The sequence below is a fragment of the Protopterus annectens genome, chromosome 2.part1 (assembly GCF_019279795.1).
Source record: "Protopterus annectens isolate FY-2018-M chromosome 2.part1, PAN1.0, whole genome shotgun sequence".
NCBI lineage: Eukaryota > Metazoa > Chordata > Ceratodontiformes > Protopteridae > Protopterus > Protopterus annectens.
The window spans coordinates 375585104-375729282 of NC_056729.1; positions in this window are offsets into that span (position 1 = coordinate 375585104).

Here is a 144179-nt window from a genome sequence, read left to right on the forward strand (position 1 = left end):
CCATGTATCACATAGTTCACAAAGTCAGTGTGCCACACAGTCACAGCCCTTAAGGCTAAACAACACACCTAATACACTTGTAATAGGTGACTCTATTGTCAGACACACTGACGTCCCACTCACCAGACTGAACAAGGAGAAGGTCACTGTAAGCTGCCTGTCGGGTGCCAGGATCCGCCACATAACACAAGCACTCAGGTCACTCCAAAGCAAGCACAAATATGACTCCGTCATTGTCCATGCTGGTGTGAATGACCTGAGATGTACCTCCCTGGACTGCATAAAAAGAGACATAGAGGAGCTCTCTGATCATGTAGCCCAGGTCGGTATGACCCTGAACTTGAGTAGCATCTTGTCCTCACCAAGAATGATGCCACAGTATAAAGACAAAATGATCAATTTTAACAATTGGCTAAAGTATTGGTGTCATTCAAAGGGGATCCAGTGTCTGTCAGCCTGGGATGACATGCTCGACAAGCGACACTGCTTCGCTAGGGACGGCTTGCACCTGTCACCCCTGGGCTTTCAAATACTGGCTAAGGCTCTTGCCACCCCCATAGTGCCTTTTTTAGGCAAGGCTCAAAAGACAAACCCACCTCCATTGACAACACAAGAAAAAAAAAACTAAGGGTAATGCTGCTTAATGCCAGAATTCTAAACCTCAAGATGCACGCACTCGAGGCTCTCCTCAGTATGGAGAATATCGATATCTGTGCAGTAACAGAAACCTGGTTCAAGGCTCACAAGAGCACCCCAGCACTACCAGGTTATACCTCATACCATGCTTTTTGGCCCCAAAACTCGGACTGAACCACAAAAGGAGGGGGAGTATCCATATTCATCAAAGATACCCACACCTCCAGGTTAGTGGCACTGCACGAAGCATCGGAGACCATCCATGTGCAACTAACAGTGGGCAAAACTGCCTTTCAGTTTGTAGCCTGCTACAGACCACCCTCCCAAACTCAGGAACCCCACTCGACTTTCCTGAGAACACTGGAGAATATGAAGGTCTCTCCAAACACCATTATATTGGGTGACTTCAACTACCCAAACATTGACTGGGAAAACTACTCAAGCCCCAACACCCTCGCCCAACGGTTCCTTGAATTTATAAACTCAAATGGTATGGAACAACTGGTCACCACTCCCACAAGAGGGGAAAACATATTGGACCTGGTCATCACCAATATGGGGACTCTATGTTCCACACCAGAGGTATACCCCTCATTGGTAAGGTCAGACCATAAATTAATCTCACTGGACATCCATATCCTGTCCCCACCCCCAGCCAAGGAAACCACGGTGAAGAATTTCTCAAAAGCAAACTTCACACTTCTCAAAACTGAGGTGGAATCCTTCAAGGCCCCTGGGCCAGTGAAAAATACAGCCCAAACCACAGAACCCTTTACAAACGCATTCTATGGACACCTACAGAAATGCATGGATCATGCTATCCCAAATAAAACCAAGACTCACTCCTCCAAAGGCAGGAGACCTGTCTGGTGGACCCCAGACATAAATAAGCTATACAACAGAAGGAGGAAGCTACTACATGATAGAGCAAAATCCCAAAAAGGGAAGGCATCTTTGATCAGTGCTAGCAAGAAACTACGATTCCTCATAAAATCATCTAAGGCCAGCTTCGAAAGAAAAATTGCACAAGACACTAAAGATAATCACAAGGCCTTCTTTAGTTATGTCAGGAACCTGGGTGGCAACTCCCAGATATGCTCTGAGTTAGTGTAAAATGACAAAAAATACACTGAATCCACAGACATTGCCAGCATCCTGGCAGACAGGTTCAGTGCAAACTTCTCCCCCCCCTTCCCCCCAAAAGAGCAAATGTCTATCCTAACAGAGTGTAGCCTCCCTGACATCACAGATGCACAGGTGAGAGCTGCCCTCTCCAAAGCAAAAACACAGCATCAGTGGGTCCGGACGGTGTCCCAGGCTGCGTCTTACATGAGTTCCAAGACGAACTGAACCCTCACATAAAGTCACTGTTCATTCTCAGCCTTACTACAGGATATGTACCCAAGGGATGGCGTACAGCAACAGTGGTCCTGCTCCACAAAGGTGGTACCACAACGGACCCCAGAAACTATTGCCCTATAAGCCTGATTAGCCTGGTTTGCAAAGCTATGGAGTGTATCATCATGGAACTCATAAACAAAGACATTGGGAACCTCCAGACACTGGATCCTACCCAATTCGGTTTTGTTAAGGGCAGATCTTGCCTCTTGAAACTGGTCAACTTCTTTGAAACAGTTAACAAGGCCATAGATGAAGGGAAGGAAGTCCACACAGCCTACCTGGACCTCACAAAAGCCTTCGACACAATACCCCACTCGGGCATCATAGATAAGCTCACCAGCTTAAATAACAACCCCTATGTCACAAGATGGGTTGCAAACTGGCTCAGGGATAGAACCCACATGGTCAGAATTGCAGGTGCCATGTCAGAGTCTAAACCAGTTACAAGTGGTGTCCCACAAGGCTCAGTCCTGGGACCTCTCTTGTTCGGTATATATTTCTCTGAGGTACAGGCTAACACGGGAGGACTATGGCTGACCAAGTTTGCAGATGACTGCAAACTGGGTGCCATAATCGACTCTCTGGCTGACACAAGCATCCTCCAAAAGGGTCTCACAGAGATGGATAACTGGTGCCAGAGCCATGGCCTAAGGCTAAATGCCAAAAAGTGCATAGTCATCCCCTTTGGGAAAAACAAAGTGCCCGCAAATTACCACATAGGTGGTAATCCATTAAGTACGGAAGAAGTAATTAGGGACTTCGGGAACCAAGTAGATAGTAATCTCTCCTTTGACAATCACATTGTCAAAGTAGTTAGAAAGACCTTCTATATAGCCCACCTAATCACGAAAGGGTTCACATCTAGATCAAGAGAGGTCATTGTGCCCCTCTACTCATCACTCATCAGGCCCATAATTGAATACAATGCCCGATTTCGGATGTACCTTATCTGACACCTGCAGCAACTGGAAAGACCCCAAAAGTACGTCACCAAGAGAATCATGGGACTCAAACAGATGCCCTATGCAGTTCAGCTAAAGAAACTCCAGCTCTACTCAGTTGCTTACCGCCTACTCAGAGGCGATCTGTGCCTGACGTATAAAGCCATGTCCAACCCAGAATTAATGGACATGCTCCACCTCAGGAAATCCAAATCCCTTAGAGCTACACACTCCAGGGACTTAAACCTCAGCACAGAAATAAATAGGACATGCTGGAGGGACAGATTCATATCCCAGAGGCTCCCCTCACTATGGAACAAAATCCCAATCCATGTTAGGCAGAGCCCCTCACTGACCCTCTTCAAGAGAAATCTTGACAAGTGGATGGGAGATCGTAAGTTTACCCCTGGGATCTCTTCTGTGTCTATGCTAGACAGAGGCACATTAAACTAACCTTAAAAGGGCTATCTTCTGTGACCTACTATACAGAGACACAGTCTACTAATCTAAAAGAGTGGCGAAAGCCAAACACACTCTGGCTAGGCTTATAAATGCCCTAGAGCAGATAGCCTACTATCAGCCTATGAACCTATGAACCTATGAACCAACTCCAAGATCGCACCACAGTGGAGGAAATAGCAAAGTCCCAAAAACAGCCTAGTGATTTTTTTTCCCTAGGAAAAAAATTGCTGTTCCGTGTCTTCAGGATTTGACCTTTTCAACAATAAGTTGTTGATAAAGTGGCATTCGAAATTTCGAACATTCATTTATTTAATAGGGAATCAAATAAACATACTGTGTGTGTCACGACAAACATACTTCAAGGGCTTACAGCACTATCCTATTGTAATGGGTATGGATCCCTACCTTTGAGGGTGATGTGTTAAAATTGTTGCTCTCTGACTGTGCAATAACTACTTCCTTTGCTAAGCCACTCCTGTCTCATCACACAGGTATGTGACAGACAGACGTTATGTGATTCAATCCCCTGCCTATGGTATTAAACGCACTACAAAGCTGTTTATTAACTGTGTCTGCCATACATCATAGCAATGGATCTTGTCCAAATAAATGAAATTACTGGGTGCAGTAGGAAAGGACATTTGAGAATAACTTGCACAATATGATTTTTGTCAGAATGATGACAAGGAGGTAACTATGTTAATGTTCAAATAACTGTGATCAGTACAATGTCAATGTATCTTAGCCAAATAAGGTGTTCCTATTGTTTTATACAACATTGTCCTAGAATTGAAAGGGTCTACTTTAGTTATGCGAAAGTATAAAACTGCAAATACATATGGGTCGAACCATATGCATCGAAAGTGCAAACCGTCGAAAACTGTAAACAGAAATCTCCGTAAGTGGAGATTTCCCTTTACTTCAATGTAGTGCGATCTCGGAGTTGGTATATTTAAGTAACGGGGGGTGTTGGGGGTGCAGGGGTGTTTGCTCCCTCACCTACATCTTTTTTTTTTCTGTGAATTTTTTTAATTTATTAACTTTTGACCTTATAAGAGTTCGATGCATATGTGTCAATCATTATGCATTCGACCTTTTCAACGTTCGAGTTAATAAAGTAGACCCAATTGATTGAAACACACTGAAGCCTTGTAGATATGCTAAAGAAGGCATTACTGAATGCATGTGATGCAGGAGCACCACACCACAACAATCACAGAAGTTTTTCACTGGCAGGATATTATAAAAATTATAAATATACTTTATATTTCTTTCTCTAAAGTACTAATTGAGACTAATAATGTCATGCAGTGTTGTTTGTTTAATCTAAGTACATTCATAGATTGTTGCCCTTTTAACTTGAACAGCAAGCTATATAAGTCCACTGACTACCACATATGTATGAGTAACATGTGCCACAGTGGAAGCCTTAACAAAGCTGTGAGATTCCACCTATGTGAAGACATTGCAGCATATGATTGTGTTATAATTTGAATAAGATAAAAGGGCTGTGGGAGGTTTCTCCCACTGTAATTGCAAACATTATAATACTTGTGGATGTCATTCATACATAACAGCATTATGACACACAATGTATTCAGTCAGTCAATGTGGGTTTTGAACTCATGACTATGTGATGACAGAAACGACAGAAGCTAATTAATACTAGAAAGAATGAACATGCCGCAGTGCAAGTGGCACTACACTTGTGAGATATTAGGGTCTTTGAAGCTGTGACATCATATTATTGCTGCAAGTGGTATGTGTGCCTGTAATTTCTTTAAAAGACTGTTGCTATATGTCTTTCTCACATAGCATTGCCTTCTGCTAGGTATACCCAAACACACCTGATATGTAATGCAGTTGTCACTGTGAAGTGAGAATGACAATCATGCAAAATGTGTGGATAGTTATGAATTCGAATACATACGTTACTAAGGCAACAGCATACAGAACATAGTCTCATGTCTTCATGCCACAGAAAAAGCCTTAGTAGTTATCATGGGAAAGCCAAATGTCATCCAATGACATTGTCATTATCCAATAAAGCATTTCTGTGTGGAAAATAAACATAAATTATTGTAATAGGAATCCCCATCCATACATGTACATAACAGATAGCAGGCTGACAACATTGTTACTTATCTGCAGATTCAGAGACATACTGACACAAGTGAGTCTAAGGAGTCATGGCTGGTTTGAACAGATTACCTAAGATCACAAAGTACAGAATATTGCCCAAATAACACGTATCACACAAGATGTTGTTTAACAGTTGTGGCAGTGCACATTTGAATGGATGACATCACCATTCATTAGTAGCTAGATTTTATTTTAAAAATATATGAAGGTGGTTGAAGTGTACAGTAACACTACACAGCCACACACACTACATGCATCGCAAGCCTTCTCTACACAGCACGACAGCCAAACACACATGCACAGTAGTCAATAATTGCTGGATTCAAACTTCCCTATGTGCTTATACAGTCTAAAGATCACAGTACCAACAGCCAATGCCACAAGATAACTCATGCAAACACTGTTATGTAGTTCATTTTTGATACCATGATGCAAACATTGTGTTACCAAAACTGGTTATTGCATGGCGATAATACAAATTTATATGGTAGACCTCTGCCAGTGAAAATACCTCTAAATGGAAGTATATATAATGGGTGCTGTCATGGACACAAATGTACATGACAGTACACACAGTTAAATTAGTCACCCAATGATGTATTCAAATCCTCTACATAATTAATTGCACACTGTATAGAACATAGAATTAGAAGCAAGCACCACCGGTGAAGTCTAAGTTGTAAAGTCAGAGAGTGCACTTTTGACATGTTGACCTCATTTGTGTATTACAGAGAAGAAGTTTGTGGAAAAAGTGGGAAAGGAACATCCTTTACTATGTGAACATCTTCTCCTGATTGGAAGTTGATGTAGTATGTCTGTTGAGGAAGCTATACACACACACACACACACACACACACACACACACACACACACACACACACACACATACACACACACACACACACACACACACAAACACATGTCCCCCACTGTGAAAATTGAACCTCCTACTTATCTAGTTATACAGTTTAGGAAGCATAGTATTAGGTGCAAGTGCCACAGGAGAAATTTAATTCTTAATTAGAGAGAGACTGCAATTTTGACTTGTTGACCTCATCCGTGTGTTGTGGAGTAGAAGTTTGTGGTAAAAGTAGGAGGTGAAGCATCCTTTCCCATGTGAACATCTTGGAATTTGAGATAGCACAACTGTTGAGGAAGCTGTACACACCTACTGTGAGAACTGAACTTCCTACCTATCTAGTTATACAATCTAACAAATACAGTGTTAGGTGCAAGTGCCACAGGAGAAAACTGATTCATAATGGCAGAGACTGCAATTTTTACACAATGACCTTATCAGTGTGTTACTGAGTGGAAGTTTGTGTTAAAAGTGGGATAAACTGCAGAGTGAGCTCTGTCCATAGTTAAAAACTTCTGAGAGAAGTAGACAGAGCACATCTGCTGTTGAAGCTTGCTTTCCCTGACACTAGAACCACACAAACCCAGAAGTCCACCACTTTCAGTTTTAAATAATCTAGCTAACTAGTTAAATAATCTAGAGAAAAAACTGCATTAACTGCAAGTACCACAGGGGATGTCTGAATCATAATTAGAAAGAGTGCAATTTTGATAAGATGACCTCATCAGTGTGCTGCAGAGAAGAAGTTTGTGATAGAAGTGGAATAAGGGGATGGCAAAATACTTGCCCAGGAAAATGTTCCCCTAACTGGTACCTAATATGACACATCTGTTCAGAAAGCTATCTGCACCTGATGTTGCAGTCACACACATAAGTTCCCCACAGTGAAAAGTGAACCTTCTACTTATCTAGTTACACAATCTACAGAACATAGTATTAGTCACAAACAGCACAGGAGAAGTCTGTCTCTTAAGGAAAGAGAGTGCACTTTTGACATGATAACCTCATCCATGTGTTACAGAGAGGATGTTTCTTTTAATGGTGGGATAAAAGGCAAAAGAAGCTGTATCTAAACTTAAATGTATTCTCTTGAGTGGAAGTGGACACAGCACATTTGACATTACTTACTGTCACTAGAACCCTGTTCCTCACATCAATGCACACAAGTTCTTTATAGTGAAAATTGAACCTCCTATCCATCCATCTAGTTTCACAATCTAGGGAACACAATATGAATCACAAGTGTCACAGGAGAAGTGTAACTTTAACAATGTGAACATGCACATTTATAAAACTTCACTGTTTGGAATATTTGGTACTGTGCATCACAGATTTTAAGACCAATGGATATATCTGTGTGTGTGTGTGTGTGTGTGTGTGTGTGTGTGTGTGTGTGTGTGTGTGTGTGTGTGTGTGTGTGTGTGTGTGTGTGTGTGTGTGTGTGTGTGTGTGTGTGTGTGTGTGTGTGTGTGTGTGTGTGTGTGTGTGTGTCTCTGTGCGTGTGTCTGTGCATGCATGTGAGCGCGCGTGTGTGTGTGTGTGTGTGTGTGTGTGTGTGTGTGTGTGTGTGTGTGTTTTCATGTGTGTGGGTGTGTGTGTGTGTGTGTGGGTGTGTGTGGGTGCGTTTGTGTGTGTGTGTGGGTGTGTGCGTGTGTGTGTGTGTGTGTGTGTGTGTGTGTGTGTGTGTGTGTGTGTGCGTGTGTGTGTGCCTGCATTCGCAGGTGTGTGTGTTGTGTGTGTGTGTGTGTGTGTGTGTGTGTGTGTGTGTGTGTGTGTGTGTGTGTGTGTGTGTTTGGACAGGCCAATGTAACAGCACTGTGCTTGTCCCATATAATGACATACCTCTCTGTTAAGATTTATATACTGTTATTCATACAGATTGCATTACTGTGAGGGGCATGTACCTGTTCCACAGTATGGGAAGCCAGTGACAGTCACAACTGCAAACCAGTGGATTTTCAGTCAAGCATTCCTGCCAGTTCATTCTGGGATGATTGCATGGAAATAGTAAACATTTATGGTGTCACTGTCACTTGTCATGTCTCTGTATGAACAATGTGCATTGACAATACAAACAGGCACTTTCTAAATATGACAGTGCATTTCTGAATAACAGTGATGGAATATGTGAGAGTAGGTTGCCCAACATTGTAACACATTTGCAAGTGTGACCTTTGGAGTGCAGGCATACATTAACACACTGGGTCATATTCATGAATGGCTAATTTCCATGCTGCTATTATGTGTGCATTGTGTCAAGACCTATACACGATACCAAATGATTTTGTATTCATTAAATTAAAAAAAAACAATGATAGGGGTAGCTGCTGCTGCTGTCTTGCATGTGTGTGTGCAACAGACACATATCTATGTTGCTGCTGTTGATAGACCCCGTCCAGGGAAGGGTGCTCAGAACCCATTTAACATATCATGGACTGCATGATATTGAAATAGTAGAGTAATACAGGGATGATAGGGAAACACTACAGGAACTCTGCAACTTTTATTGCCACCTCCACCTCAGACCCAGGGAAAATGAAGAAGAACCTATACCAGTGGAAACAAATGTATGTGTAGCATTAAGAATGTTATCTACTAGTACAGTACAGAGACCTACAGGGGATACACTAGGGATGTCACAGGCCTTGGTTTCCAGAATATTGTACCAATGTCTTAATGGTATGCTGCAACATGCAAAGAAGTACATCCATTTTCTACACACACCAGAGGCGAGAGCATGAACAATGCAGGAATTCTATGCTGTAGCACACTTCACTGAAGTCTTGGGGGCCATAGACTGCACTCACATAGAAACAAAAGCCCCACCTGGTGAAAAGGGAAGGACATACATCAGAAATAAGGGGGTTACATTCAGTCAACTGCCAGATTGTCTGTAATGCCTGAGGGATCATCATCACTGTCTGTGCAGGCAACCCAAGCATTTACCATGACTCACACTTATGGCACACCTTGCAGCTTTACACAAGGTTTGTTAGGGGTGAAGTTCCACAATGACCTTTATTAGATGATGCAGGCTATGCACTGGAATTATAGCTCATGATACCCATCAGAAATGCACATACACCCACAGAGTAAGAATACAACAATGCCAATGCTCAAAATATAAACATCATAGAGCATGTGTTTGGCATGCTGAACTCACAGTTCTGCTGTGTAGAATCATCAGCGGGTGCCCTGCAGTATGACCCAGGCACTTGCGCAGAAATTCTCATAGTCTATGCCATGTAGCACAATATCATCTTCAGGAAACAGCTGCAGCGGAGACAACAAGGACCAGGATCATACATTCCTGTACCACAGGCAGGGCCAGCACCTCAAGTACCTACAGACGAGTTTTCTGAGGAGGAAACTCCAGCTGAAGAGGTAGCTGGCAAATATAAGCATGCAGAATATGCCCTTGCCTTGGCTAAGAGGTAAAGGATAGTGCACACACTCACCCCCTAAGACTAAAAAGTTAGTGCACACACTCAGCAACTAAGAGGTAAATGATAGTACACACACTCCCAGCGAAGGAATACACATAACAACCTAAGCACACACAAACACTAAAAGTGATACTGGCTGATGTCCACAAACTTTACTTTTCCATGTAATGTCTGTCTATGGATAGCATCATATACAGACAGCCCCAAAGCACATGACTCATAACTTCAGTAATCAGCATGTCCATTCATTTATTAAATAACTCAGGGCCAATCTACATTAAGGTTTTCTTACCTTGCATGTGTGTAGTTCAGTATGGGAAGTTTCTGTGATACATGTGTGTGTGTGTGTGTGTGTGTGTGTGTGTGTGTGTGTGTGTGTGTGTGTGTGTGTGTGTGTGTGTGTGTGTGTGTGCATAAACACAATAATGCTTTGTGCTAACACAACATCCTGCTATGTTGGACAGGTGTGAGCATGCATGGTAGAGTTACCATTTCAATGTGGTTGCTCCCAACCACACAAACTGTTTCTGCTAAGAGTTGCACTGCCACTGGGTGTGGACACATCAATCACTGATGGAGCAGTGGAAGTAGTGCTAATATGAGAGTGGAATCTGGCATGGCCACATTGGCCAACATGAGAGAATTTTGTGGCTCTACAGATACATGGATGCCAGCCTTCATCAGCAGACATTCCATCGCAGACACTACCCATCTTTTGTGTCACTCATGCTATCCAAAAAGTCACCTGCATGGATAAGTCAGTCATGCACTGGCAAATAATACAATACTGGGATGTAACCATACTTACTTGGAAAGCAAAGCAAGAAATGAGATATGTGTGGAGTGCCAGCAGTGAATTTTTAAAATTATATATATATATATATATATATATATATATATATATCAAAATTCCTTTTTCCATTCCATATTGAAATACATTCAAAATATGGACATGTAAGTAGTTTCTGAAAAGTACAAACATAACTTATGAAATAGTACAGTAATTTGTGGAACAATCTCCTTCAAGTAACTTAGCAGCAATGGTCTGTCTGTATCCAATCTGTCTCCCCTCCGTCCACTTCCATAGCTACACCATTACCTTTATATAGTGTACATTCAACCCTCTGAGCACTGTCAAGATGCAAATGATGTGTGAAATCATTAGCATTCCTGAATACCAAAACAAATCACTTGGCGTAGGGGATGTGAACATCATGTAATTGTATGCACATGCTGTAGGACTGCAGGGAGGAGCAATGACAATTGTTAACAGCTAATGGCTTATAAGTGTTTCTGATTCCTCTGACTACAACAACAAGTAACACTGAAGTTGCTCTTCTCCCTGGAGTGTTTGTATCATGCAGAGTAAACTTAAAATAAAAAGTGTAAGTACCTTGAGAGCAATGGAAATAACCTTAACAATACTGATATCTTTGTACTAAGCACACACTGTTCATCCTTTGTTTAAAATCTGTATGAAATGCCAATCAGATGTATTACACAGTGCAACTAAGATGCAAATAATGGCCATGACATTGCATTTCTGTAGTTAAGCAGAGAGGAGGAGAAGATGCTCAGAAAATAAAGAGAAGGAGTAGCTGGCAGTGTTAGCAACCTGACATTAATATTGTGTGTGCTACTATTGGCATAAAGTATTTATCAATATCACATTGATCTGGACATGTTCAAGCAAAAAAGAAATGAGTCTCTTTTGGTCATGTGTTGGTGGCAAAGAGGGATAAGAAACATAACAGAGTGTGTGTTGTTAATGCACTGACTTGAGGGTTCAGTTCCAGATAGTGTGCTGCCTTATAGAGTTAACGCATACTTTCTAAGCCTATGATCAGGTTGTAACACACAGACAGATCTAGGAAACTTCACAATCATGTGTTTTCATTACTATTCCCTGATATCTATTAATACTGACAATGTTTGTTTGTGTCCCTCATTTGTGCTGGTTTTGGCAAAGCACACTATTGAGTGGTAGCATTTCAAAGCAATGAAAGACAGTTCACTTCCCAAGGTCCAAACTAAGAATTTTATTTGAGAAGCCTTCTATAGTGCAAATAAGCTTAGTGGCAATGCTGGGATATCAGCACTCTGGACAGTACTGAGTGGAAAACATCCAGCTGTTCTGTAACTGTCTCTGTGGCACAAGGTGTAAATGAACTCACTTTAGAAAAAAAAAATAGGGAATCCAGGGGTCAAATCCTGATAGTATATATTTTTACAAAGGGTGCCAGAATGCAGTTTCTAACAACACTGATTAGGAGGGTAACATTACATACAAATGACTATCATAATTATGTTACTTCTGAGAAATGTCTCATTAATGCTTTGATAAATACATTTTTCAAAGTAGCATGTCTCATAAATTATTTATTTATAAAAAGCAGTTGAATGTATGTGTAATTGTTTAAGCATGATAAATATGAGAAATAATTAAAAATGAACGTGCATATCTATGATGGGAAGAATACTTAAGTTAAAATCATTTGCTCTCCACACATAGCCCAACTCTGTGCTTAGGATGGTATGTGTAATGAAGTATAGATGCATCATACCTCAAGCTGTCATAATCAGCTCATTAAAGTTTATCCATCTGACATACAAACAATAATACTGCCTCTTTCATGGGAATGCGTTTCACAGGACCTCCAATATGTCACACAGTCCTATGTGAAGTATATCCCCATTCATAGTGAATGCAATTGATCTGTAATGGGCATAGCTAAAAGACAGCTTTCCTGTAATACTGACAAATAATCACCTCCCTTGAAATGTATGCATTATTTCTTCTTTAGGTTTGATTCCCACATTGGTCAACTAACTTTTTAAAGTGTGTAATTCCAACAAGTTATGTGCCAAGTCATCCTTTTTAACCTCTGAAACACTAAAGATAAAAATCAAAGCCATTGAGCCTGTCAATGTTGACCATCTGAAAAAGTGTGACTAGGTTGAGCTTCACACATGGCAAATCTCATTGTCATGTTTCACACCTTCATTGCTGTTTGATAAAATACCTTACTCTTTGTTTGCAAATGTCTCTCTATGTGCCTTCCATCATGCAAATGCAGTTGGCATATTTGTGCATGTTTGCTCACTAGCTGTTAAACATGAGCTTGGAATATTGTGCCCATTGTGAATTAGAGCTGCTTCTTGCCTTCTGCAGGTTTGACTGGTGCAGGAGGTGATAATGCAGAATTTAAAGCACAGCAGTGGTGTTTTGCAGAATCCAAGACTTTTGTGGCACTCCTCTTGAAGCATTAAGTTGTAGGCTGCTGCAGGGTGACTACACTGGGTCTCAGTATAAGACTGAGGCTTGGAAAAGTTTAGCCAAGGCTGTCTTCAGTGCAACCAGCATCTCATGCACTGGAGAGAATTGTCATCAATAATATAATGACCTGAAATGGCGCAAGAAGGACCTACTGAAGCAATGGGTGAATGAGTTTGGAATTGCTGCCATTCCGCAGTTCTGTAATTATACAGATGGTATTAAATGATATAGAATACAAGACACAGTGAAGACTGTTATCAATATGACTTCAGGTCTCTTCAGGTCTCTTCTCGTTGTCTCTTCTTCTGTGTTGTACAGCTGCCGAAGACATTGCAGTGAACTAGGAGGTGCACCAAGGCAGGTTAACTCACCTCAGGGTATATATGCATCAGGTCTGAAATACATAGTTGTATTTATGACATCATTGCAATGCAGTTGCTTAATTCTTCAACAGAGTAAGACCTTCCCATCATACCTGGATGTGGCAAAGGTATATAGACTTGATAGTCATAACTGTTTCTTTTATGAATTTATATAGTCATGTGATATCCCATGGGACTAATTCTCTCTCTTTTTTGTCTTAACCCACCCTTTCCCTCTCTTAATTTTGGGGGGTATTTATATAGCTTTAAAATATTCTGTTGTCACACATTTCTGCTAACAAAAACTGACATGCAACGCAGAGAGGTACACTGACCTTTACAGATCAGTCAGCCATCCCTCCACACATTGCAGCACTGACATCCAGCACTTCTGGGTACCAAGTTGTCAGTGCTGCCTCCTTAACACTTGCCCTACCTGCCCCATACACATCAAGTAGCTCTGTAGAAAAGGTGCCTTGTCATATTGCCAATATGATGCCATGTTGATGACTGACACAGGAAAAGGAGACAGGAAACAGTGATGACAGTTTTGAGAGTGAGGACTAGATTCTCACTGCTCTCAGGCTTGATGTGGGTGTGCCTCCAATGTCCCCTACCTATCCCCAGTTATGATGTCCTCCAACCTTTTGTATCCATCACCATCCTTGTCTGTCTTGTTTGTCCTGTTTCCTGTGCCTGCTCCCTCATCTAATTTTCGTACATGACCCTCACATTCATAAGTGCCTTCGCCAACATTCCTGTCTCTTTTAAAGAAAAAAAGCTAAACAGTAGGCACCTGTCCCACAAAAAATAAAGACCCCCCCCTCCCATATATAGCTCTCCATTTTACCTACAGTATGTGTCTTCTTGACACATTTGATTTGGTACAATTGGCTGTACAACATTGTTCTGTTGTTGCCGTGTACCCCTGGTTTGGTGATAGTCCAAATTCAGCAAATTGTGGCTACACTTTCACATTTATGTTGTGAAGAAGTCAATAGCTATGGTTTTGTCCCACTGCCTTCCTGCAAATTTCTCTATTTCCCTTGTGTTTTCCTCTCTGATTGCCCCCCCCCCATTTCACCACTTTCCTATCAGCCCCTTTTTCAATCATTTAGTCTGGCCAAAAATTGAATCACACACATCAAACATGCCAGAATTAGCCCATAAGAAAGAATTCACATTTTTCTCTCTGCATTTGTACAGACATTGACATTACAGACCAATGCCACGTGACTGTGAATAGCTGCTCATGTCCTATGGAAAAACCTGGTCAATTGATGCCATAACCAGCAGTACTCCAGTTCTCTTCACACAAAGGTGCTTAAACATGTTGTGCTATTGGAATACAGAGTAAAGGCAGACTAAATGAAATCATTGGCAACAGTTAATCTAACAGATCTTTTACTATTGGATGTATTCAAATGCAACACCGACATAAATTAGTTGTCTGCAGATTCATTGTTGACCATAGCATCAAGGGTTTGATTGCAGATGAATGTCACATTATTTCTTACAGTGACATTGTACTTATATATCTTTCAAGTCACATATCTTAAGTTTTATCCAGTTAAGCAATCACCAACATCTCTATGACCATAAGGAAGATTTGATAAACAAACCTTATTCTACCCAAGTCTTCATCAGATTTTGTTGCCCCTACAGCTTCCTGATCCCCAGAGCCAATACTTGCTGACAATCTTTAAATATTGCTCCTATACAATTAGAAAGTTGATAGGGTAACAGCTTTTGCATTAGAATACATTTTCTGAAGAGTTTGAAGTCTAACACTCAAACTTCTATCATTATTTAGTGACTTTAATCCACAATGAATTTCTGGAAAACCTCAAATTTTATGAAGAATGAAACAAAAATATGAGGCAAAACTCGAGACATTCTTCAAAAATCTGGACAGTTGAGAGGTACAGTGGGGTGTATAAATAATGACTAGGTCTTTCAATTTAATTTGTCGCCAGGACAATCGTTCAAATCCAACATTAGGTGAAACTCTTACAGCCTGTTTTTATAAGTGTCTTTATGGTGAATAAGTTGACTATGTATCTGTCTAAACCCCTTCTGTTTGATCAGTTGTAGTTCCCAGCATTTGCAAAAGGTTTGGCAATGAGCAACTGTAGTATGTGATGCTAAATTACACTTCAGGTGTTATTGCAAAATGAGATGAGTGTTTGCCTTATACCACATTGTACATGCAGTTAACTTGTGATTTCACTTGAAGCATGTCTCATATGTAGTAGGTATAACAGATTATTTCAGTAGTTATTACATACACATTTGGCCTGGCAATATATTCATCATTGTCATCATTAGGTATTCTTAAAGTCATGATAAAAAGTTACTATAACAATAACATTATGACACTGTTTGTAAAATGATGCACCTGCTGAAGTTGAATCGTGCTTTTTCATTTAGCTCAGAGAGTTTATACCTTGTGCCACAAGGAATGGTAGGATGACGTGGATTTTCTCCACTAAATACTGTCTAGTGTGCTTAAGTTTGTTTGTGTCATCGAAGGCAAACCAAATTAAAGTGTTTGACTTTTCCTTCAGCAGAGAACTATGTGGGCTTATAGAATAATGTTGTGCAAATGTTGAAAGCAAGCACAACACCTCTTGTTTGAAATAAGCTTTGGCGCTAACATGTAAAGGTATAATACTACATGCAGAGCATATGTTAGCAACATGTTAAGAGGAAACAGATCTGTTGAAAATGTAATCAGAATCACATTTTCTCTCTGATTCTTATTTGTGCAAAGGTTGGCAGGGAGAACCACTGAACACCACTAAACACTGGTACTCCACAGTCCAAGTTCAACACATCAAAGTAGAATCACGCATGTGCGAACACTTTGCCAACATCTGTGCAAATACCTTTTTCAGCATTGTACTTTGGGAAGAGATTTCGAACAAAAATAAGTATTGCAACTGGATTATATCACTCTGTTACATGGAAATTGTTTAATGTCCTCATGTGAAATGCAGTGAACTGTGTAGTTAACTAACTACTTCATTCTGGACAGTTAGGTTTGCACTGTAGCACTGACACTAGCAAATGATATACAACCACATACAGCCTTGATGCACATAAATAATCATTTTTTTTATTCTTCCTGCATTGGAACATTAAGTACTACTTGGTGTTGACATTTCACATTGCCCATGTATGACCACATATCATTGTTAATATCAGTAGCATTCATTAAGGTTTACATATCATCATCAAAACCTAATGATCCATGAATGATTCATTGTCCATCCTGTGTTTCACAAGTGTGTTTGTGTCTCATATACACAAGGCAGGTAGGTAGTTGTCACTCTCAGTTCTGCAGTACACATTAATGACAGCATGGCTGACATATGTCAGCAGTGTGTATGTATTATTGATCATAGCTTTGCACTAACTCCATCATATCAGCAAATATGGCTTGGCAAAAAATCTTCAACATCACAATATCTTCTCTGATCACAGAATGAGAAGCTCATCCTATCTGCATTGCACTGTCAGAGTGCAAACATCAGACTTCTGCAATGGCACTTGTGTTAAGTGCTGTGTCTTGTAGATTACATACACAGGTTGGGGTTCTAATCTCATTGTAGCTGGTCTCGATAAATGTATAGCCTAGAGTTACTTTGACACTGCCGGGTGAGTCTACATCCATGCCAGACCCTTCTCCCATATACTTCTATTCTCCCACCAACTTCACAGCAACACAATTATGTTTTCATCCTCTATAGATTGCCCTCTCACACTATTAAAGAAAAATTTCTCTAGTAGCACTTATGTTAATTACTGTGTCTTCTGGACGGTATAACTAGATAGACAGGGGGTTGTAACCTCTCAAAAATCAAGCTGTGTATGTGATGTTGAATCCATTGCATCATTGGAGGATTAATTTAACAGGTATGCTCATTTGATTCCCACTCATGAGAATCATTTACATGGTCAGATCAGTCCCTCATCCCCCATTTCAGTCTGTGCACAAACACATACTGTCGGTACAGAACCAATGAGATTGTGATTTCAATATTGCACTCTCACATCACTAAAGTCAATCCTCTCCTGTGGCACATGTATATAATACACTTGTGTGTAGATTGTGTCAGTCAATAGGTAGGGAGTTTGAATATAGCAGTGAGACTCTCCTGATTGTGTGTCTGCAAATGTAAACAGATGAAGGAGTATTTTCCACCTCTTAGTATTAACACCATTTAGAATTCCAAATAGCTTTAGAAATTATTTTTGCATATACATCTTCTTTGCATGTCACAGCTGATGTCATCCTTTCAAATATGCAGTGTGGCTCAAATGCAGTCAGACTTCTCCAGTGACATTTGCATATAATACATTTGTTTGTAGATTGTGTCAGCTAATAGCAGTTCAAACACAGCAGTGATACTCTCTGCCTATGTATGTGAGTGTGAATGTAAATGGATGCTTGAGTATGCATGTGTTATGTAGTCAGATTTCTCCTGTGGCATGTATTCCAATTTTGGTAAGATAATTGATGTTATATTCCTGTATACACATTGGGTGTAGATTGTTTCAGCAAAGAGCTTGAATACAGGAATGACTATCATCCGTAACTGTGATTTTTTTTCCTGTTACTATGCAGAACAGGCTACAAATACATATATGAGCTATATGTATAGCATATGTTAGTGCTGTGCAACCACTCTTTATGGAAACAGGAATGTCATAGACAATGGGGGTGTCATCCATTGAAATGTATAGTGTCATAGTCATCAAATAATTCTGCAGTTGTGCTTGTGTTTTAGCAAACCTTCATTAGTCTGTGATGTTAGCCAAATAGCTGAAATCCCAACATCACTGCTTATAGTCAGTGTACATGTTGTTAACTGTACTGTTACACTGTTACCCACATGTACTATGTTCATGTGTAGATGTTGCTCCCTGTTACAAGGTTTTATTATACATTTCATCTTCAGTCTGACATGCTGATATGACATTCGTTATACAGGATCCTTTTTTAATTCATACACTAATTTAATTTGTTTGAGGCAATACCCATTGCTACCTCCTGTTACAAATGCTGGCAATACACAACTCAAGGAAACACAATGCATTATAGTTTGGTGTTTGCTCATTGGTTCATAGGTTCATAGGTAGGTGCTAGGCTATCGGCCCAAGGGCCTAAGTAAGCCTAGCCAACAAGGTTCCCTGGCTTATGCCACCCAAGAAAGTTAATTTATTGTGCCCCTGTTGAGCAGAGCCACAGCCCTGGGGTGTATTTCCTATTTCACATCCACTCATCAAGATTTTTCTTGAAGAGTGCTAATGAGGAACTTTGCTTGACATAGATGGGTAGCTTGTTGCAGAGTATAGGAAGTCTCTGGGACAGGCATCTATCCCTCCAGCATGTTTTGTTTATCGTGGTGACAAGGTTTAGGTCCCTAGAGCATGTAGCTCGGAGATACTGGAATTTCTTTAGGTGTAGCATGTCCAACAGCTCTGGGTTTAACATAGCTTTATATGTTAGGCAGAGATCTCCTCAGAGTAGGCAATATGCTACAGAGTAAAGCTGGAGTTTTTTGAGACGGTCAATATAGGGCATCTGTTTGAGGTCAGTAATTCTCTTTGTGAGGTACTTCTGTGGCCTTTCTAGCTGCCGCAGATGTCTTGTGAGGTACATTCCAAAAAGGGCATTGTACTCTATAATGAGTCTAATGAGTGCCGAGTAGAGGGGAACAATGACCTCTTTTTTTCCTGGATGAGGACCCTTTTGTGATGAGGTGTGCCACATAGAAGGATTTCCTGACTACTGTGGTGATGTGATTATCAAAGGAGAGACTACTGCCCACCTGGGTCCCAAGGTCTGTGATCACACATTCTGCATGAAGTAGACTGTTGTTTATGTGGTAGTTCATGGGTACAGAGTTTTTACCAAAGTGGATGACAATGTACTTTTTGGCATTGAGCTTGAGGCCATGCCTCTGACACCAGGCATCTGTCTCAGTGAGGCCCTTCCATAGGATGTCCACATCATTTGGGGACTTGACTATGGCTCCTAGTTTGCAGTCATCTGTGAACTTCATTAGCCAGAGGCCTTCTGTGTTAGCCTGTACTTCAGAGAAGTCGATACCAAACAGGAGAGGTCCCAGAACTGAACCTTGTGGTACTCCACTTGTCACTGGCTTGAAGTCAGATTTGGAGTCTGCAACTTTTACAGTGTGGGTTCTGTCAGTGAGCCAGTTGGCAACCCATCTTGTGACATAGGGATTTATACCCAGTTTAGTGGGTTTAGCTATAATTCCAGAATGGGGAATTTTGTCAAAAGCTTTGGCAAGGTCAGAATAGGCTGTGTGAACTGCCGTGCCCTCGTCTACAGCTTTGGCAACTGCCTCAGAGAAGTCGATCAGGTTCAGGGGGCATGATCTGCCTTTCACAAACCTGAACTGGGTGGGGTCAAGAGTTTGGAGGTTACCAATGTCTTTGTTTATGAATTCCATGATGATACGTTCCATGGCCATGTTGTGTCTGTTTTAATCTGTCTGCATACTCTTCTCCAACATTTGTAACCCCACACACACTTAAATGTGGGATGCAAAACCTTTAGAATGTTGTAGTGAATGATTCCCTTCAAGGTTGATCATCTTTGAACATGTATTTGGCCTATTTCTGTGGTGTACACAGTTAATACACAGATCAGAGTTAATATTGATGGAATGGGTTTGAATCTTGCAAAAGGAGATTGTGGCTTCAGAACCATACCTATTTCTGACATGTTATATTGACTAAGTGCATGCTGTGCAAATATCCCATAATATATGTACAGTCCTTGTGAACTATCATCTCAACTCAGCATGTTAATGACATTCATATTTTGTGTAATTTCCCTTTATTACAGTATTAAGTAATATAACTGTCACATCCTATAATATCATGCCTGCTTTTTTACCTAGATTTGCTCAGAAAGTATGACCAACATTAATTATGACATAAGTATCGCAAATGTTTATTATTACAAAATTGTCTTTGTGACATAAGCAGCTTCCCATCAATTATCTTACTAGAATTTTAACATTTATCTTCCCCTCTTACATATTTCTTTATACATCTCTGATTTCTTTGCACATTGTCTTCAATAGACTTTTCCTGTTTGGTAGCTCATGTATTGTAGTTTCCCTTGCCATCCCTCCCCCACTTATTACTGTATTCATAGGTTTCATTTAAGTGCACAGTATACTCAGTACACTTACCCTGCTTGGTACAGCTTGCATTATTTGCCTTAGGTAGTTGTTCATGCTGCTCATGTAACCACTCTGAACAGGTTTGCCCTTAGCCAAGCTTGTTTGCGTACTGTGTGTGCTTATGCTGCTCAACACATTTTCCTGGCCACTGACACTGTTACTGGCCACAAACACTTGCTTATATTCCTGTATGTATGATGAGGAGCTTGCATGTGCAATTAGTGCTGCTGCTCATTGGAGTAACATGTACACATCTTTTAGGCTTCCATGAAGCCTACACAGTTGTTCATGAATCCCACAGACTGATTTGAGTCAACATCACCCTGAAATCCAAATGCCTTGTTTTCAAACCTCAGTAAAGACATATATAAGTTGTACAACATAAACAAATAATTATATGTTGCAAATATTTTTTTTACTTTCTGTCTGAAGTGCTATAGCGGCAAACTCACTTGCACTAGTGATGTCAAAGTATTAGTGCATGAGCAATCTTATCTTCAGGTGTTGAACTTAGAATGGAAATTACCAGTAATGTATGATGATCTGCGCTGACTTTCGAAGAAATAAGCAGTATACACATACAACTATGTCTGAATCTGATGGAATACAGAAAATATACATGTTATTGTTATGTTTCAGGTGTCATGATTTACACATTTGTCATGACAGTTCCAGTTTTTCAATCCTTATATTCATGCTAGAGGTATATTATGAAACAAATGTTATTGCTGGTGGAAGCATGGCTTATGGACATGGTTTTCAGTCAAGGAGGTTTATTTGATGATACAGAAGGAGTGGGAAGATGTGGACAGTTGTTGACAGGAATATACATACAGACATACTATGAGATTCATTTATGGTTCATTTCTGCACATATTTGTGCCGTGTTACTGTTTGCTTTATCATTATAATTATTCAAGCATGATCTGTACAAGACAGTCTTTACAAAAGGGAGAAAGTACATCAATATAGCAGCACAATTATGCTGAATTAAGAACATGTATACCCACCAGTTACACTGACAAAAGTCACACCAAACATTTAAAAACACTTCAGCATACATCTGTCTTCGAACCTTGACAGTATACTAAAAAAAATGTACAGAACTCAGAGTTATCTAGCCACTCCACATAGTAAGTTGTAGTTCACAAGCTTCAAATATAACTGATTGAAGAAAATTTGAATCTATGTATTACTCTTCATTGCAGTCATGACAACTTTATGATGTACAGTCAACTCTTCAACTTGCTCAGCTGAAGACTGGTCTAGCTAAACAGCACAGTATCTTGAAGGATACAACAGTAATGTGTCTGGAGGCACAAACTCACAAGATTTTACCATAAGCCGTGTATTTCCAATTAACCTAAGTTTTAGGCATACCTTTCAGTTGTCAAGATTTTTGCAGAATGTCTAGATTTTTGCCTAGGCAAATCACTGAGGATTGAAGTCACTAAATAATGATATACATTTGAGTTTCAGACCCATTATCCTTCAGAAAATGTATGCTAACACAAACCCTGTTATTCTAGTAACTTCCTAATTTTCTAAGAGCAATATTTAAAATGTGCCCTTATTTTGGGGCTTTGTCAGTAACACTTAGGTAATATCTGGATTACAACCATTAAAAATCCACCAAAATCTGTCAGAAGGTTGGAACATTCTCTCATCCTACTCCAAAGGAACTCCAACTTGGCACCCTTTATCTCACTCAGTTGAAAGACAATGACAAATTACTGACGTAGAAGGGGTGGATCAAGAGAGACAGAGAGAGAGTGAGAGAGAAACAGCAACAGTATTTTTTCTGTGACATGTTGGATGCTCTACATGGCATATTACTTTTACATGTTACCTCATTATTATGCTGTCATGCTCTGTACAATAAAGAGTTTTCTATAAAAATAAAAAAAAAATAAAAAATTTGCCTGAATCTCTTTGTGGTCTCACTGTGCTTCTCAAACATTTTGGAAATATAGAGTATATTTTAGTGCATTTATTAAAACTGTATTTGCCTTAATATTGCTACAACTCAAGTGCTCTAGGTTGCACTGCATCTGAATTGTTTGTGCGTTTTAGCTGCTTTTCTGTATATATAGAACTCTGTATATGTAGACTAGCTACTTATTCTACTGTATTACTGCCTCTTAAATCGTTTTTCAGTTGTGCACTTGCCTTGCTTGATTTAAAAAGTTTTAAATTGCTAAGTTTGTAGAGTTTTAATTGCATTTACTGTTTAGGACTACAAACTCAAGTGTGTTAGCCTTGTCAATGTTTATTTACTGTATTGTTGCATTGTTTTGCCTGTTTTAACCAAAAAGAAAATGCTATCTTGTTTGCTCGTTTCTCACCTTTCCTAGCCAGTATAGTCCAGATCCCAGGCTTTGCTTGTCTCAGGACTTTTTATTTTCTGTGTTCAAAGCTATCCAGACCTTGCTGTGGTAGAGGGAAGTCCTACTGCTTACCAGTGGGAGTGGTGAGCATTGTACTGCCTATCTAATGCTAGAGGAGTGGTTTCCAGCTCTGAAATTGTAATTTTATTAGCCTTTTTGGGCTGATTTCTATCCCTTTCAACTTTCTGTCTTAAAAATGCATGTGCTCATGCATTTTTTCCATCGTTCAGCACCATGAGGCTACAGTTAAACTATTCCAGGTGCCAGAAAGTCTGCTCTTCAAATTTTCCCTTAGAACTAGCTGGTTTCTCAGTAGTAGTACTAAAATCTGAACTCCTGTGACTAGCACTTGCTCTAGAACCTGTTGGAAAGCACTAGGAAGCCTGAAACTGATACAAGCACTGAACTCGCCTTGTCAATAAGGATAAATTAATTGTAGGCACCAGACAGCCTATACTTGCAAAGTACCTTGCAAAGGTAAGGGAAAATAGCTCCTGTACTTTACAAAAAAAGCACCTAAACAGGCATGTCCAAGGGTCAGCTTCCTGTGATTTCTCCTATCCACCTGGTGAATCTGGGCGTACTGGGTCAATGCAACAACTGCCTCATGTACACAGACAACCCTCTCCTCCTACCACCCAACACTACAACCTGCGAGAGATGCACTTACATAGCCAAACTGGAAGCAAAGCTCTGTCCGGCCAAGATTGTGCTAGACAGTCAAGAGGAGAAGGTTAACACCTGCACTACACCTCAAGCAACTCATAGCCCTTCAAAACCCACACCATCAACACCCACACATAGCAACACTAAACCCACATATGTGGAGGCCCATAACATTAACCTGCCCAAACAACAAGGACCTCCAAAGCTATAACACAAACAAACAGCAGTCACAACCAAAGTGATACATAGCTCACAACACCAGTGTGCCACTCAACAACAGCTCCTAAGGCAAGACAATGTACCCAACACTTTAGTCATAGGTGACTCTATAGTCAGGTACACTGATGTCCAACTCACCAGGCTGAACAAGGAGAAAATTACAGTCAGCTGCCTGTCGGGTGCCAAGATCTGCCACATAATGCATGCACTCAAGTCACTCCACAACAAGTACAAATACAAGTGTGTCATTGTCCATGTTCGAGTGAATGACTTGAGCCGTACCTCCCTGGACTACATGAAAAGAGACATGGAAGAGCTCCTGGATCATGTGGCCCAGGCAGGTATGACCCTAGCCCTGAGTAGCATCCTGCCTTCGCCCAGAATTATACCACAGTATAAGGACAAAATTATTGACTTCAACAACTGGCTAAGCTTCTGGTGTAAAAAATACAAAGCCAACGAGTCCTGAGTAAAGTGCCTCTTCAGATCAATACTACGAAGTCAAAAAACAATAGAAGAGGCTCATCACGACTTAATGCAACATAGTTTAATACAAAAAAATAATAAAACAGAATCCAGTAGTAAGCACTTTCACATTTTAAAAATGTTTCATCAGACTTCAATATAACTGTTCCCGTTACTCTAGCTTTTATAGGACCTGCTGAATTCATTCATCCAATCTCTTGTTACACATCATTATGACCTCATAAAAAAAAATTAAATAATTAATCGCCATAGAGCCAATATACATATACTAACCTACATTTAAAACAATTAATTTAATACTATGCATATTTAAAAATTCAACTATTAATGAAATCTAATCCAATTAAATAACAATATTATATATAGAAACATTAAATACATATATAGTGATAAAAACATATATCAGCTTCTGGTGTCATTCAAAGGGGATCCAGTATCTGTCTGCCTGGAAAGACATGATTGAAAAACCACGATGCTTTGTCAGAGATGGTCTGCACCTGTCACCTGTGGGATTCAGGTTACTGGCTAAAGCTCTTGCCACCCCTATAGTGCCTTTTTTAGGCAAGGTTCAAAGGACAAAACCACCACCGTAACAGATACAAGCATGCAAAATCTGAAGGCAATGATACACAATGCTAGAAGTCTAAACCTCAAAATGCACTCTCTCGGGGCAGTCCTAAAAATGGAGAACATCAATATCTGTGCAGAAACTGAGACCTGGTTCTTACCAAACTTTTCGTACACAAAACCAAGACCTAAACACTAAAGGTGGAGGAGTGTCCATATTTACCAAGGATATTCACACCTTCAGGCTAGTTGCCCAACACAATGCATCTGAAATTCTCCAGGTGCAACCAACACTAGGTAAGACTGCAATTCAAATTGTAGCTTGCTACAGATCCCCCACCATGCCCCAAGATTCTCACTACACCTTTCTAAACATACTGGAAATATTAAGATACAACCAAACACCCTAATACCAGGTGATTTCAACTACCCTGCCATTAACTGGGAATCGGGTACCAACACCTTTTCCCAACGGTTCTTGGAATTCATAAATTCCAACTCCCTGGATCAACTAATCCATTGTCCCACCAGGGGCTCCAATATTCTAGACATTGTCATTACCAACATGGGAGATAGATGCTCCACACCAGAGGCCAACCCCTCATTGGTCAGGTCTGACCATAAGCAAATCACCCTTGACATCCACATTCCACCCCCACCCCCCAGTAAGGAAACCTCCTTAAAAAACTTCTCCAAAGCCAACTTCATGCTACTCAAGTCAGAAGTGACAAACTTCATGACACCCATGCAGATGGGATATGAAAGTTTGACTGCTGAATCCTACACTAAGGCACTGTATGAGCACATCCACTCGTGCATGAATCGTGCCATTCCAAATAGAACCAAGATGAACTCCACCAAAAAAAGGAAGCCAATCTGGTGGTCCCCTGCTATAAACAAACTATGCAACAGAAGGAAGAAACTGTTGTAGAAAAGAGGAAAATCTCAGGATGCAAAAAACTGCCTTACCAGCCTCAGTAAGAAGCTGAGTTCCCTCATAAAATCCTCAAAAGCTAGTTACAAAAATAGAATTGCCAAAGATTCAAAAGACAACGACAAGGCATTCTATAGTTATGTCAAGAATCTAAATGGCAATGCTCAGATCTGCTCTGAGCTTCAACAGAATGGCATTAAATATATTGATGCCAATATCCTGGCAGATCGATTTAGTGCCAACTTCACCCCCCCTCACCCCTTAAAGACCCCATACCAATACCAAAAGATTGCCAAATTCTGTTAATCACGTCCACACAGGTAGAAACTGCACTCTCCAAAGCTAAGAATACAGCATCCATGGGACCAGATGACATCCCGGGCTGTGTACTACATGAACTACAAAATTAACTGGCACCTCACCTAAGTGTCATGTTTAATCATAGCCTCATCTCAGGCTTCCTGCCCAATGAGTGGCGCACAGCTACAGTTATCCCACTCCACAAGGGGGGATCCACCTTGGATCCCAGGAACTACTATCCCATCAGTCTGATGAGCCTGATCTGCAAGGGCATGGAGTGCATTATCATGGAACTTATAAACTAAGACATTGGCAAACTTGAAACACTGGACCCCACCCAGTTTTGGTTCATGAAGGGCCGATCTTATCTCCTGAACCTGATAGACTTCTTCAAGTCAGTCTCCATAACTGTGAACGAGAGTTAGGTGGTCCACACAGCCTATCTGGACCTCACCAAGGCCTTCAACACCATCCCCCACTCTGGAGTCATAGCTAAACTTACTAAGCTGGGCATAAATCCCTATGTTACTCAATAGGTTGCCATCTGGCTTACTGACAGATCCCAGACTGTAAAAGTAGCCGAATCCAAATCCAGCTCCAGACAAGTGACAAGTGGAGTACCTCAGGGTTCAGTCCAGGGAATGCTCTTGTTTGGCATCTACTTCTCTGAAGTACAGACCAACACTAAGGGACTCTGGCTAACAAAGTTTACAGTTGACTGCAAACTGGGAGCCATTATTGAATCCTCAAATGATGTGGATATTCTAAAAAAGGGCCTTACAGAAACAGATTATTGGTGGCAGAGCCATGGGCTCAAGCTTAATGCCAAGAAATGTATAGTTATCCCCTATGGAAAAAAAAACATGTACCCATGAATTACCACATAGGTGGCAGTACACTAAACATCGAAAGTGTGATGAGAGACTTAGGAACACAGGTGGACAGTGGTCTCACCTTCGATAACCACATCACCACAACAGTCAGGAAATCCTTCTATGTGGCACACCTCATCACTAAGGGATTTTCACCAGAAAAAGGAGGTGATTGTCCCACTGTACTCATCCCTCATTAAACCCATTATAGAGTATAACGGCCCATTTGGTATGTACCTCACAAGACATCTGCAACAGCTGGAAAGGCCACAGAAATACCTCACTAAAAGAATCACAGGCCTAAAGCAGATGCCGTATGCTGACCGTCTAAAAAAAAACTCCAGCTATACTCTGTGGCATACTGTCTACTCAGAGGTGATCTCTGCTTAACATACAAGGCCATGTCAAACCCTGAGCTGTTGGACATGCGCCACTTAAAGAAATCCCAATCCCTCAGAGCCACACTCTCCAGGGATCTAAACCTTGTCATCACAATGAACAAAACATGCTGGAGGGATGGGTTCCTGACCCAGAGACTCCCCATACTCTGGAATAGACTGCCTATATGTGCCAAGCAGAGTGCCTCCTTGGCCCTCTTCAAAAGGAACCTTGAAGATTGGATAGGAGATAGGAAATTCACCCCTGGGATCATGTCAGTCACCCTGCTAGACAGGGGTCCAGGGAAGTAAATATTGTGGGAAGAAATATCCAGGGAATTGTTATGGCTAGGCTTGTATAGGCCCTAGGGCCAATAGCCTAGTATCAACCTTTGAACCTATGAACCTATAAGCAGCAAGTAGTGGTAGAAAAGTACAACCAACATTCAGACATAAGCAGGATTAGAGTGGCTTAAAAAGTCACCCCTTTGTGGGTGGAATTTTTTTGCAAATGCGCTCTTGCTGCAATATTCAAATATGTTAATAAAATGTTAAAAACTGAGATAAATAAATATGTTTGCAGTTAACTATATAAAAGGAATATAAAATGTCATGAAATAGAAATTTTACCTACATATGTAATCAAACCCATGACAATGTGCATAAACATCAGTCTACAAAGTGGGGAATTATTGCAACACACCACATAGGAAGTTCTAAGTTCATTACAGAGAAGCCTAAGAACTGTTACAGTAACTGCTTCACACTGGTGCCTTTAGTTTGGCTTTACTCAGAAGTGAAATAATATAGGAATTTGCAAGAGGGTGGTTGGAGACCATCACAGCTATTCAATTTTTTGGAAAATAAATGTAGTATTGTACACAGTCATGACTTTGGAGAGTCATCTCACCAGGCATGGGTGACAACAACAGAATCATGTTGCATATTCAAGTATAACAAATCAAGTGTGTCAAAATGGCACATAGATGAAGTGGAGAGCTATATATGGGACATTTTTTTTGGTGGGACAGGTGCCAAGTTTTAGTTTTTTTTCTGAGAGAGAGGAATATTGGTGAAGGTGCTTAGGAATGAGAGGGTCAAGTAGGTAAGGTAGATTGCTTAGCAGCTGTAGACATACAGGACATACAAGGCAGACAGGGATGGTGATGGATGCAAAAGGTTGGGAGGGCACCATGATTGGATATAGGTACGCAATCTTGAGGTGCATCCATGTTCAGCTTGAGGACAGTGAGAATCTAGTCCTCTCCTTCAGAACTGTTGTCACTGTCTCCCATGTCAGTTGCCTGGGTCAGTGCCAGATGTGACATAATTTTAGCAATATTATATAGGACCTTTTCAACCCTGCCAATTTGGGCAACAAGGACTCTCTCCACAATGCCCTCCCCCAGCTCTGTCATTTCCTGATAAGTAATGAAATTACCACCTCCAGTACTACTGCTCCTGGAGGGTACCACTGCACCAGCATCAGGAGCAGAGCAATTTGATGCAGGTGGAGCAGGTAAGGCAGGAGTTGTGGTGGCAATGCTGATAGGTTGTGACCTAGATGTAACCACAAAAGCCACCTGTGTTGATATATTGGACTGAGCCTCAATCATCAGTCTACCTTCCTGTGCTGATAGTCATTTTGTTTTCAGCAGCAATGTATTTGTTTTCAGCAGCAATGTATTTTATATATAGAGTGACATTCAGTTGCAGATAAATATGGCTGTTTGCAAATTCCCTGTGGGCAAAGAGAAGAATGTGTTGCCATGCCTGCAACTTCAATAACAAAATGCACAGGGGGAAAACAATGTCCATGGTCCCCAACAGAACATAAGTCAGTGGGCAATATGGCAGGCATCATCAGCAGGCTGGCCAGAGGGCATATAAGTGGTAGTAAAAATGCAGTGCACAATGGGCAGTGCCTTTGTAATTGGTGTGTATGAACCACTACCTCCTTCACAATGTCTAGGGAACATTACCTAAAACACATACTGGAACATACATGTGACTACAGTACACTGCAGGATTTCCTCTATGCTGTAGCACACTTCTACATGTTGTAGTTACATAAGTATATACTGTACACTGAGAAGAGCGCTCATTACTTCTTCTGCCTCCATGCATTTGGTTATTAAACTGTGAGCATGGCAGTGTCTGCTTGTCTTTGCCCACAGGGAATTTGCAAACAGCCATATTTCTCTGCAGCTGAATGTCACTTCAGCTATGTGTCCCCAGTCAAATGTACCACAGGGAAATGTCTCGCTGCCTTGGTGCCTGAACCCATATATATATATATATATATATATATATATATATATATATATATATATATATATTAGCGAGAGGGTGGAGAGGCAAAAAAGGCAGAATTAGATCAATAGTATGTCACATTACTTTATTATTTCAAGAATAAAAGAATATGACAAATACATAAGTGCACCTTGGCCACATCCAGGTATGACAGGAAGGCATTAATGTGCCATAAAGTCAATCAAATACAATGGTATGACATGACTAAAAGAATAATGTATTTTACTGTGCCTGTCAGATATCTGATTTCAAATTTAATACTTGCATTTGGCAAAAATTGATTATTAATGTCATGCAGTATTGCAGTTATTATCTTCTAAATAATATCCTGAAAAGAACTGAATGGGTGTTTCTGGCTATTGAACCTACACACAATGAAGCTGATGTAGTTATTGCCTAATGCAATCAGCAGAGGTTATTGGTGCAGGCATATAGGCTTGATATAGATGTTAAAGTATGCCTGCTGAAGATGATATACAGTGAAGGACTGGAAGTACTTCTCTGCCTTGTATTCAGACCTGATACATACCCTCTGCCTCTCTGAAGTAAGTTAGTCCTGATGTGCCTCATGGTTTTCCACTATCTCTGCTACAGCTGTCCAGTAGACAAAAGAATAAAATGGGTATTTAACAGCTGACTTGGCTTGCTAATTCATGCCATATTACAGAGAGGTGATGGGTCATTATACTTCATTCAGGGGCATTTGCATTCATAAATTCATCCATGCATCAGCTCAGGACATCCACTTGTGCCTCTTCATGTCACTGTAGTAGTAGCAATATTGTTCCCTAGTGCATGGAATACCAATTGCATTGGAGACAGCCTTGGCCAAGCTATTCCAAGCCTCAGACTTATGCTGACACCTGGTATATTCTCCCTGGAGAACCTTCCTGCTCTGCTTCATGAGCAGTGCAATAAAATTCCTGAACTCCTCAACACTCCACCTTTGTGATATAAATGGAATGCCATCCCACCATTACATGCCGTGTCTGCATCAGTCAAGCTAGAAATATGGGTCTGAACTGGCTCCCCATTCAGATCTTGTGTGTAATGACTTGTGCACAAAGATGCACAGCCTTCTCAGCTGTATTTGCACAATTGGAATCACAACAATGGCTTGCCAGACATTGGCACTGAGTATATCAAGAAGTACAGAAAGTGTTAAAAGTGGCAATGAGATTTGGCTGTGTGTGAAGCTCACGCTATTGACACATGTTCCAATGTGAAACACTGAAATGCTTTATGGTGTTTGTTATAATCATGATTGTGTGGAGGAAAATGACTTGACTTGTGACCTATTGGGTTGTTGGGACTTACACACTAGTAAGATTAACTAGTACCTCCTGGAAATTAAACCCATGAGAAAAATAGGACAGAATATTAAACTGTGGTTATGAACTGCAAGTGCAAAAGGAGACCTTACTTTTTAACATTCTTACAGGTATACTAACTTAAGAATGAATGCAGATCTACATCAGAGATGCCTGTCTGTAACTTTACTTAGTCATGGGAGTACAAGTTGATATATAGGACAATATTTCTTGTTTGTGAATACATTTCAGATGCATACAGCTACATAACCCGAGTAATACAATGGTGGGTTAGGTTGCATATATACGTCACAAGGCATAATGTCATAAATACATACTTATGCCATGTGATGATGCATAATAATTATAACAACAATACTGTGCACATCATAGCTGGCCATGTTCATTCTACATTAACTATCATCATTGTCATTTTTAATATAAGTTACACACATTTTACTGGGTTTTATAGCAAGCTGTAATTATACATTATTGCAATAATCTTAATTATGATACTCATTTACATTTATTGTTACATTTCTAATAAAAAAGGGGAATTCAACAAAGCCTACATGGACCTTTTTTCCATGTAGGCATAGTGGCATGGAGGTTTCACGGAAGTAAGCAGCCATGTGATCCAGTAAATAGAGCAGAGGGGCGTGCATGAGCGTGCAAACACGGAAGTGCCTGTGGCATGCAAATCACCTCATAGTCATGTGAATTGCATGGAAATTAGGGTGTTTCAGCTATCCAAGCAAGCAGATTGGCAGCCTTACAGACCCTGTGTCAGTCCAAAGTGTACATGGAATACTTCCATGTATATGACATAAAAAAGAGAAAAGGGGCTGTAAAAGCCCATGTGGAAGCATACAAATAGCATAGAACACACAAGTATGTGCAAAACTATGCCCTATGGATCCAAAACCTAATGTAATATAATTTAAAATAAAACATTTTTAATACCTATATTACATTTGCCCACTGTGTAGCAGTGCACAAACATGCCATTATGGAAAAAAAATTAAAAAGTGTAAAAGGGAAGAAAAATAAATATGTGATAATAATGCATTATAAGACATTGCATGGAGTATGTACAATGATAGACTGTTGAGGTTGCTAAGGAGACAGGGCAGTTTTACAGGTATTAAGTATAGATCTTTATGTAAATGAGCTGGGTTTACTGAATAGCAAAAGTGGGTATTTGTGTCCGTATATCCCATCTGTGTAGTGTCTGAACTGTGTTGATGTCCACAGAAGAGATAGCTGACAGCAAAAGGGGTTTGTCCGCATCTGTTTAAGCTCATTGGAGCTCAGTGGTACCCGTTTGCATGCTGCTGAGCTGAGCTGGGAGGGTGTGTCTAGTGCTGCTAAGCACTGTTTAGCCTCGGGACATGTGTTGGAGCAGGTTTGAGCATGTTTGTAAGGCAAAATGCTGTGCTGAGTCTGCCCTTCCATGAGGGTGTTTCCTGAAGTGCTCAGTGTTGTTTATATCTGCTGCATGGGTTTGAGCGCTGTGCCACAGTGCTTAGCAGGGGGAATAATTGTCTGGGAAAGCCAATCATATATATAAATTACTGATGACTCCTGTACCACTGAAACTGGGTCATTAAAGCAATTAATGATGTACTTGGCAGGGGGAAAGCATCATAGGTAGCCAATCACCCACAGGTTGCACCTACAGCAGAGCACTATAAAGGTTACATACACCCTACTATCTGATTTCACCCCATCCTCTGCACCAGTGGAGTACAACATGGGATTTTTAACTAAAGCAATGCTTGGGGCTGCTGCAGCTCTGCTACAGCTGTATGTGCTAGATGCTGAGGTTAGTGCTGATGCTGCTGCTGACAATAGGCCTAGGCTGAGAAGGAGAAGAGTGCTAAGATCCAGGCTAACTTTCCAGGAGCTACATGAGCTGGAGATCATAGAGCACTCCAAGGTGGACAGGGACATACTACAAGGACTCACTGAGCTCAGCCACCTTCAACTCAGATGCAGAGCTACAGAGGGGAACCCATCACAGTGGGAACAAAAGGTATGTGTAGCCCTTAGGATACTAGCTACAGGTACATTCCAAAGGCCAACTGGGCATGATGGGGGATCTCACAGGCATCAGAATTCAGGGTACTCCATCATTTCCTGGATACCATGCTAGCACATGCCAGTGAGCACATTTATTTATCTTGCACCCATGAGGAGAGGACTAGCAGTGTGAGAATTTTCTAACATATAGCACACTACCCTGAGGTACTGGGTACCATAGACTGCACTCATGTCCACATCAAAGCTCTGCCCATTGAGTAGGGTAGAGTCTATATCAACCACAAGTGGTATTAGTCCATCAACAGCCAGGTCATGTGCAACGCCCATTGCATTATCATGAATGTGTGTGCTGGCAGCCCTGGAAGTTATCATGACTCCCATATCTGGCATGCATTACAGCTCTACCAGATGTTTGCTAGGGGGGATATCCCATACAGCCATCTGCTGGGAATGCTGGATACACACAGGAACTGTGGATGATGAAACCCATTGGAAATGCACACACACACACACACACACACACACACACACACACACACACACACACACACACACACACACACACACACACACACACACACCAAAGAATGCCATAATAAGGCGCAAGCACAAACTAGGAACATCATAGAGTGTGTGTTTGGGCTGCTCAAGTCATGACACCTGCGTCTAGATATATTTGGTGGAGCCCTGCAGTACTCTCCAGCCACATGTGAACAGATGTTCACAGTGTGTGTCATCTGTGGAAACAGCTGTGACAGGATCAGCAAATGGAAGGGATGCACAGACCCTCACCACTGCTTAGCTCATTTCCACACCCACACCACAGGGGAACTCAGAGGAGGAACCCCATGAAGTGCTCTTTGTAGGCAGATGTAGGTATGTTCAGTATTCCCTGGCCTTGGCCAAGAGACAACACATAGCACACACACTGACAACCTAGGGCCCTAGGGACAGACACCTCACTCCAACTCACATACATATATTAAAATTAATGCCAGACAACCCACACAACCTGTACCCAGCCATGTATTGGCTGTTTACTGTGTGCATCAGACAAAGTCAGCCCTGAAACACAGGTCTCTCAACCACTGCATTTGCAAGGTATGTCACTCTCCTATGCATTACATGTACGGGTTACTAGACTATGGTGCATATGTATGGACCTGATGGATTTTATCAAGGGAATAGACTGGGTTACTGGACAACTTGCAGAGATCTCACAGCCACTTGGGACAACAGGCACTCTGTCCAATACTGAGCACCCCATAATATTCATTAAACCACATGCTGGAAACTGCACTGCACTCTGCAAGGGAAATACCAAACAGTGTGGTCTTAGAAAAGACGCATGACTGTTAATGCCAGAGTCCCCTACCCCAACACATCTGTGTTCCCATAAAACTGCATTAACAGAGTATGTCTACAAGGATATATCAGCAGGCCACACATTCCTAGGGCTGTGACATACAACCTGGTCACAAATTTTACCCACAAAATGCAGGGGTCAGTGTATGCATCTATGCAGTCCATAGTGTGAGGAATTAAACCCTCTCCTTGGCAGCAGTTGTGGCTCACTGGGCTAAGGACATTAGCATAGGTGATGGTGTTGATGGTTCAAAGCCAGCAGCATCTACAACATGTGCATGTGAGTCATAATGCTACAGTCTGTTACTTCAAGACAGCTGGACAAAGTCAGAGAAAAATGGCGGAACAGAGGGTGCTCTGAGTAACCTAGAATGTGGCTAGTATAACAGTAGGTTGCAACAGGACAGAATTAGCCAATATCTGTGCAGTAACCCAGTGGTTACTACACTTCAGTGCCTGTATTTTACAGTATAGTACCAGAAAACCACAACCTTATGAGGAACAGAGCAGGCATATAAGACAATAGGCTGAACATTCTTCAAAAACATGTACAGTGAGAGTTATACACGCTGTCACCCTGCATGTGGTGTTACATCATGTACCCCAGTCACATCAAACCTCTCAACCTCTTACAGCAACAAATCTGGCCAAAACCATGAATATCAGTGGGACAGATGCCCAAAACTAAAGGCAAATGTTAAATATTGCCCTTACAAATGTATAGAATTGATAGAATAACAGGTCTTATATTACCATGAATTTCCCACAGTGTCAGTCTTTAATGATTTGCCAATAATGTGCTAGAAAAACATGAATGTTATGTAACACAGACCAAAGGTGTGAGACAAATATATGGAAATTATTTGCAAATCTCTACAGTTGATAGGTATGAGTCACATATTGCATTCGGCAAACAGCCGGGGAATGCCTTGGACAAAATATCATAGAGGTGTTGGAGTGTGCAGCACACAAAATCCTGAACTGGAGTACAGGTAGGTCTAGCCTGGAGTCACCTTGTAAGTACTGACAGTCACACTTGGCATGCTCCTGCACTTAGCTAACTTGAGCCCATGTTTGTAGCCTCTTCTGCCCAAAGAACAGCTATGTGGAAATACATCTATTTATACAGACAGCTTTGTATGCCTCCTCCTATTCCCCTCACATATGATTACCTTAGCTATCAGTATGTGGCACATATACATATGTTAACAAGATATATACACACACATATATATATATATATATATATATATATATATATATATATATATATATATATATATATATATATATATATAGCTAAATAATGAGGTGGACTGATATAGCCTCTCCACACATATCTATGTGTGTGTGTGTGTGTGTGTGTGTGTGTGTGTGTGTGTGTGTGTGTGTGTGTGTGAGGGGGAAGGGGGTGCACGAGTGTCCCCACTGACATGCAGAATGTTGGGGTTATCTGCACCTACAAATCACAGCAGTTGTCTGATGTTAACAGACCAAGGCTGCAAAAGGACATACTCCACCCCCCAGAACCCTGTGCCTTTGGAATGTCAATCTGTAGACAGACAATGGTGAGCAGGTGGTGTAATGTGCAATGGTTGTAACACAGGCCTTGGACAGGCCATATTGTCCATGGCCAAATGTCCACCTACCAATCTGTAACCAGCCATATTATGGCTGAACTTGGAACTGCACACACATAGCAGGGGTATTAACAGGTATCCCACTCCTATAACACTAGAGACAATAACAGCAACAAGCTGGAGCATTCTGCAGGCCATAAACGCTGTATAATACAAGGCTACTTTGTGTAGGCTACAAGTACTGTGGCTGCATCCACAAATACAGCAGAGATAGCATGTGGCAAATGGAATACGTACTGTGGGCTATAGTGTTTGCAATTAGATAAGTAGGGGATCTAAACTCACAACAACTAACTCTGTGTGTGTGTAGGTGTGATAATCTCACAACAGCTAACTCTATGTGTGTGTAAATATCACTGCTTGCAGGACTATAGACATGCCTATATCTGAGCACTGCTTATACATTTTAAGGTCCTGTGACTACCATATGGCCTCTATATTGGCCTCCTTTACAAAGCTTGCAGATATCATCCACCTTGACAGCACTGGCCGATAATTTAATATCAAGTAATTTGTATGACATATGTGATAAGTGCTACAAGCTGTAGTGTGTACTACTAAATAGGTAGGGGTTCTAATCTCACATCAGCTACCCATCATTACCCATCAGTGTGTGGGTAAATATCCCCCCCCCCTTGCAGCAGTACAGACATGCCTATATCTGAGAATTGGTTATACATTTTAAGGCCTTGTGGTTAGCGGACAACCTCTACATTGGCTTCGTTTACAAAGCTTGCTGATGTCATCCACCTTAACAGCACTGGCAGACAGTCTAATGTCAAATAATCTCAATGGTTCATGCAATAAGTACTATAAGCTGCAGTGTGTATTACTAAATAGGTAGGTGTTTTAATCTCACATCAGCCACAGGGTATGGTGTGCGGGTGCCAGAGGCCTAGGCTATGCCATACAGTTAGCAGCATGTGTGTGAGTCAGGAAGGGGTGCCGGCAAGATGTGCCATGCAGAGGTGTCACGTGTGTCTGTTGGTGACCTGCATGTGACAGTAATGTTTGAGAGTGTCTTTGCACACAGTCAAGCCCAGTGCTAACCCTACATGTGTGTATGTTGGACAGCTGTGGACCATACATAGCAGAGTGGACAGTTCACCATCTCCAGCCATGAAAACACAGGAACTTGCTCTGTTGGGAGTGGCACTGGCACCACCATGCCCAAGTTTGGATGTGATGCTAGTACCTGATGGTGACTGCTGTCTGCTGGGCCCATGTCCAACATGGAGCCACCCAGGACCATGTGCTCATGACCTGCCACATCTGTAGAGCCAGAGGTACTGCCACTATGGGAGCATGAGTGTGCATGGACATGTGGTATCTCAACAGATGGTGTTGCTGACCTACAGCCACGTGCCTGATGCCCCACCCCAAACAGATGTTCCAGCACAGACAATGTGGAGGCAAAGAAAGACACTATTTCAGCTCACTGTCTGTCCCCAACATCAGTGAAATGATCCATGTTATAATCAATGCAGTGGAGGCCGTCACAGATGTCAGACTGTGCTGCATCCATGATCCTGAGCATCTGCCTGGTGTTGTATCTGATACATGCCTGTGCTTACATGATGGCCCAAATCATGTGGCAAGTGGCCCATGTTGTGACACCTTTGACAGGAGGTGGATGGACAGCAGTCCCCTTCAAGCATCCCTGTCAATATGCCTGTGTGGGACCTTGCCAGCTGTTTGGCTATGGCCAATGTCTACACTCACTGATGCCATAGTTGTCACACTGTCCTGTTCAATGCTGACATAATTGTGACTGCCCAATATCTGTGGCCTCTGGGGACTGGGTATGTGTGGGCATACTGTCTGCATGCAGGAACAATGGAGGCAGAAGAAGAATGTCAACCTTTGGGTCAGATTCAGTCCCTGACAATGCCACCTGTGCCTTACTATGGCCACCATCATCATCAGAGTCCAATGGAACACTAATATCAAGTTGTGAAGGGGATAGACTCCAACCCCCCATTCACCTGTGAGGAGGAAGACAAAATCACTACATTATTACCTGCACTATTATGTATGGTAATCCACACAGACCCATACAGATGAAGAGTGACAACTGCATTACCAGTCATTCATCTTCTCATCACTAATCTCGTGCACAGCACACAAACACACAACAACATAAATAGATAAGACAGGCCCTTTTTAACATGCACTTCAGCTGCATCAAGTGAATGTTGCCAGTACACTATACCTGTGGGGTACACAATATGGCAGTATATGTGATAGAACTAAACATAATACCCAGTACACCTATCCTGAGAATGTTATGCCTGCTGTGGTATCACTGCTGCAGGTATGTACCATCTCACTATAGTGAGTGAACAGGCATCATGGAGTCATTGCTTCCTGTATAGCAGGCTGCATACTTCTTCATGACTATAACTGTAAACATGTTGGTGTTTGTACACATACATGGCTGTGATTATCCATTGTAAGCACTGTAGTCAACTGCTCTGATATTGAACATACAACTATTCTACTCTGACTGAGAATAACAGTTGTGCATTGGGCTAAATGCCAGTCCTCATTGTTCATATGGTATGTATATGCTATAAAAACAATGGCATCACACTTACCTGGAACAGGATCACAGACTTTGGCCACACCTGTGATACCTATGAAAATGTAAGGGAGAAGGATTGTCAGCAATACCAAATGTTGCACTGTTAGAGGGTAATATGTTCATATAGCCACATGTACAGTAGCTAACGTGATATTACCTACATTGCTGAAATTCTGAGTATGTGTGCATAACTGTGCATTAAAACACCCCCCTCAATGCAGACAGACTTGACACCCATGTATCGGTATGCATAGCCTGCCACAATGACTGATACAGTATTACACTGGTGTACAAAATAAGCTTACCTGGATGCTCCTCTAACGTGGATACTGTGGCATCCACCTCCAGGATGTATGGGGTGATGGATGCCTGGGAGCTGGTGGTTGAGTCTAGGTTTGCCAGGAGCTCCTCCATGGCTGTGAGTGGTTGTTCTTTTGCAGGACCTCCACCAGTGGCAGCACAATCCCTGGCCACAACAGCTGCTCTTTGACATGCGGCTTTGAGCATATCTATGGTCTTGTGGTGGACCTGCTTGTGCATCCTGTCCTGAGGTTCACATTGGTTAACCACCCTGACAAGTTCACCCCAAAATGCTGCACACTGGTCATGATTTTGGCAACTCCTTGAAAGAAGAATGTGATGATGCAACCTGAGGCCATCCAGGATAACAGCATTCTCAGCAGCTGTGAATGGGGGATGCCTCCTGTGATACATTGTCCCTGAAAGACAACAAGAGGGGGCACATTACAGGAGCAGATACTTGGACATCCACTATGTACAGACCCTGCACAACCAATATGGCCTGCACTATCCACCACTCCCTCAAGCATCATACCACACAGTCTATCCATACACTACATGTGTGGCTATTACCAAGATAGTCACAATACTGGGCATGTCCTTGTTTGCCATTTCAGATTATGCTCTATATCTTTACACCCATCACTGCACTCCACTATGGTGTGTCCCCTATGGGCAAGCTCCCACTGATACGTCATACAGCCACTGTCAGACAAATAGCTGTGTGATATTGCAACACCTATATGGGGAGAGTCCAGTAACAGCAATGTGCCACAACAACAGACAGCAATGCAAACCTGCTGTACTATATATTCCCTGTATGCATCCTACTTCCCCACTACACAGATGTTTGTGGACTGTGAATGTGTGCCTCATGAATGTGTTCCTTTTGGCACACACATGTGGATGTCTAACAAATGGTTGGCCATTCATTGATGGTTGTTGATGGACAATAGGGAATCTGGTTATCACATGCCAGACCCATCAGAAAACATGTATTCTACAGTAATATCTGTTAATGTATTCATAGTTTTATGTTGTATGGCTAATATGTATCCGTTATTACTGAGGTTGAGCCTGTGCCCCCCCCCCCATTTCTTATGGCAATGGCCGAATATCTGCTGTAGGAGTTTGAAAGGAATGTTAGCCATAACTCTCAACCAATGAGGGATGAATGCCAATAAAACAGTGACCTAGCCAGGGTAAATCAGGGTTAGTCAGGGGCACCTGTACAACGCCAGCACTATTTATGTGTGGCATTGACAGACTGAGAGGCTGTGAATGACAGTACATCATTTGATGTTTCAGGAGTGTACACCATTACTTAGTGTCACTATGTCTAACACAGATTCCACTAGTTTTCTTACAACAGCCGGCCATTGAAGGAGGGAGTAACAGGGGCAGAGCTGGGATTTCACTCAAAACAGGAACAGTTGAGAGGCACACATGTAGCTGTTGGACAGCAGAGTATCAGCAACATGTCAATATCATAGCTGTATGAAAGGTCAATTGTTGTACTCCTTATTCCCCATACCTCCATCTTACCATCTGCATCCCATTATATGGGGACATCTATTACATACCTGGTAGAGTGAAGTAGTCCTTTTTGAAGTGTTCCTCTACAAATAGCTTGCAAATATGTTGTCTGTGTGAGCAAAACAACATACAGACCTATTCCCCAAAGGCAGTTGATTGCCGTTTGTAGGTACTGCTCATTAACAGGTAGTTGCCTGTGCACCAATCAGTGGCTCAGACTTGCTAATTGCATCCAAAACAGCTGGGTTACACTTTCATTTGCCAATGACATGGTACCACATTGCAATATTTAAGGCCTTCATGTAGGGCCTGGCCCCTTTCTTAGTCTTTGAGATGGACATTAGTGAGGTGTGGACACTACAGCATCACAGAGGGTAGATACAAATACTGTACTGTCCACTGTTCAGATTTCTGGTGTATGTCCACAGTTTTGCATGATATGTTTGCCATTGTCCCATGACATAGTGATTATCTAGCAGTTCAGTGGTAAACATTGTGGGTTGAGGTCAGTAAGGAGAGGGAGACATGTGAGTGTCAGACGTCATACCCATTAGAATATGAATGTGGATGCAGTAGCTATTCTATCAGCTCACTATCTTTGTAGGGGCAAACTGTGACACACGTCACTGTTACTGGACTTTTGCCCCCCAGCCTTTATGTATGTTTTTGTTTGGATCCTTTGTTCTAGGGGGTTGTGAGGTATGGTAGGTTTGTAGCAGCTAGCTTAAGATACAGTTGTGTATGTTTCAGGCTGCAGCTGCTGCTGCAGCCTAGGACACTTAGGGGGTAGAGTGAACTCTTTGGAGGACAGCAAGCTGTTCATGCAACTGAAGCAGCAGTGTTAGCTCTGTCATCACAGCAGAGCCAGTGTAAAGGTACCCTTTACAGTCCAATAGAGGCATGTGCTTAAGGGAAATCTGTTACGTAAAAGTTCCATTCACAGAGTAGTAGGCGACATATGGTTTGGCTATACAAATATATGCAGTGTGTCCCTACCTACAGGCCTTTGACTTGCAAACATAGGTAGCAATTAAATCAGTAGCAGCAACCTGTGTGGGTTAAAATTGCATGACTCAGTCATTACTTGCTGTGTTCACAAGAATGTAATTTATGTGCAAAAGACTGGGTTTGAACCCAGGACTATAGGTGGCAAGACACATCATATGCAAGGAATTTAACAGACTGAGCTATTGAGTCAGTGCTGCTGCAAGTGTATTTGCAAGATATATGTGCACACATATAGTCTGTGACACGTTGTCTGCACCCATAATTATGTGCATGGTATTCAAAGGCAGTTGTTATGCAGCAGGGTCTGAGTTGTACACAAGTACTTTACAATTGTTGCCTTAGCCGGTGTGTTTAAAGATGTTGCTGCTAAAAGGATACATTTACCTGCAATCCCAGGCATCACATATAGTCATTATAATTTATTTGGCTGTGTGCTGGTGTACTTTTTGCATCAGAGTCCCAGGGGCACTCCCATTTTTCCTATTAGATATGCTTGCAGTCTATCAGTGGCAGTCAGTATATTTTCCTGGAAGCACTTGCATCAGTTAAGAGCTGCATGGCATAGTAGGCTAATGCACTATGCTGTAGTTGACAGGGGCCTAGGTTCAAGATGTACCAGCAGTGGTTATTTTACAGATGTGTATGACAGTATCAGGAACACATAGTACCATTAAGGACTTTAAAGCACTTTTAAGTGGGCTTGCACGCTATTTATCTCTGAGCAAACCCACGCTAAAAAAAAATAAATAAAAGAAAAAGGGGGTGATAGGACAGTGGTGAAATGGGGGCAAGCAGAGGGTAAGACATACTCAAAGGTGGGTAGGGATGTGCAGGAAGGGTGTAGGAAAGGACCATAGCTTTCTATTTCTTGTACAGCAATAGCTTTGCAGTTTGATATAATTTGTGTATTAATTTAGACTCTCAAACTCCAGAGAGAGGGGTGAGGACAACATAAATGTGTTGGCAAACCAATTGGATCTAATTTGTTGTGTCCAGTGCGCACATACATGAAATGGAGCACTATGCATGGGGCAATATTTTTTTTGTGGGACAGGTGCCCATTTATTTATTTATTTGTTTTTTTTTTTTTTTAGGAAAGAGTGGAATGTTGGCGAAGGGCTATAGTCACATCTGGAAATTAAGTTGAGTAGGGCAGGATGCATTTGCAGAAAGACAAGACAGACAATAAAGCTACAGGGGCAGTGTGTGACACATGAGGGTAGTAAACACCTTGGATGGGGAGGGTGTAGTGGAATCTGAGGAGCATGTGCCTCCAGATGGCAGCAGTGTGACTGAGATCCCCACCCATGGGTAGTCAATACTGCTCCTTCACTGCCCCAAAGGTGGATGTGCTGGAAGCTAGGTTCCAGGGTCACCAGGCCCTACAAGGTTGTCGAGTCTGCCCTCAACCTGGCGCAGGTGTTGTTCATAGCTCCTGTGAACAATCTTGTGCCCCATAACTGGTAGTCGATCCTGAGTGACTACCACCCCTCTGTCACAGCCTCCAGGAGGGAACAGGCCACATCCCCTGAGGTGGTTCCAGCTGAAGGTGGTGCAGGGCCAGGGGAGGGGGCACCACCAGCCTGGGTCCCAGATACTCTAGTACCTGGTGCCATGACCAACTGAGGTAGAGTAGGCAGATCAGCAGGAACCAGCCTACCCTGTTGTGCTGTGGTGATAGTGGTATAGCAATGTATGTAGGTTAGTTATGAAAAAAAAACTTTTTGTTAGTAATAACAGCATGCCAGAACATTGGAAATAACCAAATCAAAGTTCAATGCATATTATAAGGAACACAACAATAAATAATGTAACAGTCAGTATATTAACAGTATGCCAGTAACATGTATGGATAAGGCCAACAACATAGGCAATTCAACAAGATATGTTAATATGCAACCATTGTAATGCATAACAATAATAAAACACATGCCCAAAATAACATTTATTGCTGAACATATGTTAATAGTAAACCATAACCAATGAATAACAATAATAAATGCATATGAGGATAAGGGGTGGGGGAACAGAGAAATACAGTCCATTAATATCATTATAAGCTATAAAGTCAACAACAGTACAACCATCTACTGTACAGGTTTGTCCTTTCTTTATGTGTATAGGTGCAGTATAGCTGCTGTAGCATGTACATGCCTCTCAAGCTATCCACATGAGACAGTATGGTCCAAGCAGTAACACCTGCAGGTACACAACTACCCAGAACACTTGCACATCAGGCGGACCTATATAACTACCAAAGTGTACTGTGGGCTGATGTTGTGTTACTTTGCTATTGACATGCATCATGTTGGTGATACATTGGTGACAGAGGGATTACATGACAGTAATTACATTTTGTAACAGCGTGATACTTGAGAGACATGTATGTGTACGGTACAAAGAGTACACAACTATCATGCCTTGCTCAACATCATGGGGATAGATACCAATAGCAGTGACTGCAGAGGACATGTACATCAGATGTCCTAATTGACTGCAGCAACATTTCACAGTCACTCCAGGCATACAGCCACACCAATTTTGCACATTTTATTTCTTTATTTCATTTTATTAAAACTTGCTCTTACTTCCATTATTTTATGTGGTATTTTCACATGCCTGGTACTGAGTTTAACAGTCTTTGACATCTGTACACACAATTGTTTACTCAAAAAATATAGGCTACCTCAACCATTTACCTGTAGGTCCTGTGGAGAGAATTATATCTTTTATCAATACGTGCCTGATACTATACTATTTTTGGCATGCATGGGGTTAAAAACCCATAGCAGTGACTGCAGAGGATATGTACAATTGACTACAGCACCATTGTCAGAGACACTTCAGGCATATAGCACTACCAGGATTAAACATTTTATTTCTTTATTTCATTTTATTAAAATTTGCACTTATTTCTTTTATTTTTGGCAGTATTATCACATGTCTGGCACTGAGTTTAACAGTCTTGTGACATCTGCACAAACTATTATATACACGTAATACGGGCTACCTCACCCATCTACTTGTAATTTCTGTGGAGAGAAAAATCTGTCATAATTACATAACTGATTCAGTAATATGTATTACTACATGCAGAATTTGAACCCTGGTCTGTGTGTGCCAAAATGTACTACATACACAGCATTTAACAAACTGAGCTAATGAATCACTGCTCATTATTGATTGACTGATATTTGCCTACAGCTCACCTGGAAACAAAATAAGACCTGATAATAGTAATACAGTTTTATAGTAGACTGCATTAACAGTTGGACACACATGTATGAAATTCCTGCATGGCAGAGATACTAGGTAACCTATACATTACTGCATAGAATGCAAGTGTACACATGATATTGCTACTGGGTGGAAATATTTGTGAAGTCTACAAACCATATCCGATTATTGGGTTGGCTACCTCACCTGTATACATTTGCACACAGTAAATATGTAGTCTACACCTATTACACTGTTATACTTGCCTGTAGCACCCTACCTCAGATCCTGAATGCATATAGCTGAAATGCAATGGTTAACACAAAACAGTCTTGATATACACAATATACCTTGAGTGTTTTTGCTATAGCTTCATGGGTTATTGCAGAACAGGTATAATAATTAATTTCTAGTAAAACAGCTCTGAGTCTACATTTATTCCACAACAATCTTTATGGCATATAAATAGAGACAAGGACTGGTATTGTTTTGTGTTTTTCTTGCAGAACAGTTGTCATAATCAATTTCTTGCAAAACATCCCTACCGACAGACATATAGCACAACACAGCTTTATTACTGGTACCTTCATACAGTTACTGCTATAGTTTCACATTTTTATTGCACAGCACTAGTTGTAATGCAGGCATTGCAATACAGCTGTAATTTCACAGTTATTGCAATATAAACTTTATTTCATTTACATTATCAAGGTTAATGCTTTACTCTTCCCTGCTTATTGCACTACATTTGGCAGCAGTCACTTATTGCAGTCCAGGTCTGCTACCACATTCATTGCAATGCAATCAAAACTGTATATACATACTGGCAGTTAATGCTTTACTCTTTCTTGCTTCTATGACTATAGATTGCAAGATACATTTGTACTCACCACACTGATGGTGCAACCTGGCCAGGTGCCTTGCATGCACCTCAACATTGTGAGCTCTCTCCTCTGTAGCTGTAGAGAGACAAGCACACCATTATGCATACCTGTCTATCAAGTATTCGGATTAGGTAGTGGTAAAAAAAATGGTAGCAGTACTTATAAACTTGTGGGGCATTCCCAGCTTGAGCTTCCTTGTCCCAGGTATCCAGAAAATCCTCCTTCCAATGCTTCAGGTCATCATAGTTTTGACAGACCTGGTCACCTGTGTAGGGGATACCTGTAGCACTGGTGAGATTGCATGCCAGCTGGTTCCAGGCCTCTGCCTTGCATTGTGAGCCCTGAAACTCCCATGCAGCAACCATTCTTCATGGTCTTTCACCAGGAGTCCCATCATGACTCTGGACTCCTGAATTCCCCACCTCTGTGCCAGGAAGTATGCACCCTCTCCAACGCCAGCCATAGTTACTGCATGGTTAGGCTTTATTCCCACCTATTGCATTTAATATAGCCTGTTTACTCACCTTTTAATGCCATAGGGCAATATTTAGAAATGAGGCATGGTGCTTAGCACTGTGCAAACCAATGCAACTGAGCTGAGCATTGCTTAAACTGGCAATGCTTAGCAGTACTAAGCAGTGCACAACCCAGCTAAGTGCAGCAGAGTGGTGCCAAGCTTCTATCTTCTTTAAACAATGATTGGCATGGCTTAGGAAGACTTAGCCCAGCTTAGCAGAGACCTGCAAAGCAGGATTTAAAAAAAAAATAGCAGAATTTCTCTTTGGAAAATAGCTGCTTAATAACCCATCAGTCTATTCAAACCCTGCACCTATTGCTCATAAGGCTATCACTCTACCCATTTGGCTACATGGATGTGTGAAATACTGCTATACTTTTACAGATACCTCTCAGCTATGTTTAAGCACTACTGAGCACCATGCCCCGCTGCACAAACTCACTGAGTTATGCTTAACCATGACCTTTTCATAAATAATTAAATATATACAGTTTCTATTTATAAGATGCCTGGCACATGTCTGTTGCTGTGCTCCACATTGTGGCATGCAAACCTGCTTTTTATATATAAAAAAATATTGCATTGTACTGATATTATGTTTGGACAGTACAGGGAGTGTGTTGCTCATCTCTGGACACAGCACCACACTCCCTGCACTGATTCAATAACTGTGTTCCATGGCTCTCCCTCGGTAATGCATCATGATTACTATGCATGGTGAGCTGCCAAGACAGAACTGTGTACATGGACATGGTAACAGGTCATGTAAGCTCTACACTATGCCTACACAGATTTTATTAAATCTAGGGGAAAAAGTTGTAAGAAATTGCATTCAGATCCCACTCTGTAAAAGTAGTAGTAAACTTGATTTGAGCCCTGCATCAGCTGCTCTGTCTCTAAACTCTCTGCACTTATACATTCTGCCATAGTAGAAGTTACCAAACAGGTGCATTTTCTTTACTGTGTACTATCCAGAGTGCTGATGGATGCACACTGGTACCAGCCTTGTTTGCACTGCAGAAGGAGTCCACAATTAAAATTTTCACTTTTTGCCTTAGCAGGTGAACCATGTTTGCATGCTGCCAAGTGAAGCACAATTGCAAAAGGCATTACAAATAGTAAAACATTAAATGAAAATTATATCAAGTAAATTGTATACCTAGCAATAATCAGGCCAAGAAGTATATTATAGTGATACGATTACCCTTCTCATGTCTCCTTGGAACACAGGAACTCTACTTTCTGGCACACATTTATCAGGACTGTCGATAATGCCAAAGAATGGGAAAGGTTACTGTCAACAGCTCGCATGTTGTTAGCAATAGTGACAATAGTCAATTTTCAAATAGTAACACAATGCATGTAAATATGTATTCAGGCTCCCGCCTCCCATTAAAGGTACCACTTAACTGGATTTTAACCCTACATTACCTGTCTTCTTCCTCTAGGCTCACTGCACCTTGTGCTTCAGAGAATGCTATCTAAGCAGTGCATTTTCTTCACTCATGGCCACACACCAACTTGAGGCTCTTTTGTGCTAACAAAGTGGCCCAAATTAAAATGTTCACTTTTTCCTTATAATGTGAACTTTATTAGTGCACTGCCAACTGCAGTGCAATTGAAAAAGTAATTATAAAACATACTAAAAAGGCCAAATTAACATTTAAATGGATATATATATATATATATATATATATATATATATATATATATATATATATATATATATATATATATATATATATATATATATATATATATATATATATATATATATATATCTACTGCAAGGAAAAGATATTATAGCATTAGCAAGACCCAATCATCCTTTTCACAACTTCCTACACTATCACAACTGCCATTTAGGTTACACATAGCCAAGATTTCCTTTATTTGGCAAATGTTCAGAACTGGGAGACACAGAACAACAGTAAGTCATTCTTGCCACAGTATATACAATTACTCATGATGTCAAAGTTTACACTATGTTGTATAAGTGACATGATGACAAATAATGACATATGAATACTTTCTCCAGCATATATGACACGTATGTCCACATTACTCATGTTACTGCTTTGTGTTAGCACATTGTAAAAAATTCATATCTCACAACATCCTTAGCGCATATTATTAGTAGTAATGAGAAGAGGTGAATTTACAACAAGCGCATCTATGTACCATACATTCACATAGACTACATGTAAGATATTTGGCATGTATCACAAACTTTAGTCTATTCATTTCATATACAACATTGGATGTCAGTAGTTATTCTGAATCCAGTAATAAAGACATTTCTATAAGCCAGATTTGAGCCCTGCATCACTTGCTTTATGTCTCTGCATTCACCTCATGTACACATTGTGCCACAGAGACACTTACTTGACAGATGGAATTTATTCACTTAGTAGTATCCAGACTGCTGACATCTGTGCACTGGTACTAGGCTCATTTGTTCTACAGAACGCATCCCAAATTAAAATTTTTAATTTTTTCCTTAGAAAGTGAACTGTATTTTACTACTAGTTCAGAGAGCATAATGCCAAATGGCACACAAATGATGAATTGAAAAGAAAAAATACTGAAATAGAGGAAACATTATGAAACAAGTAATTAAAGTATACAGTTTCTGATATTTCTCAACTTTGTTGTGTTTCAACATGAGCAATATTTCCCATAATAATCATATTCAGACAAACACCACCATGTCTGGATTAGAACCCCAAGAAAGTAGGGCATTCCCAAGACACACTTGAAATGCTTATCAGTATGTGCCATACACATGTACTGCAATAATAAAAAGTAGGTTGCATATACTTAAGAAATGGTATAGTATCAGTTGACATTACAGGTACAGCAGAACTAAGTTCTGACCTTTGTCCTGTGTAATTTGCAGTTCAATGTGTGGATGGTTGCAATACTAGCAACAGAGAAGATATTCTTTCCTCAAACATTATAAAATAAAAAAAATGAATACTGCAGCTCTTTTCTTCTCTTTGTGTTCTGAGCATCATGCTTATCTATGCTCCTCTAACAAGAGAGCTGTGTGCTTTGCCTTGCAGTTGATTAATATTTCATTGCATAATCTACTTCCTTAGAATTGCAGACACAACTGTATTCAGAAGCAGAAACTGTTGATATAAACAATTCATATAAATGTTAGGACTGTTTGTCTCCTAAGTCAGTCAATGTAGTCACAATCTTTCTTGTAAGTCTCTTCTCCCTGATTCACCCTCAGTAAGTGTACATCACTAATGACTGACTGAAAACCTGATTGATACTGCAGTCAGGCTAATCATTCACACTTGCAAGCACTTATTAACATTTCTCAGTGCTCATCCTTTTAGAGGTAGGGCATTTGCATACAACTGTGCCGGTCCCTACACAGAGTTTACATTACCTGCACTTAGTGCAGATTTTGATATTTGTGAATGCTAATGAGTTCACACCTCATTTGCATATTCTTAGTGCTGACAGGTGTGAATCTGAGCTATATAATAATAATCCTGTAGGTGAGGAACATATATTGTAGTAGAGGAAAGTGTCTGGATCCAGAGAGCTTGCTATTGCTACTTGCTTTGAAAACTTCCTGCTACATTCACAACTGACCTGCTGAAAAAATAGGGTGCTGTTGTGAACAACTGGATGTATTTTAATCTAATTTATGGATTGCATTTCATAATGCAACTATTATTGTAATGCCTGCATTATTCTTAGTAGCTGTTGGCCTAGGCATGTATACCACAGTATTTCTTGACCCCAAAAATATTTCTCCATTATGCTGACAGTTTAATGGAAATGTTAATACTGATAGCTGACTACTTTCTTGAGAAGTCTGTTGTATTACTTATTAACATGGTCATGGGTTTTTGCATTATTAGAAGAATTATCTTAAGGCTCTGATATCTACCTGGCTACCTTCCACAACAGTAGATATCACACCAAAACTGTTATTAATTTTCCTTGACAGGTTTACATTGGTTTTTTTGTTAATGCTGCAATGTACTACAGAGTAACAGAAATGTTTGTCTTGCTATTAATTTATTATAAATTATTTTCTTTCTTTTATGTGTGTGGGGAGTCAGGAGATTAAATCTGTATTAAGTTGTGTGTAGTCATATGGAGCGCTTCTTTTTCATGTATTTTGTGAGATACATCTATATATATATATATATATATATATATATATATATATATATATATATATATATATATATATATTTATATATATATATATATATTTATATATATATATATATATTTATATTTATATTTATGAGGGGATTAACTGAGTTATTTCTTTCTTTTTTTACATTTGGAGGAGGATGAGGGAATCTGTATTAAGTTATGAGTACTCATATGGAGCCTTCCTTTTTCATTGTGTGTATGATGGATAGATACATTTATAGATATTTTCTTGGGTTTAACAATCATTTCTTTTAATTATGCATATTTTCTTTACTATTATGTTTTCTCTAATACAGAGATATGGTGCCCAAGACATCTGCACCCACATAAACTGCCATAAGCTGATGCTGAGAATGATGTGATCATTCAGGCTTGGCATTACCATGCATCATTCTGCTTAGAGAGAGAGACAGGGGTGACAAGTACTCCCATGATCATATCTGGGAGCACTTGGTGAAGGGTCTATGTCAAATGTTCGAACATCCAAAATGTCGAACATTACATGGTTGAGACCAAATGTTTGACATTTGGATGTTCGAACATAAAAAAAAGAAAAAAGAAAACACAGAAAAAAACACTTTAACAGTGTAGGCAGGGGGGCAAGCCCCCCTGTGCCCCCACATCCCCTACTTAAATATACCAACTCTGAGACCACACTTCAGTGCAGAAAAGGGAAATTCTCCCTATCTGCACTGTATGGTGCTGTTGAAAGTCTATCTTCTAGCACTCAAACTTTTGAACATTTGGTCTCAACCATGTAACGTTCGAAATTTTGAACGTTTGAAGATTTGACAGGTACCCTTGGTGAATGATGTGAATGCAGTGGTAGGCCATGGATTTGCATATTCCAAAATAAACCACAGGCTAGTGATATGATTATGATGACCAGACATTGGGCAGCTGCAATTGCCCATGAAGGTATGACTGTGAGGAGCGGTCTTTCTACCAGGCCACCACTGACTGAAATGGAGACATTCCTGTCCACTGTCAGAAAACCAGGCAGCTCAGCACAGGGTTCACACAGACTCCTTGATACTGGGGCTGGTGTGGAAGACAACCCAAGTGTGTGTCTATATATAATTGCCAGTGTATCCATATGTGTTTATATATATAAATATATGCATATATATATATATATATATATATATATATATATGTATACACATTTATATTTATATTTGTATATAGATAGATACATATGTGTGTGTGTGATATGTGTGAGTGTGTATATATAAATATACACACATATACACACACACACACACACACACACACACACACACACACACACACACACACACACACACACACACACACACACACACACACACACACACACGCATACACACACATCCATATCCAAAGACACAGGGAGATAGAAGAGACATAAACTGAGAGAGGGAGGGGGGATCAGTGCAGGAGTCCAGTAGGCAGCAACAATTTGTATGAGATATGTCTTATTCTGTAGCTGCAAAGGGAACTGTTTTCTTTTGTTATTTGTTTGTGATGCTTAGCATCCCTGTTTCATCTCCCTTCATTATATCTGTGCACATTTGTATCTGCTATTGCACAACAACCAGCGCATGGAAAGCACACCTTCTGTAGTCTTATTAATGTCCAAAAGGTAGCTGGATATGTAATTGAAAGTCATTTGATTTAATTCCATTAACATTTTTTAATTTTTAATACACATTTCACATAACATAGGTCTGATTATTGTTTATTCTATTTTTCTTTTTTTGTGTTGCTTACTTGTTACCATAGGTGATCTTGCCATTGGCGCTGTGAAACTTCTGCTGCCTGATGTCAGAGTATTGGTGGTCCCTGATGATGATGGTGTCAATGAAGAGGCACAGTGTGGGGGAGCAGATGGTCAGACACTGAAGTTCTGCCTCCAACATCTCCTTCCCCTGTTTTAGGTACAGTCAGTTTGCCTATGCATACCCATGACACAGAGTCCTTAGACATTGGACAGGCTGTGGATGACACTGTTGATCAGGGTAGTGTGGTTACTCCAGTTGCAGAACTGGTTAATTCTACCTGTAGCTATCATGAGCACTAAGTGCCACACAGGCAGGTTGGTAGAGGTGCTCGGAGGAGTCCTGTTGTCAATCCTGCTGCTGATGTTGGTTTGTCAGCAGGTGCCACACAATGTATGTATAGAGTTGTCACAGAGGCACATTCCATAAGATGAGATAGTGCAAGTACTAAGCATTGTGCACTTTGATAGGAGGGACTGCCTGAACTGTGTAGGTATCTCTTTGGACAGAATGAATGACACTGAATTGGGCACTGTCTGTAATGGAATGTCTGCTTGGGGAGGGTCAGCATCCATGTGGCCATAGAGACACTACTTTGCCTGTGTTATTGAATGTGGATGTGCAAAATTCCATGCCTGTAGTGGCACTACTTCCACTGTTCCATCAGTGATTGTGGTGGCAATACCCGGATGTGGTAAGCCATGTGCTTATGGTCCTGGAAGTAGTCGTGATGAGAGTTTGCCCAGCAGCCATTATTCACATTCAGGTAGCACACAAATTTCTAGACAGTGCCACAGAACTAGCTGTGCAACTCCTGGTATGAAGTACTACTGGCCGGGAGTGATGATGCAGAACTGAGTAGTCTACCATGCATGGTTCATACCTAACTGACATGCCCGGACATACTGTTAGCACAGTGCTTGTCGGTATCTACACCACACACACACACACACACACACACACACACACACACACACACACACACACACACTCGCTCTCACTACTTATCAAAGCATCACTGTTGACTGTTATACATATCTAGCTATTGGCCCTGCAAACTGGGTACTTGAGGAATACATTTTTATTTTATATTCTTACATGGAAAACTCGATCAGTCCAAATCAGTCCAACCAAGGAACTTCTCAAATATACCATTTATTAGACACACAATCACAAATTATAGACAAGTTGACCTAGGTTTCGTCTTGAACTTATACAGACTTCATCAGAACTAACACATCATGCTGAAACCACTTCCCTTTATAACACTCCCAGGTTAATTGATTAATTACACTCCCACAAAGTTAAAGACACATACCTATCAGACCATACATATACCTAAACACATATATAAGTTAAAACCATAATAAAAACATACTATAATATTTATTACATAAAAATAAACATATAAAAATATGTAAGATAAAATCAGTACAAAATGAATAATAAAATAATTGGATTTATTAATCCAACAATATAAGTTTATAAAATGTCTAGATGAAAACAAATTTTATGGCAGACTTTTAGCCCAGTATATTTCTTAACTTTAGTAATGGGGCTAAACTAATATGGCCATTGATTCCAGGATAACTTGTGGCATTTAACCTTATTTGCCACTTAGTTTCACTAATTTTTTTTATTTATTTATTTTATTTTATTTTATTTTACATTTGTTGACCGGGCTAGTCCAGCTGGATATATGTCCATTTTCAGTGGAGGCCCGGGGAGAAAAGCTCCACAAATTACAACAACATAAAAGGTCAAGACAAAGACAATAACAGTATAATTTGGTACATAAGTTTTAACAATTATAGTACAAGCCTAAGATTATATATTTTATATTTCAGTAGGAAAAAGGAAAAATGTATCTAAGAATAGATGAATAAGACTAATACATTTGTATTAGAAATGGTGTAGTACAAATCTTTATAACATATTACAAAATTAGATACACCTAGTAATTTATGATAAGAGATACTAAGGTCTCACAAAAACCTAAGAAAGAAAAACACTAGAGATCAATAGAGTATAGAAGAAAGTACAGTTTTGTACCTACCATAAATGTAGATGTTCGAAGATCCACATTGCTGCAGTCCTTACTTAAGGGTAGTCCGCTGTCCTCGCTCGGCCCGAATACCAAAGTATTAGGCTGACGTCGGTCATGGGCGCCTAGATCTGACATCAGAGCGTCAGGGTATAAAGGCGCATGACCGACGTCATATCCTCAGTCTTTTCTTGCCCCAGATGTCAGAAGGCCAAACAAGAAAGGCCAAAAACAGAATACCTCCCAAAAACAAGCCCAACAACAACCATCACCTAAAGCATAGCACCATGTCAAACTACAGTGGGGAAGGAGGGAGGGTAAATTGGACTGCAGCAATGTGGATCTTCGAACATCTACATTTATGGTAGGTACAAAACTGTACTATGTTCTTCATCTCACATTGCTGCAGTCCTTACTTATGGGTAGAATCCCAAAGCAACGGGAAAGGGAGGTTGGTAAAATCATAGAGCATTAGGTGCTGCTAAAATGCCCTGTAAAATTGCAGTGGCAAATCCAGCCCTAGACTTAGAATAAAGAGGAAGGTGGTAATGTTTAGAAAAAGTATGCACTGAACTCCAAGTAGCTGCCTCCAAAATGTCTTTTGTAGCTACCCCCCTTAGAAAGGCCGTAGAAGTAGCAGTAGCCCTAGTGGAATGAGGCCTGATTCCAGCAGGAATCTCCTTACCATGATGGGAATAACAGAAAGAAATACAAAACCCAATCCATTTAGAAATAGTTTGTTTTGAAACAGGTTTACCCTGTGAACCCAAAGCAAAAGAAACAAACAACTGCTGAGACTGTCTGAACTCCTTGGTTCTGCTCAAATAATAATGCAACTGTCTGTGAATATCCAAAGTATGCAAAATTTTCTCCCCTTTATTTTGGGGGTTTGCATAACAAGTAGGCAAATGAATAGTTTGGTTTAAGGCCACACTAGAAACCACTTTAGGCATAAAGGAAGGATTAGTACGCAAAGATACCCTATCCTTATGAAAAATCAGGAAAGGCTCCACTGCCATGAGGGCCTGTAATTCAGAAACCCTTCTTGCAGAGGTAATGGCCAACAAAAAAGCAGTTTCCCATGATAAATACTTTAACTCGGCAGTAGCTGCAGGCTCAAAAGGTTGTAGAGTAAGTTTTTCCAACACAAAATTGAGATCCCAAGCAGGAGTAGGAGCTCTACGTGGGGTCTTATATTCTTTGCCCCTCTAAGAAATTGTTTAAACAAAGGATGAGAGAATAAAGGAGGGTCACAATCATAGTGAGCAGAAATGGCTGCAGCATGGACCTTTATCGAGGAGAAAGACAAACCCTTGTCCAATAACTCAGTAAGATATTGAAGAGCAACACTTAAATCAGGTTTGGAGACATCAAAGTCCTTTCCTTTGCTCCAAATAAAAAATCTCCTCCATTTATCAGAGTAAACTTTCCTGGTACTAGGCCTCCTGGCCTCCAAAATAACATTCAAAACTTGTTGTGGAAGCTGAGACCCTCCAGAGTCTAAAACAGAATATGCCAGGCTGTTAGATGCAGAGACTGAATCTTGACATTGAGGAAGTGATTGCCCTCTTGTGACAAAAGGTGCGGAATCAAAGGCAGAGGCCTTCAAAAGTACCTTGGGAAGAAGAGGCAGAGGTGGAAAGGCATACACATGCAGATTATTCCAACTGAATGATAGAGCGTCCACCTTCCAAGCTGTGTGATGAAACATTTTTGTGCAAAACTTTGGCAACTGGCAATTTAGTGGAGAAGCGAACAGATCTATGTCTGGAGTTCCCCATAACACTGTCAACTTTTGAAATACATGAGGATCCAATTTCCACTCGTGAGGATCCATTATTTGTCTGCTCAACACATCTGCTAAGGAGTTCTGTGCTCCTGGAAGAAACCTTGCCTGAAGATTGAGGTGTAGATTGAGAGCAGTTTCCCACAAAATCATCGCTTGCCTGCAAAGAGGGTAAGAATGGGTTCCCCCTTGCTTGTTGATGTACCACATGACAGTAGTGTTGTCTGTTTGAATCAACACCTGCCCTGGGTGAAGTAAATCTTTGAAAGCCATCAATGCAAACTGGACTGCTAACATTTCCTTCAAGTTGATATGCAAATGTTGGAGTTTGACAGGCCACGTGTCTTGCACCCATTTTCCATTGAGGTGTGCTCCCCAAGCCTTGTCCGAGGCATCTGTCATTAGAATCTGACTCGCCTCTGGCCGGGTCACAGAGAGTCCCTTGTTTAGGTGACATTCCTGAGCCCACCACAAAAACTCCTTCTGAATGCAAGGTATTATCTGAATGACAGTGTCTAGATCTTGGCAGTGCTGTGTCCAGACATTTTTGAGATACCATTGAAGCTTCCTCATGTGCAATTTGGCATTGGGAAGCACCAGAATACAAGATGCCATGAACCCCAAGGCTTGAAGGACTGTCCTTGCAGTCAGCCTGGACCGTAGAGACATTTGATGGAAATAAAGAGAAAGGCTTCTTTGTTTGTCCGGGGTCAAAAAAGCCATCTGGGAAGCTGTATTCAGTCTCACACCCAGAAAGCACATGTCCTGAGAGGGTACTAGACTGGACTTTGTTTCGTTCACAGAATACCCTAGGCATCTTAACACTGCCATCACATACTGTAGATGATGAAGAAGTTCGTCCTTTTCTTGTGCAATAATCAGGCAATCGTCCAAATAAGGATAAATCTGTATTCCTCTTAGTCTGAAAAAAGCCATCACTGGAGCCAGAACCTTTGTGAACACTCTGGGTGCAGTAGATAAGCCAAAGGGCAATGCAGAGAACTGATAATGTAAATTTCCAGCCCGAAAACGCAGGTACCTCCTGCAACTGGGCCTGATAGGAACATGAAGGTAAGCCTCTTTGAGAGCCAGAGTAACCATCCAGTGATCTTTTCCCAACAGAGGTAAAAGTTGTTGTAAAGTCAGCATCTTGACTTTGGAATGTCCAGGTAAGTGTTGAGGATAGATAAATCCAAAATTGGTCTACACGTGTTCCCTTTCTTTGGAACTAGAAACAGGCGAGAATAAAATCCTAGGCCCACTTCTGACAGAGGAACTGGCTGTATAGCTCCTATTTGAAGAAGTAAAGAAATTTGTTTGTGAGCCTCTATCCTTTGCTGAGGAGGGATGTCTGGGATGCCCTTGAAAGGAGGCATGGTATGGAAATAGAACTTGTAACCTTGGTTTATAATGTCCAATACCCATTTATCCTGGGTGACTAAATGCCAATTCTGCTTGAAAAGAGCCAACTTTCCTCCCAAAGGAGCTGCCAGGCAAGAAGAATCTGGTAGCTGAAAATGCAGGTCATTGGGCCTGTTTACGAAAGGACTGGCCCCTGCCCTCACCAGCAGATTGAGCAGGCGAACTCCATTGTCTCGGCCTGGAGGTACTCTGAGCTCTGCCCCTACCACGCCTAGATCTACCCCTAGACTGAGAATCAGAAGAAGGGTACGTCCACCCCTTAGTAGGCCAATTTCTACTAAACTTTGGAGGTTGTACCTGTAAAAAATCTTTAACAGTCTGCATAGACTTAGCCTTGTCTTCCATTTTCTTTAAGACTGACTCCACAGGAGGACCAAACAAAACTTCAGACTGTAAAGGGGCATCCAGAATTCTAGACTTAACATGCTCAGACAAATTCTGATCTTTAAGCCAGGTGTGCCTACGAATAACTGAACCAGTGGCAGCCACCCTAGAAGAAGCCTGTAAAGCATCAAAACCACATTGCAAAGAGTGCTTTCCCACCTGTTCAGAAACATGCACTAAATCCTGCAATTCTTTACACTCTATGCCCTCTGCCAAAGCATCCACTTTAGATCTTAGCTGAGAAAGGAGGAAATTCTGATACTTCAACATATGAAACTGGCAGTTCAAAGCTCTCATTGCTAAAGTAGAAGAGGTATACACCTTCTTACCCCATCTATCCAAGGCTCTAGCTTCCTTATCCAGAGGAACCGGATTCTTAACAACAGAGGCTCTAACACCCTTAGGCCCCTGACTAATAGTTTCTGGGTCCGCCCTAGGACTCTTATAAAGATATTTATGAGCCTCAGGCACCCTGTAATACCTGTCCGGTTTAACTGGAGCAGGAGGCACAGAATCAGGATTAAGAGAAGCTTCGAGAAAACATCTGAAACAACATCCAAAACCGGAGGTATAGCTAAGGGTCTATGCTGTGGTAAAAACAAGAACTCCCTAAGTCTCTTCCGTGAATCAGAGTAATCCTGTCCTTCCCACTTAAAATGCTCCCTCATGGAATGCAGAGTTTCTGAAAATGAAAAATCCTCTGGAGGAGAAGCAGAAGGAGTGGAATCCTCTGCATCAGAATCAGAATAAGGAGGGAAATCTTGAATGTCCTCAGCAGAAGACTCTGAATCATCTGAGGCCTGCTCCAAACATTCCAACTCTGGCTCCATCCTGGGCCTCTTATCCGGAGGGGGCATAGAACCTCTAATTAAAGTAATCAAATCCTCTGCCATTTTAAGCATGTGCTTTTTAGGCACAGACCCTGAAGAACCAGAACTGACACCAGAGGAAGGCAAAACAGACCTGCCCTTAGAAGGAGCCTTAGAAACAGTAACAGAAGGCCTAACCACCTTAGGCATAGAAGGGAGAATAGTAACCTGAGAGGCCCCTTCAGCCTGACCTGCCTCCTGAGAGGCCACATCATGTAAAATCAAAGTTTCCCTCTGGGACTCAACAGAAACTTCAGCCGGATCCATCTGTTCAGCTGTAGCTTCTAAAGAACCGGCGTCCATAACAGACGAATCATCCTGCCTAGGCTTTAAAGATTTGTCTTTGCGCTTCTTAGTAGAAGCAGGCGTCGGAACATCCGACGGCATATTATAATTACACCTCTTGCCAAAGACTAACCTAGCGCAATCTAACCTCCGTTTTATAGTGCGCTTATTAAACCTAGCACAAAACCGACACCCAACTACGGTGCTCGGTCCCAAACAAGGAATACAAAGCGAGTGGTAATCCCTATGCGGTATCTGTTTCCCACAAGAAATACAATTATTCACTTTTTCTGACATCCGGTAAGTAACTGAGGCAAGAAAAAACAAAAATATTCCCCAACGGGGTACTTAGCCCAACTTGGTATCAGTCTGAAACTCCGAAAACGAAAAATTTCAGAACGCCGAACGGCACTTGCAACGCTGCTTCTGCATCGGACCATGCAGCAAAAAAGACTGGGGATATGACGTCGGTCATGCGCCTTTATACCCTGACGCTCTGATGTCAGATCTAGGCGCCCATGACCGACGTCAGCCTAATACTTTGGTATTCGGGCCGAGCGAGGACAGCGGACTACCCTTAAGTAAGGACTGCAGCAATGTGAGATGAAAAACATCAGCAAACAAGGATGGATTTCTAGTGTTATTTAACACATAGGTTGTGATACTATATGAAGGTGTTTGATCATTCCACAGTATATACTTATTTACATGAGAAAAAATCCTAAGGAAGGTTAAGCTCACTAAAAATTAGTGAGACAACACAAGATCATGATAGGCTAGGAATTGTGGGAGTCTAGTTAATAGTTAGGTACTTAGTCTGGGTTAACACAGGGGCATAGCCAGTGTGATTTGAGGTAGGGTTTAAGCTTGCTTTTAAATAAGCTGACAGAGGATATTGAGGTTAGCTGGCTTGGGAGGATGGTCCAGGCTTTACCTACTGTATTGGAGAACAAGGTGTCACCAGCTAAGTTGTTGGATTTTGATATTTGTACAAGTAGGTTATTAGCTGAGCGTAAGGTCTTGAGGTTATTATAGGGTTATTATAGGGGATGATTAGGGATGTAAGAATGGGTGTATTTTGAGGTAAATACAGGATCTTATGGGCTACTATTAATTGATTGAAAAGTATTAAATTTGGCAGCTCTAACCATCCTAACTGATTCATATTGATACAGTGATGAGTTCTATAGGAGGACCCAGCTGCAAATCTGGCAATATTGTTGTAGGAGGATGTAAGTTTACTCAGATTACTTCTACATATTTTGGTATAGATAGGGGAGGCATAGAGCAAGGTAGAGATGAGGTGGATACGAGCAATAGTAACCCTGGCTGGAGGTGTAAGAAAGGGTTTTATTCTATAGAGGGAACCTAGTTTCTTGTTTACTATTTTTATGGTGTTATTAATGTGAGGTTCAAAGGACAAGTTATCTATTAGTACCCCGAGTAGTTTGGTGGTTGGTTCAGGAGATATTATAGTTCCATCATTTGAAGTAATAGTAAAGTTAAATGGGGAGGTTCTGCGGGTGGGGGTAAATAGTAGCATTTTTGTTTTTGGGGTTAAGGATAAGACGTCTTTATGCAGCCAGTTTTCAACTGTACTAAAGGTCATTTGGGTTAGTGACTGAAGTTCTGATTGAGAAGCAGCAGCGCATATGAGTGTGGAGTCGTCAGCGTATTGGATACAGTCAGCTTGAGGAATTACAGAATGAAGGTCATTTGTAAAGATGGAGAAGAGTAATGGGCCTAATATAGATCCTTGCGGGACCCCTAGAGTGACTGGGACGTGGGAAGATAAAGTATTTTCCCATAGTACAGCCTGTTGCCTGTTATGTAGGTATGATTGGAACCACTGTATAGTATGGTTGTCTAATGACAGGTTTTTGAGTGTGTCTATAAGGAGGTGGTGGTTCACCATGTCAAATGCTTTGGACAGTTCAATAAAAACAGCTGAGGATAGAGTATCAATATTACAATTGCTGTTAATATGGTTAGTGAAGGATAAGAGAGCAGAGGTGGTGCTATGAAATGGTCTAAAGTCATGTTGACAGGGTGCTAATAAATTGTGATCGAGTAGGTAGGTTAACAGTTGTATGTGTATACATTTCTCCATTATTTTTGCCAAAGGAGATAGAATAGCTATGGGCCTATAATTGGACAACTCTTTGGAGTTACCGCCCTTATGCAGGGGAATTATGTGAGAGACTTTCCAGATTAGGGGAATAGATCCTTCAGAAATAGTTCTGTTAATGAGGATGGATATGGGGTAGGCTATGACTTTAGCAGCTTTTTGCAGGTATTCTGCAGGTAATTTATCAGCAGAGAGAGTAGTGGGTTTAAGTTTCTGTATGAGGTCACAGATAAGTGAAGTGGGCAGTGGCTGAAAATGAAATTGATGAGAATTATTGGTAAAAGTTGTGGCAGAGCCTGGGATGCTAGGGGATAGCTGGTTGGCTAGGGATTGTACAATATACAATATCTAAGTGGACATCCAATATATGCCCTTGATTGTCCTTAATAACTTGTTGAATAATACAAAATTGGAATTCATGACCAAAATTTATCTTAATATGTCTTGCCAGTGCATTAGTATTTTTCATATGTTTAATGTCCAGCAAATGCTCCCCTATCCTTTCTCTAAGTGTACGACAGGTTTTTCCTATATAAAGCGGACACTGATTGCATAACTAAATACACCACATTTCTGCTATAGCAATCATAATGTCTATTAATAAATATAATTTCTTTCCCTAATTTAATCCTATTTCCTGATGTAAGAATATACTTGCATTTATTACATCTACCACACTTAAAATTCCCAACCGGCCTACAAGACCTAGATGTCAATTTTAACTTACTGCCCTCTAATAGGTTTTTAAATGATCTATCCTTTCTATATACATTAATAGCCTTTCCTGTTAATGTATATAGAAAGGATAGATCATTTAAAAACCTATTAGAGGGCAGTAAGTTAAAATTGACATCTAGGTCTTAGCATTCTAATCATTAACTTACTGCCCTCTAATAGGTTTTTAAATGATCTATCCTTTCTATATACATTAACAGGAAAGGCTATTAATGTATATAGAAAGGATAGATCATTTAAAAACCTATTAGAGGGCAGTAAGTTAAAATTGACATCTAGGTCTTGTAGGCCGGGTGGGAATTTTAAGTGTGGTAGATGTAATAAATGCAAGTATATTTTTACATCAGGAAATAGGATTAAATTAGGGAAAGAAATTATATTTATTAATTGACATTATGATTGCTATAGCAGAAATGTGGTGTATTTAGCTAAGTGCAATCAGTGTCCGGCGTTTTATATAGGAAAAACCTGTCGTACACTTAGAGAAAGGATAGGGGAGTATTTGCTGGACATTAAACATATGAAAAATACTAATGCACTAGCAAGACATATTAAGATAAATTTAGGTCACAAATTCCAATTTTGTATTATTCAACAAGTTATTAAGGACAATCAAGGGCATATATTGGATGTCCACTTAGATATTAGTGAAACTAAGTGGCAAATAAGGTTAAATGCCACAAGTTATCCTGGAATCAATGACCATATTAGTTTAGCCCCATTACTAAAGTTAAGAAATATACTGGGCTAAAATTCTGCCATAAAATTTGTTTTCATCTAGACATTTTATAAACTTATATTGTTGGATTAATAAATCCAATTATTTTATTATTCATTTTGTACTGATTTTTTCTTACATATTTTTATATGTTTATTTTTATGTAATAAATATTATAGTATGTTTTTATTATGGTTTTAACTTATATATGTTTTTAGGTATATGTATGGTCTGATAGGTATCTGTCTTTAACTTTGTGGGAGTGTAATTAATCAATTAACCTGGGAGTGTTATAAAGGGAAGTGATTTCAGCATGATGTGTTAGTTCTGATGAAGTCTGTATAAGTTCAAGACGAAACCTAGGTCAACTTGTCTATAATTTGTGATTGTGTGTCTAATAAATGGTATATTTGAGAAGTTCCTTGGTTGGACTGATTTGGACTGATCGAGTTTTCCGTGTAAGAATATTGGTTCTTCAGTTTATTTACATTTTTATTTTACTTGCACACACTCATTTCTTAGGGTGTCAGGCTTGCCCTCCTGTGCCCACCCCCCAACTCCCATCCTGGGCAAGTGATAATAACTGTTACTTGCCCTTTGTTTATTTCTTTTTCTTTTCTTTTTTTTTTTGTATTCATTTTACATGTTTACAATATATACACAGAAAGATGGATCAACTAATCCATAGTCCCACCAGGAGCTCCAATATCCTAGACCTGGTCATTACCAACATGGGAAATCGATGCTCCACACCTTTGGTCACCCCCTCGTTAGTCAGGTCTGACCATAAGCTAATCACCCTTAACATCCACATCCCACCCCCACCCCCCAGTAAGGAAACCTCCATAAAAAAATTCTCCAAAGCCAACTTCATGCTACTCAAGTCAGAAGTGACAAACTTCATGACACCCATGCAGACGGGAACTGAAAGTTCAACTGCTGAATCCTACACTAAGGCACTGTACGAGCACATCCACTCATGCATGAATCATGCCATCCCAAATAGAACCAAAATGCTGTCATCCAAAAAAAGGAAGCCAATCTGGTGGTCCCCTGCCATAAGCAAACTTTACAACAAAAGGAAGAAACTGTTGCAGAAAAGAGGAAAATCCCAGGATGCAAAAAACTTCCTTACCAGCCTCAGTAAGAAACTGAGATCCCTCATAAAATCCTCCAAAGCTAGTTACGAAAATAAAATTGCCAAAGATTCCAAAGACAACCACAAGGCATTCTATAACTATGTCAAGAATCTAAATGGCAATGCTCATATCTGCTCTGAGCTAAAACAGAATGGCATTAAATATACTGATCCCAAGGATATTGCCAATATCCTGGCAGATCGATTCAGTGCCAACTTCACCCCCCTCTCACCCCCTAAATGGCCCATCTCAATACCGGAAGATTACCAAATTCTGGTAATAACGGCCACACAGGTAAAAAAACGCACTCTCCAAAGCTAAGAATACAGCATCCATGGGACCAGATGACATCCCGGGCTGTGTACTACATGAACTACAATATGAACTGGCACCTCACCTAAGTGTCATGTTTAATCATAGCCTCATCTCAGGTTTTGTGCCCACTGAGTGGTGCAGAGCTACAGTTATCCCACTCCACAAGGGGGGATCCACCTTGAATCCCAGAAACTACCGTCCCATCAGTCTGACAAGCCTTATCTGCAAGGCCATGGAGCGTATTATCATGGAACTTATAACCAAAGACATTGGCAACCTTCAAACACTGGACCCCACCCAGTTTGGGTTTGTGAAGGGCAGATCTTGTCTCCTGAACCTGACTGACTTCTTCAAATCAGTCTCCAGAGCCATGGACAAGGGTAAGGTGGTCCACACAGCCTATCTAGACCTTGCCAAGGCCTTTGACACCATCCCCCACTCTGGAATCATAGATAAACTTACTAAGCTGGGCATTAATCCCTACTTCACCCAATGGGTTGCTAACTGGCATACTGATAGAACCCACACTGTAAAAGTAGCCGACTCCAAATCCAGCTCCAGACAAGTGACAAGTGGAGTGCCTCAGGGTTCAGTCCTGGGACTGCTCTTGTTTGGCATCTACTTCTCTGAAGTACAGGCCAACACTAAGGGACTCTGGATAACAAAGTTTGCAAATGACTGCAAACTGGGAGCCATTATTGAATCCCCAAATGATGTGGATACTCTACAAAAGGGCCTTACAGAAACAGATGCTTGGTGCCAGAGCCATGGGCTCAAGCTCAATGCCAAGAAATGTATAGTTATCCCCTTTGGGAAAAAACATGTATCCATGAATTACCATATAGGTGGCAGTACACTAAACACCGAAAGTGTGATAAGAGACTTAGGGACACAGGTGGACAGTGGTCTCACCTTTGATAACCACATCGCCACAACAGTCAGGAAATCCTTCTATGGGGCACACCTCATCACTAAGGGCTTTTCATCCAGAAAAAAGGAGGTCATTGTCCCACTGTACTCATCCCTCATTAGACCCATTATAGAATACAACGCCCCGTTTGGTATGTACCTCTCAAGACATCTGCAACAACTGGAAAGGCCGCAGAAATACCTCACTAAAAGAATCACAGGCCTAAAGCAGATGCCCTACACTGACCGCTTTAAAAAACTCCAGCTATACTCTGTTGCATATCGTCTACTCAGAGGCAATCTCTGCTTAACATACAAGGCCATGTCAAACCCAAAGCTGTTGGACATGCTACACTTAAAGAAATCCCAATCCCTCAGAGCCACATGCTCCAGGGATCTAAACCTTGTCATCACAATTAACAAAACATGCTGGAGGGATAGATTCCTGACCCAGAGACTCCCCAGACTCTGGAATAGATTGCCCATGCATGTCAAGCAGAGCGCCTCTTTGGCCCTCTTCAAAAGGAACCTTGACGATTGGATGGGAGAAAGGAAATTCACCCTGGGGATCACGTCAGTCGCCCTGCTAGACAGGGGTCCAGGGAAGTAAATAGTGTGGGAAGAAATAGCCAGGGAATTGTTATGGCTAGGCTTGTATAGGCCCTAGGGCTGATAGCCTAGTACCAACCTATGAACCTATGAACCTATAAGAAAGAAATTCAGCATCAAATACTGTTATACAATGTTAGAAATACATTGAACCATCATGGTAATCTTATACAATTAACAAACTAAGAGTCTTAGTATTTCGATAGCAGCTTTTCAATGTTATCCCAACCACTAAAACTCTTAGTATGATTTATAGATCTTATTCAGATCACTTTTTTAGTTTTACATAGTATTGTTGTTAAATTTAAAAATTCTTTGAATGTAGGAACTGAATTTGATTTCCAGCTTTTTTTTTTGTAATAACTTTTCTAGCTACTGCCAGGAGACTCCAGAACATATTTTGTTGTTTGGCTTTTGCAGATAAAGAAAGTGGAACATTTATTAGAATTATTGATATAGTTAAAGAAAAAATATCAGACCGTAATCATCTAAAACCATACTCATCTCTTCCTAATATATATTTAATTTGTCAATTTTCATAACATGTGCATTCATCCAGCTTTTACATCTTTATTGCATCTCCAACAAACTGAAGGAGTCATTTTACTAAACTTGAGAGATTCTATAGGGAGTAACAAACATTCTATGTATATATTTCCACATACAAACTTTCCAGTATAAACTTGAAGAAGGTCAACTAACTGATTTAAGTAACAAAGTTTTATTCTCACTATCTATTGAGTCTTTCAATCTACTACAATCTAAAAAGTTCCAGAATTTTGCAACAGAAATATTATTATTTATATTTAGCTTAAATAACATGGGCAAGCTTCCTGTGTAGGTCAATGTAGCTTTGATGATAACATTCATAAATTCATATAATGGGGAAATAGTGTTCTGTTCCTTTTCACTCATATTATCCACAAAGCAATCAGACCATAATACTAATCCTTTCCTTTTTAGTAAACTCATTTTAACATTCTTCTGAGTTTCCTTAAATCTAGAGGTGTGTGAAATGGGGAAGCATAAACATTTCCATTTTGATTTTAATGGAGTTTTAAAAACATATTTCTTAACTGTTTTAAGAACTGATTTCATATATGCAGAGTCTAAAGACTGAAATGAATTTCTTTGTAAGGTAGATTTTATTAATATTTTATTCATATTACTAAGCAAACTCCATAGCTGTGTATTGCAAACATCACTCATAAGCTATTATAGACAGTACTGTACCCTGGGACATGCATCACCTTAGGGACATATTACTGTACCCCTGGGATGTGTATCACCTTAGGGACATGTGAGAATGTGCATAAGAGATTAGTCAGTTATATAACTCTATGGATTTTTCTAAACAGGTTCCAGACCTACATTGGTTATAATGCAGATGCAAGGCATCTTCTGGGTGGTTACCTGTGTCTGCTTTTAACAGAACACAACCATTACATGATTAAGTAAAGATTGTGCAGTTTGGCAGGCATAATTTTTAATATCTGTATGTGCTAAGGTTGTTCTTTCATTTTAGGTATTCATTGTGTGTGTGTTGTCCTTTGCCTGTTAGCTAGAGCCATGCCATATTGTGCACTCCTACGTCTGCCGTCCGCATCTGCAGCTGTTTTTTCTCCCTTGGGCTCCTCATCTGTATCAGCTGAAGCTGCTGGCCTTGCCTATGGTACTGGGAGCTGAGTTCCTGCCCCTAGCTGTTCTAATTGAAGCTGCCTCCTGAGAATGATATTGTGCAACATGGAACAGACTGTGAGTATTTCAGCAGGGGTTGTTGGGTCATACTGTCAAGCACCTACTGAAGTGTCTAGACACCAGAACCTTGATTTGAGCAAGCCAAATACATATTCTATGAAATTCTTAATTTGAGTTTGGGTATTGTTGAATCCTTGCTTGGTGAGGTTGCAGTATAGTAGCCCCTAGGAAGAAGTGCAAATTGCTTTATTAAGGTTGTGCAATTTCATTTGAAATAAATGAAAATGTATCAGCCTTTCATCTTTCAGTTATTTCTAATCTACCTCCTGATTGTTGACTGCTTCCTTGTTATTATAAAATATAATGAAGAACATCTTGCCTCTGCCTCACTCATAATAACCAATATTAACACCATGTGTAGTATTTCAAAGGTACACACAAAAGAATGTACGAAATGTTACACATTCACTGTTAAAATGCTATACTGTTTTACGCAATTTTCTTAACCACATATTGAAAATTTCATAGCTGCATTTAACTAAAAGCACAGGAAAATCATGTTTACTTTTTGGGATTAAACCCTGCTGCAAGATGAGCAAAACTCAGAGGGCACTTGAACTGCAGATTCTGTGATTTATAGAGTGCTACCTCAACAAAGCTGAATGTGTGACATGATGTGTACATTTCTTTGGTATGAATTAAATTTAGTTAGCAATAATAGCAAGATAATAGTGTTGACACCAATTGTATTGGTTGTTCTGATGTCATTCACTTAATTTTCTACTCGCATCATTTTCTCTGCAAAGAAATGAACCATACTTCAGTCAAATACTTGTAATTTTGATGCAGACTGCATTTTTTTCATTCAACTTTAAAAACGTATATTACTCAAAATAGCTGGATGTCATAATAAATGAAGTCAGAGTGACCTATTATATTTAGTGCGTGCAGGAGAAATAACTTTTCTTTAGTTTAACTGCGTGGGAGTATGCTTCTTGATGCACAGCTGTTAAGGTGAATAGTTCTAAAAGCATCTGTATAATTCCCATGTATATAAGATATGCTTTTTCCCCCTTGTGCCTTGGCCCACATAGCAGTTTACATATAAATGAAATACAAGCTGCAACAAGCACTGCAATGTAAAACATTGACCTGAACAGTAAACTAGCAAGTAAATTCATACATTAGATGCACACACACACACACACACACACACACACACACACACACACACACACACACACACACACACGTGCGCGCGCACGTTTGTGTGTATGTTTAGAAGAAAAACAATACAATTATAAATTAACAAATTATACATTTAAATAAGTAATTATTTTAAAGTCAGAAAGCAAACATTTACAGAGTATGTATGTGCATAAATTCCATAATGAAAAGAACATATACAAATCTATAACTAAATAAGACATAAAAGTTTCTGCGAGGCCATAACCAATATCCCTAAAAAGGTGTGTGTGTGTGTGTGTGTGTGTGTGTGTGTGTGGTTTCCTTTAGTATATACTCCTAGTTTTGCAATATTTTGTTGTTTACTTACTTCAGCAGGGAAGCAATTCCAAAGAGATGTGTGAATGTGTGTGTGTGTGTGTGTGTGTGTGTGTGTGTGTGTGTGTGTGTGTGTGTGTGTGTGTGTGTGTGTGTAAAACAGCGCCTGTTATGAGGTGGGAGAACTGATTCATTATTAATAGGTTCATAGGTTCATAGGTTGGTACTAGGCTATCAGCCCTAGGGCCTATACAAGCCTAGCCATAACAATTCCCTGGCTATTTCTTTCCACATTATTTACTTTCCTGGACCCCTGTCTAGCAGGGCAACTGACATGATCCCTGGGGTGAATTTCCTTTCTCCCATCCAGTCATCAAGGTTCCTCTTGAAGAGGTCCAAAGAGGCACTCTGCTTGACATGTATGGGCAATCTATTCCAGAGTCTGGGGAGTCTCTGGGTCAGGAACCTATCCCTCCAGCATGTTTTGTTTATTGTGATGACAAGGTTTAGATCCCTGGAGCGTGTAGCTCTGAGGGATTGGGATTTCTTTAAGTGTAGCATGTCCAACAGCTCTGGGTTTGACATGGCCTTGTATGTTAAGCAGAGATCGCCTCTGAGTAGGCGATATGCGACAGAGTATAGCTGGAGTTTTTAAGGCGGTCAGCGTAGGGCATCTGCTTTAGGCCTGTGATTCTTTTAGTGAGGTATTTCTGAGGCCTTTCCAGTTGTTGCAGATGTCTTGAGAGGTACATACCAAATGGGGCGTTGTATTCTATAATGGGTCTAATGAGGGATGAGTACAGTGGGACAATGACCTCCTTTTTTCTGGATGAAAAGCCCTTCGTGATGAGGTGTGCCACATAGAAGGATTTCCTGACTGTTGTGGCGATGTGGTTATCGAAGGTGAGACCACTGTCCACCTGTGTCCCTTAGTCTCTTATCACACTTTCTGTGTTTAGTGTACTGCCACCTATATGGTAATTCATGGATACATGTTTTTTCCCAAAGGGATAACAATACATTTCTTGGCATTGAGCTTGAGCCCATGGCTCTGGCACCAAGCATCTGTTTCTGTAAGGCCCTTTTGTAGAGTATCCACATCATTTAGGGATTCAATAATGGCTCCCAGTTTGCAGTCATCTGCAAACTTTGTCAGCCAGAGTCCCTTAGTGTTGACCTGTACTTCAGAGAAGTAGATGCCAAACAAGAGCGGCCCCAGGACTGAACCCTGAGGTACTCCACTTGTCACTTGTCTGGAGGTGGATTTGGAGTCGGCTACTTTTACAGTGTGGGTTCTATCAGTAAGCCATTTAGCAACCCATTGGGTGACATAGGGATTAATGCCCAACTTAGTAAGTTTATCTATGATTCCAGAGTGGGGATGGTGTCAAAGGCCTTGGCAAGGTCTAGATAGGCTGTGTGGACCACCTTACCCTTGTCCATGGCTCTGGAGACTGATTCAAAGAAGTCAATCAGGTTCAGGAGACAAGATCGGCCCTTCACAAACCCAAACTGGGTGGGGTCCAGTGTTTGAAGGCTGCCAATGTCTTTGTTTATAAGTTCCATGATAATACGCTCCATGGCCTTGCAGATAAGGCTTGTCAGACTGATGGGACGGTAGTTTCCGGGATCCAAGGTGGATCCCCCCTTGTGGATTGGGATAACTGTAGCTCTGCGCCACTCAGTGGGCACGAAACCTGAGGTGAGGCTATGATTAAACATGACACTTAGGTGAGGTGCCAGTTCATATTGTAGTTCATGTAGTACACAGCCCAGGATGTCATCTGGTCCCATGGATGCTGTATTCTTGGCTTTAGAAAGTGCATTTTGTACCTGTGTGGCCATTATTACTGGAATTTGGCAATCTTCCGGTATTGAGATGGGCCATTTAGGGGGTGAGATGGGGGTGAAGTTGGCACTGAATCAATCTGCCAGGATATTGGCAATATCCTTCGGATCAGTATATTTAATGCCATTCTGTTTTAGCTCAGAGCAGATCTGAGCATTGACATTTAGATTCTTGACATAGTTATAGAATGCTTTGTGGTTGTCTTTGGAATCTTTGGCAATTTTATTTTCGTAACTAGCTTTGGAGGATTTTATGAGGCATCTCAGTTTCTTACTGAGGCTAGAAAGGGAGTTTTTTGCATCCTGGGATTTTCCTCTTTTCTGCAAAAGTTTCTTCCTTTTGTTATAAAGTTTGTTTATGGCAGGGGACCACCAGATTGGCTTCCTTTTTTTGGATGAGAGCATTTTGGTTCTATTTGGGATGGCACGATTCATGCATGAGTGGATGTGCTCGTACAGTGCCTTAGTGTAGGATTCAGCAGTTGAACTTTCAGTTCCCGTCTGCATGGGTGTCATGAAGTTTGTCACTTCTGACTTGAGTAGCATGAAGTTGGCTTTGGAGAACTTTTTTATGGTGCTTTCTTTACTGGGGGGTGGGGGTGGGATGTGGATGTTTAGGGTGATTAGCTTATGGTCAGACCTGACTAACGAGGGGTGACCATAGGTATGGAGCATTGATTTCCCATGTTGGTAATGACCAGGTCTAGGATATTAGAGCCCCTGGTGGGATTATGGATTAGTTGATCCAGGGTGTTGGAATTTATGAATTCCAAGAACCGTTGCGCAAAGGTGTTGGGACATGAGTAGTTTTCCCATTTAATGGCAGGGTAGTTAAAATCACCCAGTATTAGGGTGTTTGGTTCTATCTTAATATTTTCCAGTATGTTTAGAAAGGTGTAGTGAGAATCTTGTGGTATGGTGGGGGATCTGTAGCAAGCTACAATTTGGATTGCAGTCTTACCTAGTGTTAGTTGCACTTGGAGAATTTCAGACACATTGTGTTGGCCAACTAGCCTGGTGGTGTGAATATCCTTGGTGAATATTGACACTCCTCCACCTTTATTTTTTCGGTCCTGGTTTGGTGGCCGAAAAGTGTGGTAAGAGTTGTAGCCTGGTATTGCAGGGGTGCTCTCTGGAGCCTTGAACCAGGTCTCAGTTACTGCACAGATATCGATGTTCTCCATTATTAGGAGTGCCACGAGAGTGCATTTTGAGGTTTAGACTTCTAGCATTGAGTAGCATTACCTTCAGATTTTGCATGCTTGTACCTGTTACGGTGGTGGTTTTGTCCTTTGAAGTTTGCCTAAAAAAGGCACTATAAGGGTGGCAAGAGCCTTAGCCAGTAACCTGAATCCCAGGACGACAGGTGCAGACCATCTCTGGCAAAGCATCGTGGTCTGTCAATCATGTCATCCCAGGCAGACAGATACTGGATCCCCTTTGAATGACACCATAAGCTTAGCCAATTGTTGAAGTCAATCATTTTATCCTTATATTGTAGTATCATTCTGGGTGAAGGCAGGATGCTACTCAGGGCTAGGGTCATACCTGCCTGGGCCACATGATCCGAGAGCTCTTCCATGTCTCTTTTCATGTAGTCCAGGGAGGTATGTCTCAAGTCATTCACTCCAACATGGACACCCTTTTTTGGTGCTGGAGTATTTGTTTATTCTGTGGTGGGTCATTGCACCATTTGGCATAGTCCTTGCATTTTTATATGGAGATATAGATACAGATATAGATATAGAAATAGTCACTAGGTGGTGTACACCTTAGTTCAAGATAATTGTCACTGTTGAAGTGACACCCCAACCCATGTGCATAAATGGGGAAAAGGAGTTGAGGATGGATGGATAGATATAGATATAGATATAGATATATAGATGTGTGTGTGTGTGTGTATGTGTGTATTTGAAAATGCGAACATAAATATGTGCAATATATTAAACAGACAATGACATTTTAGTAGTTTGCTAAAAAATATATATATATATATATATATATATATATATATATATATATATATATATTTTTTTTTTTTTTTTTTCTATTTTGGTCCATTATTCTAAAAACAAAATAAAGTCTTTATTGTTAATGTGACTGTGTCTGTGCAATAAAGAAATGGAGACAAAGATGCTGTATTGCAAATATGCTTACACAGTATCATGGCCTGTCAAACAATGATCAATAGATAAGGGTTAAGAAATGTGCTTCATGCACCATACTGGATACTTACCTGAATTCTCTCTGTAGGTTGGGCCTGATGAAGTATGATTCATATACAGAAGAAAATGTGCCATTTAGTACAAGGAAAACGGCTTTTTCTATATATATTCTGTGATGATGTGAGGTATTTCCATCTGTGCCAGGGAGAAGAGGGCAGTGCATGTGTAACATATGCCAGCATAGTTAGCTGGAGTTTTGTAAAGAATGTTGTGTTGCTTGACTGTCATAATGATTTGTGCAGATCCTTGTGTTAGGAATGCATCAGCAGTGTTATTGTAACTGATTAAATGTATATTTTAAACAAAGAATTCTGGAAGGGAAGAGTAGAAGTTTTTGAAATTGTAATATAGCTTACAGATACTGCAACAGATCTTAGCAAAGCTCTAAGTGTGTATTGTACCAGAGTCAGGAAATCAAATCTGATGTCATTCTATAACCAGCAAACTAAAACAATGAGTGAAAAGGTCACACAGAAAGAAACAATCAGTAAAAACTAAGAGAATTCTAGCCAAGCTAGAATTTCCACTGAATGACCCCTCAAACAACACTGAAAGGGTGGAACTCACACAGCAGTTTGTTTTGTTTTGTTTTCTTTAGAACCTGACATAAAACATCTATAACAGTTATCACAGTCAGTTGACTTCAGTTCAGTTAGTTAGTAGTTAGAAGCTCATTACCTTGCCTTGTGGAAGTAAGCATCTCAGCATCTAATCTTACCTTGCTGTATGTATTAAGTTAGCTAGGGAGCAGTTATTCTTTAGACAGTCAGGAAATTCAGTGAGGTCAGTTAAGTACTGTTTTTCTGCATTTGTTTGAATCTGTCCAACTGTGTTATTTTTTATTTCTCCTGTGATTGAAACTATGGTGTTTAATGTACTTAGAGATTTAGTATTCTCATGCTTTTTTATTTTATTATTTGTTATTATATATTCTATACCTTTTATTGTGGCTGGTCTTTTAGAGAATACTTGTAACATCCTCAAGCCTCATGTACACAGACAATCCTCTCCTCCTACCACCCAACACTACAACCTGTGAGAGAAGCACTTCCATAGCCAAACTGGAAGCAAAGCTCTCGCCGATCAAAATTGTGCTAGACAGTCAAGAGGAGAAGGCTAACCTGCATTACACCTCTAGCAACTCATAGCCCTTCAAAACCCACACCATCAACACCCACACATAGCAACACTAAACCCCCGTATGCAGAGGCAATTAATATTAACCTGCCCAAGAAACAAGGACCTCCAAAGCCGAAATGCAAGCAAACACCAGTCACAACCAAAGTGACACATAGCTCACAACACTAGTGTGCCACCCAACAACAGCCCCTAAGGCAAGACAATGTACCCAACACTTTAGTCATAGGTGACTCTATAGTCAGGCACACTGATGTCCCACTCACCAGGCTGAACAAGCAGAAACTACAGTCAGCCGCCTGTCGGGTGCCAGGATCCACCACATAACGCATGCACTCAAGTCACTCCACAACAAATACAAATACGACTCTGTCATTGTCCATGCTGGAGTGAATGACTTGAGACATACCTCCCTGACCTATATGAAAAAAGACATGGAAGAGCTCTTGGATCATGTGATCCAGGCAGGTATGACACTAGCCCTGAGTAGCATCCTGCCTTTGCCCAAAATGATACCACAGTATAAGGACAAAATGATTGACTTCAACAACTGGCTAAGCTTCTGGTGTCATTCAAAGGGGATCCAGTATTTGTCTGCCTGGGAAGACATGATCGACAAACCATGATGCTTTGCCAGAGATGGCCTGCATCTGTCACCCCTGGGATTCAGGTTACTGGCAAAAGCTCTTGTTACCTCTATAGTGCCTTTTTTAGGCAAGGTTCAAAGGATAAAACCACCACCGTAACAGATACAAGCATGCAAAATCTGAAGGCAATGCTACTCAATGCTAGAAGTCTAAACCTCAAAATGCACTCTCTCAAGGCACTCCTAAAAATGGAGAACATCAATATCTGTGCAGTGACTGAGACCTGGTTCTAGGCTCCAGAGAGCACCCCTGCAATACCAGGCTACAATTCTTACCACACATTTCGGCCACAAAACCAAGACTAAAACACTAAAGGTGGAGGAGTGTCCATATTCACCAGGGATATTCATACCTCCAGGCTAGTTGCCCAACACAATGCATCTGAAATTCTCCAGGTGTAACTAACTAGGTAAGACTGCAATCCAAATTGTAGCTTGCTACAGATCCCATACCATACCCCAAGATTCTCACTACACCTTCCTAAACATACTGGAAAATATTAAGATACAACCAAACACCCTAATTCTGGGTGATTTCAACTACCCTACCATTAATTGGGAAAACTACTCTGGTACCAACTCCTTTTCCCAACGGTTCTTGGAATTCATAAATTCCAATGCCCTGGATCAACTAATCCATTGTCCCACCAGGGGCTCCAATATCCTAGACCTGGTCATTACCAACATGGGCGATAGATGCTCCACACCAGTGGTCACCCCCTCATTGGTCAGGTCTGACCATAAGCAAATCACCCTTGACATCCACATCCCACCCCCACCCCCCAGTAAGGAAACCTCCTTAAAAACTTCTCCAAAGCCAACTTCATGCTACTGAAGTCAGAAGTGACAAACTTCACAACACCCACGCAGACGGGATCTGGAAGTTCGACTGCAGAATCCTACACTAAGGCACTGTATGAGCACATCCACTCGTGCATGAATCGTGTCATCCCAAATAGAACCAAGATGCTCTCCTCCAAAAAAGGAAGCCAATCTGGTGGTCCTCTGCTATAAACAAACTATACAACAGAAGGAAGGAACTGTTGCAGGAAAGAGGAAAATCCCAGGATGCAAAAAACTCCCTCACCAGCCTCAGTAAGAAGCTGAGATCCCTCATAAAATCCTCAAAAGCTAGTTACAAAAATAAAATTGCCAAATATTCCAAAGACAACCACAAGGCATTCTATAGTTATGTCAAGAATCTAAACGGCAATGCTCAGATCTGCTCTGAGCTACAACAGAATGGCATTAAATATACTGATCCCAAGGATATTGCCAATATCCTGGCAAATCGATTTAGTGCCAACTTCACCCCCCTCTCACCCCATAAAAGGCCTATCTCAATACCAAAAGATTGCCAAATTCCGATAATCACAGCCACACAGGTAGAAACAGCACTCTCCAAAGCTAAGAATACAGCATCCATGGGACCCGATGACATCCCAGGCTGTGTACTACATGAACTACAAAATGAACTGGCACCCCACCTAAGTGTCATGTTTAATCATAGCCTCACCTTAGGCTTCGTGCCCACTGAGTGGCGCACAGCTACAGTTATCCCGCTCCACAAGGGAGGATCCACCTTGGGTCCTGGGAACTACCGTCCCATCACTCTGACAAGCCTGATCTGCAAGGGCATGGAACGCATTATCATGGAACTTATAAACAAAGACATTGGCAACCTTCAAACACTGGACCCCACCCAGTTTGGGTTTGTGAAGGGCCAATCTTGTCTCCTGAATCTGATTGACTTCTTCAAATCTGTCTCCAGAGCTGTGGACGAGGGTAAGGTGGTCCACACAGCCTATCTGGACCTCGCCAAGGCCTTTGACACCATCCCCACTCTGGAATCATAGATAAACTTACTAAGCTGGGCATAAATCCCTACGTCACTCAATAGGTTGTCAGCTGGCTTACTGACAGAACCCAGACTGTAAAAGTAGCCGACTCCAAATCCAGCTCCAGACAAGTGACAAGTGGAGTACCTCAGGGTTGAGTCCTGGGACCACTCTTGTTTGGCATCTACTTCTCTGAAGTACAGGCCAACACTAAGGGACTCTGGCTAACAAAGTTTGCAGATGACTGCAAACTGGGAGCCATTATTGAATCCCCAAATTATGTGGATATTCTACAAAAGGGCCTTATAGAAACAGATGCCTGGTGCCAGAGCCATGAGCTCAAGCTTAATGCCAAGAAATGTATAGTTATCCCCTTTGGAAAAAAACATGTACCCATGAACTACTACATAGGTGGCAGGACACTAAACACTGAAAGTGTGATGAGAGACTTAGGGACACAAGTGGACAGTGGTCTAGATTTCGATAACCACATTGCCACAACAGTCAGGAAATCCTTCTATGTGGCACACCTCATCACTAAGGGCTTTTCATCCAGAAAAAATAGGTCATTGTCCCACTGTACTAATCCCTCATTAGACCCATTATAGAGTATAATGCTCCATTTGGTATGTACCTCACAAGACATCTACAACAGCTGGAAAGGCCACATAAATACCTCACTAAAAGAATCACAGGCCTAAAGCAGATGCCATATGCTGACTGTCTAAACAAACTCCAGCTATAGTCTGTGGCATATCATCTACTCAGAGGCGATCTCTGCTTAACATACAAGGCCATGTCAAACCCTCAGCTGTTGGACATGCTACACTTAAAGAAATCCCAATGGCTCAGAGCCACATGCTCTAGGGATCTAAACCTTGTCATCACAATGAGCAAAACATGCTGGAGGGATAGGTTCCTGAACCAGAGACTCCCCATACTCTGGAAAAGAGACTGCCCATACATGTCAAGCAGAGCGCCTCATTGGCTCTCTTCAAAAGGAACCTTGATGGTTGGATGGAAGATAGGAAATTCACCCCTGGGATCATGTCAGTCACCCTGCTAGACAGGGGCTCAGACAAGTAAATATTGTGGGAAGAAATTTCCAGGGAATTGCTATGGCTAGGCTTGCATAGGCCTTAGGACCAATAGCCTAGTACCAGCCTATGAACCTATAATCTTGAGAGTACTTCTGATTATTTTAGTGATGCCGTGGCCACTCTGAAAAGCCTTGCTGCTTTGGTCACACTCTACTATTTATATTAGTATTGATTTACCTCAGTATAATTGAATACCCTTTTAAGAACCTGAGAGTAGTTTAATAGTGGCAGCATGGATACCTTATAGCCTGGCCAGAAGGAGTACAGCTAGTAAATCTGTACTAGCCTTTCCCAGGAGTGTGCGCGTGTGTGTGTGTGTGTGTGTGTGTGTGTGTGTGTGTGTGTGTGTGTGTGTGTGTGTGTGTGTGTGTGTGTGTGTGTGTGTGTGTGTGTGTGTGTGTGTGTGTGTGTGTGTGTGTGTGTGTGTGTGTGTGTGTGTGTGTGAAAATCAAATACCCAGGTGTGGGTGTGTCTTGTTTGGGATCTCTAGAGACAGAGAGTTCAATCCCACCTCTGGAGTGTGTTCCCTGTGTGCTCTTTGGGGAAATTGTGTTGATGCAGAGAGCTGTATCTGAAAATACTGGGTAAATTCATTCCTGTTTTTAGTGACTGTCTCTCACCAGTTTCAGTGGTGAGGATTAAGACTCCTTGATTAATGGCCCGGGTAGAGATGCTGTCAATATTGGTGTCAGAGCACTGGAATATTAATTGAACTTCGGTATCCTGTGGGCAGTTGTCACTGAAGGTGTGTGCACTCTCAACAGCCACAAGGTAAACATTCAGAGGTTCATTTTCACAGCAGTTTTATTTATTCTGTTAATTTAGTTTAGTCAGAGAAAGCAAGCAAAGATGTCAGCAGAGGATTATGGTAAGCTGACAAGGAGCCAGTTGGCCAAGGTGTAGCAGGCCAAAGGACTGCTGCATGCTAACCGGACTAAAGATTAAATTATTGCCACCTTAATTGCAGCTGTATTGTGGAGCAGTGGCCGGGAGAACAACCTGTCTGGTGGTGGAGATGTGCAGCCTTCAGAAACAGAACACCTCACCTTTTCCTCAGAGGACTTAAAAATCCATCAGGAGTTAGAGACTTGAACTGGAGGCCAAATATTTGGAGGCTGAAGAAAAGTAGAAGCAGCATCAGCATGAACTGCTGGCCAAATGTTTGGAGACCAAAGAGAGACTGCAGCATTTAGAGATCAAAGAAAATGAAAAACTTTGGTGATTGGAGGCTTTAGAAAAGGAGAAGCAGTCACAATATGAGATCAAAGAGAGACTGTTGCATTTGAGGATTGAAGACAGATGATGGCATTTGGAGGCTGAAGAAAAGGAAAAGCAGCATTAGCATCAGAGGGAAATGCTGAACCTTCTTCAGGGTGATAAAGGTAAAGTGGATGGGAATAATTGGACCTCAGAAGCAATAAAGGTCAGTAAAGTTTGTCCATAATTTGCAGAGGGGGATGACTTTGATAGTTTTATTCATATATTTGAAAGAGTTTGTAAACAGTATAATGTTGACCAGGAGCTCTGGGTACAGTTCCTGACCCCCTTACTCCATGGTAAAGCTATAACTGCTGTTTCTAAATGGTCTGATACTGATTGCTTAACTATGCTAGAGTAAAGCAACATTTATTGAGTTGAAGTTAACACCTGAAGCTTACAGAAAAACAATTGTGAGCATATACATAAGGCAGATGAAAGTATACATGATTATATTGCTGAGTTATACATTTATTTTCATAGGTGGGTGAGTGGGTGTCAGGTCAACACTTCAGAAAGATTGGCAGACTTTATGGTAATGAAACAAGCCTTTTGTACATTTCCTGAGGACAGGAGAAACTGGTTGCCAGACCAAGAGTGCAACTCTGCAGATGAGGTGGAGAGAAAAGGGGATATCTACTTAGCAAGTAGGGCATCATTGCACAAGAAGAGGATACCCAGTGCTGCACATGGATATAAGGGAACTCATGGTGGGCAGCCTAAATCACCCCAACAGAGTCTACCAGTAACATGGGAAGCCACTATTTCAGGTACATGGCCACGATCAGGGATTAGATGTTTTAATTGTAACCAGATGGGCCATATAGCATACAAATGTCGACTGAAGCAAGCTGGAGAACAAAAGGTGAGGGAGCTATCAAATAGGAATAACAGTGGTCCAGTAGAAAGTTGTCTGGAGACAATTAGGGTACCAAACTATCACCATAATTTGTATCCTATATTAATGGATAGAAGACAGGCCACTGCTAAGAGACACAGCCTCTGACATAATCACTGTGAGTTCTGCTGTGGTTAAAGAGGATTAGTACCTACTTAAGCAGTCCACTCCAATCAGACCTTTAGGAGGGATCCCATTCCAAAAACCTTTGGCCAAAGTTCACCTTGACTGGGAGGGTAGAAAAGAAAGAAATCAGGTAGCTGTGTTTGAGGATATTCCTACAGATGTCTTGATAAAAAATAGTTTTGATAATGCAGTACCTTGTGCACATGCGATTAAACATAGTCAGGCTTGGAGACAGGTATGTAGATCTGGTTGCCACCAAGATAGATGCCACACCTGAAGCTGGAGCTGGTGATGTAGCTATTTCAAAGAGGGATCTACCTTGTAGCAATGAGCCACAGCTACTGGTAGGTACTGATGTTCCCATGGACAGGGTGACTGCAAGGACAAAGGTGAGTGGTAGTACCCAGGCTGACAATGAGGCACCACTGTCAGAAGATACTAGGCTTCCTGTAGAAGGGCAGCTGGGGATATCACCAAGATAGAGTTGAGACAGGCTTAACTTTTGGACCCTACCTTACGTGGCTTGAGGGAAGAAGCTAAGGAGGTACCTGATGTTCAAGGAAAAGGGGAGTCTGTATACTAGAATGAAAGATTACTGTTTAGAGAGTGCAACCCTGAGGGAGGGCTAGAGGATGAGGTAATACAGCAGTTGGTAGTGCCCAGACCCTACTGACTGGCACTTCTAGCCATAGCCAATGACATGCCTTTTTCAGGTCATATGGGAATAAAGCATACCAAGAGACTTATTATGCAGAACTTGTATTGGCCTGGGATAGCAAAGAATGTAACAGGGTACTGTAAGAACTGTGAGCAGTGCCAAAAGGTAGGCAAGGTAGGGGACAAGGTCAAATCTCCATTGATGCCTTTACCTGTGATTAAGGAGCAGTTTCAGAGGGTAGCTATAGATATTGTGGAGCCTCTGAGTACCCCAATTGCCACAGGCAAGAAGTACATCCTGGTGGTAGTAGATGATGCTACTAGATACCCTGAGGCAGTGGATCTGCCATCCATCGAGGCAAAGAAGGTGGCAAATGCTTTGTTAGAAGTTTTTAGCAGGGTAGGTAAAGAAATACTGACTGACAGATGTGTCAATTTCATGTCAGACCTGCTGGCTTGTCTGTGGAAACATAGTGGTGTGAAGCACCTAAAGACCACCCCTACCACCCCCAGACTACTGGTCTTGTGGAGAGGTTAAACACTGCACTATAGACCATGCTACAGGTATTTGCAGACCAGTTTAGAAGAGAGTGTGGATCACAACCTTTGAACAGGTATTCCAAAAGCTTGAATGGGGTTTGGGAGGACCCTCTGTGTTAGCTAGTCCAGATTATAGTAAATAATTTGTTGTGCAGGTGGATGCTTCTAACCATGCGGTGGGGGCTGTACTCAGCCAAGTTTCCTCAGAGGGAGAAGAGCACCCAGTTGTATATCTCAACCATAGACTCCAACCCATTGAGGAATGTTATGCAGCTGTAGAAAAAGAATGTCTAGCCATAGTGTGGGTACTGCAGAAACTTCAGTCTTATCTGTATAGAATAAAATTCACTGTGATTACAGACCCCAATCCCTTAATATGGCTTTGTAGAGTCAGCCAGCAAAATGCCAAGTTATTAAGGTGTAGCCTAGGGTTGCAGGCATATGACATGACAGTGTAGTACCATAGTGGGGTCAGCAATGTCAATGCAGATGAACTCTCAAGACATGGTATAGGTTAATGCATTCCCAGATAGGCCCATTTATCTCAAGCAACATTTTTCCAGGGTCACTTGAAAAACTTGCTTGAGTCTTCAATGGGGAGAGAGCTATGATGATGTGAGGTATTGTCATCTGTGCAAGGGAGACTAGGGAAGTGAATGTGCAATATATGCCAGCATAGTTAGCTGGAGTTTTGTAAAGATTTTTTTTTGTTTGACTGTCATACTGATTTGTTCAGATGCTTGTGTTAGGAATGTATTATCAGTGTTGATGTAACTGATTAAATGTATTTTTTTAAACAAAGAATTCTGGAAGAGAAGAGTAGAGGTTTTTGAAATTATTCTATAGCTTTCAGATACTGAAACAGGTATTAGCAAAGCTCTCAGTGCATATTGTAACAGAGTCAGGTGATCAAATGTGATGTCATTCTATAACCAGCACTGAGAGGATCGAACTCACACAGCAGTTTGTTTTGTTTACTTTGAAACCCGATATAAAACATCTATGATGGTTATCACAGTCAGCTGAGTTCAGTTCATTTAGTTAGTTAGTTAGAAACTTGTCACCTTGCCTTCTGGAAGTAAGCATCTGAACATCTAATCTTGCCTTTCTGTATTAATTAAGTTAGCTAGGGAACAGTTATTCTTTATGCAGTCAGGAATTACAGTGAGACTTGTTAAGTATTGTTTTTCTGCATCTGTTTGAATCTGTCCAACTGTGTTATTTTTATTTCTCCTGTGATTGAAACTCTGGTGTTTATTGTACTTACATATTTAGTACTCTCATGTTTTCTATTTTATTATTTATTATTAAATATTTTATATCTTTCATTGTGGCTGGTCTTTTAGAGAATACTTTAAACAACGTGAGAGTACCTGTGCTTATTTTAGTGATGCTGTTGCCACAATCAAATGCCTTGCTACTTTGCTTACACTCTACCATTTATATTAGTATTGATTTTACTCAATATAATTGGATACACTTGTAAGAGCATAAGAGTAGTTGACTGGTGGCAGCATGGTTACCTTATAGCCTTGGCAGAAGGAGTGCAGCAAGTAAATCTGTACCAGCCTTTCCCAGGAGTGTGTGTGTGTGTGTGTGTGTGTGTGTGTGTGTGTGTGTGTGTGTCTGTGTGTGTGTGTCTGTGTGTGTGTGTCTGTGTGTGTGTGTGTGTGTGTGTGAGAAAATCAAATGCACAGGCATGGGAGTGTTAGCTACTTGGGACTGGGATACAGTGCCTCAAAGTGAGTCTTGTTTGGGATCTGGAGAGACAGAGAGTTCAGGTCTGGAGGATGCTCCCTGTGTACTCTTGGGGAAGACTGTGCTTGATGCGAGAGTTGCATCTGAAAATACTGAGTAAATTCCTTTCTGTTTTTAGTGACTGTCTCTCACTGGTGTCTGTGGTGAGGATTAAGGCTCCTTGATTACTGGCCTGGGGTAGAGAGGCCATCACATATTCCATCATCAAAGAAGCAGTGGTTAGGGGCAAACATGCTGTCTCCCATTTATGATGCTGAAAGTTTATTAAGGCAACTAACCCAGGGACACTCATACCTGTATTTTTAGTGATGTATTGTCACCCTACATGCTATATCTAGTCATGTTGATGTCACACATATGATACACTGTTCAATTTATTCTACAGCAGTCACTCCTTCCAGGTGGGACACCTGAAGTGGTTGTGGGTCATGGTAAATAAGGCACTGTTGGCTTATGATTGAGTAAATCCCACTGTCCAGAGACTGCAACAGCAAAATATAATAAATGTACATGAAACGAGTGAGCATTTCAATGAAGATTATGGCATGCTATACAAGATTCCAAAATGTGATACATAGTAATAATAATTAGATGTGGAAATAACAAATACATGAGAACAAGGTGGTGGAGAGGGTAACCAGTGAGCCACTCCAGATGATATGAGACAAATAGTCAGAGTATCTATTTATAAACTGGGCAGATTACTGACCCATACAGATCTTTTTCTGGCTCATCCTGGGAGTATACTCTGGTTAAGTAACTTGGGGGTCATGCAGTAGATGAATGGAGGATAAAGGAATCATGCTGGATTACAGGAAGTCATTTATATAAGTTTAAACATCTGTATTAACTGCTAGACTTAGAAGTGTGATAGTAGGAATAAAGGAGAGGCAGAATGCCGAATACATTTAGAGGGGCATGCTACCTAGGCATATTGTCTCCTTCTTCAACTACAATAATGTAGTGTAATATAACTGTACCACCAGAAAGTAATGTCTTACATTATCATTATTGTCATATTACATCAACATTATCATCATCATAGGTTCATAGGTGTTTACTAGGCTAATGACCACGAGGGCCTTTTTAAGCCTAGCCATGCACCCCAAATTTCTGACAAGTTCTGCTACCCTTTATAAGTGTATACATGGGCCTGGGTGATAAGCCATTTACAGGTTGCCTGTGTCCATTAGACACCATCAACATCCTTTTCCTATTTTTTTATAAATGCATCAACTGTAACCACCTTTCTCAGTTCAGAGACAGAACATTCTGCCTACAGATCTGCATTTCATACAGTGAGGTACTATGTTGGTCAATGAACATAGATAGTAGCCACCTGTAATATGGGCTTTGAGGCCCCACTATCCCACTAAAGTCAGTGACTACTTCTATATCAGCTCACTTACCAGTAAGTAGTAGACTGCTGTGGAGTGAGCAGAGCTGGCACACAATCATAACCACAAGACAGCCACAGAAATTAGATTTGACAAACCAAATCACCCTGCCAGCTCTTTGGTAATGCACGTCATCAGCCTGCTGAAATATATGGCCTTATCAGAAATGCACTTCAGTATATGCCAGAAACAGCCAAAGAGATGTTCACAGTGCATACTCTTCTGCAGAGGTTTGTAACACCCAAATATACTGAATACCAAAGATGCACAGGTAGACACCTGCAACCAAACCTGATGGCAGAAACAACAAACATCAAAAAGGAGTGAGATCTTTACTATGATGGGGAACCTCTGGGAGATCCACATCCATCAATAGGAGGTCAGCAGGCACATAATGCCAAGGCACAAGTGAAATGCCAATATTTGATTCAAAACTTCATACCATAACTAGGCCAATGTGCATAGTGCAGTAAAAGAAGCCTGATGCATCTGTCAAAGACATTGCTATAACATAACTAAAGCAGACTATGTTGACCAGTGCTTATCCTGAGTACAGTGTGCATCGGACATCACCATGCTAGAACACCAGTATCAAGGTATCAGGTGGCACAGCCATAATCATTTGTACATGTGATGAGTCAAGCAGTAGACAGAAACATGAGTATGCATGGACCTGAAAATATTTAACTCTGGATGTCATGACACATGCATCCTCAGTGAAGGCTGTGATCAGGATGTGCAGGTGGGAAAGACACGTGTACATAATGAGTCACTATTTGAAACTCACATATTTCAGAATACTGCCTATTACTGCTGGTAGCTGAACAGTACATGTAAGTGCCTTGGTGTGATTCTCCATGAGTTCTCAATGCTTAGAGCACTTCTTAATGGAGAAACTAGTGGATGAAATAAATCTTCCTAGAAAACACAATGTCAGCTTTCTCATGACACCACTCCATGCTTATACTGTGTCATGTGACAGTCTGCCATGTCTTGGATGATGCATGTAACAAATGCTAAACACTTGTCATTTCTGATTAGAGCTTGCAACAGATCATGATGACCTCTATAAAAATTATAAAAAACATTCATTGCTTCAGTGATGGTATATGCCTGAAAATTCAAAAGTTGATTCATATTTTATTTATTTATTTTGTCTAGCACCTGTGACATTTCTTAACCAGATAATTATGCTGGCCAAGCTTGCAGTATTTCATAATGGCATCACTCAGTACTAACATGCATGATGCCAGGTATATATTTCTGTATGGTCTTAATATTATCTGACTATGACTCTGTCAGCTGCTTGTATAAGTTCTCAGTGGTCTCCTGAAGCAAGTGTGGATGCACAAAAAAAAATATGCAACCCAGGCAGTTCACAGTTACCACAATGACAACAGCTGTCAACAGACTACTAACATTCACCCTTGCTATTTAATTTGGAGGAAATTCACCTGGAATCCATCTGTGAGTTAGTAACCTCCACTATAAAAACTGCTGGCTTTCACAATGCTGCATGCTGGCAGAATGGCCCCAGTCAATACATATCCAATAATTACGTCCTACATGTCAGACACATGGAGCCAAAAAGAAGCAATAGGTGTGTGCGTGTGTGTGTGTGTGTGTGTGTGTGTGTGTGTGTGTGTGTGTGTGTGTGTGTGTGTGTGTGTACACACACACACACACACACACACACACTATATATATATATATATATATATATATAGATAGATAGATAGATATAGATATATAGAGAGATATAGATAAAATAAGAGAGAGAGAGAGAAAAGTACAGAGAGAGATACATGTCCTGCATGTGAACATAGTTCACAACTTCTTCACTGAAGAATCAGGGTCAATGCCAAACATAATGGAGAAACAAAGACTCCATTCAGGTGCAAATGTAGTATTATTATAGGTCATTTAAAAGTGAATTTCATCAGCATGCCTTTTCTAAACAATAAGAGGCATGAGACTCTGGTGTCTGACATTATTGACTGACTGTAATCCTCAGTCGTTTACCAGAAAATGAAGAATGTTATTAAGGGTAGGATAAAATACAAGGTAAAATCAGGGACATTCTGCAAAATCAGGGACAGTTGAGAGGTGTGCATAACAGGGGCTGTATTTTCAGGCCTGATTTTCATCCAGGCACTGGATGGTGCCTTAAGGATGTACTGACCTCAGAGGATACAGTGGTTAGGGTTCAACACTTAGCCTGTTCAATATATTCAATATACAGATATTCATGTTTGTTGATGTGAACCTGCAAGATATAGAACAACATCCCCATCAGATATACAGTCCTGTGCAATGGCTGATCCATGACATACGAATAAGCACATATCATATGACCGTCAGTATCCCAGGTATGCATACACAGTACAACAATGCTATCTCAAAGTACATCTGATGGACTTTTAATAGCATGCTGTCATGCTGCCAGCCCAGCTATCTGGAATTTTGGAAATAATTCTATGTCATTTGTGAATATTGATATGATTTATGCAGAACTGTATGTTATGCACTGAGCTAAGATGTATCCACAATGTACCCTGCTGGGCCATAGAAGATTAACCTGCAAAACTTAAGAATAGTTGAGATTAAATCACTTTATAGCTGGGCCATGAACAAAATATGTCATCACTCAATTTCAGTTCTGTAGCAGACATGATATCTAGAGCTAGAAGTTTTGTATTGTCTTGAAAGAGAGATAATTACTAGGTTTCAAATGTAAAATCATATTATTGTTTTACGACTTCCAAGATCTGGCAAACATCTGAGAGATATGTATTTTTAACACAGATATGTTAAATTCTATTAGTTTCTGTCTTAACCTGGGAACTGAAGTCAGGTGACAAAAAGTGATGTCATCCATTCTAACCCAGCAGTAAAATGTGATATTAATTTAAGGACTCTCTGAGAAAGAGACTGTGCATTTTGTATTTTGTCTTGGACCTAGCAAGAACATCCACTCATCATCATCATCTGTACTTGCCTTGCTGTAAGCAAGATTTAGGCTATAGTATTTCTTTTAGATATAGACAGGAAAATAGTAAAGATTAGTTTACAAGTTTTCTGTATTTATTTGAGACTGTTCTGCAATGTTGTTTTAAAATATTTCCTGTGATTTTGAACTCTGAAGTTACTGTGTTGATTGACAGAGTATTGTCTTGTTCTTTTATAACTTATTATTAAATATATTTAAACCTGTTTTTGTTGTTGATATTTATGAGACATACTTAAGTTCTTAGAGTACTTGCATATATTTTTGGTGACACTTCATAGGCCACTCCTGAATACCCTTGCAAGTCTTGGTCAGACTAACATTTGGCTTAATAGCAACATTACAAAGTAGGATTGGACACCCCTTTGTAAGGGAGGATTGGACACCCTTTGTAAGGGCCTTATAGTAACTGATCAATCAGAATTGGTGGCAGTGGAAACTCCCTTATAGTCTGGGCAGAAGGGGGCATAGCTGGTTAACCTGTGTCAGGCTCCCCCAGGTGTGTGTGTTTGTATATAAACCAAATCTCAAAGTGTGTATGTGTATGTCAGCTACTTGGGTAGGGACAAGAAGCACTGGTTGAAGAGAGATGGTGCTGGAGGTCTTGGCTTGGCCCCTCAGCTGAGATCTTAACCCTATAGCTGTGCCAGTGGGGAGTCTTATCAGTGATCTGGAGAAATATGGAGAAACCAGCCCCAGGCTGACTGTGATCCCTGTGTGCTGTTAATGAAAATTACACTTTACTGTGTGTGTACTTTTCACCCTCCCAGTGTGTACATCTCCTAGATGTGGCCAGTGGTGAGGACTGAGTTTCCTTGATTACTGAGCCATTCAGGGGGGTCACACATTCATTCATATCACCCTTATGCCGCAGCCATTATCTGCCTCAAGTAAACTTTGATACCATCATGTGCAAAACATACACTTGTTTGATCATTACTATAATATTATACAGGGCACCATTTTCCTCTTTATGGTGTGTTATCGACATAGGCAGAAGACAGTGGGAAACATGTAACCCACAGCCTATGTTTACAAAAAGTTGATAAGGACATGCAATGCAACATTGATACATAACATCTGTCACTGTGCAGCTCATACACCTATATCACTTTGCAGTTTGCACAGCAGTACCAGTACCACATCTATGCACTGTGCCATCAGCATCTTGGCCACTTAGGGACACCAGCAATTTTTATATATTCAGTTTGGTCTGAGGGTGCCTGTCTGCTCCTGGTCACATTCCACATAGATGTTGTCATGGCTTATCCTAATATCCCTTGCCTTCAGACTGATCATTTTCTTTCACAAGCCTTTCATTGTCTGTACTGTTCCTCAACTGAGCTGACCCAACAGACTATCTCTGGGATTCATGGACAATCATGTAGGCCTCATGCAAAACCTGCACAATGTTTACATGTTAATATGATGTGCAGCAGTGCTAATCACGTTTGCATGCTAGTCATCACCTGAACATGAATACAATCATGTTTCTGTAGCCAGCAATAGTGTTGGTGGCTAGAAAAATGTGTTGAGAAACATAAGCACACGCAGTAAACAAACAGGTTTATGCACCAACCTGTTAAGTGTGCTCATGTGCATGGCACGAAAAGCTACAAAAGGGAAACAATGCATGCTGTACAGAGGCAGAGAATGTGTATTGAGTGCACTGTATAGATAAAGGAAACATATGAATACAAAAATAACTATTAAAGGCAATGTGCACAGAAATCAAAGAGATGTATACAGAAAGATGTCAGAGGAGATGATAAATGTTCCAAGTCAAGAATGATAATTAATGTGAAGGTGCTTATGTCAATAAGACAACTGTGTAATAACAAAGTTTCGCAATACATATGTCATAAAAATAATGGTGGCCACTATTTCTGAGGAAATGTAGGTAAATAAAAGCAGACGTAATATTATAGGATGTGATAGTTACTCAAAATAACATTGTAGTAGTGGGAAATTACATGACACATGAATGCCATTGACATGATGAGTAGCGGTGACAGTTCATAAGGACAGTACATACATAATATGATACCTGCACAGTATGCATAACATTCATATAAACATTTAGCAAAATAGAAATAGCTCAAAAGCCACAATCACCTTTTTCAGGAGTTAAACCCATACCATCAATGCCAACAATAACATGTGTATTAACTGTGTATGCCATGGAAAGAGGCATAACACAGGTGTGAGAAGAATCACCTTGAAAGGAATTATGCACTTCAATATTATAATAGGTTTGTGTCGTGTTACAAATGTGGGAGCAGAGTGTGACATATGTAATATTCTTGCATAAGGCACTTTTGTCTGACACAGTTATTGTGCCAACAGATAAAAACAGATGCAAACCCCACACCGTGATTGTCAGCTGCTGCCGCAGGAGGTAGCAATGGGCATTGTGACAAACAAATGAAATTAATGTGTGAATTTGGAAGTAATACCTGATAATGAATGTCATAGCATGTCAGACTGATGACAATTAAATGAGTATGCTCATGCGCACACAGATATGATCAGTCTTACATAAATGTTCTGTGGTCAAGGACAGTTTTGTATGAATGTCTGTACACATAACTCCCAAGAACTGGAGCACACACATGTAAACCACAGTACTCAATGCATGCGTCAAGGTAGCACTATTGCTATTACATTGGCAGAACAAATGTGTAATTTCAGTAAAGCCAAAGCTATGATCATGTGTTTGTGTAACATATCAAGGAACAACACTGATGTGATGCAAAGATTGTTGTGTGACATAAGTACATTCACACAAAATTAATCCCAATGCTAGAATTAAAAATCAAGTTGTACAACTCTTTCAAATAACAAGATGGTTAATAATCACATATGTCACAGCAGAAATTTTATCACAGCTGTTGAACTCCACCTATGTGAAGTTAGTCAATCAGCAGTACTGTATGTTTGCTCTAATGAAGATTACAGAAATGAAATTGTTTAGTTTCCTTCAACTGTGAGCCCTGTTTACACTCTGCTAACCACTGCTGTCATTACACAGGCAAAAGAACATATGTAACAATTTATATTGCACATAACAATTTTGTCATTGCTGTTCAGAGTGCTTTAGCAAAGTGCACTTGTGTGAATGTGAAATGCAATACTGATGGCAAGACCAGATACATTTCTCAGTTTGTACCTTGGGCAGCAGACTCTTATTCACTGCCTCAAAATGCTGCCAGTCAATGGTGTTCTCCTCCAAAACTTGCACAAGCAAGAAACACAAAACAGAAAAAAAAATAATGGACAATTATCAGTATTAGCATATATAGGGAAATACATATGAAAAGGTAGGATTGTAAAGTTTACTAGGTCTGTGTGTGGTAAAACCTGATCATATGCACAGAAAATATGCAGTGACTCTGTCAGAAACCACATTGTTTGTAATTGAACCATTAACTCAGTACAATAACGACAAGCACTCAGTTGTGTTTCTCATTTCTCTTTGTCACCATTACAGGACAAGAAAATGTTACTTTCTCATTTGCTTAAACATGCCTAGATCAATGTCATGTTGACAACTTAACAGTAATAACAGTCCACACCATTTTATTGTCAGGTTGCCAACACTGCCAGCTACATCTACTCTTTATTTTCTGACCATCTTCCCCTCCTGTCAGATTAATTACAGAAATGCAAAGTTATGGCTATTTATCTGCATCTTTGTTTCAATGTGTTATATAGCTGTTCAGCATTTCAGACAAATTTTAAGCAGAGGATGGACAGTGTGGTCTTAGTACAAGGCTATCAATGTTGTTAAGGTTGTTCTCATAGCTCTGATGTTGCTTACACCTGTTTATTGTAAGTCTAGTTGACATGATACAAACACTTCAGAGAGAACAGTCACGTTAGTATAACTTGTTGTCAGAGCAATCGGAAACAATTGCAAGCTGGCAGCAGCTAACAATTGTTATTTATTTATTTTTTATTTATTTAATTTTGAAATTTCACTGCTACTATACTGCACAAATGACAGTTTTTAGTCCACCCCCGCCCTGTGAAAATGATGATGACTGTGCCGTGGACTTTGTTCATTTTTGTTTGACTAAGGGTTGCATATATGTCTGATGCACAGAGTGGGTAGGTAAGAGACTGACAATATACAGGTCGTACATCTTTTTACACATTTGGTCATGTACTACAGATACCACACTTACCTTGACATTGCCGTAGTTAGGAATCATGTGCTTTGCGGCTGTCCCTGTCTGATGTTATCCATATACAGACATTACATGGGTAAGTAATGTCTGTGGACATTGGATGGCATCACTTTTAATATTTGTATGTGCTTAGGTTGTTTTGTGTTTTCCTTCGCTGGTGAGTGTGTGTGGTATCATTTGCCTCTTAGGTGCTGGGTATGTGTACTGCCCTTTGAGTCTTAGGTGGTGAGTGTGTATGCTATCCTTTTCCTCTTAGGTAGGGCAAGGGCATATTGTGCATGTATACGTATGCCACCTATGTCTGCAGCTTGAGGTTCCCCCTCAGATTCCTTGTCTGTATGTGCAAGATGTGCTAGCCCTGCTCGTGATCCAAGAATGTATGGCACTGGCACTTGCTGTACCTGTTGCAGTTGTTTCCTCAAGATGATATTGTGCAACATGGCACAGACTATGATAATTTCTGCACAGGTGCCTGGGTCGTTCACTGTCTAGACAGCAGAAACATGATTTTGGCACGCCAAACACACACCCTATGATGTTTCTAGTCTGAGTGTGGGCATTATTGTATCCTTCTTCTCTGGGGTGCTGTGCATTTCAGATGGGAGTCATGAGCCACAGTTCCAGTGCATAACCTGCATCACCCCTAGCAAACTGTGTGTGAAGCTACAAGATGTGCCAAATGTGATAGTTGTGATAACTGCCCGGGTTTCCTGCAAAGACATTAAGGATAATCCCTTGAACATTACAGACAGCCTGACAGTTGACTGACAGGAACCCCTTCCTGTTGATTTATGTCCTTCTCTGCTCACCAGGTGGGTCTTTTATTTCTATGTGAGTGCAGTCTATGGCTTCCAAGATTTCTAGACCATAGAATTCCTGCATTGTTCTTGCTGTCTCCTCCACTGAGCATGGAAAATAGATTTACTCCCTTGCATGTTGAAGCATAGCATTTAGATTTTGGTGAAATATTCTGGAAGCTGAGAGCTGTGACAACCTGAGTATATCTCCTGTGGGTCTCTGGACCATACCAGTTGCTAATATCCATAATGCTAGACATAGCTTAGTTTCCACTGTTATATGTTCACCTCAATTTCCCCAAGGTCTGAGGTAGGGGTGGCAGAGGTTGCACATTTCCAGTTGAGTTTCTTTGCAACCCTGCATCACACTGCTATTTTAATATCATGCAGTCCATGAAATGTTAAACAGGATCTGAAAGTCCTTCTTCTCCTTGGATGAGGTCTATTTGCAGCATCAGCACCATAGAATTGAGCCTGTTGCACATACACATGCAAGAGAGCAGCAGCAGCCCCTAGCATTGCTTTTGTAAGTGTGATGGTGGCTGTATTTTAATGGGTTTTGGTGTTCACAGCTAAGGGATACACCATCTGTAGACAGTTCCATTATAGCTTCCAGAATGGTTCCACCATTTTGGATGAATTCATTTGCATGTAATTGAGCTCCTTATGCTTTAATTAGCATACTGTGCTGTTTACCTTTGGCTGCTCTACACGATGTTTAGGGCCATTTAACGAATAAAAAATTGGTTGCTATTATGTGCATGTCATGGTATGATGTGCACACAATAGCAGCACAGAAAGAAATTGTTGAATCTGGCCCTATATCTTTACACATGCCACTGCAAACCAAACACATAAAAACACAAAGACATACTCGGTGGCTCTAATAAAAAACTTACCAAAACAACAGAGGCTCCCAAAGCAGACATCCAAAAAGCCACCACCTCAAAACAAAACACATGCAACACATACTTCAATAAATCAGTGTGTCAATCAATCACAGCCCTTAAGGACCACGAGAGCTAAAGACTTAAACCTCGGCACAAGTATGAATAGGACATGCTGGAGGGATAGATTCATAACCCAGAGGCTTCCCATGCTCTGGAACAAGATCCCAGTTCATGTTAGGCAGAGCCCCTCACTAACTCTCTTCAAGAGAAATCTTGATGAGTGGATGGGAGATCGTAAGTTTACCCCAGGGGTCACATCTGTGTCACTACTAGACAGGGGCACAGTAAACTAATTCTATTATATAAGGGGACCTTCACTGTGTCACTACTAGACAGAGGCACAGTATTCTAAATCTATACTGTGCATTTTTGTACCATTTCATGGGGTGGCGAAAGCTACATCACTATGGCTAGGCTTACAAATGCCCCAGGGCAGATAGCCTAGTACTAAACTATGAAACTATGAAACTACACAGAGTATTCATCCTGCTATAGTTCGAAACTGCCAAGCCAAGCTCTCTGAGGTCATGTGTAAGCACCTCTTTCTTTTTTCAAATACATTATCATGATGTGGATGCACACTACCAGCTGCCATCTCAAAGCCTTGAACTCATAAACCATGTGTGCCTTTTATAGACATATTATAGACATACATTTAGAATGCAGAATAAACAAACATATCCAAGCTATTAAACATATGTTGCCAATACTTTGGGTTTTGTGTGGACATGCTCAGCAAGACATTGCTGGCCATAAGAAGATGGCAGCATATATGGAATACTATGAGGAATATATATATATATATATATGTATTTCGTAACAATGAAAGACCAGAAGAACGAAACGCAGAACACCGAGATGAAAACAACGAAACCCCAGAACACCGAAAAACACATAAGTTTACAAAACACACATACACAAAAACACACACACAGCTGCCCCGCACTACTAAACAAAACACCCTACACTAATGATAGGCCCCACACCCCCCTACTTTAATATTCTAACTCCAAGATTGCACAAGCAGACACACAAGGCAAACGCACACCCACACAGTACAGTCCCTCACACACACACACACACACACACACACACACACACACACACACACACACACACACACACACACACACACACACCACAGTCACAACACACACTTACACACAGCATTTCCCCTCACAAATACACTCACACACACATACACACACTTACCTACAGGAGAATATGAAAAGCGCTAATTCAAACTCCCGTAACATCGGGATTTTGAATTTTGCGCTTTTCGGTGTTCTGTGGTTTTGTTGTTTTCATCTCGGCGTTCCGGATTTCGATCTTCTGGTCTTTCTTCCAACTCAAGTAGACCCATATATATATATATATATATATATATATATATATATATATATATATATATTTATATAGATATATATATATATATAAAGATATATATATATATATATGTAAAGATATATATATATATAAAGATATATATATATATATATATATATATATATATATATATATATATATAAAGATATATATATTTATATATATATATATATATATATATATATATATATATATAGACACACACACACACACATACACACACACACACACACACACACACACACACACACACACACACACACACACACACACACACATATATATATATATATATATATATATATATATATATATATTTATAAAGAAACAGAGAGAAAGAGAGAACGATTTATATGTATTTATTAGTTTGATAAAGTTGAACAACTGTTCATTTAATCCACAGCTTTCCTGCCTTTACCATTTGATTGACAGTGGTATGAGACTGCAGTAATACTGGGGTTTGGAATATGCCCCTTCCCTTGTAATTTTCAGTCTCACAGTTGGGATATTTAAGTAACAAGGGGCACTGGAAACAGCCCCTGGGGAGGGGGTACAGGTGGGCCGCCTGGCCCTGCAAAAACATTGTTTTTCAAATTGCATTCTCCAAGGTTACATCTTGAAGCATGCATATTTTACAGTCAGTCTTTTGGAGTCAATTTTTGTAGTTCTTCAGTAAATTGATTTACTGTTAAGTAGTTCAACTTAAGTAAAGCCATATATAAAACAAAGTCCACTATCATAGGGTTACTTTACTCCTTAGCTTTCCTTGAGGTAAAAAGCTGTGTATTAACTGTGTATGCCATAGAGATAGGCCTAACCCATATACAGGGAGGATCACCCTCGAATGGAATTATGCACTTCAATATTCTAATAGTTATGCATTCCATATGTAGGTGTGTATGGTGTTACAACTATGGGAGCAGAGTGCGACATACGTAATACCCTTACATAAGGCACTACTGTCTGACATAGTTATTGTGCAGACAAATAAGATCAGATGCAAATACCACAGTATGATGCCATGTATTTCCCAGAGCTGTGTATTGTTAGCATCTGCTACAGAAGGTGGCAATGGGTATTGTTGGACACAAATGAAATGAATGTGTGAATTAATAAAGGATCCCTCATAAAGAATGCCATATCAGCATGTCAGACTGATAGCAATTAAATGAGTTTTCTCATATGCAAACAACTGTAATTAGTCCTGTAGCAATGTTCTACAGTCAAGGAAGGTTTATCTGCATGTCCGTACACATATCACCCAAGAACTGGAGCACACTAGTGTAAACCACAGTATTCAATGCATGTGCCAAAGTAGCAGTTGGACCATGACATTAACAGAACAAATGATAAGTAAAAAATGGATGACGGAGAAAAACGAAATACATCAATAATCACCACAGATCTCCGTACCAGGATCCAATAAAGGCAGTCCCACAGCTTGGTGTAAAAGGCCAATATGAAAAAAACTTTTTTTAGTCCACAGAGAAACTTTCCAATCCACGAACACGAACTGGAACGCTGTATAATTATAAAAACTTTTATTGACAGCACAGCACAACACGACAATATTCAAATGTTCCAAGCAGAAAAATTGCAAGCAAAAAGATTTAGCGCTTTCATTTCCATAACAGGAAACTTCATCAGAATAATACGTATATTCCTGCTTGCTAATTTATACAAATTCTGAAGTCAATTAATCAATTATTCAAATTGTTTTCAATCTCTTAATTAAAGTTAAAATGCAATTTAAAGCACCAAAAAGCAAAGCAAAAAGACTTTTTAGGTCGTTTAAATCATTTTGCAAAAGACTTCTTTTAACAAGACTTCTTATAAAGTCATTATAACAGTCAGTATACCATAGCAAAATTAATGTTGTGTTAATAATGTGGTTTAAGAATAATTTTCCATGTTGTCCGTGAATGAGTTGGATACAAGAAAATAAAGTGAAGTATACCTGTATATACAAGTAAGCATTTATAATAATAATAATAAATTGTAAATAAATTCTAATTAGTGAATACAAATGTACATATAAATATAAATATATAGATATGTGTAATCAGTATAATAAATATAATAAATATAATAAATATGTATATATGTAAATATAGATATATAAATGTAAGTATAAATATAAGTGCAAATATAAACATAAATATAGATCAGTTTATAAAATCAATATATATACACAACATAATGGATTGTATCCATGTCATGAGTTTAAGACCCATATTTAAAATTTTTTGTTTAAAATTTTTTCTTTTTATTTTTATTAGTATTTTTGACTTTGTTAGCCCTTAACCTCAGGGCTGGTAGTATTGACACATAATCGTTCATTCCTGGGGGCGTGTTGGTGTCCAGGCATAGCTGCCATATCAATTCTCTATATGTTAAATGATTTTTTCCAATCCCCACCTCTATTATTCCTAGGTAACATTTCCAGTACCCAGAATTTAAAGTTGGCCTGATTACAAGACAGTGTATGTCTGTAAAGTGCATTTTTTTCTTTCTTTCTATTTACATTATACATGTGTTCGTATATTCTTTGTCTCAAAATTCTTTCTGACTTTCCCACATAGTAAGCCCAACAGAAAGTACAATAAACTAAATATACTATTCCTCGAGTATAGCAAGTATAATGTTGTTTACTTTTGAAACTTATAGGAATAGTAGGAATGGTTAATTCATCAGTATTGGATATAAATGTACATTGGGAACATCTTCCACACCTCAAGGTTCCTTTTTTCTTTGTATTCTCATCATTCTCATGCATATTTTTGCTCAAAGATATTTTTGAGATTAGGACCCTTCCTATAGCTTTAACATAAATGTCTATTGAATATGTCTAAATTGTTTGGCATACTTTTAAAGATGTTCCAAGTCTTATTTATAGCCTTTATTATCATTTGGGTGTTGGAATTGTAGGTCATAACAAAAAAAGGGGTGCTTTGCTCTTCCTTTTTATTCCAAAGTTCATTATTTTCATTAATTTCCTCTTCCACACCTTTGTCTATAAACTCACTACATGTACTATTACTACCAAAATTTAATAAAGGTATGTATTTTGTACCCCTTCCCTTGATCACCTCATTTTTCAAGGATAAAATAAGTGTTTCTGGGTAACCTCTTTCTAAAAATAATTTGTGTACATAATCCATCTCTTTTATAAATTCTGTATAATCTGATGTCATCCTTGCCACCCTAACCATTTGTCCCTTAATAATATTTTTCTTTTGCAATGGTGGGTGGTTACTACAATAATGCAAGTAAGAATTAGAAAAACAGACTTTTCTATAGATATCTGATGAAGCGTGGACTTACCACGCGAAAGCGCTCATTTTCTGTATTTTAATAAAGAATTTTTTTGGATTATACAACGGATTGCTGACAGTTTCTTCAGCCAGAATACCTGTGGTTTATACAGAACAATTTCTTGTGCATTCCTTGTGGTTGGTTCCTCACTTTTGTGCTCACATTCTACGTTTTTTTTGGTGAGTGAACCTTTTAACAGGGATACCGACTACATCTTTAGACTTTTCTATAAATACTAGATGTATATTTTTTATTTTGATCATCCTTTTGAATGGTTACATCTAGGTAGTGTGTTTCGTTCATGTTAAATTCATGTGTAAAGCTAAGGAATTGGGTGGTGTTGTTTAGGTATTCCATAAAGTGGAATATTTCTTGTTGTGTACCTTTCCATACAATCAATATGTCATCCAAAAAACGATAATATTTTTCTATATAGTTCATAAATGAAGTGTTTAATACAAAATGTAATTCCCAATAGAGCATAACTACATTTGCAAAAATGGGGGCACATGCTGCCCCCATAGCTACGACATCCAACTGTTGAAAAATATCCCCTTGAAAATAAATAAAATTATTTTTTAACACCAGTTCGATGTTTTCTAAAATTAGTCTAAACTCATTCTGATTTAAAAATTTAAATTCTAATAACATAAGCTCAAACTACTCAAGGCCTGTGTCGTGTGGAATCACAGAGAATAAGTCCTTAACATCAATTGTTAAAAATGAATAATTGGATTGGTATTGTAATGTATTAATTTTCTTTAACAAATCCCAGGAATCAATTAAAATATGTGAATGGAGGTTATAAAAGGGCTTTAGTTTTGTGTCAACGTAAATGGCCAATGGTTGTGTTTTTGATCCATCCGAGGTCACTATAGGTCTTAGTGGAGGGTTTTCTATGTCTTTATGGATCTTGGGGATACCAAACATCATGGGTAATAGAGGTTTATTAACCTTAAAAAACCTATAAAGTCTGTCGTCTATTAACCCCTGTAATAAATTGTCTTCTATTGTCAAATCTATCTTCTTATATGCTATATTAAGCTCATTTTTGGAGATGATTGTGTATCGCCCCTGCACATTTAAAATGTCCATCATTTTAGAAAAATAAGTCCACTTATTCCTTAGTACTACCCCTCCCCCTTTGTCAGGTTTCATAATTCTGACATCTGCATGTTCATGTTTAATTTCTCCCAAAGTTTTTCTTTCCTCTAAATTAAGATTTAAATTAACATAACTACTTTTGTTGTGATTGTATATATCTCTTATTTCTTTTATAACTATTTTTTCAAAATGATTGATGTCAGTCTGTAAGGGGGGGTTGTAGGTACTCTTCCTTGTAAGTCCATCATCATCTCTATTCATATTGTTGTTGGACACATTTACTGATGCTAGAGCTTCTAAGTTTAGTTTTCTACTAAATAATTTTATATCTAAAGTAATCTCAGCCAAATCCATCTTTTTTGTTGGAACAAATGTAAAACCCTTCTTAAACAGTGAGAAATGTCTATCTTCAATAGTAAGATCTGTATAATTGTAAATAGAAAAACCTCCATCTTCTTTTTTAATAACTTCACTGCAAATATTGGAACTATGAGTTTCATAATCTTCTGTTTCTCCACTAATATCTAAAAGTGTTGAAGTACCATTTTCCATCAGTATTGTTGGTTGTTCTGGTACCTCTGATTGTATCTGTTGGTAAATTGTGCATATGTTGGATGGGATGGCAGATTCCGTATCCGCTCTAATCTTCTGGGTCCCTCTTGCCCTAAAGGGATATCTTGTTCATTATAAACCTCATTATAATCCTCATTGTAATTATTAATGTTATTGTGTAAACTCCAATCACTCTGTTCATCATTATTATATTGCTGTTTTCTATATTGGAACCTTCAGTTCTGGTATTTAACATGTGGGTACATTCCTCTCTTAAAGTCTCTAAATTGTTTGTTTTTGTGCCCTAAAAGGTAGGCTTGTTTGTGCTCATAAGCCCATTCATCCCTATCCAATTTTACCATTTTTCTTTTATGGTTTTTAGCTAAAATGTTATCAACATCATTAAGAACTCTAAAATAGTTACATTTGTATTCTCTAACAGTAAACAACAAGTCTTCACTTATTTCTTTGTTTAACAATTCTATTTTAACATTCAATTCATCCATTAACTCATTGTTGTTATTAATCATGGCTTTCATCATCGACAAACCACAGTTGTTTAGTATTTCCACAATTTCTTTATATAGGGGTGAACCCATAATAGTGTCATTTGGAAATTTGTTTAGTCTACGACCCTTAGGCACCTGTTTTCTCTTTATACATTCTGATAAAAAACAATTATCAAGATTTAGATTTTTATGCTTTAACATAAACTTTTTTAATAGCTTACATTTGTCAGCGTAAGAGCTGTCCTGTTTTTTATGTCCATGCTCACGCAACTCAGGAATGCTAAAGCTTCTAGTGAGCCAGTCGCTAACATTAATGTCCGCGTATTTTTCCAAAAACAGTAAATCATCCTGTTTATTTTGGTTTGCTACATCCCTCTCATTTGTATTTCCTTCACGATAATTGAAAGAACGTTGTGGTCTTGTATCTGACAAATTTTGTCTGTGTAGATTGCCACCGTTTGTGTGCTTATTCGTAGAAGGTTGTGCGCACGGAATAGATACTTCCGTTTCCTGTGTATCACTGTCCGGTTGAGAAAAAGCTTGTATGAGTCTAGTAAGCTCACTTATTAAGCTCTTTTCATTCCTAGTAACCTGTGAGGCCCCTTGGTTATCTTGTACTTCCATAACGCAAACAACTGATAAGTAAAAAATGGATGACGGAGAAAAAACAAATACACCAATAATCACCACAGATCTCCGTACCAGGATCCAATAAAGGCAGTCCCACAGCTTGGTGTAAAAGGCCAATATGAAAAAAACTTTTTTTAGTCCACAGAGAAACTTTCCAATCCACGAACACGAACTGGAATGCTGTATAATTATAAAAACTTTTATTGACAGCACAGCACGACAATATTCAAATGTTCCAAGCAGAAAAATTGCAAGCAAAAAGATTTAGCGCTTTCATTTCCATAACAGGAAACTTCATCAGAATAATACGTATATTCCTGCTTGCTAATTTATACAAATTCTGAAGTCAATTAATCAATTATTCAAATTGTTTTCAATCTCTTAATTAAAGTTAAAATGCAATTTAAAGCACCAAAAAGCAAAGCAAAGCAAAAAGACTTTTTAGGTCGTTTAAATCATTTTGCAAAAGACTTCTTTTAACAAGACTTCTTATAAAGTCATTATAACAGTCAGTATACCATAGGAAAATTAATGTTGTGTTAATAATGTGGTTTAAGAATAATTTTCCAGAGGGTTTTCTATGTCTTTATGTATCTTGGGGATACCAAACATCGTGGGTAATAGAGGTTTATTAACCTTAAAAAACCTATAAAGTCTGTCTTCTATTAACCCCTGTAATAAATTGTCTTCTATTGTCAAATCTATCTTCTTGTATGCTATATTAAGCTCATTTTTAGAGATGATTGTGTATCACCCCTGCACATTTAAAATGTCCATCATTTTAGAAAAATAAGTCCACTTATTCGTACTTATATTTATACTTACATTTATATATCTATATTTACATATATACATATTTATTATATTTATTATATTTATTATACTGATTACACATATCTATATATTTATATTTATATGTACATTTGTATTCACTAATTAGAATTTATTTACAATTTATTATTATTATTATAGATGCTTACTTGTATATACAGGCATACTTCACTTTATTTTCTTGTATCTAACTCATTCACAGACAACATGGAAAATTATTCTTAAACCACATTATTAACACAACATTAATTTTCCTATGGTATACTGACTGTTATAATGACTTTATAAGAAGTCTTGTTAAAAGAAGTCTTTTGCAAAATGATTTAAACAACCTAAAAAGTCTTTTTGCTTTGTTTTTTGGTGCTTTAAATTGCATTTTAACTTTAATTAAGAGATTGAAAACAATTTGAATAATTGATTAATTGACTTCAGAATTTGCATAAATTAGCAAGCAGGAATATACGTATTATTCTGATGAAGTTTCCTGTTATGGAAATGAAAGCGCTAAATCTTTTTGCTTGCAATTTTTCTGCTTGGAACATTTGAATATTGTCATGCTGTGCTGTCATTAAACGTTTTTATAATTATACAGCGTTCCAGTTCGTGTTCGTGGATTGGAAAGTTTCTCTGTGGACTAAAAAAGTTTTTTTCATATTGACCTTACACCAAGCTGTGGGACTGCCTTTATTGGATCCTGGTACGGAGATCTGTGGTGATTATTAGCAGAACAAATGTCTACTGCCATGAAATCCAAGTTACATTCACATGTGTTTATCCAACATATCAAGGGATAAGACTTTTGTGATGTAATGGTTGTGTGTGATGTCAGTGCATTCACACAAAATGAACCCTGTGCTAGAACTGAACATCAAGTTGTAGAGCTCCTCCATATAACATTATGGCTATTAATCACATTCACCACCATGGAACCGTTATCACAGCTGTTGAATTCCATCTGTGTGAAATCATTCAATCAGCTGCGCTGTATTTGCCCATAATTGTTATTGGCTAAAACTGATGGGGAAGACCTCTGCTACTCTAAGGTACAAAGCATAATTGGGGGGTGTCTTTCATGCAGAACAGTTAAGAACACAAATGCTTACAGTAACTCAGTGCTAGTTTGGAACACTTATTTATTTTTTGGTTTTATTTATTTGACATTTCAACACCATAGTGGGATCAATAAATGTGCCATGGTATAATTACATTGATAATTAGCATATGTATTATTATGTGAAAGCATTACATCATGTATATGAATCAAGGAATGTGTGGTGCTGTAATTATATAGACAGAATCTTGCTGTTTTTCAAACAGCCTTGTCTAATGCTAGGTATACCTCAACACACCTGTAACCCTCTGCTGTTGTCACTGTAATGGTAAAACAGCAATTATGTGCAATGTGGATGTAATCCTGTATGGAACGGATTCACTTTACATCCTAGAAATACTGAAATATTGAAATTTTGTATTTTGAAGCTATAAAGTAGATTTTTTGAAACCAAGAAAACTCAGAACTGCGATCTCGCACACCGGAGATTTTGAATTTCACGCTTCTACTGCACATACACACACCATCCTCCCCACACACAAACACAAGCTCTCTACTACATAAAAGCAGGGGGGCAAGCCCCCCTGCATCCCCCAAGTGGGGGCTGCTCTCCCTCACCCCTCTACTTAAATATTCTCACTCCGAGGTCGCACTACACACAAACACACACAAAACACCACCACACAAGCTACATTCTCCTCGCACACACACACATCACAGCAACAAAACACGCTGACACACACCACAGCCCCTACCCTAAACCCTTACACACACACACTTACCTGAATACATAACCACAGAGAAACCCAGAAGCGCGAAATTCAAAACCGGTATTAGAGGTTTTGAATTTCGCGCTTCTGAGCTTTAGCTGTTTTCAGGATTCCACTTTATGGGCTCAAAATACTGAATTTCGATATTTCAGTATTTCAAGCTTCTAAAGTGAATCCGTATGGAACACATGCCTTAATTACACAACAACATACATTACATTGTCTCATGCCCTCATTCCTGTAGAGGTATCTTACTACAACAGTTATAGAACAATCTATTCAAATGACAACATCAGTCTTCAATACAGCCTTTACAAAGGAAATCTAGAATAAACTATTGTAACAGGAAGCAACAGCTACAGACTAACATAGCACATGTGGGTGACAACATTGTCAACAACATGTACATGGACTGTAAGTAGTGATGTCAGGATTTGAACTATATGGCTAACATTACAGGCTAATGAAGGCTTGCTGAAGATGAAACACAACTACAGATTTATTTCCCAATTGTAACACTCCCACATTTAAATAGATGATATCACCGTTGTGTATTACCATAGTGGTTGCACAGCACAAGCACACATTAGAGATATATCTCTTGTGTGTTTTTGCAGCCTCTTCTGGAAGGACAAAACACACTCACAGATTATAGTCATTCCTATATTTGAGCAACCTAACTGTTTACTGAAACAATGTACACAGAAGTGTATTATATGCACATGCCACAGGAGATGTTGGACTGCATGTGAGCCACACTGCTTCTTGGAAAAGATGACATCATCTGTATCATGCAAAAGAGATGTGTGTGCAAAAATGACTTACACAGCTGTGTGGAAGAGTAAATGTTGTCAATACTAAGAGGTGTAAGAGACTCCTGTGTCTATTTACATTCTCTCTCTCTCTCACACACACACACACACACACACACACACACACACACACACACACACACACACACACATACACACACGAGTGCACACACAGTCATGAGAGTCTCATTGCTGTATTCAAACCCCCTACCTGTTGACTGTAGCTGTATTATACACATACACCACAGGAGAGGTCTGACTTTAACAGAGTGAAATGCATTATTTATTTATTTGACATTTGTTTACCATGAAAGTCCAACTGGGCCAGAAAATACCCATTTTCGGTGGAAGTCCAGATAGAAAAGCTCCACAGTTACAATATTTCAAAAATCAAGTACAGATATTTAAAATCACAAAGTATCATGTTATTTTACAAAAACAGCAAGTTCAGATATTTTCAATAATGTATCATGCTACATTACTCATGCTACATTACAAAACAGTAAGTACATTTATTTTAAATCACAAAGTATTATGTTACAGAACAAACATGAGTGAAAGAATGTTGTAATGAGAAAAACATAAAACATATGTTTTATAGCAGAGTGCAATGAAAATAACATGAGTTGAAGAGAATATGTGTGGAAAAATTAAATAGTCATATTATTTATTGCATAGATTAGTGTGTGGTAAATGAGACCTGAGACAATTCTAATAAGATACTTAAAGAGATATCAGAGATTACATGATTAGAGACAGTAAGTTGAAATTAAGTGATGTTTTATTATGAGAGATTGTATTCATATTATGGTTATAGAAGGAAGAAGGATGGAGAGAAGGAGGTTATAAGAAACGTGCAGGCAGGGTGTCTTCAGGTAGCTTAGGTGAGTAGGGAGGAAAGAGGTAGAGGAAAGGTCTGCAGAGATGAATGAAATAAGGTGAGGTTATGGGGAAAACAAAATGGAGTGGAGTAGGAGGCTGTAGTGGGTAGTGAATGTATAGGTTGAAGGGAGTGAGTAAAATATAGTGAGTAAGTTCAGCCAGGATTACACAGGAGCAAGTCCAAGATTTTGTAAGGTATTATTTTAGGGAACATTTAAAGGTGGGTAGATTAGAAATATTCTGGTGGTTAGAGTTAAGGAGTTCCATTTTTTGCCACTAAGTATGAGTATAGGCTTTGTCCAATGGATTTATTAGGTGTATTTATCATGAAAGTTGTTTATCCTCTGATCTAAGAGTTGTTTTAGTGAAATATATGTTGATTAGAGGCATAGGAGCTGGGCAGATGAATGGTTTGTTGATGATTTTATGTACTGTTATAAGTTGAATGTAGCAGAGGTGGAGGTGGAGCTCCAGCCAGCTAAGGGTATGCAGAGGTTTACAGTGATGGTAAAGGAGAATGACTTAGTAGCAAACTTGGCGGTTTTGTTGTAGCAGCTTTCATTTTTTTGGAGGATTGTAAATTAGTTAGAAGTGGTGCTCCATAGAGTAGGGAGAGCAAAAGGTAGGTTTTGGCTAGAGTAATTTTTGTGGTTGTGCCCAGAAAATAATTTCTGTATAGCATGCCTACTTTTTGGTGAGTTTTCTTGATATTGCTTTGGATGTGGAGGTCAAATTTATGATCGCCTATTATGACTCCTAATAGTTTGGTATGGTGGACCAACTTGATTTCAGTGCCATTTGTGTTAAAGATTTTGAAAGATGCTTTGTTAGAGGTGTGAGTTTTTGGGGTTAAGAGAAGGAGTTTGGTTTTTTGGGGGTTGAGTAGAGTTGTACCACTGTAAGCCAGATTTCATTGGAGATGACAGCTTGTTGAGTGATTTCTTTGAGGTGAGTTAAAGTGTTTGAAGAGCAGATGATGGTAGAGTCATCTGAATAGTGAATCAAGGTACCTTTAGAAGAAGATGCATGTAGCTTATTGATAAAAATATTGAACAGTAGAGGGCCAAGGATAGATACTTGTGGGACTCCTGTGGAAGTGGGAAGATATGTGGAGATGGATCCTTGCCATTTTACAGCTTGTTGTCTGTTAGCAAGGTAGCTAAATAAATTAAATAGATGTAAATGCTGGATCCAGAATGGAGAGTTGATTGAGGAGTTTACTGTGAGAGACTATGTCAAAGGCTTTTGATTGCTCTAGAAATACTGCAGATACAAGTTTATTAGAGTTGTGAGCCTTTATTAACAGTGCCTGTAAATTATAGTAATATAGAAGAGGTGCTGTGTTCTGTCTGAAATCCATGTTGCATATTGGTGATTAGCCTATTTTTGAAGAGATAATGAAGACATTTTATCAATTAATAAGAATGTTGATTGCGTATGCTATTGCATCTGCAGCTAGATTTAGGTATTCTGGGGGAAGGTTGTCGACTGAAGATGATCAAGATTTTAGTTTACATAAAAGCTTTTATATGAAAATTATAGAAACTGGTTGAAAGGTAAAGTGGGTGGAGTTGTCTGCATGTGTAATGAAGAGGTTGCAAATAGGTGAGTTTTGTGAAGGAAATTTGGTAGAGTCTAAGGTAGGGGAAGCTGGAAGGGGAAGGGAGTGTGTTAGGTGAGTTTGAGGTTAAGTTGGCTGTGCATTCTATGAAATATGTATTGGAATAGGTAGCTGTTTGAAGAGGGGGAATGTCTGTGTATGGGCTGGAATTCTTTTTTTTTGTACCTGGGCTGATGAGAGAGGATAATGAGGACCAGCATTTTTTTAGGGTTGTTTTTATTGCTATTCGTAGCTGAGTATGATAAGACTTTTTATAACTAACTTGCTTTTTGACTTGGTTTCATAGCTGTCTGAATAGTCACCGATTTTTGCCATTTTTATTATTTTGACAGTTAATCCATGCTTTGTCTCTATCTTTCATAAGGAATTTGTATTGGTTGGTGAGCCATGGGGTATAGCAGTTTTTAATGTTTGTGTATGCTCTGGGACTAATGTGTTAATAATATTTAGAAATGCTGCACTGAAATACTCAACTGCATCATTTAAGGGCAGTCTTTTTAGGGTGGACCAGTTAGTTAACTGCCTTCAGAGATTCAATGAAAGGCTGCTTGGAGAATTTGGAGAGATTATGGGTAATTTTGAGCTTATGTTCCTTTGTTAGCAGTGTAATACTCCTGGGGTATAAATTGACAGGTGATCACTTAGTGTATCAGGGAGGTACTTCAGGAGGTAAAATTAGATGGGTTGGTAACCAGAATCCAAACCAGGACAGATAGTTTGGAATTATTTTTGCCATATCTTGTTGGTGTATTAATACTTTGAGTAAGTCCAAAGAGGTTCATGCTGTTGATTGCTCAATTTGCTGATAAAGACTGCCAATCAATGTTTACATCACCCAGGAGGATAATTAGAATAATTTAATTTGTGATTGTATCTGTTATCCAGGATAGTATGTTTTCAAGTATTGAATATATAGCACAGCACTGCATAGGTGCTTGGCTCTATTAAGTTTTAGGTATGAAATTAGAATTTCTGTTTTTCCAAAAGAAGGGATTTTGCCTGTATAGGGAGTTACTGTGAACATATATGGAAAGATTATAGCTGTTCAACCTGCTTTTTATGTTTTATATCAAGCCTAATAATAATATAACTGGGAGTAGTATTTCATCTTTTATTTCAGGTTTTAGCCATGTGTCTGTTGTGACTCAGCTTTCTGGGTTGTGTTGACATTATTGAGATGATGATCTCATCTCTGTGTTGCAAACTATGTGTTTGACAGAGTGAGAAGGGGATGTAGGATTGATATGACCATGTAAATGTTCCTCAAGAGTGGGTGTAAAAGGATCACATCTGTTGAATTAAGACACCATCACACATGCAAGTTAATTGCTATGAGATTGGAACACCCTACCTGTACAAGCTAGAGAACACAATATTCAATGAAAGTACCACCACAGAAGTCTGACTTCCATATTGTTAGAGTGCACTTTATACAGAATGATATCAGCATTGTGTTGCAAAGATTATTATTTTGGGAATAGGGTCTGACATTGATGTGGACTCACCATGGAGTGTAAAAGTGTTTCAGGTCAGGTTTACTACCTTATTGAGACCAGCAGTAGTTAAGGTCACATTTATATGACTATTCATTCATAAACTGACTGCTGTGAGAGGAAAACACCCTACCTATGTATTTACACAATCTAGAGAACACAGTACCTAATGCAAATAACTCCTGAGAGTGCACTTTATAGAGAATGACATCAGTGTGGTGTTGCAGAGAAGATGATGGTTGTAGAAGGGGCTAAAATTGATGTGGACTCACCCTACAGTGCAAAAGTAATGCAAGGCTACTAAAGATCATATTTAAATAACTCCAGACATACACATGCACAAGTTAACTACTGTGAGGTTAGAACCCCTTACCTATTTAGCTATGCAGCCAACATAACACACTACTTAATGCAAGCACCACCACAGAAGTCGGACTTTTAAAGTTTTTTTTAAAGTAGTTTCAGGCTAGTACTTGATTAAGGCCAGCAGTATGTAAAATCATATTCACACAAGTTCATACACACACAGAAATGCAAGTTGACTGCTGTGAGATTAGAACATACTCCTTGTCTAGCTATATAATCTAGAAAATATAGTACTTAATGGAAATGCCAATACAGAAGTCTGACTTTTATTTTCAGGCTAGTACTTGATGTGGACCTACCCTACAGAGTAAAAGTAATTCCAGGCTAGTACTTGATTGAGGCCAGCAGTAGTTGAGGTCATATTTGTTCAACTCCATACACACACACACACACACACACACACACACACACACACACACACACACACACACACACACACACACACACACACACACACACTTTGACTAATGTGAGATTAGAACCCCCTGCCTATCTATTGATACAATCTTGAGGGCAGAATACTTAATTCAAGCACCATCACAGAAGTCAGATTTTTGTACTGTGACAGTGCAGTCTAGATAGTATGAGATTCTTTTTTTTTAAACAGTTTTCATTGATTTTCACAAACAAAACAAGAGATTTCTGTAAACTGTAAACAATTTAAATAAAACAGAACTATATACAACAACACTATTTACAATGCCCATAGCATACATAAATTTACATTGGTATTATTATATCTTATCTAATAATTTCTTTAGTTTTATCCATGATAATTTCTTATGAGTTACTTTTGTTGATCTTAAATCAAGGGTTAACAGTTATCTTTTGCATACAGTTTTGGCCAGTTAAATAAACTCAGTAAAAGAGAGTATGTTTCTACTTTTCCAGTTTGATGTAATAATTTTCCTTGCAGTTGAAAGAAGAGACCAGAGAAGATGCACTTGTGTCTTTGGGATATGTACAGGTGTCGGTGCATTAAATAATAATAATGAATCTGATATATATCATTTGTCCGACCACAAAGCTATTGAGAAGACCTTAAATTCCTGCCAAATGGGAAAAAACATTCTACATTCAAGAAACATATGAGCCCAGTCTGCTCATAACGTTTCGTCACATCTCCAAGATTTATGGCTATTATTATGTGAATTCAACACTATTTTACGTGGAGTAATGTAGCTTCTATGGATACATTTTTAAGTGAAAAATTTCCAAAAAGGAGATGAGGTTGTGTTGTTAACTGATTTTAACATCAAGGCTCTATCATAGTCTGAAAACTTAGATTTATTTAGTTTTTCAACATAACTCCATAAAGAATTTTCTGGTTTTTGTAAGTCTGCTCTTAGTGTTTTGTATATCCTAGATAATGAAAAACCTGCATTGTAGTTTGTCATATTCAGTTCACAGAAAAGAGAGATTATTTTTGGATGTAATGAAATATTGAGCACTTGATTTGATGTGAGCTCATTTATTAAATGCTCTTTAAAAATGTGAATATTTAACCAGTTATTTTGTTTTAAATTAAATCTTGCTATAAGGCTATTTGTATCATATATATTATTATTACCAAGGAATTGGTACCAAAATATTAGACCATTTTCCTTCATCTCCATTATTTTCCTTATATTAAATTAATCTAGACATTTCCCTGTAAATGCTATCGGAAACATTAAAAATAAGAGATGTATTGTCTTGTAATTGCTGTTCATTATCTTTTTAAAGTTGTTTAGTGTGTAGCTAATACTATGAGGATATCTTTCAATTTTGTTTTCTTTATAGATTATGTCCTTTACAACTAAAAAACATTATTATCTGTAAACATGCCACTGTTTATTGTTTCATCAAGATTAGAAAGTAAAATAGCTTCAAGTAATTTCTTCCAGTTTGATGTGTACTTATAACTTAACCACTGACTCATTATATTAAGTATAGCTGATTCAGCATAAAGTTCTAGATTCAGAAATGCAATACCTCCCTTTTCCCATTCCCTGCAGTGCCAGTCATATCTTATTCTTGGTTTCTGTGGATGCCATAAAAATTTAAACAGAAGTGAGTTAAATTGTTTTATTAATTTTTTAGAAGGTCTGACTATTATAGTTTGAAATATAAATAGAATTTTTGGTAAAATGCACATTTTTATTGATGATAATTTTTCTTCCATCGTGAAAAACATTTTTCCCATTTGCTTAAATATGCTTTGACCACAGTTATTAGGTTATTATAATTCATATGTATTCCTAAATATATTAAAGTGATATTTTTCCAGTGAAAATTATTGTGTTCTTCCAATATGGTACTAATTTTTTTGTTTAACAGTATAATTTTCATTTTGTGGTTAAATTTTAAACCTGAGATTTCTTCAAAATTTTTTTGCGATTTTTATGAAACGATCTATTGAAGAATTTATATTTCCAATAGTTAACAAAATGTCATCAGCGAAGAGTTGTATTTCAGAAGTATAGTATGAATTAATAGAAAAACTAACAATATTAGTGTCATTTGTTATGTAATTAGCTAATGGTTTCACTGCTAAGGCAAATAATAGTGGTGAGAGTGGGCAGCCTTGTTTAATTCCTTTTAATATTTTGATTTGAGTAGATAAGAAAGCACAAATTCTGATGTAAGACACCGAGTTGTCATATAGATTATTTATTAGTTTTATAAAATCAGGGGAAAAATTAAATGTTAATAGTATTTTATATAAATATGGCCAAGTTATAGAATCAAAAGCTTTATCTATATCTAAGCTAATAATGAACAATTCTTTATTTTTCTTATTCGCTAAAATTCAATAATGAGATAGGATGATAGGATGTTACTAGTTTGGGATCTTTGTCCTGCTTTAAAATGGATGAAATTAAGGCATATTTCCATGAGGGGAAAAAAGGTTTTCATACTTTCTAAATTTCTCAAAAGCTGCTACTAGAATATTTAGAATCTCCTCAGGGAGAAGCATGTAAAATTCACCAATAATTCTGTCTATTCCTGGAGCCTTATTGCTTTTAAGATTTTTAATATTTTTCTTAAGTTCTTTTAATGAAATTGGTTTAATCAATGTTGTGTTTTGTTCAGTAGTTACTTTTTGTTGATGTTTTCATTCAAAAAAAATTATTTCAGAATGTTATTATCAGAATCTGAATTAGTATTGTTTAAGGTTATAGGATGAGTTCTAAATATTTCTAAGATTTCTTTTAGATCTGTCACTTGCCTATGTTTGTTTCTTGTGTTGTCAGTAATTTCTTTTATATAGCTTACATTAGCTAACTTTTTTATTTGACTGCCAATCTATGCATATGTGTTGGATTTGTAGAGTAAGATTGAAGTTTAAGCCTCTCCAGATTTATTGTTACTTTGTAATATAAGATTTCTACATACTTAGCATTTAGTGTTTTTAGCTCAGAGTTGGTATTAATATATTTGGTATTTAAATTCTTTCTTAATGTGTAAATTTTTGATTGTAATGTTATTAGTTCATCATCTCATTGTTTCTTTTTGAAACATTTTTTGATTTAACCATATAGATATGATTTTAATGAGTCCCAGACAATGGTCTTAGAAGTCTCATTGTTATTATTGATAGTGAGGAATGATATAATCTCATTTAAGAAACATTCTTTAACCCCATTAAGCTTAACAACGTAGGCAGGTAATCTTTGCCAGGTTATCAGATCTTTTGTTGTGATGTTAACCTTGAATAAAAGAACATTGTGATATGACAAATGACAAGAACTAATTAAAACCTCATTTGTTTTAGAAATTAGATTATTGGTAATTAACACTTTATCAATAGCTTGTATTTCATATCTATATGAGTAATGTGTGTAGTTTAATGATTCTGGTTCTTTTATATCATATATGTCTCTACGATTTAAAGAATTAATGAAATTCTTTAGTTTTTAGCTGGAGCAGACAATTTAAAATTATCATTTTTAGTGGTGTCCTTTTAGTAAGAATACAATTAAAATCTCCAGCATATACCATGTGTCCTTTAGATTTAATAGATATTAATTCTAAATATTTATTAGCTGTTGCTGCACCAATGCCAGGTATCCAATATGTGTTGGCTAAAGTAATATATATTTTCTTTATCTCTAATACTACTAAATATACCGGTCTTCTCTGAAAATGTATCTACTATTTTGAATATCAGTAAAGATTTATTCCACAATATCATAGTGCCTCTTCTCTTGGCCTGAAAATGGGATTCCACAAGTATTGTGTAACCATTGAAATATATTTTATCTAAGTCTTTTTTAATAAAGTGGGTTTCTTGTATAAATGCTATATCTACTTTATTCATTTTCAAATATTTAGATAGACTTCCTCTCTTTATGGGATTGTTAAGGCCATTAACATTTAAGGATAAACATTTATAAGAATACATTCTTAAATGTACAATTATCTTTCTTAAAATTTGTTATGGTCAAATATTTAGAACTAAACATATCTAATGAAACATGTAAGTATACACAATCCTAAACATGGAATATTAAATTCCTGGTTTGATGAACGTGTCATCCAAACCACCATCTTCAAAACCTTATAACTCTCTTCAATATCCATCAAAATGCTTCTGCCCTTGTTTAATTACTTATACAGATTAAGTAGGAGATGAAACATCTTTAATTATTTAAATTATGATTTGAATCACAATGACTAATGACATGTAATGAAAACTATGTTATTACCCCTTAAAGAGTAAATAAGAGGTGTTGTATATTAACTTCTAACATACAAATAGGTCTTTGTGTGATCAATCTAAGTGAAATCATTAAGTTGTGATATCTCAACTCCTAATAAGAGAAAATAAAAATAATTTTAGCAGGAAAATAAAACCTATTATTTACACTGAAGACATATATCTGAATCTATCATAAATTATGTATACAATATGAGTATCTATTACTGTATCTAAGACCCGCTTCCCCCCCTTCTTCCCCTTCTTCTGTACAATATTAAAGTATCTGATCTATATTATTGTATAATCCTGTATTTTGTTGATCATAAAATACTCTAGAGATATCTATTTAATTCCCCCATCTCACATACCTCTCCTCCCCAACCCCCCCCATTAAATCTCATCTTAATCTACTGATCTAGCTGTTTAGATATGCTTTATATATACCAATGTTTACCGGTTATTAAGTCAGTAGACATTCTGATTAGTTATAGACTAACATAACTTCAACTATAAATTATTCCCTTATTAGATATCAAAGAATGTCTATTAGCCTAAATACATTAATAAGATAGAAGAACATAAGATGTGCTTAACGTGCCATGTTTATAATAGGTCAAGTATACTTAGCGAGTTTTGTAGTAAACATTTCAGTCATTAATACTGTACTTATAAATAGTTAGAGGTGAATTATAATTTGCCATTACATCAAAATTAGAAACTTCTACATAAACCTTTATATGCATCCCTAAAATGCCAACATAAATATGTAGAATGTAGTACCATTCATGTATAAAATGTTTTATTCTTAACTATGTCTCTAATTATAGCAAGATACTTTTGATATGTAACTATGTTTCCTACACTCTTAGTTCTAAGAAAAAACGGTAAAGAAACTCTCATATATTAATTATTCATATCCTGCCTAAAATCAAAGAAAACCAAATCTTATTAACAATCCAGCATTCAAAATCTTTGACTAGCTTAACATAACAAAAAACGTTCTTAATATAGCCTTGTAGTAATGACAACAGCAGTATTATAAAGATGCATAATGCACTTGACACATAACTGAACATTCTTATTAAATGAGTAATACAGCTAAAATAATGTATAGCAAGCTATGCATACATTGTGAAGAAGCAGGTAGATAAATATAAAACTGTAATATATATATAGCATAACTTTGAATGTATAACATTACTGGATATACAAAGAACAGTTTCATATCAGAGATACCACTAAAGCGAAATTTCTATATGTATAAACTCATGAGAGATTTAAAAACTAGTACTTATTAACAACAAAATAATGAATTTACCCTAGTCCATTAGTATAACATATTTAATTTCTTTTACTTTTTAACATATGTAACATACTCCTGAATACAAAATGTTGTTCAGTTGTATTTCTGTGGCTTAACAGGGAACCGAGTATCTAAATGTAGAGAAAGAGTTTTAAAATAATAGTTTACAGCTTTGTTTAATGTTTTAAGCAACAACTTACAGTTTATAGTGCATATATGACCTGAAATCTTCTTAAAAACACTGAAATGGCTAGGAGATACCATTTTCCTTCGTCACAGATGCTAAACAGTATGCAACGCGAGTTCAAAGGTCATCTAGCTCCCACATTCATGTAGTGACTTCAGGGCTCGGGAAAGGTATTAGAAAGCTCGAGCAATGGATCTAGTGAAACTTTTCTTAATTCTGGCGCCAGTACAAGTCTCAAGATTAGTAAGATATACAGTTTGAAGATAATGCCTTCTTTTTAGATGCTTGCAGGTTAAAAAGCCAGGATTTAGTGCAATTAAATGGAAAAAACAAACAGTTTAATAACTGTTTCAGCAAATGTATTACCAATCATATAATACACCTGGAATGATTACAACCTCATTGAACATCCTTTACATTAATGTGCAACATTATATTTTTTAAAAACAAAAGTATTGAGCACAGTTAATTAACTGCAGTTTAACTCTAACAAAAAGAATCTTTCTAGCTGCATATCATACACATGACCCCCATCCCCCATTTCCCTTTCAGATGATAGATTTGTCTACTTCACATTCAAACTATATTTATGTAATAAAAGCATTACTAAACAAATACCACTCAATATAAACCAGCACAAAAAAAATCATGCTTGAAAAATGCTGAAAGTCCAGGAATAGATGCATAGCCCAGCTTTAATGGCTAACAAGTCACCTCACCAGCAAACCAAGTTTTGCCTTAGCATCATCAGTTGACTGGTGATGCTATATGTATATATATGTATATGTATATTGAGTAGTGTGTATATGTATATATATATATATATATATATATATATATATATATACACACATATATATATATATATATATATATATATATATATATATATATATATATACATATAGCGTCATCAGTCAACTGATATAACGTTGGGCTATGCAGCTATTCCTGGACTTTCAGCGTTTTTCTTCAAGCATGATTTTTTTGTGCTGGTTTATATTGAGTAGTGTCTATTGTTGGAAAACGGGCATTTCATCACCATGCACCTTGTTTGGTGTTTACATATATATATATATATATATATATATATATATATATATATATATATATATATATATATGGGTCTACCTGACATGGTTGACAGTTCATATGGTCAACAGTTTATTTGGTCGACAGTTCACTTGATCGACAAGCATTTTAGGTGGGGGGCTTCACCCCCCACACCCCCCAATGTGGGGGGCTGTGCACCCCACACCCCCCCTAACTATATATATCAACTCCAGGGTTGCACAACATTGGGAAAGGGGGCAAATCTGCTTGTCGACCAAATGAACTCTCGACCAAATGAGTGTCGACCATATGAACTGTCGACCATGTCAGGTAGACCCATATATATATATATATATATATATATATATATATATATAAACATATATTCATATAAACCCAGTTAAATCAGACTATGTTTTACTGCAAGGGCCAAGATCACCAGCAACAAAATCTTTAACATTTACTGAGTATTTGAATATCTGTATATATCTATGTAAGCAAAATTATTAAAATAAAAGTGAAAGAGGAAAAATGAGTGGAGAAGGAAAGGAAAGGAGTCAGAGGTGAGAAAGCACAGCTCATGAGAATGAAGAACAAAAAAAAAACCCAAAAATGTATGTTATTATAAAAGTATAAGATTTTACCTTATAATGTATTTGTTGATTTCTTATGTTTTAAAATAATTATATCCATTGCAAGTAGTAAAGTAAAAGATGAATTAATTTATTTCCCTTTATGTTTCTTGCTAGTTTTATCATTTATTGTTGTTTTTCCATTAGCAACTTGTCTTTTTAAACTTGGTAAAGAAAGGTCCATGTCTTCTAATTTATCTAATAAGTTGTTTCCTTTAACAAACTCAGTAGCTTCCTCTAGATTGTTAAAGATTTTCTGACCGTCTGGTAAGGTAATCCTTATTCTAGCTGGGAAAAGGATCTGAGCTTTTATGTTAGCTTTTTTAAGGTAGTTGATTAGACGAATGCATGCTTTCCTTTTTGTTATGGTATTAGATGTATAATCATTATCAAATCTAATATTCCTTCCATTATCTTGAGTTGGGTTCCCTGCCCAGGCAGCTCTCAGTGCTAATTTTTTATATTGAGTAGATAGGAATTTGACAATAATGGATCTCACTGAGGATTCATTTTTTGAGAAAGATGGATTTGTTAGAGATGTGAACTCTTTCAATTCTGAATGATAACGATTCAGGAAGGTTTAATATCTTGAGCAACCAGTTATTTAAAAAAAAATCACATTTCCTTCCATCTTTTCTGGAACACCATAAATTCTAATGTTTCTTCTTGATCTTGATTCCAGATCTTCGATTATTTCTGTTAGAGAGTTGTTTTGCTCCAGAAGGAAGTTAATTTGGGTATCATTTTCCATATGCCTTCCATCTATTTCATTTGCTAATTCCTCTACACTTGCTATTTGGTCTGAATGTTTTGTGATTATGTCTTTCAAGACTTCAATTTGTTTCCTGCTTTCTTTCTTAAGGTTTTCCATAATGTGTAATATTTTCCATAATGTGTTCCAAGTTGTCCATTTTTGTCGAGAGGTCTTGTATGCCACTAATTATAGTTTGATGTTTCTTTTTCATAAGACAATCTTGAAGTGAAGATTTTGTATGACTCATGGCTAGAGCAACCTGTATATAGCTTTAAAAATTCTGACAGTAAATTGTGAGAAATAAATTACTAAAAGTCTGAATTTTTTCCAGTAAATAATCCACAATAGTAGAAGGAACAACTGTGATATGAAATCTTCAATGTTTGTTTAAGTAAAATTATAAAAATCCTGTCAGAAACATAACTTCACAGGCAGAGCATCAAGAAAGTCTTGGCCATGCCCCTAGCATGAGCTTCTGATTCTGTGTCAAAGAAGATTTTGTGGTGTTTAAGATTTTGTTGAAATCTATATTTGTTGATATGATGGAGTAAGTGCAATGCAATAATCAATAATTCACACATACTGCTGTATATTGAAGAAATGAGAGTGAAATGTACCTACCTGTCTTGTGTAAATGGGACGCACACAGTTGTGTGTCAATGCTGCTGTGCAGACCCAACTGTCCAGAATGAAGTATTCAATTAAGCACACAGTTCACTACATTTCACATGAGCATGTTAAAAAATTTCCAGGTAATGAAGTAATATAATCCAGTAGCAATACTTATTTTTTTTACCAAATCCCAATGCTGAAAAATGTATTTGCACAGATATTGGCAAAGTGTTAACACACATGTGATCATACTTTAGGTTGTGAACTGGGACTGTGAAGTAACACTGTTCAGTGGTGTTCAAATGGTGCTCTCTGCTAATCTTTGCACAAATAAGAATCAAAGAGGAAATATGGTGATTCTGATTAATTTACAGCAGATCTGTTTTATCTTAACATGTTGCATACATATGCTCTGCATGTTGTATTATACCTTTCCTTGTTATTTCTAAAGTTTAGTTCAGAAATGATATGCTGTGCTTGCCTTCTCCATGTGTGCAATAGTACTTGGAGAGTAAACAGAGTTCTCTGCTGAAGGAAAAAGTGAAAACATTTAATTTTGTTCACCTAAACAGGCTTAGTGCCGATGCACGACTGTCAGTACTCTGGACAGCAGTTATTGGAGAAAATGTATCTACCAGTCTAGGCTTCTCTATGGCAAAAGCTGTAAACTCACCAAGCTAAATGAAAAAGCAGAGCTGAGGCAAAGTTTGACTCCAGTATGTGGATTATTTTACAAAGCGAGTCAGAATGTGATTATTATAATACATTTTATTATGATTTTAAAAGTACCTAAGAATTACTATTATAAATAGGTTTCCTGGACAAATTCCATGAATAATAGCTACTGAAATAATCATTTATACCTACTACATACATGAGATGCTTCAAGAGAAATCACGGGGGTACAATGTGATGTAAGGCAAACACTTATGACATTTCACAATAACACTTGAAATGCCATTTAGTATCCCATACTACAGTTGCTCATTGCCAGACCTCACAAAAATGCTGAGAACTTCAACTGATCAAACAGAAGGGACTTACACAGATACCTAGTCAACTCGTCCACAGGAAAGACACTTATAAAGCAAGCAATAAGATGTCCACTTAATGCTGAATTTGAATAATTGTCAATATAAAAAGTTATATTTATAGACTTGATCATTATCTCTGTACCCCACCAAGGAAATCCTACTTCACATGTCAAAATCACACCTTTGAAGGGACAGCGATAAACTATTCAGCCAGTGGAAGATGTAGGTTTTATTATTCAGCAAAGTAATGGCAGACTGAAAATGCCACAACATGACACTTATATCCATCAGCCTAATGAATAGTCAACAGTATAAAGGGGTGAGAGAGAAAGGGTGAAGATAGAGACAGATATACAGACATATAAGAAAAGGTGCTGTTATGGACCATTAATGCACATTTTTATGGTATGTCTCCAGTATTCTTCAGTCATGTCCTGTATCAGTAAGTGATGGGTCTCAGATTGTAAAGCTGTAGGACAGGCAAAACCTGATGAAGACATGATTAGAATAAGGGTGGTTTATAAATCTTCCTTATGGTCATGGATATGTTGGCAAATACTTAACTAGATAAAAAGTAAGACGTGTCATGAAACATATCACTGAAGTACAAAATCACATCAAGAAATACTGTCACATACATCTGGAATCAAACCCTTGATGCTGTGGTCAAACAAGTATCTTCAGCAACTGATTTGTGAAAACATGCAACTGATTTACAAAAACACTTTCTTTCATCTAATAGTCAAACAATTAGAGTAACTGTTGCAGTGATTTTCTTTACTCTGTATTCCAATAGCACAGTTTGTTTAAGTATATTTGCATCAGGATAACCATACTACTGTGGGTGATGGCAACAACTGATCATATATTGCCATATGACATGAACAGCTATTCACCATCACTCAACTTTGGTATGTGATGCCAACACCTGTGCAAATTCGGAGGGGGCAAAAACTTTCTTATGGGCCATTTCATAGGTTCATAGTTTGGTACTAGGCTATCAGCCCTAGGGCCTATACAAGCGTAGCCATAACAACTCCCTGGCTATTTCTTCCCACACTATTTACTTCCCTGGAAGCAGGGTGACTGATGTGATACCCGGGGTGAATTTCCTTTCTCCCATCCAATCATCAAGGTTCCTTTGAAGAAGGCCAAAGCGGCGCTCTGCTTAACATGTATGGGCAGTCTATTCCAGAGTCTGGAGAGTCTCTGGGTCAGGAACCTATCCCTCCAGCATGCTTTGTTTATTGTGATGACAAGGTTTAGATCCCTGGAGCATGTGGCTCTAAGGGATTGGGATTTCTTTAAGTGTAGCATGTCCAACAGCTCTGGGTTTGACATGGCCTTGTATGTTAAGCAGAGATCGCCTCTGAGTAGACGATATGCGACAGAGTATAGCTGGAGTTGTTTTAGGCGGTCAGCATAGGGCATCTGCTTTAGGCCTGTGATTCTTTTAGTGAGGTATTTCTCCGGCCTTTCCAGTTGTTGCAGATGTCTAGAGAGGTACATACCAAATGGGGCATTGTATTCTATAATGCATCTAATGAGTGATGAGTACAGTGGGACAATTACCTCCTTTTTTCTGGATGAAAAGCCCTTCATGATGAGGTGTGCCACATAGAAGGATTTCCTGTCTGTTGTGGCGATGTGGTTATCGAAGTTGAGACCACTGTCCACCTGTGTCCCTAAGTCTCTTATCACACTTTTGGTGTTTAGTGTACTGCCACCTATGTGGTAATTCATGGGTACATGTTTTTTTCCCAAAGGGGATAACTACATTTCTTGGCATTGAGCTTGAGCCCATGGCTCTGGCATCAAGCATCTGTTTCTGTAAGGCCCTTTTGTAGAGTATCCACATCATTTGGGGATTCAATAATGGCTCCCAGTTTGCAGTCATCCGAAAACTTTTTAGCCTGAATCCCTTAGTGTTGGCCTGTACTTCAGAGAAGTAGTTGCCAAACAAGAGTGTTCTCAGGACTGAACCCTGAGGTACTCCATTTGTCACTTGTCTGGAGCTGGATTTGGAGTCAGCTACTTTTACAGTGTGGGTTCTGTCAGTAAGCCAGTTGGCAACCCATTGAGTGATGTAGGGATTAATGCCCAGCATAGTAAGTATTTCTGACCATATGTGTTGTGTGTGCTTCTATTTTTTATCAGATTAAACATGTGAAAATGAAACTGACAAAAAAAATGGTGAAATGGTTGGGGGGGAGCAGAGGGTAGGACACAAGAGAAAGGCTAGAGGAATTTGCAAAAACATTGTAGGAGAGAACCATAACTATCCACTTCTTCACAACATAAATTCAGAAGTGTAGCCAGAATTTGCTGAGTTTTGGACTGCTGCCACACCAAGAGTAGGTGAAAACAACAGAATAATGTTCAGCCAATTGTACCTAATCAGGTGTGTTAAAAAAACACATACTTGAAGTGGAGAGCTATGTATGCATCATTATTTTTTGGTGGGACATGAGCCCAATTTTTACTTTTTTCAATATTAGAAAGAGAGGAATGTTTGTGAAGGTGTGTAGGAATGTGAGGGTCAGGTAGGAAGATTAGTTGAGGAAGCATGTGCAGACATACAGGACAAATAAAATAGACAGAGATGGTGATGGACACAATAGGTTGGGGGGACACCATGACTGGGGTAGTTTGAGACATCGGAGGCACATACACATCAAGCAAGAGAACAGTGAGAATCTAGTCCTCATCCTCAGAACTATTAGCAGGTTCTCCTGTCTCATTATCCTGTGTCAGTGCATGACATGGCATTTTCTTAACAAGCTGATGAAGCATCTTTTCTACACAGATGATTTGGACACTTAGGCCCCTTTCCATTATACCCTCCAGCAGTCCTGTCTGTTCTCAGTGGGTGACAAAATCACCACCTCCACTAATTCAACTCCTGGACAGTACCAGTTCACCAGCTGCTGTATTACTGTTTTGAAATGTATGTCAGATACATTCACTTTCATGAGCTGATTAATCCAGGCTGGGGTATGATACACACATACATACTTCACTACACATATTATCATAAACAGAGTTGAACTACATGAAGACAGAAGAGGATTCTAACTTAAGTACTCTGCCCATCATAGATGTGCAAGTGCATTTTTAATTCATTATCATAATTATCTTGCATAAACAATTACACACACATTCAACTGCATTTCATAACTGAATAATGTATGATATATGCTACTTAGAAAAATGTATTTATCAAAGTATTAACGAGGCATTTCTTGAAATAAATCTAATTATGACAGTGATCTGCATGTAATGTTATCTTCTTAATCAAAGTGCTGCTAGAGATTGTATTCTGACACCCTTTCTAAAGGCAAGTTATCTGGATTTGAACTCTGGATCACCTGCGTTCTATATTTAAAGTCAGTGCAGTTGCACTTTATGCCACAGAGACAGCTACAGAGCAGGTGCATTATTCTCTAGTCAGTACTTTCCAGAGTGCTGATATCTGCACAGCTTAGGATGTCTATTTGTACTACAGAAGGTTGCCCAAATAAAATGCTTCACTTTTTTCTTTAAGCAAGTAAGCAAGATTGCTTGTCAGTAAGCAGTGAGTAAGTGCATAAGGCAAGAAACTGAAAGAAAAAGCATATGAAGTTCTGATGAAAGTAAGTCATAAATCTGGATTAATAATTTCTGCATTTCCTTCATTCTGTATGGATTTGAACCCCTGAGCAATACTGTTAAAGGTCCAAAGTCATTACATTTCAGCTTCTGCTATAGAAACAGGTATACAGCAAGTACAAATCACTTATTTATTAGTAATACCACACAGTGGTGACAAAACTGTTTGCAATAATGAAGATTACAGCAAAGACATTGTTCACACTTACTTTCAACTGTGAGTCCTGTTTGTACTCTGCTAAACAGTATTGCAATTCCACAGTAAAAAAAAAAAAAAAAAATATATATATATATATATATATATATATATATATATATATACAGTTTATGGGATACACAACACAAGCTGCATTTTCACACCTGCAACAAACTTTCCTGTCAGCATGTGGCTTCAAGCTGGATTCTACTTTTTTTGTTTCTTTAAAATGATTTCATTTAACTCATGTGCTACAATGACACTTAGATCCAATATAGGATTTCTTGTTGCACTGCTGTTCAGAGTGCACATATGCCACTCCAAAATGCGCTACTGATAGCATGCCAACTTAAATTTCTTAGTTTGTACCTTGGGCAGCTGACTCTCATTCACTGTGTTACAATGGTACCCATTCAAAGTGCACTCTGCCAAAGTGTACACAAATGAGGAACACTCAAAAAAATGAAAAAAATTTAGTAGTTACAAATATCAAAGAATAATAATAAAAATGTAGGATTGTGATGTTTGCTAGAAGTGTGTATGTTACATCCTGATTATATACTTTGAAATTATGCATTAACTCTGTCAGACAGCACACTAGGTGGATTTGAACCCTAAATTCAGTGCAATAGCAATACACATTCAGTTGTGTTTCTTATCCATCTTTGCCAGCAACACAGGTACACAAAATGTTCCTTTCTCATTTGGTTGAACATGTCTAGATCAATGCAATATTGGCAAATAGTTTAGGCTAATAATAGGTAACACCATAATCATGTAAGATTACCAATGCTGACAGGTATTTCTTCTCTTTATTTTATGAACAGTGTCCACTCCTCTCAGTTTAACTACAGAAATGCAATGTCAAGGCCATTTCTTTGCATATTGGTTTCAGTTTCTAATATAACTAATCCCCATTTCAGGCACATTTTAAGCAGAGGATGGACAGTGTGCTCTTACTACAAGGATATCAGTGATGTTAATGTTGTTCTCATAGCTCTCAAGGTGCTTACACTTTTTATTTTTTGATCAACCCTGCATGATACAAACACTTAGAAGAGTCACTTCAGTATTGCTTATTGTTGTTGTTAGAGCAATCAGTAACACTTGCAAGCCATTAGCAGCTAACAATTGTCATTGCTCCTTCTTGTAGTCCTAGGGTGTGTGCATGCAACTGTGTAGCTACTTACACCATGTTTACATCCTCTACACCAAGTGAGTTTTTTTTGGTATTTAGGAATGCTAATGATTTCACACCTCATTTGCATCTTCACAGTGCTCAGAGGGCTGAATCTGCATTATATAAAAGTAATGGTGTAGCTATGTAAGTGGAAGGAGGGGATACTGATTAGATAGACACAAGCCATTACTTCTAGTTAATCTGAGGAGAGTGTTCTACAAATTACTGCACTATTTCAGAAGGTGTATTTGTCCTCTTCATAAACTGCTTTCGTGTTCATATTTTAAATGTATTTCAATATGCAACAGAAAAAAAGAATTATGATATGAATGTAATTTTAAAAATTAATTGCTGGTATACTGCACATTTGTCAGTTATTGCTATGCTGTCAAGTTAGTATGGTTAAATCACAGCATTATTTTATCATTCGCAATTGGAATTTTACCAGGTACAGCAGACAGATGTATTGTGTTTATCATCCATCTCAAGGTGTTGTGCGTATGAAGCTAATGGAGATGTTATGCTTCTCAGATGGCCTAAAGCAACATCCACAACAGTGGAGAGACCAGTGGAGTTTGTCTGGACAGTTGGATTTGTTTTGGCTAGTTATTGATAATCCTACCATCAAGCAGACATTTACACAACTGCTATTGTCTTTATAGACATGTTAACAGAATGGTTGCAATGCCACTGTATTAATGTTTCTTTTTTACTGGTGTGGAAGCTCTCTTAGCTTGTGTGTAGTCCAAAATGAGCATTGTGTATTCAATTGTTTTGCATTGAGGAAGTGTGCACTGATTTGGTTTGAGGAGAATCCTTTCTGCACATGTTATAAATGTATTCTTTTTTTGTTTCATGTCATACAGGACTATGGAACCCAGGTTATCTGTTCCATGAAAGTCACCATTCAGTGATACAGAAAATGAGGTCAACATTGAAGCCTTATACCTCCATGTATCCTTACTGATTGACAGAGGCAGAGGTGATATGTTGGCCAGGAAAAAGCATATTACAGTAGGTGGTGATAGAAATGCAGTGGGTGGATGTGACAGAAATTATAATCAGGTATGGCACCATGCCACTGATATGACTACAGCTGCATGCAGGAGGGCAGATGGCTATGGAGAGGACCTGTTAAGGAACTACCTCTCACTGAAAATGGTCATTTCCCATCCACTATCAGACATCTAGACAGCTCAGCAGAGGATTCATACAATTCATTGAAGTTGGTGCTGATGTGGACAGCAGTTGAAGTGGGTCCCAAGAAGAAATTCCATGTATGTTTATATATATATATATATATATATATATATATATATATATATATATATATATTTATATGGGATTGGTACTGATCCCCAAAGGAACTTTTCACCAAAGCACAGGCAGCTGGGCATACTTCCACGAAAGTGCTTTTTACCGGAAAAGCACTTTTGCAGAAGTATGCCTGCAGCTAGAGAGACTCGTGGGGGAATGACTATTGCAGAGATTGTACTACTATGGTGTGGATAAGGGAATATTTCCTTTTCCTCGCTGTGGTGCAATTTCGGAGTGAGAATATTAAAGTAGGGGGTGTAGAGGACACAGCCCTCTGTATGGGGGGTGCAGGGGGGCTTGCTCCCTGCATAAAAGTAGGTTTATTGTTTTTTTTTAAAGCACATTAATGAAAGTGCTTTTTCAGTGAAAGTGCTTTCATTAAAGTGTGTTCAGTGATTGTGGACTCAGACTATTGAACTTTTGTTCAATAGTCCTAGCTCCATATATATGTATATGTGTGTGTGTGTGTGTGTGTGTGTGTGTGTGTGTGTGTGTGTGTGTGTGTGTGTGTTATATATATATATATATATATATATATATATATATATATATATATATATATATATATGTGTGTGTGTGTGTGTGTATGAAGAGGATGAAGAATAGAAAGGCTGTTGGCCCAGTGGAAGCATGGAGGTGCTTAGGAGAAATGGCAGTGGAATTTTTAACCAGATTGTTTAATGAAATTTTGGAAAGTCAGAGGATGCCTGAGGAGTGGAGAAAAAGTGTTTTGGTACCTATCTTTAAGAATCAGGGTGATGTGCAGAGCTGCAGTAACTACAGAGGGATAAAATTGATCAGTCACAGCTTGAAGTTATGGGAAACAGTAGTGGAAGCTAGGTTAAGAAGGCAGGTGATGATTAGTGATCAGCAGTATGGTTTCATGCCAAGAAAGAGCACTACAGATGCAATATTTGCTCTGACAGTGTTGTTGGAGAAATACAGAGAAGGTCAGAAGGAGTTGCATTATGTCTTTGTGGACTTACAAAAAGCATATGACAGGGTGCCTAGAGAGGAGTTCTGGTATTGTATGAGGAAGTCGGGAGTGGCAGAGAAGTATGTAAGAGTGGTACAGGATATGTACAAGGGAAGTGTGGCATTGGTGAGGACTGCGGTGGGAGTGACAGATACGTCTAAGGTGGAGGTGGGATAACATCAAGGATCAGCTCTGAGCCCTTTCTTATTTGAAGTGGTGATGGACAGGTTGACAGATGAGATTAGACAGGAGGCCCCGTGGACTATGATGTTTGCAGATGACATTGTGATATGTAGTGAGAGTAGGGACCAGGTGGAGGAGACCCTGGAGAGGTGGAGATATGCTTTAGAGAGGAAAGGAATAAAGGTCAGCAGGGCTAAAACAGAATATATGTGTGTAAATGAGAGGGAGGGTAGATGAATGGTGAGGATGCAGGGAGTAGAGTTGGTAAAGGTGGATGGGTTTAAGTACTTGGGATCAACAGTTCAGAGTAATGGTGAGTGTGGAAGAGAGGTGAAGAAGACAGTACGGGCAGGGTGGAATGGGTGGAGAAGAGTGTCAGGAGTGATTTGTGACATATGGGTACCAATAAGAGTGAAAGGAAAGGTCTACAAGAGGGTAGTGAGTCCAGCTATGTTATATGGGTTGGAGACGGTAGCATTGATGAAAAGGCAGGAGTCAGAGCTGGATGTGGCAGAGTTAAAGATGTTAAGATTTGCACTGGGTGTGACTAGGACGGACAGGATTAGAAATCAGTATATTAGAGGGTCAGCTCAAGTTGGACAGTTTGGAGACAAAGCAAGAGAGGCGAGATTGCGTTGGTTTGGACATGTGCTGAGGAGGGATGCTGGGTATATTGGGAAAAGGATGCTAAGGATGGAGCTGCCAGGTAAGAGGAAAAGAGGAAGGCCTAAGATAAGGTTTATGGATGTGGTGAGAGAGGACATGCAGGCGGTTGGTTTGAAAGAGCATGATGCAGAGGACAGGAAGAAATGGAAACAGATGATCCGCTGTGGCGACCCCTAACGGGAACAGCCGAAAGAAGATGATGATGATATGTGCGTGTGTGTATGTGTGTGTGTGTGTTACCACTTCTACATTTAAAAACATCAAGACATGTGCCTTACAAGAGAGAAAAGTCCAACAGAGACTGAGATGGGGGCTGGTCATTCTGATTCTGAGACATTTCGTAAGGGGAAGATACTCAGAGCATTATTCTCTTCTCCTTGTGTCATCTGAATCATGATGATTATTTATTTTCTTTCCACTGCCTTCCTTTTTTTCCAGGAACATTGGAATTACCATATGAAAAACCACCTGCAGATGATAAGCACAATCTTTCTTTGATTAGTCATAACCATTACTTAGATGAAAGTCTGACTTGAGAGTAAAAAGTACCATATTCCTGAAATTGTTTAGCGTGAGTGTGTATAAACAAATTTGTATAATTTCCACTCATTATTTCTTTCCTGCTTTAGTTTATTGATTATTATCACAGGTGATCCTGACAGTGGCAGTGTAGAACTTGTACCACCTGATGTCAGTGTATAGCAACCTCTGCTGATGATGATGGTGATACAGAGGTATATTTAGGAGGTGCAGGAGTTGAGTCCGACACTGAGGTTGTGGATCACACATCCACTGGCCTTATTTCCAACACAATCAGTATGCCTACACATATCCATTCCACTCAGAACTCAAATGTTGGACAGGCTGGGGGGTGATACAGTAGTTTGGGGTAGTGTGGTTACTCCAGTTGCAGAGCAGGTTGAGTCTACCTGCAGCCATAGCGAGGGCATAGAACCACACAGAAGGCTTGCTAAAGGTGCTTGGTGTAGGCTTATTATTCACCCTTGCTTGACACTGTTGTGTCATTTCATGCCCCCAGACGTATGTATAGGGCTGTCATGGAGGCACAGGCACATTTCACAAGGGCCCTAGAAGAGATTGTTCAACTCCTAAACATGACACATTTTGACATGTGTGACTACCTCGACCATGTGGGAGACTTATTGGGTAGGATGAATGATGCACTGGATCAGGCAGTGTTTGTGATGGAACATCAGCTAGGGAGGGCCAGCATCTATGTATCTGTAGAGTTGCAACATCCTCTGGTGTTAGCTGACATGGCCATGCCAGATCCCACTCCCATAGTAGCACTACTTTCACTGTTCCATCAGTGATTGAGGTGTCCACAACCAGACATGTTAGGCCATGGGGTCATGGTCCTGGACATAGTTGTGAAAACAGCTTGTCAAGCAGACATCACTCACATTCAGGTAGCACCCCCACTTTGAACCAGGGACATGGAAGTGACTGTGCAACTCCTGTAAAAAGAAGTTCACGTGGCCAAGAGCAACAACACTGAACTCATAGCTCTATCATACACAGCTCACACCTGTCCAAGATGGCAGGATGTAGAGCTAGCACAGAGCTCACAGAGCTTGATTGTGTTCATGCAGACATGCACACATTTCACAAATACTGCCCATAGCAGCCCACACATGCAAGCTAAGTAAACCTTAATGTTGATTGGGATACATCTCCTGTTAGTCTCACTGAGATATTTACTACTTTACTGAATATGCTATGTTTCTTACTCACACACACTCACTGCTTTGTCAGCCTTGACGTACTACTACCCCCCCACCACCACCATGTGCAAATGATGATGACTGTGCCATGCCCTATGTTTATTTCGGTTTGATTTAGGGTTACATATATGTCTAATGCCCAGACTGGATAGCTAAGAGAGTCTTTCTCAGTGTGTTGACCATATGCATATTTAGTACATAAGAGGATTGTGGATGTTTCTGTAAATATTCATTTTGGAAAGCTTTTTTCATTTAGTATTGTAAGTCATGCATTCAAACCAATGATATCACAATCCTGATTATTGCTCTACTTGTGAAACTGTTGTTATAATTGTCCTGTTGACTGTTTTGTATAATGTGGGTAACAGACTGGCTTGATACTAGTTATTATATACAATGTATACCTGTATGTTACAGATATCATTCCTATATGCCAAGAATGCCTTTGGTGGATGGCTCACACAGGTTCTGATTGAGTACATTTACGACTGACAATATGCAGTTAGTTTATCTTCTTACACATTTGTTCATATAATGTAGATTCTGCACTTACCTTGATGTTACTTAGTCATGAGTCATGTGTTTTCAGGCTGTCTTTGTCTGATGCTATATGTACACAGACATTACATAGGTAAGTAAAATTTGTGGACATCGGATGGCATCATTTTTAATATTTATGTGTGCTTAGATTGTTATGTGTATTCCTTCGCTAGTGAGTTAGTGTGTTATTATTTGCCTCTTAGTTGCTGGGTGTGTGCGCTAACTTTTGATTCTTAGATGGGGAGTGTGTGTGGTGCCCTTTGCCTCTTAGCCAGGGCAAGGTCATATTGTGCACACTTGTGTCTACTGGCTACCTCTGCAGCTGGAGGTTCTCTCTCTCAGTATCCTCATCTGTATGTGCTGCAGGTGCTGGCTATGCCTGTGGTCCAGGAATGTGTGGTCCTGGCCCTTGTTGTCCCTGTTGCTGCTGTTTCCTCAAGATAGTACTGGGCAACATGGCACAGACTGTGGGAATTTCTGTGCCGATGCCTGGATCATACAACAGGCCACCCCTAATGTGTTTAGACAATTTATTTATTTATTTATATTTATTTTGGTTTGTTAACCGGGAAAGTCCATTGGGCCAAGGTAGCCCGTTTTCAATGGAGGCCCGAGGAGAAAAGCTCCAGACAGAAAGACAATGTACAATATACAATATATTAGTACAGCATATGAGAACAACAGTTTAACATTCAATATACAGCAAGGCAAGATTTTACATGTCTTGAAATATATGAGCTGAGCCAATCACTTATAAGATATTAGCAAAAACAATAAATTTATGTTCATTTAATACACTTCATGTATTTAGGCAAAGGAATTTTAGAGAGATGAACTGAAGCAGTGGCAGAGATTAGAGTAGAATAGAATAGGGATAGGTATCAGGAATCAGGTAGGATGGGTACAGGAGCACTCCCAGAGGGAGTATAGGTGAGAGTGGAGTAGGGTTTTAAAGGATGGTAGGTTAGGGGTGGTTCTAATGTAAAGGGAAAGAGAGTTCCATAATCTGGCAAGGTAGAATGATAGTAGAAGTCGCCCTGGTGCATGTAAAGGCTTGTAAAGTGCTAAGAGGTTCTGATTTGTGGATCTAAGTGTTCTATGTGACTGGTGAAGTTTTAGGGAAGAGGAGAGTGATGGACAGTTAGAAGGTTTGAAAATTAGCTTGTGTGCTGTAGTTAGCTAAATGAAATTTAGGTAGCTTGGGAGTTCCAACCAATTTAGAGCATGTAGGGAGTTGCAATGGTGAGTAGAGGATTTGGATCCTGTGGCAAACTTTGAAATTTTGTTATAACATGAGGAAAGTTTAGATTTTAGGGATAATTGGAGGTTAGAGAGTAGCGGAGCTCCATACAAAAGGGAGGGTAGGAGGTAGGTGGTAGATAAGAGTTGTCTAGAAGACAGAGAAAGGTAGCATCTGTGTCAATAAAGCATACCAAGTTTTTGATGAGTCTTTTTAATATTGGTTTGTAGGTGGATGTCAAATTTTAGCTGGTCATCAATAAGGACGCCCAGAAGTTTTGTATGGGAAACTATTTCAATATTTGTTTTGTTTAGGCTAAGTATAGAGAAGGATGCTTTGTCAGCAGCAGTATGTCTAGAAGGGGTAAAGATCATTATTTTAGATTTGGAGGCATTTAGGGCTAGGTGATTGTCAAGCATCCAGGACTCAGTGGAGGAAAAGGCTTCTTGCGTAAGGTTTATTAGTAAAGCAAGAGTTTTGGCTGAGCAGATGACAGTAGGGTCATCTGCGTATTGCACCAGTTTAGCATTGGGGATCTTTTGGTGGAAATCATTGATGAAAATGTTAAATAGTAAAGGACCCAAAATAGAGCCTTGGGGTTCACCTGTTGGGGTGTGAAGGAAAGAGGAAGTGCAGTAGTTCCATTTTACAGCTTGTTCCCTTGCTGACAGATAGCTGGAGAACCATTTGATAGACGAAGAGGTGAGATTAAGATGGGAGAGTTTAGAAAGTAGAAGCTCATAAAAGACAGTGTCGAAAGCTATAGATATGTCGAGGAGGACCGTAGAAACTATGTTCCCAGAGTCACAAGCAGAGTTAATGATTTCGAGGAAGGAAAGAAGGGCAGTGGTGGTGCTATGTCCTGGTCTAAACCTGTGTTGGGTAGGAGTTAGGAGTTGGTTGTCCAATAGGTAGGGTAATAGTTGGAGGTGAATATATTTTTCGAGTATCTTAGAGATAGGTGATAGGATAGCAATAGGGCGAAAGTTAGAGATTGAACAGTTTGTACCTCCTTTATGGAGGGGGATGATGAAGGCTTTTTTCCAGAGGTGTGGTACATAGGACTCCTGAATGGAGCGATTGATTAGGATGCTGATTGGAAGGGCTATCCCATCAGCAGCTAGTTGGAGAAAGTTGGATGGAATGTCATCTGGGGCATTAGAGCAAGGTTTTAACTTTTGTAAGAGCTTTTTTATAGTGTGGGTAGGAATGGATTAGAGAGTAAAAGGGGAAGACTTAGGGTTCATGGATGTTAAGTTTTTGTTATCAGTTAAGTTAATGGAACTATGACTTCATCATGTCAAACACTTGATGTTTCTAGTTTGACCTTGGGCATCATTGTACCATTCCTGTGTGGGAATGTGTGCATTTCTGATGGTTCCACTGTATAAACCTGCATCATTCAGTAGATGGCCTTGTGGAGCATCACCCCTAGCAAACCTTGTGTAAAGCTGTAAGGTAGGCCATATATGTGAGCCATGGTAACTGCCTGGGTTGTCTGCACACACATTAAGAATGATCCTTCGGGCATTACAGACAACCTGGCAACTGATTAAGTAGAATGTCTTCCTGTTGATTTATGTCCTTTCTTGATCATCAGGTGGGGCTTTTATTTCTATGTGAGTGCAGTCTGTGGGCCCTAAACTTCAGGGAAGTGTACTACTGCATAAAATTCCTGTATTGTGCTTGCTTTTTCTTCTGCTGTACATGGAAATTAGATGTACTCCCTTGCATGTCCTAGCATAGCATTAAGGCATTGGTGCAATATCCTGGAGGCTGATGCTGGTGACACCCCTAGTATATCCCATGTGGGTCTCTGTAATGTACCATAGCTAATATCCTTAATGCTAGACATACCTTCGTTTCCACCAGTGTATGTTCTCCTGGATTTCCCGGGTCTGAGGTGGAGGAGGTAGAGGTTGCAGAGTTCCTGTAGTTTTTCCTTGTTAACTTGTATTACTCTACTACTTCAAAATCATAGTCCATGATACAATAATCAGGGTTTGAACACTCCTCTTCTCCTTGAACGATATCTTTCAGCAGCATCAGAAGCATAGTTTTGAGCCTGTTGCACATTTTTTTTGTAATAAAGTGTGATGGTGGCTGTATTCCAATAGCTTTTGGAGCTCTTGACAAAAGGATACATCATCTCTACATGGATACTTGGTTAATTAGCATGTAATTCAGCTGCTTATGCTTTCATTATCATACTCTGCTGTTTACCTTTATTTGGTTCCAGACAACATGTAGAGCCATTTAATGTATATAAAATAGTGTGGGATCATATGAGCATCACTCAGAAATGTGCACATGATTGTAGAGTGCAAATTAGCCATTCATGAATCTGTCGCAAGTTTTTTTTTAATTATGTTCATAATCTTGGAAGTACAATGAGCTAATTTTGTATGATGTTACATACACTACGGCTGAAAATTTAGCTAATCTAATGACCAATAAATTCAACTCAGACATTATCCCTTTCTCCCTTCCATTTATCTTAAAAGACATACATGAAATAGACTCCCTTCTAGCTGTCACATAAGACCAAGTCATGAAGTCCCTATCAAAATCTACAAGTACTGCATCGATGGGTCCTGACATACCCTGGATGCATCCTAAATAAAATGAAGCACAATTTAGCTACCACCCCAACAACACTGTTCAATTTCATCATACCAAGCAAATGGAGAACAGCTGCAGTCATTCTCCTGCATAAGGTAAGACCTTACACAGACTCAGGCAATTGCAGACACATAAGTCTGACCAGCATCATATGCAAAACCATGGAAAGACTTATCATGCAACTAATCAATTGGAGCATGGAGAATCTCCCCAAACACTTAAACCATCTCATTATGGACTTATCAATGGCAGGTGATGCATACTCAACCTGGTGGACTTCTTTGAAAAGGTTACCAAAGCAACAGATGAAGGTAAAGCAGTACACATCACATACACCAGCCTGGCCAAGGCTTTTGGTACAACCCCCCACTCAAGCATAGTAGAAAAGCTATATAAACTGAGAATAAATCCCTGCATCACCTGCTGGATTGCCAACTGGCTCACAGATAGCTTCCCATTTTTTGATCTCCTGTGTCCTACCTCCACAAAGTGACCAGTTACCCATTGAGTCCTCCAGGATTCAGTGCTGGGTCCTCTCCTGGTTGGCATCTACCTCTCTGAAGTAAAAGCCAATACAAAGGGACTCTGGCCAACTAAGTTTATAGATGACTTCAAGCTAGGAACAGTCACTGAATCCCTAAATGACGTAGCCATCTTACAGAACGTTTTTTCCCAAACAAATAAATGGTGTCAAATTCATGAACTGAAACTAAATACCAAAACATACATTATCTTTTTCTTTTTGGGAAGTTGTCTACCCCAAGGAGCTACCACATTAACAATGCTTATATGGGCAGTGATCATTTAACCAACATGTGTCCACTGTCATAATAAATTCCTTCCATAATTTGCAGTTTATAAACAAAGGCAGTGCAACTAGATTTAGAGATGTCATTGTCCTCCTCTACACAACCCTCATTAGGCCAGTCATTGAATATAATGCCTCCCTTTGGCATGTCTCTGTTCAGACACATGAAACAACCAGAATGGCAACAGAGATACCACACTAAAAGGATATAAGGCCTAAACAATATGTCCTACATGAACTGCCTCAAAGCTATGTTACTGCATTCGGTATTCTACAGAGTGCTAAGCGGTGGCCTGTGTCTGGAATACAAGGCATACTCTGACTCAATACTGATGGACCTACTGTACATCAGCAAGTCAAATTACATCAGAAATACTCAGTCCAGGGGTCTGAACCTCTGCTACAACATCAACAGAATGGTTGGGATGAACAGGTATATCTCATTGAGGATATTGCTGCTGTGGAAGAGACTCTACAGCCACATAAAACAAAGCTCATCCCTGTTCATATTTAAGTAGAACTTGGATTTATGGATAGGAAAAAGAAAATTTAGCCCCAGGATTGTCCCCGTACTACTTATGGACAGAAGTAGCTCCTAAGTGCTTTATTCCATGTATGGGTCCCCTTAAATTAGAAATAATATGATGCTAGTTATCACTAGCACTGAATCTATATCACTTCACTGAAGTGACAGTTCAGGAAACAGCATTTCTTTGGAAATGCTGTTCATCAAAATCCACTCATGTGGGGGTCCTCTAATTACATGTGCCAACTCTGAGATTGCACTACAGTGGGGAAAGGACAAATTTCCCGATCCTCACTGTACTGCAATATCAGTATGAACAGTTTAATGAATGGCATGTTTGATGTAAGTGAACCAAAAATGTTGTTCACTGAACTGAATTTTTGCTTAAGTAATATAATCCCCAAGCACTAAGGATAATAATAATTATTTTCCATGGGATGGATAAGGCCAAAACGAAAGGTTAATTCAAGGACCAAAAGGTCAATTGGATAGGTTTAAATGGCCCATAATGGCAGCTAGCCTAATAGTTACCTACAAACATATGAACAAATAACAACTCACTTGGATTTTAATTGAGATAAATACAACAGAACAGTACAGCAGGGTTCTTTCCACCATATATATATATATATATATATATATATATATATATATATATATATATATATATACATACATATATATATATATATATATATATATATATATATATATATATATATATATACATATACATATATATATATATATATATATATATATATATATATATATATATATATATATATATATATATATATATATAGTCCTCTATAACCATTCCAACAAATAGGTTGACTTTAAAAAGTCATTGACTGCATGCCTCATGCAGGCACAGATTTTAACTTTCACCTGCAGGTATTTCAACCAGGTATTACAGTAAAAATGCCTCAACTTGGCTGTACATTCCACAACTCCAGGAACTTCTGGAAAGCCCATGATTACTCTTTTCTGAACCTCCAAATTATGAACTCACTTCCTGGTTTTACAATTTGCAGGTTACCTCCTTTTATACAGCAATAAATGGCACTTAGTACTTCATTACCTAACTAATACAAGCAAGTTAGTGACTAAAGTTCTGTAATAATTTTCCTCATATAAGCCACTTTTAAATGCATATTCCAAATTTTCCAAAGAGTGAAGTCGAATCAAAATGCATACTGTGACACCTGCCCTACTTTACCCAATTTTTTGGACAGCATAGACCTGAAGAAATAATACTCACTGTGTCTCAGACAAGGATGAAATGGACCAGTGAGTATCTGTCTGACACAACAGATTTAGAGCAACATGTTTTGCATAATGACTGAGATATTTTTGTACAGAAGATCTAAATCACATTGTTCATAGATGAAGTAGTATGGTGAATATGGTGTATCTATCTTCTCTGTCACAGAAGGTGTAAACACCTCCTTCACAGCTATGAGCCTCCATGTACACATGCATCATGATGTTGATATGTGACTTATGGCATTACATCTGTGCCTCATGAGATAGGCAGCATTTCTCAGTGTCATATTTGGTGGTTGCTCGTCTTGTGCATGTTGACTTCTGGATACTGACATTTATAAAAGTGGATTCATCTGGTGGTGACTGGTCTTAGTATGGTACAGCAGAGCAAGATATGCTCCACATACATTTTTACCTGCATGGTATGAAGAAGGACTCTTGGATACACACCCGTCTGTAAAACTTTCACTAAAGATAACCTAGCCATAGATCTTAGCAAATGGGGGGATTTACACAGCTAGGAACCAAAGGTGACAATGCCTTGATAACTTAAAAAGAAGACACACATAGCAGTTATACCAATGGTAGGAGCAGGCAAAAAATGAACAGCCACTTGGCTTTAGTAAGTGCATGCATTCTCAGAAGTGTTAGTGATAGCTATTATGTACTGCCTATCAGAGTAGAATTTATAGTGCTGTCATGTGTCACATGAGATGTGTATAGCCTCAGTAAATGGTTTGCCCTGACTATCGCTGCAGTTGGTTGCATAGCTCTGTGTAACCTTTCACATAGCTGTTACCTGTCCAATTAAGAATATATTGAAGTTTTGTATGATATTATTATACTGACTGTGTATTGTTCAAATCAATATTTTCTTGAACTGGTGATCGTAAAAGAAGGCTCTTTAGAATAGTTAATGTGCACATAAAACTGTCATACAGGTGAGGATCCCGTTGATGCCCTACAAGTAGTGCAAAATTGCTACTGTAGGTCTCATCAGGTATATCTCACACGATATTCCTGTTTTACAGGATATACTGTCATAACTATGCATCTGAGGTACTAAGATAGTGTTTTGAATGCAGTAGTATGTGAATTTACGATGTGGTCAGATATTACCAGTTTTGATATTTTGTTTGCAGCAGAATAACAAAGGTAAGCAAATATGAGGACCTGTAGGTGGAATGTAACCTTTCAGGCATGAGATGGATATGCTGGGCCAGGGTTATAATTTTACGTGCCACGAATGCTATGAAGTATTGTATTGGAACTGGAACAATGCCTTATCATAGAAACAACATCTACTTATTTGTCACCTTGTCTGCGATGGAATTACCAGTGAGGTCAGCAAAAAGATGATAAAAAAGCTCTTGTTATTTATCCCCTCCAGTTGTGATAAAACAAGACCTTAAAGCTCTATAGTGGAGTTACCATGGAAAATTCCTCCAGTGGTACCAGATCCCCCTAAAAGCAAGGCTCTGAGAAGAGTACTAGAAGGATTGCTTCTCCCAAGTCTGAAATGAGGAGTATCTCAAGCAGTTCCATAATGTTCTCCTCCAGAGTTCCTGTGGTGAGGCCATACTGTGATAGCTCCCAAAGACATGACACTGAAGGTACCTGTGTGGCTGCTGGCCATATGCTTGGGTTAGAGCCCATTCCTACTGAAGAGCCCTTATTATAACTGGGCATCTGTTTAAAACTTCCCTATTCCTGCCATGTTCTATTGCCACATGCACACTATGCATATTTCTGTTCCTCCCAAAAGTGCTTTTCTCTCTTTGTCTGTAAGTGCTCCTCCAATGTGATGCCAACCCTTATGTAATAATACCATTCCTATCTATCTACACTGTAAATATTAGCTTACCTAATACTGTGTGTGCCCTGGGAAACAGTTCATGTTTCCCAGCCATGTTATATATGTTTCTAATTAATATGTATCAGCTATTCAACTGCTTCTCATATTTTTATATTAAAATGGAATTATTCCCCTAAACTAAGCTTTTATCTACACATATGCTGCCTCTACACGCTTTCCCATCACTACACTTAATGTGTTTCCCTCTTTTCACAGTCTCGACTTACACTATCCTACTGTTCCATGTCTCTCACTCTGATGATGTTGTAGAGGGGTACACTGGCATTTACTATGCACCACACCATACAGGATATAGTGCTGGGAACAATGTAGCCTGGTATTTGAAGCTTACTACTCTTTTGTAAAACAGAATTTGCAGACATCATAGACACTAGTGACATGCCCATTTTTGCATATCCTCTCATTCTATCATTTCATTGACATACACATTTTTGGGCATGTCTAAGTTGTTGCCTAGTCATTGTATACTATGGTTTTCAATGAATATGCATGGGGAATACAGGTTTTAAAATAAATTAGATAAAGCAAAGAGAAGAAGAAGAAAGAAAACTGACAGGATAAATACAAGAAGAAAAACAGATTGTGGTGAAGAAGTAGAAGATGAAGAAGAAAGGAATACAGTGGGATAAACAGTCCACTGGTCCAAAGGTTGTACATTGTGTCTGTGATGCTGGTGGCCATCATTCAGGAATGAGGTCAAGCCAACAGAAGATTTTGCCAGTGAGCAGAATGAACTTGTTGTGTGACAGTCCTCTAATCTCAGGGGGAGGATGTGACTTGATATCCTACCTATATGACCTCTGGTGGGGGCCTGGGAGGCCTGCATATATAACATGAAGGAGAGAGATTGACAAATGTTTAGTGCCTCTTATGTAGATGCACATACCATGTGCACCTGATGTCACTGTATGTCACTTCTCCAAGGTTGAGAGCATGGTCAATCACCCCCACAATGACAGCTCAAAACTCCTGTCCATTTTTCCCTTTCAAATCTTTGGTTCCTGGTCTTAATGTGTGCAGATTTGCTAGGACCCATCCCTCATTCACCCAAGAAGTTAGCACACCTGACCAATGAGGATTTACATCTGGGAATGATGGTCAGAGATTTTGTCCTGGGTAGGGGTCTGGCATAAACCAAATGACTGCAGTGGATAAGGGGAACATGGGTGGTGGTGGGGGGGGGTTATCAAACAATAGTATGTAAGCAGCAGTGTATTCAGTAGAAAAAAGATGCATGGTGGGATAATGTTATGGATCAAGAAAATGAAGGTACGTGAAATGTTGGTTTACATTCTGAAAAAAGGGGAGGTACATAAAGAAAAAATGAAACACTGAGGTCTAATGGATTTCACAAAAGAACTACGAAAAGAACATAGATGCAGTTAAGAAAGAAATGTCAGAGTTACAGGGCATTACCAACAAAACATTAATATAAAATCAACAGATGCAGAAGTATTATTAGGAGAAACAATATGGAACACTCTCTGAAATGCAAAGAGAACTAATAGTCCGATTTCTTGCTAAGGCTCAGGGTCAACATCATGATGCTCTAGTTATACATTAGCTAGATGAACCAATATCTTTTTTGTTTCAAGGAGGGGATGGTGAGTTGTACAGAAAAAAAAAAACTAAGCCTTATTTTAAAATATGTGCACGCTGAGAAGCATTGAACTGCAAAGATGCATAAGAGCTGTGCACAAAATCAATTTTACATAACAATAATAATGTTACTGTATACTGACTATTACCAAAGAAACCAGAAAGGTCCTAAAAATAAGAATAATAGATATCCAGCTAGAATGTTTTTTATAAATGTGCTAGATTTGGGTAATCAGGTAATCACTTAAGAGACAGGTTGGAAATACAGACCATTTACATGACTGTTCCAGGTAGATAGTATATATCGAAAAGTTGCAATAACTTAACTGTTTTTTGAATGGGATAGAAAATCTGATTTTTAATTTTTTTTTTTTTTACTCTGGGTGCCTGTTGGACATCAAGCTTCACCGTTTCCTCCAAACTGATCGGTTTATTTCACCTTGAGTGAGAATCATATGGTTCTTTTCTTCCCCTAGATGCAACGGGTAAACAATCTAGGACTGTTTCCATTATCTGCTTGAAAAAACGGGGCTTTCTCTTTATTGCTTTAACTCCCTGGACATCCTCAATATGCATTTGCCAGGGAGGTCACACTCTTGGTGCAAGGTAGAACTATCACTCACATCCATCATCCATAGATGTTATAAATGAGCAAACAACACTGCCTCTTTAAATAAGCACATTCTGCACGTTTCTCTAGTTTCCACTGCAGAAATCAATTCACATTGAGTTCTTGGAACATCCATCCCACCTCATAGGTTCATAGGTAGGTACTAGGGTATCGGCCCTGGGGCCTATATAAGCCTAGCCAAAAAGGTTTCCTGGCCTTCGCCACCCAAGAAATGAGGCATTTAGATTTAGCTTCTTCACTTTTCTTACTCCTCAGCCAGCTAATGATGGTGGCTAAACCATTAATTAAACTCAAGTTGGCAAGACCGTAAACATGACTTTATCCCTCTATGCCAATGAAGTTTGGTAAATGAAGATCTGATGTGATATAAAAAGTCTGTAATATCCTAAATGTAAAACTAAAGATAATTTAAAACAATCTCTGTACATTAATGTATAATACCAATCAGAATTTTTACAAACTACATTTTTATAATTAGAAAACAATGGGTGGACATGTTGCATATTGAGGTATACACTTTTAAATATTACAGAGCAACAAACAGGAAATGCATGCCATATGATACAAATCCTTCTTAGTGGAAGTCACAGTAAAGACTTCAAAGAAGCTAGTCACACATCTAAGCTGTCTCAGTCTTTAATGAGGATCCACCAGACATTGCGGCTGTTACAGTATCTCAGAAATGAAGTAGCTTGTTTTCAACATGGAGGCCATTTTGTAGAGGAAAGTCTGGAATTATTATTTTTTTAATTAAAGTTGTCATTAAGATTTTCACTTGCATAACTCATTATAACACTGAGTATTTTGCTGTTTTGAAGAAAAGCTGGTCCAGTAGCAACAACTAGTAATAATTTCCCTTCAATGCAACTTAGCAGAAACAGGTTGCTCCTCATTGTATTTTAATTAGCCAAGAAGCAAGAAAATATACAATATGCCATGATGCCACGATCCTGCGTGTTCCACAGAAAGAACTCGTATTATGTATTCAATACTATTGCCTTTCAGGAAAATAAAATGATAAAAAGAGGAATGTCCTGGAATCATAGTGAGCATAGAAAACCTTTCCTATTATTCATTACTCATACTTTTCAACTGATCAAGGTTCAACAACAATAGATGCTTATTTTAATCAGGATAATTACAATAGAGCCAAGTGTCATGTTTGATGTGTTGCATAAGTTATACATAACAACTATACTTTACCTTAATAAATAGAAGTGCATGCCCAAATCTTTCATTATCCGCCAGATATTGTTGCCCTTACTGAGACATGATTAAAAGCTCATATAAAAAGACGCAGCAATTCTTCACCAGGATACAGTATCATTAGGGTTGGCAGGTTAAACAAAAAAGCTAGAGGGTTAGCTATCCTGTACCCTAACAATTATGAAGTTTCTCCTCTTTCAAAAATTCTACCCAAATTCAGTAATGCAGAGCTACTTATTTCTTGCATAAAATTAAATGACCACAAACTCCTTTGTATAATTGTTCTAAATATACCACCTCAAAACAATATATTCACCCTTGAAGACATTGTTTACTGGATCTCATACAATATTACCAATTAAGCATTCATCCTGGGTGATGTCAACATCAACCAGAGTACTTTCACTTCATGCTCCTCTCTCATCAATCATCATGGCTTCAAGCAGCTTATTATTTCCCCTAACTGAAATAACAAATCCCTGGACACTAGTTCCATTCTTAACTGGATTCTGGTCTTTGATCCTTGCAACAACACTGCATCATGAACCCTTCCTGAATCCCTTAGTGCTAACTGTCCTGCATATGCTATCAGATGCTTTTCTCACCATGCCAAACAAGAGGTATGCAAAAATATTTGTAATCTCACCAAATTTAATCCTGAATCATTTTTAGCTGCTCTGAACTCCGTTAACTGGACTATTCTAAAAGCCTTGCCAATAGATGAGAAGAAGGGTTAAATTCAACTTTTTTAAGTATCCTAAACAGCCTTGCACCACTATGTAGGAGAGTAATATCTAACGTTGCCTCTTGGCTTACTAATCAGAATAGGAGTCTTATGCAAAATGAAGACAAGGAGATAAAGAGCGGCAGAAAACTTAAAACGCCACAAAACATACAGAGTTTTAAACAACTTTGTAACCTTACCAAAAAAGTAATTCAACCTTGATAAGAAACAATACTTTTGATTTACAAAATAACCATAGATCTAACCCATAAAATGTTGGTCATCCATTATACAAATGTTACACCCAGGACCTAACAATGTCCTTAAACCTTATCCTAATAATTCCTTCTTAGAAACAGCTATCACGTTTAATTCATACTTCATTGATAGCATAACTGCCCTCACCAATGAATCTTTTCCTGATTCCCCTGACTCATGTCTACCGCAATCCACTAACACCCTCACACTGAAATCAGTTGCCAATATCATCATAAAAAATATCCTGCAGAATACATCAAAATTGCTGCTAACTCTAATGGATATACAGTCTCAATCCTTATAAACAAGTCAGTTCAGGAATCCTAAATTCCTACCATCTGGAAAAAAATGCCATTTCATCTCTCCCCACAAAGTTGGCACTTTTAATAAGACATATAATGTCAAAGCCAGTGCCATCTTATCCCCCCTCATAAATATTGGAGAAATGTCTGTAAATTACTCCAGCATATCCTACAGGAACAATGATTGACCAACACTCAGCATGATTTTAGACCTGCCCAGAGTACAGCACCTGCCCTCCTAACTTTTATAGATAACATAAACAAAGCCAGGGATAGTGGTAAACTCATGTCTTCCTTATTCCTAAACTTATCAAAAGCTTTTGACACTGTGCCTCATAAAAAACTCCTATTACAACTGTTCACAATGGGTGTCTCACAACCTGATCTTCAGTTTATTAATAATTACCTGTCGGAATGCTACCAGGCAGTCAAATGGAATTCTACTCTTTTCTCTTACATACTCATCATTACAGCTGTACCACAAGGCTTATCTAGGTCCTCTTTTATTTAATATCTCTATACAACAAGCATCCCTTGTACAGAATGTAGACAATTCCACCTTAATCTGCCTCTCAGACAATCTAGAAAATTTAGAAATGATTACAAAACATGCCTCTAACTGCATTGTGAACTGGTTTTATAACCAACCACTTATTCTTAATCCAAAGAAAGCCAAACTCCTTTTATTTTTCCACGAATCACTTAACCATGAGAAAAATAACTTTAAGATTACATCCCTTAACAATACGTTGATTGAAGTAGTGCACCAAACAAAACTGCTGGGGGTTATAATAGAAGACAACCTCAAATATGACCTCCATATACTGTGCAATATAAAAAAAAACTCACAAAAAATTAGGCTTGATATATATATATATATATATATATATATATATATATATATATATGGGTCCATATCACTACATCGACAAGTCATAACATCGACATTCAGTACTCCGACACGAAATCACCGACAGATTAAATAACCGAAATCCCACTTCACCGACATTCACAAGTTCGACAACGAAGCAGTCACTAAGTAAATGCCCCTAACCACTGCACAAAACTCCTACACGTACTAAACCGGGTCTACTTCAACACACTACACTACATAGCATACACACTAGCCCTGACCCAAACCCTAACCCTAAGGTCCGACACTATCGCACACTTCACCTACCTGCACCCTAACCCTAACTCACTTACCCACCCCTAGCCCAAGCTCCGACACTAACGCACACTTCACCTACCTGCACCCTAACCCTAACTCACTTACCCACCCCTAGCCCAAGCTCCGACACTAACGCACACTTCACCTACCTGCGCCCTAACCCTAACTCACTTACCTGACCACTCCTACCTCCGTCACTGTCGCACACTTACCGGGTCGCGATCACACATTACCCTTGTCGGTCTTTCCGCTGTCGGGTTGTCGAACTTGTGAATGTCGGTGAAGTGGGATTTCGGTTATTTAATCTGTCGGTGATTTCGTGTCGGTGTACTGCATGTCGATGTTATGACTTGTCGATGTAGTGATATGGACCCATATATATATATATAGATATATATATATATATATATATATATATATATATATAGAGAGAGAGAGAGAGAGAATCCTTGCTGCATCAACCAGAGTCACTGTTGCCACTGCATAGCTACTCCCTTTTCTCTTACACGTTTCTCCCATCTTGACTAACCTCCAAGCCACCCTAAAAATCAAAATGAAAACAGCATTATAACAAGGTAGTTAAGTTTGCAGCACATACAAATGACAAAACACACCACTGTTCTGCATTACACTCTCTAAATTAGCTAAAATTATCTCACGAACTAAAATATATTGCTCTGTATGTGGAGGTCATCTCTAATTCAGTGTCTTTTAATACACACTGAATTTTATTTAATCCCACTTCCTCTCCAGTTTTAAGTACATTTGTCCAC